Source organism: Astatotilapia calliptera, chromosome 16 (assembly GCF_900246225.1).
Source record: "Astatotilapia calliptera chromosome 16, fAstCal1.2, whole genome shotgun sequence".
Classification (NCBI taxonomy): Eukaryota; Metazoa; Chordata; class Actinopteri; order Cichliformes; family Cichlidae; genus Astatotilapia; species Astatotilapia calliptera.
In genome coordinates, this window is record NC_039317.1 from 28,032,239 (window position 1) to 28,174,725 (window position 142,487).

Consider the following 142,487-nt stretch of genomic DNA (forward strand, 5'->3'; position numbering starts at 1 on the left):
CACACCTTTAACGATCTGTCATTTGTTAGAGAGCCGTTGTCCTCGTGTTTTGAAGATCCGTCACAGCTGTTAGTAAAGTTTTGAGCTGGCTACCAAACTGGTTATTATTATTCTTTCACTTTTTCCTGTTTAACTTCATACAGGGACACTTGATAAGCAAATAAATATTGTGGTTACCGTGTTTTTACCCAGCTCAAGACACACTCTCACCCTCGAGTGGATGTTGGAGGACAGCTTTGTTTGTGCAAAACAGATTAAAATCCTTTTTTTCCATCAGATCTCGAGAAAGTCGTGCTTGCCTTTGCAGCTTTGTTACTGGACGAGTGTAACACACTGAACGCCGGGCTTAGCAAATCATCTTTTGCTCTTTTGGTCCATAGACAAAAGATCACATTACTCCAAGGTTTGCACTCGTGTAGGATCCCTGTGTATTAGAGTCGAGTGTAAAATGGTCGTGCACCTGCATATGCGATAGAAGTGCTGTGCTCGTACACTCCTGCAAGATCCTAAAAGTCTCCTAAAAGTCTGCATCCCAGTAAAGAGTCTGAGTTCCCAGTGTTTTAGGGAGCAGATAATAACTTTTTTGTAGATGTACAGTTGCACCTCTAGACTAAAGGTCCAGGTGAAGGTATAGATAGGATTTAAATGAAGAGCTCAAGCAGGCGAAATATTAAAAATCAAGCCTTTTAATTCAGCTGACAGCAAAGTTCAAACAGATAAACTGAAAAACAAGCCGAGGGAGCTCATCAAAACACTTTAATAAAGACACAGGTAGGGAACAAGGTACAATTAAAAGCAAAGAAGAGGTGAAGACATTCAGAGAGTAGGGAAAAACAGGAAGTAAAACTGGCCCTCCCTGAGCCTGGTTATGCTCAAGGTTTCTTCTTGTAAAAAGGGAGTTTTTCCTTCCCGCTGTTACCAAGTATTTGCTCAAAGGGGCCCGCCTGATTGTTGGGATTTTCTCTCTATTGTAGGTATAAAACTGAACTAAATTAGTGCGTCGCCTGCTAGAATAAGTTTGAGGCCCACAGAGCTGGAGTAACACACCTTCAGCGTACACACACACACACTCACACACAGACCTCACTTTTAGGCCCACTTAGTGCTCCAATGGGCACATCCATCTCACTCTCTCGGCACACACCGCTAACACGGACCCTCGAGTGGACAGCTCTGTTTGTGCACACCAAAAACAAAGTCCTATCTCGCTCTCTCTCTTTGTTAGACTCAGGGTGAGAGTTCATTTGCTGAAGAAAAGCGGGGTCAGATGCATCGATTTGGCCTTGTGACCGAGCGGGGAGGAGGAGGAGGAGGGTCTGCAGGCCTGACCTCTTCGTCACTGTTGCAGTTTTTGCTCTGAGGCTGAGGTGTTTACTCAAGCAGTGGGGGAACACGAGGATATCAACTTACCCCTCTGCTCAACTGGGAGCTAACCAGGCTTCCTATTCAGGCCGCACTGTCAGTCAATATCTTCCTCTATTCATACAAAGGTCAGCGGGCAGATCCCGGGGCAGCGGGGCCGGCCGGCGCTGAGGCCCGCGCTCTGTTTGTGTGGTAACCCCACTGCTCTCAGATAGAGTCCACCGAGAGGGGCTTTAAGTCCTTTTTAATCATTTCTTTCTGATTTATTATAACCTGGGCCGTAACTCGATGGAGCCGGGCCCTCCTCCTCCTCCGGAGATCTGAGAAGGTGTTGACACGTCGAAAAAGAAAGAAGAAAATGAATCATTGCTGAGTCTGAGTTTCTCTGAATGTTGTGCGATTGTTGACGAACACATGGCAAAGGACACGCACAGTCGGCTGCGCTTTGATGTGGAGCACATGCGTTTTACATTTAATCTGATTGCAGTGTCACTCTGTGTGTGTGTGTGTGTGTGTGTGTGTGTGTGTGTGTGTGTGTGTGTGTGTGTGTGTGAGTGAATCAAAGGGAGACGAGGCTTAGCCCGGGACACGGTGGGTGACCCTGACAGTGTGAAACGCAACCTGACAGGACAACAGGGAGGGTATATTACCACAAAGTCTCCACAGCATGTGTGTTTCACGGTGTATTTTTGTTTCACTCTGTGTGTGTGTGTGTGTGTGTGTGTGTGTGTGTGTCTGGTCACTGCAGGACATAGCTCACCCACATCTGAGTGACAACACAAACAATGATAGCAGGCAACAACACATCTGCAAATCAAGGATCTCATAACGGGACTTCAGAGTGGGAAAGTTAGAGCAGAGGACTTCTCATCAACACACACACACACACACACACACACACACACACACACACACACACACACACACACACACACACACACACACACACACAACTGGGAATTCGCTGGTAAAGGCTGCCCTCCAGTGGAGAAACAGGTGCACTATCTTGTCAACTATTCGGTTTTTAAAGTCCTGCAAACTAAATCTTTATTTCTAAATATTTTTATGGAAGATTCTCTTTCAAAAATTATTCATTTAACTTTTATAAACACTCATAAGAGTCATGCACATCCTTGGTTAACATAGGATGGACGGCGGATCAAACAAATTGAGCCGTTCTACATAAAATGAGACAAATCTGAGAAGAGCTTTAAAAAAAAGTAAAGAAAAAAAAGCATTAATGAAACTAGGCAAAACGGTACCTTCATACTGAGTGCGTGAATATATTTGAAGTACATATCAGTGGGATGAAATGCAATTTTTCTGGCATTTCTGATCCCTCGTAACCTCGTAATAGGAGCTAGCCAGATTTTCAGGGTTGAAAAACTCATTTAAGCCGTGTGGGATGGATGGTTACTCCGAACAAGTCAGTTCATATGAGACGGCTCCTTCACAGGAGCAAACTTTTAATACCGGCTTCATCTTCTGGCTGTGGCTTCCTCTGGGTTAAAATAATTTTCTGATTAGTCCTGAAGTAGTTTTTTTTTAAATCCTCGAAGGACGTTGATCTCTGAGGGTTTCGGGATCAGTCTGTTCAACTTGGGATGATTTTCTTTTGCCTCTTTTACTTATTTTACTAAACTTTAGATCAGCTTCTGTGATGCTTTTGTTTAGATATTGACTTTTTGGGTCCATTTATGAAACAAAACAAATCAGATTATGAATAAAACTGTAACTATATCTATCCACAGCAACGAAACACAGACAGATAAGAAATCAATGGATAACTTCCACCCGCAGCCTTGTTGATTATTTGATAATTTATATAAGATTCAGCTGGTCACTCTTTGCCATAACATTCGAGCGGTATGGAGATGATCTTCATCTTCTTCATTTTTTCTTTCTGATTTGTACATTTACTCTGGAATGAAATTTGAATGTTTTCTACCCTTTATCTATAATTTTTATTATCTTTCTTGGGCTTTTTTGTCGCTCCGTGATCTTGTCCTCCTCTCCCTGAGGGGTTTCCATCTGCCATCAAGACCTGGACTTGGTTCAATGCTGTGTAGGAGCTCCAAAGTGCAATCAGTGTCTTTGCTGTAAATCAGAAACACTCCTGGTCCTCGTCTGATTGGATCCCAATCATCTTGAAGTACAAACGAAAGAGAATAAACACATTTTATGAATAAAAATGTTCAGAGCCACGATATGTGGAAGAGAACAGGATGGCTTTTATGTGGATGTTTTCTGATCTTACTGACTAATGCACATGTTTCACCAGCACTGCAACATGTGGAGGTAACGCTGGGGATATTTTGGTAAAACCACCCAAAATCGTACCCCTAATGACATCATGATTTTTCTAAATTGCTGCAAGACGTTTTCCTGACTTTCTTTGGAGAAGTATTTTATGTTGGAGCAGCTCTGAGAACTGAGTGCATAAAATATAAGATTTCTTTATGCCTCGGGATCATTTGAGCACTTGTTATCGGCTGCTGTAGTTCGCTAAGGTGAAGCTAATCGATACAGCCGGAGTTCACAACTACAGGCATCTCATTGTGGTTTCTAAGGAAAGGTAAAGGTAAAAAAAAAACTCAAGAAGAATGGAGAGAAAACCCTGATTAACAGACAGTCTGTGGAAACTGGGAACTATGAGGATGTGGACACATTTCAACAGAAGCAAAACAGTAAAAAAAAATCTGGACATATGTGAAATGTTAGTTTGTGCTATCGAGTAGAAAAAATGCAAAAAGGAAAATTTTCTGTTAAAAAAAACCTCTGTGATAAATTACTGACAGACAGTCTGATTACAGCTAACACAACATAGAGTACAAAATCAGTTTCTTAGCAGCAGGTTAGAGCTGAGCATAAAAAAACATGTTAATTTCACTGAATTTAGCTTTATGGCTGCTGCCATGTTATCAGTGTTGTTTTTGGTCAATAATAATTATCTGTTTATTAATTATCTGTATTTAGCAATCAATAGCAACAAAATGCTACCATTGAGGCTTCTGAATGTGGAGTCCAGAAACCCGTGCATGACATCACAGCTGCTGTGGCTGCTGACGTTTTGGGTGATTGAGGATTCGAGCTGCTGGGCCCACTGAGTCATTTTATGAAGCTTCAAAATGTTTTCAGACTCTTATTGTGAAGCCATGCTGCTGGAATAGATGCAGTATGTGGTTTAGCACTGTCTTGCTGAAATATGCCATACCTTCCCTGAAAACATGTCTTCTCAATGGGACGTGTCTTTCAGCACTGATGGTCTTTTTCCAGATGTGCAACCTACCAACTCCACAGGCACTGATGCAACCCATTACTATCAGAGAGGCAGGGTCCAGAGGACGTGTTGTCCACGTTCAGAGCATTTCAGACTTTGTAGACACAGTTTTCTTTTTGTAGCTTGATGAACCTCTTCCCATTTAAGCCCACACCGAGTAGCAGACCTTCAGACTGGTCTCCTCAGCACCATGACAGATAAAAACTATCAAAGACTCTTCTCTCTGATTTAAACTCATCATCAGTGTCCTGGTCGCTGTGCAAAGCTTCTTCTACTGTGTTTCCTGCTGCTAAATCTATTCAGGGTGATGTTTGTCCTGAGTTTGTCCAACACCTCCATCCCTCAGTGTCTGTCACAGAGGATCCCTGTTGGGTCGTTTAGCCCTCTTGTATCTTTGGCGTTCCCGGCTCCGTTTGTGGACCGACGGGAACAGCTGCTGCTGGCTCTGATCAAAGCAGACTGGGGCCTGAGCACCGTCAGTCCCTGTGTTCAGCAGGGCCATTCTGTTTGGGATTATCACACCTGTGGTTCAGGGATTAATCCCAGCAGAGACATGGGAACCAGGAACAAGAGGCTCCCGAGAATGGCTGCACTACCTGAGTGCATGCTGGGAGTTTGGCCCCATAAATTGACTTTTTCATTTAATGATCAGTTGATTGTTCTAAATTAGTTTGGATCTAACTGATAAAGAACATTTTCAGGGAAACTGCAGAAACATGCAAGTCTGAAACTGAATAAAGTGTTTGTCATAGCCTGTATTTAAAAGATGTAACCTGTGTGACATCACCGAATGGTTTGTGAGGTTGTGCGTTTGAAGGCTGAGCGTTTTGGCTCTCAGCTTTTTGAAACCAGAGGTCTGCAGCGTCTTTGGGTCTGAAAAGTGAAACCAATGCTTTAGACTTGCAGTGTTTCCAATGACCAGCAGGGGGCGTTTCTGTCTGATTCTATGGGAGTCTGAAAAAAATGTACCTCCTTCTCACCCAGCTTATAACCTCAGTTATTTCCTGCTCAGTCATTAATTTTAAGTCTTAATGAATGCCATACAATTTTTATTTTATAAATTCTGATCATATTAGAGGGGAAAGGAGGAGAAACCAGAGCAAACTAGTGCATGCTAGTTGGCTAACAGCAACTGAAGTTTCAAAATAAATGCCAGGGGATTGTTTGCTACTGAAGTATTCATGTTGTTGTTCCAGACAGATGAAAAAAACTAAATAAAACTGAAAGAATGCCAAAGAAACTCTACATATATGTAACAAATGTCCATAAAAAGTAAACACAAGCCAGCTTGAATTAATTCAGTGATGCACGGATGCGTTTCAATTTTAAAGAATGACACAGAAAACACTCAGACCTACTTTGAAACAATCATTCGTGTCTAAAAGGAACTGCATTGAACATATTTCAGGTCTTTCGGTGTCGTGATTCTTCAGCATGTCGCCCTCCACTCACTGTGGAGACGAAATAATGATCTAAATGAATGGAAATGTCATTGACTGAACACATGAGGTCTTTACTAGTTTGGTATTTGCTAAAGTCTGACCTCCGACCTTTGAGCGTGATTCCAGCGGCGTCATGTGTCCACACACGATCAGGCCGAGCGGAAAATCCTCTCCTTGTTTGCTTAGCTTGTTCGACTGTTTCCCGCTCTGTTCCCTGTGAGCCCGTCTGTCCAACAGCTTTAAGTCCTGGCTGGCTTCACCCTCTACCCCCCACCCAGAAGGTCAGGCGTCTGAACCCATCACACACACACACACGTATGTAAAAACACACCAAATACCACTAATGCCACTTGTGCAGCAGCACCTTTTCTCTCACATTGTTTGACAAACATGGGCTTAACCCTGTAGGACCCTTAGAGACACACACTTCATTAAAGCAGCCACAAAGGCGGCATCTTAAAAACACTCTTCATTTTTCCCAATTTACCTCGCAGCTGCAGACGAGGGACAAATTAAAGGAAAAACTTGAACTTTTAACCCTACAGTGAGGAGATTCGGTGTCTCTTGCAGGGTTTGGGTCCCACATTTGTGTCCTAAGTGGTGTCATCTTCAGTAGATCAACCAAAATGAGCTGAAAATATAATTGATTAATTTGATTTTCCTGTCGTGTCATGACTAAATCAGTACGCCCAGCTCAAACAGGCTCATAAATACCAATAAAAAAAAAGTTGATCCGAGGAGAACTATAACCTACAATTACTGAAGAAATAATCCAATAAACCAGTTTTTTTAACTCACAAGTGACCGAGCTACTTTATTTTAATGGCTGTTTGGGTTTCTCACACCTGTACCTTGTCCTTTATTTGTGATGGCTACTCTAAAATATTCTAATGCAAAATTAATCACAGTTTTCAATCATGTAAAATAAGCTAAAACCCCCACAAATTGTGCTTTCTGTAATCCAGTACGCTTGTATTATTTTAACATCAAAACACTGATGAACCAGTAACTCCATAATACTTTGATCAACAACAAATTACTTCCATGCTTCAGTTTCAAGCTAAATGTGAACAAACATCTGGTTTACAGATGTGGAAGTCTTCAAGATTTTTGTGCAAAAAGATGAAAAAAATATTTCGATTCATGAAATATCTGAAAATTGTGCTAAAAGAGATGTTTATTTATGTAATAATAACTACAGAGAAATTACAATAAGATCAGAAGACTGCAATATTAAAGAGAGAGAGACGCATATTTCACACAGCTCTGCATTATCCGCACCATTAGCCTCAATCAGTTTAATCAGGTCCTGTAAAATCTATGAAAAGATGCAGAAGGTTGGTTGATAAATTCATGGTGGGTTATTAATCATGTTCATGAATAATAACATCCACAAACAGCAAAAAACATGGACATATCTTCAAGATCAGTAAACTGAAGCCAGTGTGGACGTGACTTAAATCTGCTTTCTCTCCACCAGATGGCGATAAGCTTTGGTCATCTTGACCTCTGTAATCTCTTTCCTTCTGATTTCATGGACTCAGTCGCTTATTTTGGTTCACACTGAAAAAAAAAATAGAGTGTTTTGTATTTTGGTCACACAACTGATGACTGAGGGCTGCTTTCTGTACAGCCTGCAGGGTGGAGTCAAAAGGGGGGGGGGGGGGGGGGGGGTCCTTCACCATATTTCTCTTGAAGTCTGAATAAAACATTTTTCAGCTTATAATATAAAACATAAATATACTAAAAAACATGTATTATTGTAAATGAAGCCACCCAGCAGCATAAAAAGTAAGGTTGTAAAGGTGCTTTGTTGTTTGCAGTCCAGCGCTCTCCTCTGCCATTATTATGGGTTGCAGGGGGAGACCATTATGTTTACATCTTGCCACAAAGTTATGAGCCAATCACAATAAGGCTGGTGAGTGTAGTTCACTATGCCATCAGCATAATCTGAATGGATTTCCAAAACTTTACAGGAACCACCAGGAAATATCAGGAAGAACTAAAAAACCTTTAAACTTTAATGGCAAAACTGTAAAATAAGAAACAGAAGCATAAGTAAAATAACATTTTATTCATATAGATAAATATAACAAAGTGCTTCACAATCATAGTGCTAAAAAAACCAAACAAGTTTAAAAGGAGATTTCTGCTGCTTTTCAAAACAGATCACTCCCAGCACCCTCCCCCATCACCAGTCCTTCACTACATCCATGAATCTCCGAGGTCTTCCTCTGTTTCTTTTCTTCACGTCTCGTCTGCTCTGTCTATTTGGAAGGTCGAGCCCAAACATTTAAACTCATCCACCTTCACAATCTCTACTCCTTTCATCTTCTGCCCGCACTCCCTTCACTGAACACAAAACTAGCAGGACTATTATTATCCACCTCGAGGTTTTTGACCCACATGTGTGCGCAATTGTTCCTTTTATGAAATCCTGAAGTAACTACTGACACGAAATGGATGAAACCACACAGGGAACCTGATCCTAGGTGTGATCTTTTGGTTTCATTTTTCTGATTCATGAAACTCAGTCTGTGTTTTCCCGTCCAGGCCAGACTGAAACTGGATAAGCAGCATTTTCAAAAGTCTCTGATTTGGGCTTGCAATAAGACTGGAGTAGTGTGGCATAAATACACTTATAAATACATCAAAAGTCACACAAACTTTGGTGTACTTTGAATATCCTAGACCAGCTGAAGTCGTCCACCACCAAAACCAGGCCCTGAGAAAGGAACAGAAAATAAATTAACAGATTTTTCTATCTTCAGGTGGACAAAATACACAGATTAATCTATTTCTAATACCTGTATTCAAAATGTAAAGGCACTAAGATGTTGCTGTGTCACATACACAAGAGACAGAAACACATACACGTCCTTTAAACATATATAAACCTGAAAAAAGCTTCTTCTGTCGATCAACTCACATCATGTGTGAACTACAGCTGCTGCAGAGCTGTTAGAAGAACTGCAGCAGCCACTATGAGACCTGCAGTCCGGCCAGGTAAACTCCACACTGCTGCACCTGGAGAAGCAGAAAGACACAGTCTGTATCCACAAAGCTCTTCCTGTTTCCTGTTTTCTGACTCAACATGTTGAAAACAGGGCATTATGAACTTTTAACCTACCTTTGCTTAAAGTATAAGTGGCGTTCAGAGTCGTATTTGAAGTGGGGTTGTGGCACAGACAGGTAATGGCTCGGTAATGATCTGCAGGGATGTGGAGAGTGCTGCTAGAGGTGTACAAATAGTTTTCAGGATCCTGCTCTGTCTTAGTGTGGACATGCTTCGACTCAACCAAGGATTCAGAGTGGTTGTAGTGGATGGTCCAGCGTATCTCAGGAGCTGGAAATACACCATGCAGCGTGCACACTGAAGTCATTGTTTTAGTGTTTACAGCCAGCTTGAGGTGCTTGTAAGGCACTGAGGAGAGAGGGGAAGAATGTTAAAGTCAATTTTTAAAAAAGTCCCTTTCATCTTTAAGAATGCTTGTTCGGTTTCGAGTGAGAGTTAGATTAATCAAACTGATACCATCATTCTACCTACTGAGGTTTTGCAGACACGTGATGACATTAACTTGTCTGACATCGAGACTGGTCATGAGGGGAAATGAATAATTCCTGACTGGTTGGTGGTAGTTGCTGGGAAAATGACTGCTAAAGTCACACAGGCCTACCGACCAATCAGTGACCTGAATCTTTCCCTAGCAACCGATCTGTTGCTAGAGAAAAGCGTTTATTCCCCAACCGGCTCCCAAAACCCTCTGTGATCAACTATAGTTTGCATGGTCATGGCTAATAATATCCATCCACTAATACCTTTAAATCAGTAGAAGTAATTTCTTCTGATCGTTAAAGCTAACCATAAACCCAGTTTTATCCAAAGCTAACAGCTAGCCTGTTGTATTCCACAGCTAATAACATATTTCAAAATCAGCTAAATCTCTCATTTTTTTCTTTATTTTATATCTTATATCTTTAGCTAGCAGGTAGTTAGCCAAATGTAAAAAAAAAAAAAACGCAAAATTAGTTCGAAGGTTTATGTTAAAATAAATTAACTTTAGAGAATCCCAACTGTAAGGTCACTTTTACTTCATGACCAGGGCTGGGTCAGATAACTCTTACATGTAGTGAGTTAAAAATAAATTACATGGGAAGTTGCGTCTTTAGTTATGCAATCCATTATGATTTAAAATCATGTGCTCTAACTAAAGTGAAATTCACAAAAAGGAAAAGAGTTCACATATCTTCTCTTTAATCCCAAACAACTTATGCATATTTAGTGTGAACTTTGAGTGTTAACTCAAAAAAGCCTTTTTCAGAAATTTCGCTGGTATACTCACTTCTTCATAAAACATAAACATCAGCAAAGCCAACTTCCTCTCTTACCTGTTACATACAAATTTGCATGGCAAACTTTTGAGGTCTGCATCACTGTCTCCGAACCATTAAAAACTGCAGCGTAAGCTTCAAATATCCTCCCATTATCTCCAAGAGTCAAATTCTTGACTAGGACTGAAATATTTCCTTTCGTCATTTCCTGGGTGAAGGCCGCGGTCCTGTTCAGATAAGGGTCTTTTACATGCGTGAACATTGTCTTTCCTTTATTGAAAGAGTACAAAACAGCCTTCCTTTCATCCTGCCAGTAAAAGCGAAGATTTTTCAAGTCTGTTTTAACTGGTACGCTACATCCCAGGAGTGCTGAGTCCATGATGGTTGAGTTGACATTGTACACAAATATGGCTTCAGACACTAAAATGTAAAAAAAAAAAAAAAGAAAGCAGTTAATGAGTCTCAAACACCGGTATTGGACTTTTCGATGATGCAACAAACAGCCATGTTTAATATGAGTTTCAAACCCAATCCCACAGAAACCAGCTGACTTTGTTTCTTTAATGTAAACACACAGGCTTTGCATAAAAATATATAAAGCTTACCAAACAGGAGAGCAGAAAAAAGTCCAAGCAGAATAGCCATTTTTGTGAGGATGTTTCCTATAAATCGAGATGACAAAACTGATTTTAGACGCATGGTGCCCAGGCATGGTGCATCTTCCGCTTCCTCTTATGAGATGCGGTAGACGTCATCGGGACTTCCCCTAAATTCGCTTTGATGACCATTTTAAAGTAATGACGCATGTCTCTAACAGTTCTTTGCTATTTCTGATTCACAAGAATATGGCTGACTTGTTAATAGTTATGCAGGTTTTGCAATGCGTATTATGTGTAATGGAGTATGTGACATTTGTAGGGTCAAAGGTCAAATGGTCACAAAGACAATTAAACGGAGGTGTGAGGTTAGACAAAAACGTTTGGCACGTCTTCATAAACTGCACAACTTTGCACGGTTTCCCGTCATTTTTTTCATCCTTTGCACATTTTCGAATTATCGAATTTCCCAGAGGAACCCACCCGAGGGATTAATAAAGTTCTATCTTATCTTATTTTGGTGTTATCACGAGGTGCTTCATCGCGTCTTCCACCCACCCTGTGATCACTGATCTTCGTTCTGTATAGTTTTTGTTGGGATAGATGACTGACAAGCAGTTTCGTGGCCAGACGAAGCCTATTACCTTATTACCTCAGCCCAGGCATAACAGCATCATTTCATAAATATTTCCAATACAAACAAAGGCAGTAGAATTGTAAAAGACATAATTTTAAAGATAATAGACATTTTATGAAAGTTTGACCCTGGTTGACCTCCAGAGGAAGATACTTAGAATCCCCGTATGTCATCCCCTACGTGCCTATATGTTGTTAATACAGACAAAGTGTCAATGGAAAATTGTATTTAGTAGTCAGTATAATCTTTTAGTGATATAAGTTTGCATATGGTAGAATACTGCATGTAGTTATTTGTATTAGGAAATATTCAACCATGTATACTTAGAGGCATATAATTAATTGTGTGTGATCTCTAGCAGGCTGCAGGCTGCAGGCTTGGCGTGCACCCCAGGAATGCCCCCCCACGTCCTGGGAGAACGAGAGGGCTTGTACCTGGTTTTATTGTTTTATGGCAGGATTAACGTAGTTACGTTTGTTTTAGTCTAAGTGCTTTAACTGCTGGACTTCCTCACCCTTCTCCTGACCAAGGATGTACCTTTTATGACCCTTTGATCAGCAGGACACACACACACACACACACACACACACACGTACACACGTTCAATGGAGTATAAAATAAAGACCAGGGGCAGTGCTCAGCGCGAGTCTCAGTCTGGAGGCTGCCCTTGCTAGCAAGAAGTTCTGTGTGTTTCTCTGAGTCTTTACTGAAGAAGTGTTTTAGAATATTTTCCCTAACACAAAGGCAGGAAGAATCATAGGTTTAAGTCTACAGAGCACTTTGACACTAAGATCAATCTGCTGACCTTCAAGACCTCAGTAGATGTAGGCCAAATTTTATTAGACTGTTAACATCACTGCACTCTACCCCAGCGGTCCCCAACCCCCGGGTCACGAACTGGTACCGGGCCACGAGAGTTGAGGCTCAGGTGTGAAATTCATGGTTTTCAGGGTTTTTATCGTTAACTCGGTTTCCCTGGATCTTTTCCCATGTTGTAGTTGTGCGTCTTATTTTGAAAGAAATATTTACGCATTACCATAGTGACCAGAGGGCATTAAGGGGCAGAGCGGAGGATGTTGCTCTTAATGTTGTTGCAGCATTTCCGGAGGACTCTGCTAATAAAGTTACACAATTACACAGTGAATTCACGTTTATTATTGTATTTACAAAACACCACAGTTTTTGTCTTGATCGTATCATTTTATTTTGTTGTTTATCCGTGACAGCTTAAAGGCCGGTCTGTGAAAATATTGTCTGACATTAAACCGATCTGGTTGGGGGGTGTAGACCAGCGGTGGTCTACACCCCTGCAAAGTTTTGTTGGAATTGATTCAAAACTTTTTGAGCTATTGTGTTTACAGGCAGGATAACCTCTATACAAGACCTTCTTCTAAACTCTTCGGAAAGAGGAATGTTTTAATAGTCTACATTCCCCGTCTGAAAGGTCAAAAACACCCGGTAAATACAGGGGAGGTATTGCTGATATCAATACCGATACTGATACTTTTAACCTATAAAGGCAGCTTATGTAAGGGAGAGCAGTGTTTCATAGCTTAAGAGATCAATCTCAGTTCACCAAATTCTGAACACATTTCAATTACCACCAAATCACTTTCATTTTCCACAATAATAAGTTAACACACCTTTCGGTTTTGTTTTGAGAAGAGGAAGGTATACGTGCCTGTCTTTGGGTCAACTTCTGTTGTTTAAATGTGTTGTAGGCTATTATTAAAAGATGTGACTTTCAACGCAAAAAGATTCAGAGATTTTTTTATTGTGCATGTTTGAAGTACAGTTTTTAATTTGTAAAAAAAACAAACAATTCAGTGGGCTACATGCTGAACTTGGAGGATAGAGCCAGATTATCGATCTGATACCAATCCCAGCATTGGTATGGATCGTCTCTACGGGTGAGCATCAGTATCAAGTGGCGTCGTTTAGTTTTACCCAACAGGACTTAACGATTGCTGCAATTTTTTTCAGGAACCAAATCATACTTACAACTGTGTAACAGCTGTTACTCATAGAAAGTTTAGAGAAATGTTTTACAGAAAAAACAAAGACTGAGTCAGTTGCATTTCTCAGATTTCCTGTAAATTAATAGTAAACAGAGGCCAGTTCAGGAGCGTCACATTACTTATGCTGAAGTACGGAATTTTTTTTTCAGCCCTTTTACTGGTAATAAAACGAATTGTGTGGAGTTTCTGATCTCTCCTGCAAGGATTTTCCCCGCTCGCCAGCTTTTTCTCGCTGTAAAAACTAACCACACACTCAAAACTTTCATATTGTTACAGAGAAGTGCTACACACCGAAGGTCCAATCTGTCAAACAGGAAGTGGGAAGTTCTATTTATAATGCGGGGGTTTTGCAGGGTTTTATCGGGACACCCTTTTTTCAGTTTAAAAATAAAAAAAGAAAGCAAATTTTCTACTTAAAGTTTAAATTGAAAGACTAAACACATTTAACACCTTTAAAAAACAAATCAGTTCAACAGCTTCATTTCAAAAAGAGACATATGCATTATTAAGTCACACTTTATTAAGCTGAATTAAATAAAGTTCAAAGATAAACACACGTATGCTTGTCATTAGTTGTTAGTCAACGAGGGAGCAGTCACATCGTCCCCTCGATTCAGAGAAAAACTTTCAGCTTTCAGTCTTCAAAACTTCACCAGCTCAGCACTCCTGTTTCCCCTGCTGAGGTTCTCTGCACTGCCTCCAGCTTTGGTTTCTCCCGGGAAACTACCGCAAAGTGTGCGAGCTTCAGATTTTACTCAACAGAGAAATTAGTTTTTTGTGTGTTTTTCCAAAGCTCTTTTAAAAGTTCACTACAGTACAGCTTATTCTCTGCCCCCTCTGTTTATTCAGACGCTTACATCATTCATTTTTAAAAGCAGAAATCTGTCAATGCTGAAGCACTCTGCACACTAACAAGCATGCTCTTCCTCATTAGTCGACTTAGTTTTTAAATAATCTGATGATTCTGCTGCATCAGATGCTTGCTCAATTCCTAAAGAGCCAGACTATCAGTCAGAAGTTTGAATTTTAAACGGACTAAAATGAGATGAGGCTACACAGGAGGGACTGCAGATTCACCCCGATTCTCCATTTTTATGTTTCTACACTGGCCTGTACATGTTGTCACATCTTTTTGTCCATAAAACAGTCCACACACAAGTTGACCCCACGTGCGTTGACTTCAGGAAACACAGACGCACCTTTTTCCAACAACTTTCACTCAAAAAGTGTTCATCAGAGACCTGATTTAGACTTCTGCAATGAGTCTTTGCAGAGTCAATAATGTAGCCTATGTTAGCAGCGGCATTTATGGTGAGATTATGCCCCCGTTTTATTTGACAGCTGATACAATCAAAAAGCCAGGTATTTTTTTCCTCTAGGTTCTCACTCTTAAATTTGTCCCTCTAGTTTTTTCACTTCTTTGCTCATTCTGAAGGACTCAGCCATCTCCCACCATGAATTTGCAGACATTTGGGTCCTTATATTGACCGTATGATTATTTTTCCTTATACTGACACAATAATTTTATTCTGACGGCTAAATTCAAGAACTGCCCCAAAAACATAACTGGAAACAGGAGAGGTGATGGTACTCAACAGGCCAATCACAAGAGGCGTGAGCTTTGTCGACATGCCATTTAGTCAGGGTCGGGTTTCAGAGGCGTTCGTGGTTATGATGTAGAATTCCACCGAGTCAAATCTCCAGTAAGGGTGAACGGGCGTTTAGACGACGTCTAAAAGTGCAACACTGGAAAATCTGAGGCTATAAAACAAATCGGAAATCTCTGGTTGGTTTTAATATAAACTTTTAATTTTATTTGGGAAAATATTTAATAAATTCACAGATGCGCTGCGATCAAAATTACCTCAGTTATCAGAGGTCTGATGAATACACGGCAGTTAAAGTGTATTCAACACACACACACACACACACACACACACACACACACACACACACACACTTCAGAATTTGAAAAGTAAATGGTGGCAGGTATCCTCAACAAAGGTGACGCCCCTTTGGTTGCGACCATCTTTTAAATACAGTCTGTGGCTGAAATGTGAAGCGATCTACCTTCCCGCCTGCTTTCCTTCCATATTTACATTTATTGTTGAAGAATTATAGTTTACACATTTTTAGACGAAGCAAAAAAATCTAAACGCAGCCTCGTGTGTCGTACACGCGCGGCCGCAGCTCGCCTTCAGCGGTGTCCGTCACACAAACATGTCCCATCGATTTCTGAACACAGAACGATTCAGTTCAGGATCCTGACGTTCGTTTCTCTGCTCTCAGAGTCCACAACAAAACTCAGGACTTTCACTCTGCTTCCTCCTCAGAGTCCTCCTCGCTTCCCTCTTCCTCCTCATCGTCACTCCCTTCTTCCTCTTCCTCCTCAGAGTCTTCCTCCTCAGAGTCTTCCTCTTTGTCTACAGCTGGCATCTTGATGATGATCTCATCATCAGCATCATTTTCCGCCGCCGTGGACTTCCTTCTCTCGAGGAAAGAGGGTGTGCAGACAGGTGTGCTGTCCTAAAGAAGAGCAAAGATTACACTGACTCACTGCTCCACCTTGTGGTAAAAACCAGTACTGCATGGAAGTACAGCATGAAGCTCAGGCATCAAATTCAACACCTTTCTTCTGTCTCTCTGGATGATATCAATCCTTTCTTTGCAGATTTTGTTGTTAAATGCATCTATTTTAAGTAAGAGGCTTAAATGTTGGTACATGGGTTTTATCACGCTGGCACTATCAGACACGCGCGATAAGCTTAACGCACCGCAGTTCTTTAGGCGCAGTTATCTGACCCCAGACCACTGAGAGACCCGGGGCCATTTTCACTCTGCGCCCGACATAAAACCAAACATGACAACAAGACTTACGTCAGTGCACGAAGATACGTTCCCGGCATCGGAGGATGACTTCTTCTTAGGAACCTGAGCCGCCTGGAAGAGCACAGAGAGCAGTGAAGGTGAAGTTTATAAGACCTCGGAAAGAACAATCTCAAAAAAAAAAAAAAAAAAAAATTCACTTTTTTTTGACCAAGCCGAGCTGACAGTGTAACAGTCCTGACTGCACACAGTAACTGAGGCCTGACGTTAAAGACAATCTGCTTTGACTTTCTGGACTGTTGCTCAGACAGAATAAAGAGTATGAAGACACTGATTGTAGTTTTCACTGTTTACTGTGCAGGGAGTCTACTGCAAGTCCCAGCAGCCCGCAGGCTTAAATCGCAGCACATCACAGGATTTCATACTTTGAAAACCTTTTTATTAAGCTACAAACAGCCCTGAGTTTAGTTTGTGGAATTTGCATTTGAAGTGGGGAGATTCCTGCAGGGAATGACTGGAAAGAAAGCATGAGGGTAAAAGTGTGCATGGCTTCATTAAATAATCTAAAGTTTCTGTAAATAACCAGATGATTCTGAGGGGGACAGGTGGGAAAGTCTTTCCAGATTCAGTTGAATTTATATGGAATCAGCAGTATTCCAAATCGCTGTAATTCTCTGAAGATCCTTTTTCTTTTTTGTAAAAACTGAAGCTTCTGAACAGATCACAGCTGCACGCTGTTTGGAATTTAGTTGGAAGAAATCCATTACTTAAATCAGACGCCTTTAAATATGCCGCCATGTCACGGCACATTTCCAGTTTTTAAAACCTAAATCCGTTTAATGTTTCCGCTCCAGCGTGTAAACACTTACGAATCCGGGGAATTCGTACTCGATGCCGTATGCTGCAATCCTCTTTCGGAGCCTCGACTCTTTGCGCAGCAGCTTGCCGGTCATTTTTGCAATTTCCTCCTCTGTGTGCTTCTTGTTGTAACGCGTTACCGCGGGATACGTCGGCTTTTTGAACCCTCGCTCCGAGCCGACAAACAGCTTCTCGTGCACCTTCTCGGGAGGAAACACCTGACCTGGGAGGAAAAAAAAGTATACATTTATATAAACATCAGGTAGGAAATAAGACCCTTAGAGGAAAACTTCCTGTGAATCAGGATCTAAAAGATGAGGTTTGACTCACATTTGATGAGTCTCTCTCCCATCAGGTAATTATTCATCGTCTCTGCAACGATCTTCGCCACTTCATCGCAGTCAAACTCGATGAAAGCGTAACCTTTGCTGTTACCAGTCTGCAAACAAACAGAGAGAGGAATAAAGTGACAGTCACAGACTCTCAGATGTTTTCATTCCCTCCAGATGTTTGTTGGCACATGGGTTTTATCACTCTGATAACAGGCAGAGCAGGTGATAAGCTTAATGTACCAGAGTACTCTAGGCTCAGTTATCTGACCTCAGACCACTTTTACATCTGAGATCATTTTCAGTCTCAGCCAAAACTCCAGATTTTAAGAAGTGGAGCTTCAAACAGGCTCCTGCCTGGACTACTTAAACCAAAATAAAGAAATCGGAATGTTTGCAGAGCGTGCTGGATTCAAGAATAGCAATCAAGAAGTTCCTCGACTGCTCCTGCTAAACACGGAGGTGTTGGGAGTCAGTTTTATTACTTTGTTACTGGAGACAAATCCCTGCAACTTTTTACCAAGTTATAGTTCAAAGGTCATTTTTTGCTTAGATGCAACATGTGGGCTCCTTTTCTGGTGAGTTATACCTGAGATTTTTTATCTGGAAGTTTCTGTTCTGGCTATGAGGCCTCAAACCACACAATCTATAATCAGCCTCACGGTGACCATTTCCCTCTAAAGTTTTATCAAAAATAAAAATAAAAAGACTCCAAGTGAAGTTTTTAAGGAAGTGATACATCGCTGCAATAGCTGTGAAAGTTTTAGAGATGCAGTTGAAGATTCTGATCGCCCCTCACACATTCACACGTCTGTTTCCACATGTTCAGGGTTACCTTCTTACTGCGGGACAGCCGCAGCCGCAGGATCTTCCCAAACTGACCGAAGTAAGATTTGAGCTGAGGCTCCACCAGGTTTCGGGGCAGGTGGCTGACGTAAATCACTCCTGGGGTCAGACGGTTTGCCTGTGATGGGGGAAAGACAGATCACCACATTACACAGAGAGCTGGGCCTTCACCTGTGATTTATAATACAATATAATGCACAGACTAAATTATGAGAAAAAACAACTTTAAAGATTTATTTTTCCCAGGCCGGCTTTTAAAACGTCTACAAAATAAAAGTACAAAATAAATACACTTTATATATATTAAACATACAGATGTTCGCCTCATTTACAGATTTTCTTGTTTAAATCAGTTTACATTCAGTTTGGTCACGTTTCTTTGGGGCCAGTTCTCTTTATTTCTTTACTGTAATAACATTAATCTTCTTCTCAGTCCGTAAACTTAATAACTTGAGACAGGATGTCATTTCTTCTTCTTTTTTTAAATGGGCCTGCCTTACATCTGTAAACCTGAGTAAATACGCTGCACGTGGGCCGACTGACAGAGTAAAGACCACGAGCCTATAAAGATGTCACGGCACCTGAACCAGAGTTAAACACAGACTACAGAGAGAGACATAGGCAGTCTTAGAGTAAACTAAGCGACAGTAAACAAAAGAAAAATAACTGCAGACTATCGGGTCTCCTTCAAGGCCACATGTCTCACCCACCTTGCCTGATTTCTTCTTCTTCACCTCCTGAACCTTCTTTCTGAAGTCGGACTCCTGTGCAGGATTCAGCGCCAGCAGCTCTTTGGCCGCAGCAGGAGCCGCTTCGGCGCCACTTTCACTCATTTTTCGCTGTTGGAAGCTACAAACGCCACATAAACTGAGACAAACACTCACTTAGCCGTCCATAAACCACGATGCTGCTGCTGATAATGACCCACATCCGGCTGCACATGCGCTGAACACCAACGAGTGCCGGAGAATCGCGTCACGTCTGCAGCTCCGCGCTCTGTGCAGCGACACCTACAGGTGCGGAGGTATGTTTGTTAGTACGCTCAAAAAAGAAAGAAAATAAAACCTCAGTAAAAAAAATTAAACAATGTTTTAATTAAAGGAAAGTGAAAGTAAAACAAAACAAAGGTACTTATTAAAATTATTCCTCTTTAAGAATGTTTTAGAAAATGTTCCTGGTACATTTAATTTGAACATATTCCTTTAAATTTAACATTTTATATCGTGTTTATTTAACAAAAAATGGAAAATAAAAATAAAAAGTAATTGAATTGAAATTAAATTAAGTTAAAGTCAGAATCTTGGGCTAAATCTTGTTTTTAGTTAATTCTTCTTCTTCTTTTTTATTATTGTTGTTGTTATTATTATTATTATTATTATCATCATTATTATTATTATTATCATTAGTAGTAGTAGTAGAAGCTATATTTAGGGGAAATCAACATCTCATTTTCTTATGTGATTATCACTTCTTATGTCTCACCTGGCTGTGCGCATCTTTACTTAAGTTTGAGAACCTCTACATTTCTATTCATAAGAAACATCTCATAACATTTTAATTATGATAAAAAATTCCTGCTCCAATAACCAATCCTAAGAATTGAAATATAAAAATGTGTAAAACTGAAAAAAGTCATTGTGCAGGCATCATATTTTATTTTATAAGATTTCATACATTTTGGTACAAAGTCTTAAAGTTTAAATTACAAAAAAGATAAATATTTCAAGGAAAGAAAAACACATTTGTGCAAAAACTGGAAAGAAAATTGAATAAATTTGAAAACAAATGCAATAAATAAATACATAAAAATGAAATATATCAAAATTAAAATGAAAGAAAACTTAAAACTGTGGAGAATAAAAGCAAAAATACAAAAATATGAACTAAAAATATATAAAAGTCAAATTTTAAACAACAAACAAAAAAAGCACATATAAAAGTTTTCACATTTAGAAAAAAAATGGCCATATTAGGATTAAAGTTGAAATTTCGACATTAAATTTAATTAGTATTTTGAGAATAAAAGTCTAAATGGGGAGATTGTGGTTGTTGTTTCAACCAAACAACTGCAATGGCTCCTGTACCTTCTATAAAATTCTTAACATGGTCCTAATACTCTTTCATAGCAATGTGCCTATGAACACAGCATCACAGCATAGGGGCACAACGTGCACTAAACAGCAGGTTCGCTACAGCACTTAAAAATCAGCCAAAAACACTCTGATTGGTTATCTCATTCTCAGTTTGACTCTATAAAGACCATTCTCTCTTTCTTGTAGAACTGTAATTATATTTGTATTAAAAATCAACACCATGTTCACCTCTGTGCCCTTAATTTGTCACCCGCAATTTGAGAACCACTACTGTAATCATTTTTTGAAAAAAAAAAAAAAAAACTCATAACCTTTGTAATTGTCATAAAAATCTAAATTTCGGGTGAAGACAGTTGGCTATTGCTCTGAGAAATGTTGGAGTCCAAAGGCAGGGGAGGAGGAGGAGCTTAGGAGGAGGTGGAGAGGGGGTCGAGTGTTTATCATTAAGATAATAAGAGGAGATAGACATCAGAGCCAGATCAGCAGTGCGCACAGCAGCGTCAGTGGGTTTAGATTCATGACATGGAAACAAAAGTAATCTACTTCACGGTGAACGGGAGACCGGAGCAGGCGGAGTTCCCGGTTGATTGTCCGGCTCAGGATGTCAAAGGTAGGAGCCGAAGCTGAAGTTTATGTTTCATATGATCAAATGCATTCTAACGTGTTGTTTTGGACAAATGAATTAAAGTGGAATATTCTTATGCTTAGAGTTCAGGAAATACTCTTTTGTGACTAAAATCAATAAAGCAAATTTGATAAATGGATCAACATAAGACAAAGCAGTCTTTGCTGCAAATACAGCTGCCACTGACAGCTCCTCACCTCTCACAGCAGCTTCAGCCTTTGGCATCATGGTCTCCACGCACATTACATACTGCAGATTTTACTCATTAGAACAGGGCTGTAACTGCAAGCAGTGTTCTTACTTAATTTAGATGACTGCATTTAACTTCTACTGTACTAGTTTTTGAAGTTTACTTTCCTGTATTGAATTATCTGAACGTTGTACCTGCATAGTTGTAGACACTCGTTCCACTTAATTTGTGCTAGATTTTTCTAAACAGTTCTGCAGTGGGAAGCTCAGAATCGAGTCACTGTCAAAAATGTTTACCTTTACATCTTTTTTTGGTTAATATTTCAGTGCAGTCATTTATAGAAAACTTTACATGTGTGATGCGTGTTTTTCAGCGTTTGTGACTGATAATTATAATAGAGACTCCTGCAGTGCCTAATGCCTCCCAATCATGTTCGGGGCTGCTCGTGTTTCTGAGACACTACGGTGTATGGGGCACATTAAGGCAAAACCCCCCTCAGCCCTCTAAGTACTGTAATTCTCTGAGAACTGGGTATATTAAAACATTTATAAACTAATATTAGATGAAGTGCTATGAATATAAATAATAGAGCTCTTTTAGTTTAATATACATTGTATGATTATGGAAGTTCATATTGAATACCCAAGTATGAGTATAGCACAACCACACTAACCAAATTTGTGTAAATCACCCCTCTTAAGTAGATTTTACTTTTTTCTGATAAACTGTTTGTTGATGTTGGTTTTTGTTATAGTTGGTTGTTGTTGCTGATTGTTGTTATTGGTGGTTGTTGGTTGTGGTTGTTGCTGATTGTTGCTGATTGTTGCTGGTTGTGGATTGTTGTTGGTGACTGTTGGTGTTGCTGGTTGTTACAGTTGTTTGACGATAATGGGTTGTTTAGATACTGAGCACTTTACAAATATTATATAAGTGTTAGCACAAAAATTATACCAATAACCTAAAGAAAACAAAATGCAAGAAAACTTTCAAAATAGCTCAGAACAGACAAAAAATTTAAGTCTAAATGAAATGATTCATATCAAAGTTGGTTAGTAATTTGGACGTGGTTATATATATCTGTTCATTTGAATAACAGTTCCTGGATTTCCTCAAGTGATTCTATAAAATAAACCTCAAGCTGGTCTTTCTAGATCTGTTCCGCTCTGCCGCCGAGGCCGGACCCCATGACATCCTGAAACTGTACAACCCTAAAGGCAACATCATCAACATTTCTCCGAGCCTTGAACCCAACAGCCCCAACCTGTGCTACAAGCTGGAGGTGGTGGCTGCCGACTGTAACAGTGAGCTCTTAGGTATCTTTAATTAGGCATCGTGGGAATGGCAGTGATCTAGTTCACATGGAAACTGTTGACAGTCTCCATCTTTTTATGTCATTTCAGGTGCCGAGCTTGCTGGTGCACTAGGATTTGACCTGTCATCCATGGAAAAAAGGTAGGTGGGGCAGGCTGGGTATTAAAGGAGAGAACATGCGTAAAGATCTCTTAGGTATGCTACCATCAGTGTGCTTTTTAAAGTCTCATATCAGGCATTAAAGACCAGAATCTGAGCCATGACACGTACAGCTGAAAAGTTCATGAATGGTTGCTTCACTGATCCCAGACTGCAGGGCCTGGAGAAGAAAATCCTCATCGAGGCTGGCGAGACGCCTGCAGTTGTGTATGAGATGAAGAAGCAGGTGGATTCATTCAGAGAGAAACTGGAGGTATCCCAGCAAAGTTTCCCACATCCAGTGTTGTGTTGTTTAAGCTTGTTCCGCCTCAAATAACTGAACAAAAATACCAGAAGTTTTTTTAAATTCAAAACTTAGAGACAAACATGGGGATAAAGTGGGTTTGGCAGGTGGGGGAACCCTATGATTAGATGTCACAGTGCAGCAGGGCTGGGGAAATAATCACTTAGGAAGAAGTCAGTAATAATTTGTAGTGTGAGCTCCAGTAGGTTTGTGTTCAGTGCTCATTTGTCTTCAGAGTGTGGAGCATCTAAGCTGGCTGGGGCTGTTCAAAGATCTCTCGGAGGGAACCCACAAGCCCTCACCGTTCTACCACAAAAGGACGCTGCGTAAAACCAGGGAAGAGTGTGAACATGTGCGGGAAAAGTTCCTGCAAATGAGGTTTGTAAAAATTCACATTAAAATGTTTGGAATAATTTGCTATTCTTACTCCTCATGCCACAATCTTTGCAGCACTTTGGAGGTATCTGAGGAAGTGAGGCAGTACCTGAAGACGCCAACCTTTGATAACTGGTAAGTTTTGCTTTAAAATGCATGAATCCAATTGCTTTTAATGTCACCTGCTGAATCTGTGTTCATCACCCTGATGCGTCTTTGTGATCCTAAATAAACGAGCGCACCTGTTTCCTCCGTGGACAGTGAGGCAGGCGGTCAGCCAATGACAGTCGTGCCCAACAAACACATCTGATGTGTTTCTGAAGAGGATGGAAGCCCTCAGCCTTTTCTTCTGATCCGCACACTCATCTCAATATGAATAGGCCTGGATGAGGACTCGCTAATTAAAAGAAGGTCTTTATAAAAGCCTTAATATGCACACCGCGTTTGAAGTGAGCGCCATGCATTCACTAAGGTTCGGTTATCTTTTCATTTGTCCAAAAGCTTTTAAAGCAAACCTGCAGCAATAGAGGAGCATCGATGAGGTTAAGTTCAACCTACACACCTAAAGCTTGGAGCTAAATTACAGGATTCCTCTAAAGACCTGATAAAATGTGCTTTTTGCAAGTTGGCCAGTGCAGTATTATCAGGAATAATTCTGATGTGATCCTGCACTCTTGCTGCTGTAAACAAATTTACTGAAAAGACTAAAACCCTCAGTGTGTTCGTATGTTTCTCAACACAGGAGTGCAACCACTCCTCGTGAGCACAGTCCAACATGTGTTTGAAAAGAAAAAAACACATGAGTTTTAAGCAAAAATGCAAAAGTAGATGTTCAGTAGATAGATAAACAAATGTGGGAACAGGGTCCCAGCAAACAGAAAGGTGATAACGCTATACCTGCACTAAATTTTGGAGAAATATAGTGAAAACTGATGTTTTTATGAATATTTTAGTGCTGTCAGCATTAATCGCGGCAAATCTCTGTTAGCGAGTTATCGCAGATCACCCTGATGCGTGTGGCTGGACGGCGCTAACGCGTTAACGAGCATTAATGAGGTGTGCAGCCACAGGCACTGGGCGAACTCGCTAACAGAGATCTGACGCGTTAATGTGGTTATGGCGTTAATTTCGTTTTAGCGAGATTAACGCTGACAGCACTAGAATATTTTTTTGTTTGTGTCAGTCAAAATAACATTTTTTGTTCTTTCTGGATTTGCAAGACTTTCACCTTTTTTTTTTAAAAGAAAAGAATTTCATGACAGATGGTTATGGTCCTCACTATTCCAACTTTGGCATCAGAGGGTTGAATATGTCTAAATGGTTCAATAATTGTCCTCTTTCCTTCCTCAACACTTCAGCTGACTCCACAGCTTCTGCATTTCTGTGTTGAATAATTATCGTCTGCTTGTCTTTCCTCAAAATCTTGTCTTGAAAGATGTGCTGAAAGATCCATTCTTGGACTTTGTAGCAATGGGAAATTTATGTCTTTTACATTATCTGTGTGTCCATTAGAAAACATTTCACCATTCAAGGTTTTTTTGTTAAGCTGAAAATTGGCAGGTCACATTTAGCCTGGAAATCCGAGTGGAAGGACAAATGTTGACTGGTTGGCTATTGATTTTTTTTTCTGGTGATGTGCAGGCAGTGGGAGGATGCAGAGATTATGGTGCTCCTGCAAGTCATGTACACAGATTTAGACTTTATACCAACCTTCAACATCGAGCCCGAAGTCTTGCAGCAGTTTCTGTTCGAAATCTATCGCAGATACAACAACATCCCTTTCCACAACTTTAAACACTGCTTCTGTGTGACCCAGATGGTGAGTATGTTTAACGCCTGCAACTAAGGCCGTAATTCCCAATTACGCTGTGGTTAAATTTACCTACAAATACTTAAAGGCAGTTACACTAGAATAAGAGGGTAAAAAGTTAGTTAGGAAACAAAGAAAGTAATTTTAAGTACTGTGTAGTTTCATGGTAATAATGGTACACAGCACTTTTCAGGTTGTGAGGCATATTTTGGCTCCATCACTAAAAGCTCACACAGGTCTACAAATTATTAAATATAGCACAAACCCCGAAAAGTACAGCATATTTACGCATATGTAAGAAATATTGTGTTTTTCTGCAAAATCCATCCATCCATCCATCTTCTTCCACTTATCCACGGCGGCCAGGTTGCAGGGCAGCAGCCTAAGCAGAGAAGCCCAGACCTCCCTCTCCCCAGCCACCTCCTCCAGCTTATCTGGGAGAACACCAATGCGTTCATAGGCCAGCCGAGAGATATAATCTCTCCAGTGTGTCCCGGTGGGACATGCCTGGAACACCTCACCAAGGAGGCACCCAGGAGGCATCCTTATCAGATGCCCGAACCACCTCAACTGGCTCGTTTCAATGTGGAGGAGCAGCGGCTCTACTCTGAGCCCCTCCCGGATGGCTGAACTTCCCACCCTATCTCTAAGGGAGAGGCCAGCGAACCTTCGGAGGAAATCCATTTCCAACACTTGTATCTGCTATCTCAATCTGTCAGTCACTACGGACAGCTTGGGACCATAGATGAGGATAGGGACTTAGATTGACCGATAAATCAAGAGCTTCGCTTTTACACTCAGCTCTCTCTTTACCACAACGGACCGGTACAGCGTCCGCATCACTTCAGCTGTAGCACCAATCCGAAAGTCGATCTCCCGCTACCTTCTGCCATCACTCGTGAACAAGACCCTGAGATACTTAAACTCCTCCACTTGGGGAAGGAACTCGGAGTTGGCACTCCACTATTTTCCAGGTGAGATTTGGAGGTGCTGATTCTCATTCCCCCTGCTTCACACTCAGCTGTGAATTTTTCCAGTGCAAACCATCACCCGTTGAAGCCAACAGAACCACATCATCCGCGAAAAGCAGAGATGGGATTCTGAGACCACCCAAGTGAAAGACTTCCGCCACTTGGCTACACCTAGAAATTCTGTCCATAAAAATTATGAACAGAATCGGTGACAAATGGCAGCTGTGCCGGAGTCCATCACCCACTGGGAATGAGTCCGACTTATTGCCAGCTATGTGGACCAAGCTCTTGCAATGGTTGTATAAGGATCGAATGGCCCGAAGCAATACGCCAGACACCCCATGCTCACAAAGCACCTCCTACAGGACACATGTAGACTGGTTGGGCAAACTCCCATGCACCCTCAAGTATCTTTGCGAGAATAAAGAGCTGGTCCAGTCTTCCACGACCAGGACGAAAATCACATTGTTCCTCCTTTCTCTGAAGTTCGACTAACGGATGAACTCTCCTATCTAGCACCCTGGCATTTCTGCAAAATTATCATGAAATTACACAGTTTTCAAATTTACTTACGGTATAATTGTTTGCTTGTTTCCTCTAAGAACGGGACTTGTTCCCCCTTATTCTAGTGTGCCCATCTTTAAGTATTTGTAGGTAAATATAATTAGATTTTAATTTGAAATAAAAATTGGACATTATAAAGTGATACCAATAAATGCAGGTAAATCCTTCTTCTTCATTCTCTCCATTTGTGTTGTTGCCTTTGTTTGTCTTCCCTCTGAGCAGATGTATGGTTTGATCTGGCTGACTGACCTGAGGAGTAAGATGGACAGCATTGACCTGCTGATTATGCTGACCTCTGCAGTCTGCCACGACCTCGACCACACGGGATACAACAATGCCTATCAGGTACACAAAGCACACTTTTTAGGCTTCCCTAGTACTGAAACTCAGACCTGCATTGTGGTTTGTTGTACCAGTTGGAGTTAGAGCACTCCCGGCCTACATATCAGAATATGAGAACAGAATTTTGATTCAACCTGAAAATTTGGCTCGGTGCGATTTTTGTACACATTTTCTCACTAGATGATGTAAAACTGTGATATGGCAACAATTTTCTGCATGTAATGGATGGCACTTACTGCTTTCATATAGTAATGAAACTCCTTTAAGATTAGGGAAAAGTCTCTTTGAGACTCTTTGAGAACCAGTCCATGTAATTCTGTGTAGTTTCATCGCTTAAAATCTTTTATACCAGTTATTTCGAAACTACCACCTTTTGCACTGTAGAAGAACAGCCAACACAGGTTTTGCTGGGACTTCAGTGCAGATGATGTTACAACACTCTGTGATGTTTTATTCATCTGAATTTTCCAGTTTTCCAAAATAAGGTTGAGGCTTGAACTTTGGTAAGAATCTCATGTCTGACTGTCCTTCAGATAAACGCTCAGACTGAACTCGCTCTGCGCTACAATGACATCTCTCCTCTGGAGAACCACCACTGTGCTGTAGCTTTCGAGATACTGGAGAGGGTAAGAATGAAAACCCTCCATTAACCTGCGTACATGCATGGATGACTCCACAGTGACCCGAGAGTCTTTGTTTCATAGACAGAGAGCAACATCTTCAGGAATCTGTCCACGGATCAGTACAAACGGATACGAGAGGGGATCATCAAGTGAGATCATCTTCCAATAGTCATGTTTTTAATTTTTCTCCCCCCAAAAGGAGGGAATATGTCTGCCTGTCTGTCTGTTTGTTAGCAGTCTAGCATCCACAATTTTCAAGATATCATGTTCAAATTCTGTGTGCCGGTAGAAACCAAGCTAAAGGTGATTTAATTTTGTGTAAAAATGCTAGACCTTAAGGGACATGTGTACCTAGTTTGGCTAAGCATTTAACCTTAACCTTCATTGTTACGTCCAAGGTCAAAGTTGACCTTGAAAAAACTTTGTAGAAACCATATTGAGTAATATATCATAAGAAAGGGCACGCAGAGAGCAGTGCAAAACACTTTTTATTTTGTCAATACAACACCCTACAGTGTCACAATGATGTCATAAGATGACATCAGTATTTTATAATAAAAACACAAAAAAAAACCATCAATGTGTTAGTGTAGTCTTTGCCTTCTGTGGGGAAGTTGTGATCTCTGAGTGCTCTTGTTCATCATGATATCTTAGCACAGAATTTATAATGAGCACTGATTGTTTCAGATGCATTCTGGCCACCGACATGTCGAGGCACAATGAGGTTCTCAACAAGTTCAAGTCCATCCTTCCAGTGTTTGACTTCACCAACAAGGACCACAGAGACGTGGTAAGACTACAGAGCACCGTGAAAATTTGGAAGCATGTATACATCTATTTACTGTTGTTGTTTGTGCAGCTAATGACGATCCTGATCAAAGTGAGCGACATATCCAACGAGGCCCGGCCCATGGAGGTGGCTGAGCCCTGGCTGGATTGTCTTTTACAGGAATTCTTCAACCAGGTACCGACTCCTGCTGAACTTTGTCAAGACATTTCAAAGTGACAATATGATATGATGCTGTTTTTGATGAGATATCTGTAACTTAAAGAGGGATGTTTTGGAGCACAGTGACCTGGGGCCCGTTCTTCGTACGTCGCTTACTACATCCAAGATCAAATGACACATCCAAGATCAAATCATCGCGCTAACCGTGAGCTCGCTAATCCGGTTCCCCGAACACACCTGCTGTTGACGATTACTACAGCTGGACGCAGTAATGTGACATCACTGGGTGTCGTAAAAGGGGCTACGCATCGATAGTAGAAACATTGATCGGCAACCCTCTGATTGGTCGGCGAAAATGTCGACGGAGCGCGCTCGGCTCGGTATTTTTCGGCAGCAGAGCAAGAACTCTTGAGAGAGGGATTTCAGGAGTTTCAGAGTTTAATCAGAACGCAAGGGAACACTGCAAAGGCTGCAAAAGCAAGGAGCGAGGGCTGGCAGGAAGTTGCTGACAAATTAAACTCGTAAGTAATTTAATAATAACAATAATAATGGAGTGGATTGATATAGCGCTTTTCAAGGCACCCAAAGCGCTGTACAATGCCACTATTCAGTCACTCTCACATTCACACACTGGGGGAGGCAGCTACAGTTGTAGCCACAGCTGCCCTGGGGCAGACTGACAGAAGCCAGGCTGCCATATCGCGCCATCGGCCCCTCTGGCCAACACCAGTAGGCGGTAGGGTAGATTTATTATATTACACTATATTATCCAATATTATATTACATTATATTATAATATGTTATATTTTATCCTCTGTCACATTAGAGCCACGACAGGACCCACTAGAACATGGGAACAAGTAAAAGTGAAATATAAGAATATTCTACAGAATGGTAATATTTATCACTTATATTGCTTTTAGTCTCTTGGAAAGAGACCCTGGAATAATCTGTTTGTTTATAACAGCAACCAAGAAAAGGGCAGAGCAACAAAAGACAGGTGGTGGTCCTGCACCCCCTCGTCAACAAGTTGGTTAAGTAAATAATACCCTCACGGGAATATCGATATCTCTCTATGAGCACACTGTCGCGCTGAGCTAAAGGATCCTGTCTGTCCCGCAATATACGCTGAATTCTGAAAACTCTCCTTATCAATCTTGCACCTTCCGCAATGGGTTGGTCGCGTATACGGACAGGACATGGCTGCGACAGGCTTCCCAAATCCACCTTCGCTTTTATAGCCGTGGTCTCTCATCTTGATTACACGAAGTAATTTACAATTACTACTCTGAAATATGAATTACATCTGTAATAATCACATACATGTAATAGAATGTTAATAGTAGATTTCCCTTTTTTAGGAAATGACCTGTATGTATCTGTGTGACATCAATAAAAGGATCAAGTGCTGCATTATCTTTAGTTACATTGATAATATTTATTTATGGTGAAACAGTGGAAAAATATCGCTGTTGCTTTCGTATAAATGAAGCGGACATACCTGCGTGGCCGCGATCTAATCCTGTTTACATAAAGTAAACCTGCTCCCGAGCAGGTTTACGCTTACGGCTCTGTTGCTATGACAGCAAGTCCCGGATGAGCTTCGGGGAACCGACTGATACTCTAAATGTTTTGGCTCTACCATGAGATTCAGGGACGGTCCAGCTGATTTTTGAAGGGCAGAGACAAACTGTGAGGTTCTTTATAGACACAGTCTGTTATCAAGTTGTGTGAGAATTTATTTTTCAGATGATCTGACCTTGTTGGTGCAGTTCATTATAACAAATGCAGAGTAACTTCACTTTTTAAAGCTACAGAAACTAAAATATATTACCTTTTAAATTCAAATGTTACATCCACCGTGGCCTTACAGTAATGAGGGTGTGCCACACAGCTGAACACCCCTTATAAAGCAATAGAAGTAAACTAAGTTAAGTGGGTCAAATCTGTCTCCTGTCGTTCTGTCAGAGTGATGTGGAGAAGTTGGAGGGCCTTCCCGTTACCCCCTTTATGGACCGGGACAAAGTTACCAAACCTTCATCTCAAACAGGCTTCATCAGATTTGTTCTTCTGCCTCTCTTCATCGAGCTGGCCAACCTCTTCCCCTGCCTGGAGGTATTAAAATCAAAAGTATGGAGAAAATGTACTGTATGTACTTCTTTGAAAGCATCTTTGCAAAATTTAATGAAGACTTTCACAGGAAAGTGTCCAAAACATCTTAAATAAGTGGCTCAGATGAAAAGAAAAGACTAAAATAAACAAAAAAAAAAACCCTAATTGGTGTGAAAGGCAGCACAGGTAAACAGTGAATGGTGAACAGTGTAAACAGGGTAAGATTTACAAAATAAAACAGGAAATTACTTTACAGAAACCCGTCCTCAGCAAGTGTTAAAGTACAGCCGGCCTTTTTCTACAGTAAGGAACTCATAAATGGTTAAATTCAACCCATGTTTTTTGGTAAATTGTAATCAGTTTAAACTTTTTTTGCAATAATTCTGCAGCAACACATTATTGATCCCGTCCGGAAAGCTCTCGACTACTACACAGAGATGGAGAAAGCTCTGGAGACGGAGCAGCAGAACCGGGCTCAGAGCGAGAACGCAGCCAAGAGCAAGGAGGCAGCGGGAGGCCGACAAGACAGCCAGACGGACGCCGGGCCAGACACCTCGGAACCAGAGTCACAGTTAACATGAATGATTTCATATCAGTTCACTGTCATATTGATTATTTGGTGGACTAAACGTCCTGTGATGTAGTTTCTCTGCATGCAGCGTTGATGTAACTAGAATAGAATAACATCACATTCAACAGAAGTCTATTTTAAAATAAATCTGTTTCTCACAGAATGTATTTTATGAAAGAAACATTATTTGTAAAGGATCATAACACTGCGTTGTTACTCTGGTGCTGAAGTACCCATGAAAACACTATGTTGTAATGACTGCCGCTGTTGTTTGTTTGTGTGTGTGTGTGTGTGTGTGTGTGTGTGTGTGTGTGTGTGTGTGTGTGTGTGTGTGTGTGTGTGTGTGTGTGTGCTCTGAGTTGTTCTTGGTCTAGTTTGCAGTTAATAAAACACACACAGGGAGTTTGCTGTACTGTGTATTGTTGTCATTGTTCTATCTGTAAAAAAAAAATGGGTTAAAAAGTGCTAAAGACTTGAAAACTGAAAGACGATAATTTAATGCCAAACCAACCAATCAAGCAAGTGACATGACCCTAACCACAAAACTGTGTTAGCCAATCAGAAATGTTAATATCCAGGTTAGCTAAACATTTGACCTTGACCATCATTGCTAGCGCTCAAGATCAAAGTTGACCTTGAAAAAAAAAAAGTCAACAAATGATCCAACCATACATTATCTTATCTGCTTATCCTTATCAGGGACACTGATGGGCTGGTAAAGAAACCATATCAAATAATATTTCGAGTCGTAGGTGGTTGCAATGTTACTATAACAGGCTGATGTCATCATGTTGGAATAAGAACACCATAAAACATCAAAGTTTTAGTTTGGTTCTCTTGTTTTGCTGTTGTTTAACAGAGACTTTGAATGAAACAAATGCCTGATTATCAGCAGGTGCAGGATGCATTACTGGACACTAGGTGGCACCATACTGCAGAGCTCAGAAAGATCAGCTGGGACCAGAAGTTCAGTCAGAGGGAATCACAGCTTTGTCTCCAACAGGAAGTTCAACTCTTAGCCACCGGTATCTTTGTTAGAGGCTTCCTTCTCATCTGCTTTTAATGTATATTCAGTTTGGTGCACTTTCAGAATGAATTACCCAGCAGTGTGATATATTTTTACCTTTACACAATAAACCTTCTCTAAAATGTTGATTGTTTACTTGTTTTAGAGGTATTGACATCACTTTAAGACTGTTCTTTCCCCCTCGGGAAGACAAAAGACGCCGTGGTGTGTGGGGCCTCTGGCTTCTCTCGCCTGAATGAACGCTGGTATGTGCTCTGTACTTGCAGGGGGTCACCATTCATTCTTCTAACGCCAGCAAGCAATGTGACCCGGAGCAAGTTTGGCAGCGGGGAAGAAGTCCCAGAATAGTGTTCCTCTTTATCGTTTTTTCAATGACAGAATCAGCTATTAAAGTTTGCTGGTAGCAATCCCATCACAGCTCAGAGCCAAATACAGATCTGTTCTTTTTATAGGCTTCTCATAATCAGAGGAAAACTCTGAGTGAAAGAAGAGAAGGGCAGGCAAACGTCGTCACCCAGAGCTGCTGCAACAGCTGCTGACAGCGAAGGACTCAGATTGAGAGATGATCCATTTACAAAACCCCCTTGAATAAGATTAAAACTCCTAAGAACCCTAAAAAATCAAATATTTAGTATTTAGAGGACTTGTATTTGTGCACACAAATAAAATCCGGAAAGATTAACGCTTTAAAAACTTGGAATCAGCTTTGAATCTTTGATCTGCATAAAGATTCAAAGCATGGCTGTGGAGCTACTTCAGACAGTTATCCAGTGACTTCTAAACGTCTGAGAATTAGCGCTTGTGTGTGCACTTCAGTCCACACTGTCTGGTTTAAAATCCACTGTGGGGTTGTACAGAGGTAGTGGGCCCCACAGTGGCAAATACACATGACCCTGACTGCATGATTGTAAAGTTCATGAAACCCAATCTCAGAATGAATGAGCAATAAATGCTAATCAGAAATATAAAGACAGTTATCCGTTGACTCTATGGACTTCCCCGTATAATCTCGGGTCATCCAGTTCCATGTTTTTGGTGTTTCAAACTGCAGCTGCTCGACTTCCAAGTGATCTGTCGGAAGGACAACAAGTGTTCCAGCCCAGCTGCACGAGCTGAGGTCATTTTTACACAGTCTTTGAAGGTCTCTGTGAATATGCTCCACAGCAGATTACACATCAAATCAAACCCCATCCTCTGCCTCCAGGTGATCCCCTAAAAACTAAAGGTGACCAGGCTCTGGAAAAGTGTGATGGCCCACATGAAGGTTCAAGGTTCAAGGTTCTTTATTTGTCACATGCATAGTTATACAAGTATAACACACAGTGAAATGTAGCCTGACACGCTCCTCGACATGTGCAAAAAAATTGGGGGGGGGCGGGGGGGGCGGGGGGGGCGGGGGTGTAGAGGAAAAACATTATATATATATATATATATATATATATATATATATATATATATATATATATATATATATATATACACATATAGTATATACATTGGGTGAATGTGCAGTAGTAGCAGCAAGCAGGTGAATTCTGTACATTAATATGAATAGACATCTGACTATTTTACAGGATAGACAATATAAACATATTTAAAATTAAAGGAATTGAAATGTACATTGTGCCTTGGTTTAGAGTGTCTGGAAGAGTCCTGTCTCAGTCAGTTATAGATGATGTGAGAGGGCGGGTGTGTGTGTTTCGGCACGGATGGCTTGGGGATAGAAGCTCCTCTTGAGTCTCTCTGTCCTTGCCCGGAAGATGCGGAACCTTCTACCAGATTGCAGAAGTTGGAACAGTTTGTTGCCAGGATGGGACGGGTCCTTCAGTATCTGCGCTGCTCTAGTCCGGCATCTCCTGGTGTAGGTGTCCTGAAGCGGGGGGAGAGCAATCCTGCAGCAGCGTTCTGCTGTACGGATCACTCTCTGGAGAGCTTTTTGGTCCTTCACACAGCTGTTCCCAAACCACGATGTCATGTTCTGTGTGAGGATGCTCTCCACAGCGCCTGTACAGACATGAAGGCCATGTCTGAGGGTTCAACTGTGAAGGTTATCTGCCCCAAATTTATTATTTTTTAAATATTTACTTTATTGTTTTTATTATTATTATTTGGAGATGTTTAAAGATGTTTCTGTTATGTAGAACTTTTTTTTAATGATATTTGATATTAATTTTTTGTTTTTTAATGTGTTTTTTTTTTTGCATTTTTGAATAAGATCCAGATGTTTTAAAATTCCGTTATCTATTATTTTTAGTTACTTTTGGTTTTATGTGTCTTCGTTTTTTTTTTGTTTTTTTTTTTTGTTGTTGTTTGTTTTGGGTGAACTTGACCCTCACAGCTGATTGGTCGGAGTGTGACCAACGCCTTCTGAGCGAGCAGCCAATCGGAGACTGCGCTCGCTGCGGGCCGGTTCCGGTGATCGCGTAGGAGGAGGTCTGTGTCAGTGTGCACAGCTGTCCTTCTCCACCTCACCGAGGAGTCGTGTTAGATTAAAGCAGAGATTCACCGGCTGTGTTTAACACTCGTTTTAAAGAAGAAGAGAATAAAAATGGACCCGCTGGTTGCTGCTATTGATCAGGGCACGAGCTCCACGAGGTTTCTGGTGAGTTTTAGTGAAGTTTCGCTGTTTTCATGTTGTGTTCAGGGCCCGGGAGCAGCTGGGACAGCAGACTACGGAGACTCTGTCCTGTGCTCAGAGGCTTTGGCCAAACAGCTGTAATCGTGGATGAAGTGCAAATCACCACGTGACTTATGTCTGTGTTGTGCTCGGCTCAGAAACGAGCTTGAACATCACGATGATTCTATTTAAACAGAGATTTAAATAGAAAAAGCAACCAGTGGACTGGAGCAGCACACTGACCTGTAGCTTCCACCTGCTTTGGATGGGGTTCAGGTGCATCTACAAAGAGCTAAAATCAGTCCAGCTGAATGATCACTTTGAACAAATTTGGACTTCCTCAACCAGGTCAGCTGGAAAATCGAGCTTTGGCACAGAGCATGAGCAGTGACGGGCTCAGAGGAGGTAAAAGTGCTGTTGGAGTGCACAGAGAGAAATTCAGATTTGTGGGTTTTTCTGACACGTAAGAGCTTCTACTCATAAATGAATCATAAATGAATTTCTTTTTGGTGCTTGAGATTTAAACGTCCACAGGTGCTGAACTCTCTGAAAATAAAGGCCTTTCCTGTGTCATCATCAGCTGACATAACGGTCGTTCTGAGCAGCAGTAAAACTTTAACCTAACGCCTGATTTTGACTCTTGATCATTTGGCTGCGGATCGACTGCAAAATTGTCACAGAGCCTTCGTTTGTGTATACATGTGTAATGATCTCATAAAAACAAACTTTACTGCGTCTTTACGGTGTTGCATTTGCTACTTTGTGGTCCTCCGTCATGGTGTTACTCCAGAATATAGATTCATAACATCCTAGAGGGTCTCAGTTGGATTCAGGTCTGGAGAATGTGAGACAAAGGCATCAGCGCCTCCATCATCCAGGAACTGCCTGCACACTCCGGGTACATGAAGCCAGGGATTGCCCTGCACAAACAGGAGGTCTGAGAACCTGGCATGTAACAGAAGTCAGGGTGCTGTTGGCTAGCACGTGGAGGCCTGCGTGACCCTCCAAGGATACGCCTCCCCAGACCATCACTGACTCACTGCCAGGCTGGTCATGCTGGATGATGTTACAGGCAGCATAACGCTCGCCACGGTGTCTCCAGACTCTGTGAACCTGCTCTCGTCTGTGAAGAGAAGAGAGCATCAGTGGTGGACCTGCCAGTTCTGGTGTTCTCTGGAAAATGCCAGCCAGGCTGTGAGCACAAGTCCCACTAAAATGCCCTCATGTGACCCTCACAGAGTATCTGATATCTCAATCAGAGACATGCCTCTGACTCTGGCAGTACTCCTCCTGATCCGCCTCGCATTAATAAGCAGATACCATCCCTGCTGCTGGGTCTACTCCACGCTCCTGACACTGTGCCTGGAGACACGGCAAACAATCGGCTTCCCAACTGGACGCGAGTTTAGAAATGAGTACATGAGATGGAGCGCTCAGGGTGAGCAGTTTGGAGGCAAAATTAGAGAGGGAGGGCTGAGATGTTTGGATGTGTGCGGAAGAGGGAAAGGAGGAAGAGGAGGTTCACAGATGCTGAGGGTTGGGTGAGGGATGGGGTGAGATGGAGGGAGGTTATCTGCTTTGGCGACCCCAGAGGAGCGCAGCCAAAAAGAGAAGAAGAAGACCTGGAGACTTTGATATCCCTGACGTTTACCTGACTTTTAGTTATGCTCTGATGATCCAGCGTTCCCTTCCTTTTTTTGAGGTGTCATTAACAGTCAGAAGGGCAGAATACATGTCTAAGCTGTGGGTGGATGATTGAGAATCAGCCCTAGAGTCAGCAGCTGACAGTGGAGTTGAAATCAAGATGAGGAACTCAGAAGAGAAGCAGCTTTATTGTTTTATTTGTGTATTTGTCACAGATTGGGTCTGTGGGTGCAGAGGATGTTGTTTTATATGCTTATTAGTTTTTGAATCAGTGAGCGTGGCCCCGTCCTCTGTGGGACCGCAGCACTGATTGAAATTTGCAACGATCAGTATTTGTGAGGTCACATTTTTTTTTGGGAGCAGGTAAAAAAAAACAAGTTCAGACTGAGTTCAGTTCTCATCAGTTTTCAGTAAGCGTGATGATTCAGACTTTTAACACTGATGGTGCAACTGAACTAAGATGACATCAGACATCCTCCTTGCATCAATGCTCTCTCTTTTTACAGGCTTAGTTTGTTCTTGTTAGATTTCCAGTGTAAAGTAAGTCAGGAAGTCTAAAGTTTAGACTTTAGGGTTGAAACTACTCTTGGATCACATGTCCTAAAAGCGTAACAAGGATTTCCTGTAGCTGAGTGAACGCACGGTGAGAGGAGGGTGGTGCTGCACGGAGCTTTATCCTATTACTTAATCAGAAGAAACGCTGACTTCTGTCTGACTGCAGGTGACAGGGAAAGTCCTGCCTCGTGTTAATTCCCTTCTTCTCTACAATACTCTGGCAGCACCCAGAGGCGATCGAGCCAGTGATCAATATCGTCTTTCCACTCCTCAGTGGGTGGAAGGAAAAACATAACTGGAAAAATTAAACTGTGGCAGCTTTAATTTGCTCCCTAATTAAATGAAGCTTTTAATATTTCTGTTCCTGCTTCTAATGAGCTGTGTTTCTCTGCAGGTGTTCAACGCAAAAACAGCTGAACTGATCAGTCACCACCAAGTAGAGATCAACCAGAGTTTCCCCAAAGAGGGGTGAGTGACTCGAACTTCAAATTATCACAATTAGACACTGTGTGTATCCACCATATTGTCCTGGTGCAACAGATTGCACACCTATGTGCAGTATTTATTATCTCTGCACACCCAGCCTGAGATCCGTGTTGCTTGAATAGTTGGTGGAATAACAGGATGCTTTGCACTTCAAGTCTTTGTGCACTCACAGGAGTCCAGTTTTCAGGTGACGGCTCAGTTGTCTACTGAGGCCGAAGCTGGTAAAACAAAAAAAACAATGCCATCAGGAAGCTGATGATAAAAACGCTGTCCTTTGATCAAATGTTACTCATTCAGCTGTGAAGCAGAGAGCAGAGGAGAGAAACTAATCACAGAGATTCATCACACTGGGCCTTCAATCAAATATGTGCACACGCTGAAGATAAAGAGCAGAAATACAGGAGTTTAGTTTTTATGTTTTATTTTTTTAAATGTTGGTTTCTTTGGGGATGTGCAGTTTGAATGTTCTTGAGAAAGCTGCAAGCCGTTGTTGAAAGGCACCGTGACACAAAGTAAACACACTTCCATTCATTTTTGGCAACGCTGCGGTCAGGGGACTGCGAGGGCCACTGTAAAAGCTTCAGCTTGTCTTTCTCTGGGAGTAGTTCACAGATTATCCTTTGAGCTGTTGTCCATTTTATTTCACCTGCATGTCTGATAGCAGGGCATGTTTGTTAACAGCAGATATTTCCACCTGCATGCCTAACAGTTGAAAAATAAAAAAGTCTGTCCACATCACTTCCTGCCCACTTCTCTGAAACACCTCTGTCTCATCCACATACTGGTTTTCAGTAATGCACTGGCTGACTTTTTTGATGTGATAGCAGTTAAGTTTACCTGCTCATCCATATAGAGGCTAAAGCTTCTTCCTGCAGTCACATTGAGTTTCCTTTGTAGTCAGCAGACCGGCAGGTTTCTTATCCTTCAAAATCTCATTCGGACCGCCACCGTTTATCACTTTGATTCACATATTTTCACTTACCAATATAATATAACCCAATGAAAATAGCTCAAACCTGTTAATATTCTTTCTTCTGAATTTTAACTCTTGCTTTATATAGGAGTCTTTCGCAGTTGCACAGATATGTGTTGATAGAACTGTAAAGCTTGTAACAGCAGCACCTCCCCCCTCCTCTGGTGTCTTTTTAACAGGCTACTAAGTTACAGTTTAACCACCTTTTAATCACATAACTTTATTTGATATGTAACAAACTGAGTCTAAGGTCCAGGTTTTATTTCATTTTTGTTCCTAACAAGCTGGCATGTGTGACCCGGTACAAGAGACAGACTGACCGGCTGTACTGCAGATCCAGAACACCCAGACAGAAATTACAGCAGGCTGTAAACTTAAGGTGTTTTCTTCCTGAATGCAAATCTCACAAAGCTGCAGGTGATCATTCGGGCCGTGGAACCATGGAAACATCTACAAGCGAGACTTTTTCTCTGTTAATGAAGTCGGCTTTTTACAACCTTAAAATGTAGAAAAAATTAAGGATTTCTGTCAGAAGAAGTTCTAACATGCACGTCTAGAGGTTAGACAGTTATAACAATGTCTTTACAGGTCTGAGTAAAAAATCAGAAAACTACAACTCATCCAGAGTGAAGTGGATAACTCCCTTTGTTAAACCACTGCATTGGCTTGGGTCTGGCTGGTGTGCCAGATCATAGTTTTTAAAATGCTTCTATTGGTCTATAAAAGCAGTAAATAGGCTTCCCAGATTTTAATTTGATCTTGATTATCATGTTTTTCATAAAAATTTGAAGCACTCTGGATTTTCGCATCCTGAAAAGTCTCAAAACTTCATCTGTCGCAGATTTCAAACGGGTTTTAAACATGCACGCGTGTGTTTTCTGTGTGTTTGCGTGTTGGCCAGATGGGTGGAGGAGGACCCGCGGGAGATCATGCAGTCTGTTCACGAGTGCATTGAGAGGACCTGTGAGAAGCTCTGCAAGCTCAACATCGACGTCTCCAACATCAAAGGTAGGATGCTGACGGTGGAAGACGGGGTAGAAAATGAGGGCATCGGGGCAAATTCATTGAAATTTATCCTTTTTTTTGTTTTCAGCGGTGGGAGTGACCAATCAGAGAGAGACGACCCTGGTTTGGGACAAAGACACCGGCGAGCCGCTGTACAACGCCATCGGTGAGAGCGTCAGCATCAGTATTTTTGGATTTCTACATCGGTGTCAGACTCACCGAGCTGTAAAAAAGTGGATTGTGTAATGTGGGAAACGACTCGGGGCATGACTTGATTACATCAGGTTGAAGCATCCTGTGTCGTGTCTGTTCCTGCCCCGCCAAAAACCATCAGAGCTATGATCCAGCAGCAGCCACTCCCACTCACACAGGCTTTCAGTTTAAAAAGCCAGTTTATCAGCGAGCTCTTCAGTCCCCTGATTCAACTGGGGGGTGTTGTGTCAGCTGTTCACTGATCAGAGCACTGCTTGAGCTATGAACAGCCAACAAAAGCTAGCAAAGTTGTTTTTTTTTTTAACAAAATGTTAGTGCTTAACTTCTCACAGCAGGAGAAAAGGCACCGCAAAGCAATTTTCTTCAAAAGGTGTGTCACCTTCATATTATTTAATCAGGTTTTGGGCCAAAAAGTGAACGCAGATGTTTTTATGTGGCTTTTTTATGTCTAATATCCCCGTTCATGCTGGAAAATAACCTGCAGTTAACAGGATTTACAATGGAGTCATATATAAAATAAATTCAGTTCACTTTTCTTCATATAACACCAAATCACCACAGCAGTTGCCTCAATCTCTCTATATTGTGAGGTAAAGACCTCACAGAGAAACCCCCTACAATCATACCACCCGCTGTGAGCACGCACATGGTAACAGTGGGGAGGGAAAACTCCCTTTTAACAGGAACAAATCTCTTCAATCTAAATACCAGCAATCACTTTTTGCCATGACAACAATGACAATGTGTAGAATGGTAGTTAAAATAAGTCCAAATTCATTGTGTCAGTTTGTCGCTGTGACCAGAAGCTGACAGACAGATGTTGTTAAATCCAGTTTTCCTGGTTTTTGGTGTTATTAGTGGGTCTGATGATATAACCTGATTTCAAACTGTTTTTAGCAGCTATCTTATTGATATGCTCTGTTTGGGATAATTTACTATCTATTTGCAGTTTGCAATAATTTGAAGTTTAAGTCGGGCTCTCAGATTAATGTTAGCCATTTTCAAAAAATGCACCACAGCATCATCAGACAGAGGTGCAGAACTCCCATATCCAAGTTAGGTTGAAAATTAAACAGAAGTTAACGTGGTGGTTTGCTCATACAAAGTCCACACGGTCTCCTGTTTTGCCTCCTGCGGGATTCACTCTAGCAAAAGTTGTATTTTCAAAGCGGCATTTTACTTTCCTGCTGTGCTTTGTGTGATGAAGCTCAACTGGGGAAAATCCCGACCTGGTTCCACAGCATGCTCCAGAGTTCATGTGTGAAAACGACCACACAGCTGCACCAGCAGCCTGGCTAGTAGAAGTATATATAATAAAATATCACACATTGAAACCTTAGACAGGAAGGACTCAAGTTTAGCTGGTTAATAGTGACCAATCTTTCAAAATAAAAGCAAGGACATTGTTCACTAATACATTGTGGATGGCCTTGTTCTTCCAGAAAGATGAAAAATAAAGAAGCTAAAATTAGAGTTGGGATTATGCCCATGCCCATTCAAACAAACCCTGGGAACGCTGAGCTGTGAGTCTCATTTCTCATCCATCCTGAAAAAGACCTGGAGCTCTGTTGCCTTGGATCCTCTTTGAGGTTTAACCACAGAATTTAAATGAAGATCAGGTCAGAGGGCTGTAAGGAGCGTGATTAGTTAAACAAAGTTCTTGTGTTGTCTCAAACTTCAGCTGGTCCTCGTCATTCCTGCCATTTCTTTAGAAACTGAGGAAAATGTTTCCTGATTACTCAGTTTTTATTCATTACGCTGAGACCGCCTGGCCTCTGATTAAAGAGTTAGTCTTTATGAAGCTTAGATCTACAACTACATATTGAGGTTGCTGTTTTCTCACAAAACTAATGCCAATGTTTTGGGTTCCCGTGTTTGAATCTTTCTCCTCTCCTGCTTTGTGTTTAGTTTGGCTGGACCTTCGTACTCAGTCGACGGTAGAGAGGCTCATTAACAAAGCTCCGGGAAGAAACAAGAACCACCTCAGGGTGAGAGATGATTGATAAGAAATTGGTAACAACTTAATCAGGGCAAGTTGTGTGGGTCAGAGGAACACTTGGGGGTGTAGTAGTGACTTTGTTATCTACTTTGAATCAGAAATCTGAAAGAAGGCAGGACTCTTGCTTTCTTTGTTGAAATATCTTTCTGATCTCTGTTTCTATTGTCTTAATCTCCACAGCATAAAACAGGCCTTCCCATCAGCACTTACTTCAGTGCAGTGAAGCTGCGATGGCTGCTGGACAACGTGGACGAGGTGCATGAGGCTTTCCTGAGCCAGCGTGCCATGTTTGGCACGGTGGACTCCTGGATCATCTGGGTAAGACCTGAACCTGTACCTCTACTTCTGTCATGAGTGTGTGATTTGTTCTTTTAACACCCCCACCCCTCCACTCCCCAGTGTCTAACAGGGGGAAAGAACGGCGGGGTCCACTGTACAGACGTTTCAAACGCCAGTCGCACCATGCTCTTCAACATTCACACCATGGACTGGGATCCTGAACTCTGCAGGTGATTCACACTATACCCTGTACACTATAGACTGTATATAAAGGATGGGTGCCACAGCCTATCCAAATGTTTTGGCCACTGCCATGTTGGATTGTGGAGCCAGAGTGACCATATTTGCACGAAGGGCCTGAAAAGCTGTGTTATTGGCTAATGCTAGCTAGCTAGGTTAGCAAACAAACTATATAAGAGCATCAGAGAGCCAACCAATTAGTGTTAATAACATTAAATAACAACTGAATTCATCTGAATTAAATATTAGGTAATAAAAGGCTCCAACAGCACAAACACAGAACAGAGGTCTAGTTCAGGCCGGGTGAAGCCTAGCAAAGAGCTAGCAGCTACAGCTACCTGTGTCGCCATAAATCTGTCAGTCAGAGACGCCACACCCCTAATAATGCAAACTTTATTGCAACTTAAACAGATGAGTGATGCATATGTTATGTCTTTATTTCTGCTGTAAAATTGGATGTTTTGGGGATGGACTAAGTTTTTAATGCAGTCTCAAGTGGCGGCTAAAGGAACTGCAGTTTTTGGTTTCATGTTTTAGCCATGGAGGTTGCTGCTTAATTGTCACACACAGAATAAAGCATTTAAGGTTATCGTCTGCGTATCTGTTTGCACACTCCAGTAAAAGCTCATTCACTTCCCATTCAGGGAGTTAATGAGCCATCTTTTGTTTTATGCAGTTGGCTGAGCTTTGAAGCAGTGGAAAAAATGCTGCACCAATACATTTTATTTCTTTTGAGTCATAAAAGCACAGAAAGAATGGACTGGTCTTCACCTGATTATTCAGAGTCAGCTCCCCAGCTTTAGTGAGAGAGAAACAAACACTCTGTTTTAGCTCCGTTTTGTCGAACTCCTCCAGATTTAATTTCAGTCATGATTCTTCTTCTTCTTCATCTTGCTGCTCTGCTTAGAGGTTGCTAAAGTGGCTCACGTGCCTTCATGCAGACTTAACCATCCCAGTATCGAAATAATCGGAGTCATATATTCGATTGTAAAAGATTTTACACCGGACATCCTTCCTGTACTGGTGAGGAGCTCTCATGTAGTTTGCTTTTGATTGCTTGTGGTTTGCCCAGGCCAATCCTCATTGCCCCCTACATTGAGGCTGCAGGTTGCCCTTGGAGACGGGCTGGACGGGCTTAACTTGGCATCCGATCAATGTCTGCCTTGTTTTTAATTGATTTGATTTATATTTAAAGTTTAAAGAAACCTCGTGTGAAAAGCTACATTTTTAAAGTCACATTGTTGCCACTTTCTCCTTTGTTGTCTGTTCTTCCTCATCTGCAGCAATCTGGGGATTAAAACACAGAACAACAGGACAGAAAATAGAACAAAGACCTCATCAAAAAAAAAGAAAAACTATAAGTGCCTTTGTGTTTGTTTTTATTATGAACCTACAACCTCATGACAGACTCCTGCTATGCTCCTTTCAGGTACTTTGACATCCCGATGGAAATCCTGCCCAGCGTCAGAAGCTCGTCTGAGATATACGGCTGGATGGTGAGCTCAGATACGCCTCACAGCACGCTGTGTGTTTGTTTCTGTGACACCATTTGTGTTTTGAGGTCACAAACCTGAAACAACCTTTTTTTCCCCTCTACAACTCAAAGAAGAGATATGTGAAATCTGTGCAACCTGATACCGACACGAACCATAAATATTTCTGGTAAATGGTTTCGTTAAATGTTGTTATTACTGTAATGGCTATAAAACTTGATAAGAAGCATCAGGAGAGGTGATAATGTACAGACAGTGTAGATAGTGAAGGTCTGCTGAAGATTTCCAGCTGAACGTTTATTGTTCTGATGGATTTATGCTGCACAGTTTTTTCCATACATCCAGATGCATGCATGACTTCATCCAATCCTACATTTTTTAAATTAATTACATTTAAATTAATTCAGTAGATATTTTTCCTACATAAATCATATTAATTAGTGTTTTTAACCTCTTTCCATATAAAGGATAAATGTCACCATGCTGGACTTCTGAAGGTGCATTCCTACATTTCCAACTAAACCTATATGGCTTGGTTAGCAACCTACAGCCACAAACTGTGTGGGTACAGTGTATGCCTAGAATTTCACCAAAACTGGAGCTTAACCTCCTTGGACAGTCTGGAAGTACAAATCAATGCACAGCAGTCGTATTATTGTTGTTCAGATAATTGTATTTAAAATACTCCAAAAAAGAGGGAATTAATGAAGTATTTGTAAGTTTCTATTCCAATCTGTACACTTCAAGCTCTCCCCCTCTATCAGAAGAAACTCTCCAAAATATACATTTTCCAAGAATAGATAGTGATCTGACGAAGGGATTAGGGGGACCTATTACTGTAGTAGAGGTACAAGAAGCCATTAAATCCTTAAACACAGGTAAATCGCCGGGCCCTGACGGTTACTCTGCAGAATACTATAAAGCCAATTCTGATCTTATGGCACCGTTGTTGAAAGATATGTATAATGAAGCCTTTTCAAAATGTCAATTACCCAAGACTTTGTCCGAAGCTACTATTTGTTTAATCTTGAAAAAGGACAAGGATCCTCTGTTGTGCAGCAGTTACAGACCAATTTCTCTTTTAAATATTGATTTTAAAATACTATCTAAAATCCTCGCACTTAGGCTACAACGTGTTCTGCCACAAATTATCGCCTCTGACCAGACGGGATTTATGGCCGGCAGGCACTCATATGACAATTCAAGACGCCTCTTGAATATTATCCATACATCGTGCAACTCAATTCCAGAGGTTGTGGTATCTCTTGACGCGGAGAAAGCTTTCGACCGCGTTGAGTGGAGCTTCCTCTATGAGGTGATGGATAGGTTTGGCTTGGGGGCTGACTTTATTCTCTGGGTTAAGCTACTATATTCCTCGCCATCCACCTGTATTCGTACTAACAACAACTTGTCTTTGCCTTTTCCACTTGAGAGGGGCACTAGGCAAGGGTGCCCTCTCTCACCCCTCCTATTCGCCATTGCTATCGAGCCTCTTGCAATATGGCTGCGTTCAGAGGATAGATTTAAAGGCATTACAAGGTTCGGTGTGACCCACAAACTCTCCCTTTATACAGATGATTTGCTCCTGTACATTTCTGACCCTCTAAACTCATTCCCGGTACTTTTTGACATACTGGACCAATATGGTACACTGTCAGGATATAAGCTCAATTATCAAAAAAGCGAGTTGCAACCCCTCAATTCCCTGGCCAGAGCTCTTCCCCACTCAATAGTGCCTTTTAAGTGGACAGAAACCGGATTTAGATATTTGGGGGTTTTTATTTCCTCTTCTATATGTAAAATGATGAGGGAGAATTTTCTATCCCTACTAGAAAATGTTGGGAAAGATTGTGACTGTTGGACTTCTCTACCATTGTCAGTGGCAGGGAGAGTTAACCTGATAAAGATGAGTGTCCTCCCAAAATTCTTGTATCTTTTTCAACATGTCCCGATTCTTCTTACCAAGGCATTTTTTGACAAGTTAGAAAAGATTCTGTCACATTTCATATGGGGAGGGAAACAAGCTAGAATTCGCAAGTCTATTCTTCAGTCCTCTAAAACTGACGGCGGTCTTGGTCTGCCCAATTTTAGACACTACTATTGGGCAGCTAACATACAAAAACTTTTACATTGGGTTCATAACGACCCCCCTGCACCAGCCTGGGTACAAATGGAAACTGCATCTAGCTGTTACTCATTATCATCAATACTCAGCTCACCACTCCCTTTTTCTCCAACCCTTGTTGGGGATAATCCAATAGCTAAGGAAATGGTAACTATTTGGCGACAGTTCAGAAAATACTTCGGGCTACTTGGACCGTCTTTGCTAACACCTTTATCAAAAAATTGTAATTTTGCACCTTCAAACACTGATGCGGCCTTTAGGAGTTGGAAAGATAACGGACTTAGGACTGTTAAGGACTTGTACAGTCAGGACACCTTTCTATCTTTTGCTGACCTATCGTCTAAATACAACCTGCCTAATTCCAACTTTTTTCGTTATCTTCAGGCTAGAAATTTTGTAAAAACGCAGTTCCCTCACTTTCCCAATCGGCCTCCAGAAACAAATCTGGATATCATCCTGCAGACGAACCCTCATCAAAACAGACTGATATCAGCCTTGTATAAAATACTAGATGCTTTGGTCCCCAAATCCATTTCTCATATTAAGCTGAGATAGGAGGAAAAGCTACAGACAACCCTGCCAGAACAGCAGTGGGATTCTGCTTTGAAATTGATTCACTCGTCCTCAATTTGTGCTTGTCATGCTTTGATTCAGTGCAAGGTGGTCTATAAAGTACACTATACAAACGCAGAATTATCTAAAATCTATCCAACCATTAGTGATGCCTGTAGCAGATGCGGACTATCGCCTGCCAACCATGTCCACATGTTTTGGTCTTGTTCGAAACTGAGTGCATTTTGGAGGAATATATTCGACACACACTTAGCCAAGCATATGGCCAGACTGTCCCTCCTAACCCACTCTCCGCAATTTTTGGCATTCCTCCCGACTTGAACTTATCTGGTCCCCTCAAACAGGCCCTAGCCTTTACCGCTTTACTGGCTCGGAGGCTTATTCTGTTGAAGTGGAAGCTTCCCCACCCCCCAACTCATGATCATTGGGTGAGAGATGTACTCTTTAACTTAAAGCTGGAAAAACTTAGATTCTCTCTAAAAGGTTCTATTAGGGAATTTAACAAAATCTGGAAATCATTTCTCTTGCTGGTGGACACCATTACTTTACTTCCTGAGTCTGAAGTGAACTGAGCGAAGCTACATTATAATGTGTTTTTTTTTTTTTTTTAATCTTATTTATACCTTATCTATTTGTTTTTCCTTTTGTTTGGTCCTTTCTCTGCTTTTGTTTTCTCTGTTTTTGCTTTGTTTGTTTTTGTTTGTTTGGTTGCGGGGCGGGGGGGGTTGTGGTTGTTGTTGTTTTTTGGGGGTTATGCGTGTTATGTGTATGGGTCCTGAGATGTTGTTGTTTTGGTTTTTTTGTTGTTTTTTTTGTGTGTGTGGGCAGAGACTGGTTCTCTGCGGTGTCTTGTCTAGTGTGGACCTGGTAGGGGGAGAATTCGGGTTGGGGGGTTGGAGGGTATAATGGACATACCACTGTTCTGAAATCAAGATTGACTTTGCTGTTGCTAACTTTGTATGTCATTGCTGAAATCAATAAAACAAAGTTGGAATAAAATACTCCAAAAAGCTCCCAGAGCACAAACTGTTTAGATAAGGTAACGCAGTATTTCTTCTATATATTTGGACCGCTTGTGTAATTACACACTTGCAGAGGTCCATTTTAAACCCTGTCCATGGCCCTTCAGGGGTGCAGGCACCTCGTCCATGGCCCATGGACTCCTCATCAGTAATAGTTTTTTTTTCTGTGCAAATGCACGTGTTACATGTGTGTTGTGAATCACAACACAGAAATATTTTCTGCATGTGTGTGTGTATATAGTATATTTGTGGAGTGTAGGTAGGAGTTCATTGAGTTGTTTAAAATCCCATTCTGTGGCCTCTCCCTGATAAACATCCTGATAAGAAGCCGTGCGGCTCTTATCTCATCTCCCGACAACATCATTGACTTTAATGTCGAAGCTTTTTTATGCAACGTGCTCTATGGACTGAGGTCCAGAGATCAGCTGAAGCAGCTGTTTGTTTCTCTCTCTCTGCCTCATTGATCGGATCATTTTTCTTTTTCTTTTTTTGCCTCTACATGTATCTTTCCATGCAGGACCGACCTCTTTAATGACTGGAATTAATGAATAAATAATCAGTTCTGATAAAACTAGAAAGGGTTCAGTTAGGTTAAAATAATAAAAGTATCCTATGCTCACTTTGACGCTTGTGGAGCTTTTATTAAACTGTAATTACCACTGATAACTCAGTGTGATGCATACTTGGCTACAGGGCCACGAGTCTGATTCCCTGCACAGCAAACGGCCTCCTGCTTCATCCTAAAGGTTTTCATATCATTCTTTGTGTCGCACTGAGCTCAGCGGTCATTTATCCAGAATCTAAACATGTCCACATTTCTGTCTCCTAACCAGAAATCCGGCTCACTTGCAGGAGTTCCAATTTCAGGGGTAAGAGCTTTTCCCTCTTATGCAACTTTGTTTAATGAGTCACATCTGTCTGTGTTCCGCTGCGAGGCTGTCGCTGTGCTGGAGCAACGCATGGCTCCCTCCCACTTTTTTTTTTTCTGAGTAGAGACCATTTCGCTCGACCAATGAAAAATCTGCCCTGTGACACCTCAGAATCAGCTGATTTGTTTTGTATGTAATGAAGCCAAGCAAAAGCGGTATCTTCACACTCTCTTTCACAGTTCAGGCCCGCCAAGTACACGTGGGCGGGTCTGAACTAGCTGCATAAGTACAGGAGACGTCAGCAAGACCAGTTCAGGGCTGCAAAACACATTTAAGCTGCAACCAAATCAATTTAAAAGGAAAATAACCGTCTCTGAGCATCAGCATCATCTGAGGTCTGTCGTAGTTTGAATGAGCTGCAGCAGTTTCATCTCTGTAGAGTAGAGGAACAGAAACAAGCATTGGTATCCTGGTTGTTTGATCTGTTTTCTCATAATTCCCTTGAAACTTAAAAAGTGCATCCTGGGTACATTTTAATGGTCATATCACTATGTAGTTTAGTGGGGTAGATCAGAAACACACTGTAGCATATGGAAGGTCCCCTTTTCAAAAGGTCATTTTCTGGCTGTGGGTTTAAAATTATGTTAACTGCTGGGTTGGAGCTTCCAGGGTGAAGCAGATATGTTTGCGGTTGTATCCACTCATCTATGACTGTTTACACGTCCTACTTGATCTGTCAGTGTCTCGGTGACCAGTCGGCTGCTCTGGTTGGTCAGATGTGCTTCAACGAAGGCCAGGCCAAAAACACGTAAGCACTCTGCTCCCTTCTTTATCACGGTGACGTCAATTCATTGTTTTTCTATGTTCAATACAGAGATTGTGTTTTTTCAACTTGACAAAATACATTACATGACATTTGAGGCTGTTAATAAATATCATCATAGGGATATGTGGACTGGGTTAAATTGCACTACACTGATACGATTGAGTTCTCTTCAAATGTGTCTCTACTGTGTTTCAGTAAATTGTAAAGTCGCTATTTTCACTCTAAAGAAAGGTAGTACTTAGTAAACTGTAGCAGTTAACATACAAATCTATCAGTTTATAACAAAACGCTAAGTCAGTGGATTTAATCATCGCTCAGTGCCTGCTCAATCAACTGAGTAATCTCCCCACCTCCTGATTCACCAACTCTGTGAGATAGAAGTCACAGTAACTAACCCAAGAAAGGTGCTTGATTGGAGTCAGAAAGAGTACTCATTTCTTTATTTTTGTCCCCCGATTTCTGTTCCTGTTGCTAAGGTGTGTTTTAACCCAAACCACCTGCTTTCTCTAAATCTAACCAGCGAGTGGAAGTGGACATGAAACGTAAAACAAATATACCCAGGTTGGCTGTAAACCTGCTAAAATGTGACACTACAGGCTCTCTGTCCTCCTCATGAGGACTATGCAAATCTGTTAAGTGTGGCGAATATCAAAAATCAAAACACCAGCGCACCCACACTGTAGATGAGTTAACGTCACCAATAAACCAATCGCGTGTCTAACGCTTCTGTTTTATTCTCATGTAAAGGTATGGGACTGGCTGCTTCCTGCTCAGAAACACAGGCACCAAGGTAAGATGTTGTTTTTAAAATATATACAGTGGGGCAAAAAAGTATTTAGTCAGCCACCGATTGTGCAAGTTCCCCCAATTAAAATGATGACAGAGGTCAGTAATTTGCACCAGAGGTACACTTCAACTGTGAGAGACAGAATGTGAAAAAAAAATCCATGAATCCACATGGTAGGATTTGTAAAGAATTTATTCGTAAATCAGGGTGGAAAATAAGTATTTGGTCACCTCAAACAAGGAAAATCTCTGGCTCTCACAGACCTGTAACGTCTTCTGTAAGAAGCTTTTCTGTCCCCCACTCGTTACCTGTATGAATGGCACCTGTTTGAACTCATCATCTGTATAAAAGACACCTGTCCACAGCCTCAAACAGTCAGACTCCAAACTCCGCCATGGCCAAGACCAAAGAGCTTTCGAAGGACACCAGGAAAAGTATTGTAGACCTGCACCAGACTGGGAAGAGTGAATCTACAATAGGCAAGCAGCTTGGTGTGAAAAAATCAACTGTGGGAGCAATCATCAGAAAATGGAAGACATACAAGACCACTGATAATCTCCCTCGATCTGGGGCTCCACGCAAGATCTCATCCCGTGGGGTCAAAATGATCATGAGAACGGTGAGCAAAGATCCCAGAACCACACGGGGGGACCTGGTGAATGACCTGCAGAGAGCTGGGACCAAAGTAACAAAGGTCACCATCAGTAACACACTACAACGGCAGGGAATCAAATCCCGCAGTGCCAGACGTGTTCCGCTGCTGAAGCCAGTGCATGTCCAGGCCCGTCTGAAGTTTGCCAGAGAGCACATGGATGATACAGCAGAGGATTGGGAGAATGTCATGTGGTCAGATGAAACCAAAGTAGAACTTTTTGGTATAAACTCAACTCGTCGTGTTTGGAGGACGAAGAATACTGAGTTGCATCCCAAGAACACCATACCTACTGTGAAGCATGGGGGTGGAAACATCATGCTATGGGGCTGTTTTTCTGCCAAGGGGACAGGACGACTGATCCGTGTTAAGGACAGAATGAATGGGGCCATGTATCGTGAGATTTTGAGCCAAAACCTCCTTCCATCAGTGAGAACTTTGGAGATGAAACGAGGCTGGGTCTTCCAACATGACAATGATCCAAAACACACCGCCCGGGCAACAAAGGAGTGGCTCCGTAAGAAGCATTGGAAAGTCCTGGAGTGGCCTAGCCAGTCTCCAGACCTCAACCCCATAGAAAATCTGTGGCGGGAGTTGAAAGTCCGTGTTGCTCGGCGACAGCCCCAAAACATCACTGCTCTCGAGAAGATCTGCATGGAGGAATGGGCCAAAATACCAGCTACTGTGTGTGCAAACCTGGTAAAGACCTATAGTAAACGTTTGACCTCTGTTATTGCCAACAAAGGTTATGTTACAAAGTATTGAGTTGTATTTATGTTATTGACCAAATACTTATTTTCCACCCTGATTTACGAATAAATTCTTTACAAATCGTACCATGTGGATTCATGGATTTTTTTTCACATTCTGTCTCTCACAGTTGAAGTGTACCTCTGGTGCAAATTACTGACCTCTGTCATCATTTTAGGTGGGGGAACTTGCACAATCGGTGGCTGACTAAATACTTTTTTGCCCCACTGTAGTTATTGCTATAACAATTTTAGTGAGAAATATTTCACCCTCTCAGTAATAATTTTCATGTGATCTGTCAGCCTGTGATCTCAGACCACGGCCTGCTCACCACAGTTGCCTACAAACTGGGAAAAGACGAGCCGGCCTGCTATGCCCTCGAGGTGTGTGGTGGCCTCTATTAAATAACTATGATCGGTGACGGCTGTCTGTGCTCTGGTCTGATTTTTGGGATCTGCTTATTTTTTTCTTGTTTCCTGCAGGGGTCGGTGGCCATAGCAGGAGCAGTGGTACGGTGGTTGAAGGACAACATGGGGATGGTGCAGTCGTCCTCAGAGATCGGTACGTGCACTTCACCATTGATTACATTCAGGACTCGGCGCTGGGGTTTGTGCTTGAATATCACGTCTGCTTCCGTCTCCTGTTGTCCTCTCTTTCAGAGAAACTGGCAGCGGCAGTAGGAACGTCGTACGGCTGTTACTTCGTGCCAGCTTTTTCGGGGCTCTACGCCCCCTACTGGGAGCCCAGCGCAAGAGGGTGAGCGAGTCGGCCCAGGCTCATTCTAAACTGAGGAAATCCTTTATGCTTGAACGCTTGTTGAAATGGCTATATTTCTATGTATAACAGTGCATGTGTTAAAAGATCAGCTATGAGCCTGGTGCTGAGCCCTGAGGAACCCCAAAGCTAATGTAGGAAAATCCAAACCCACATTTTGTGCACTCAGCATTAATAATAAACAGGATGGAAGCTGATTATAAACTCTGAGATGACACCCTCACTGGTAATCGAACAGGTGGGCTTTTTTGTCAGGATCTGTTAAGTGACTTATGGAGATGAGCTTCTACAAAACATCTCAGCTGCTCGATATTTAAAGACATTTAGTATATTCACATTCAATTTCAGTTCCTCAAAAGACACATTAACAGAGTTTGGAGGATGCACATTTGGACTCTTTTTAAAACCTTAAATGAAGCTTTTGCTCCTTCTGATGTAAATCCGGTGTTTAGCAATCAGATTAGCAGTCTGCTTCTTACTTTTTTAAAATCTGTGTCAAAGTATGAACATGTGGGGAGAGGTTGTTTTAAGATCATGTGATTCTATATCTATTCAATGACAAAAAAACACAAAACACAAGGCCACAAAAACATGACAGAGCTCTGCTGTGCTGCCCAATAACACAGTAGTAAATGTGGAACAGTTTAATGTTTGGTCTCTGTATTAAAGTATTAAAGTTTTGCTTTCTCTGTTTTGCAGCATCATCTGTGGGCTCACACAGTTCACCAACAGGAACCACTTGGCATTCGCTGCTCTGGAGGCCGTCTGCTTCCAGACCAGAGAGGTGAGCCTCCTCTTCTCATCTCTAGAACGAGAAGATACACAAGAGTGTAACCGGGCTATCACTAAGCATTGATCACATAGGTGTAACGTGAGTTTATGATACATACAGGTTTGCTTACTGAACACTATATCAGAGCATGGTAGTATTTCAGCTAGGCTGAATTTCAGATGCAACAAGAGTTAATAAAGAGGGGTTAGAGACGGGTTTCATCGTAGTTGAATTGAAGTGTGTGTGCGTGTGTGTGTGTTAGATTCTTGATGCAATGAATCAGGACAGCGGGGTCCCTCTGACGCAGCTTAAGGTGGACGGAGGGATGACGTCAAACAGATTACTGATGCAGCTGCAGGCCGACATCCTCTGCATCCCTGTAGGTACGACTACTAAACGCACACACACTCAGAGTAACTCTGTGTTTTAAAATCGAGGAACTGGTGACACGAGGCTGAACCTTAACCTTAAACTGTCCATTCTGATATTTGACCCATTTAAAACAAACACTTTGATATACAGGTCGAAGGTAAAGGCAGAAATGTACCTGTGCTAACCAGTTAAACATGAATTGACTTTACACGCACATATCTTCCTGTTCATTAGAATACTTTGCCAGCATTGTGTAAGTGGATGATTTTATCACCTGTAAGATGTTTCCCATCAAAGCTGAACAGCTGCTCCTTTTGATTGTTAGAGACTTTACTAGAGACTCTAATGACCGTTTGGTTCACTGTGACAAGTTTAGTCACATGTAGAAATGACAAAATGTCCTCACTGTCTGATGGTAAAGATTATTCTTTACTCACAGTCTGCACTTTTGAAAAAACAATCAGGCACTATCTGGATGATAGATCTGACTAGTAACACACAAAAAAACAAAAACAGCAGCACTACTCCCCTGAGTAGTTTGGACATTTTACAAAACCACAACATGACCTCATGAACTGAAGATATATTAAAAACCAGTGTAGCACTAAAGGTTTTTTGGTTTTGTTTGAACATTTGCCTATGTTCTGCTTTAATTTCTGTAACTTAGGTGTCAAAGTACCTAGTTAATTTCCAATAGCTGACTAGAAGATTTTATTTTAAAGAAAATGACTCTTTAAAAAGTCTGGCTGAAGTCCTCAAACTACATGGAAGCTTTTATTTTGAAAATACAACATGGCTGATGTCAACCTGATGACTTCCTGCAACTAACTTTTAAAGAAATTTAAAAAACAAATCACTGACTTGAAGATTTCACCAAAAATATTATGAAAATGAAGAATTTTTGCATTTAAATAGCAACCAGAATACAGGAAGTGATGAGCCTGATCGCTCTCAGGGGGAACATGTCTCTCTGTCACTCTCTAACCGTCCGTCTTACGTTGCTCCAGTTCGACCCACCATGTCCGAGACCACAGCTCTTGGTGTAGCCATGGCGGCGGGGGCAGCAGAGGGCGTAGGCGTATGGAGCCTGAGTCCCGGTCAGCTCCCACATGTCACATCTGAGAGATACGAGCCTCAGATAAACCCTGAGGGTAAGACTGTGAGAGTGAAAAGCTTGCAATGGGATCATATGACATACATGACACAGGACATACAGCAGATAATAGAACACAGAGCAGGATGGCCTCGAGTTTTGGTTAATGTTATGCAGCACTATGTAATTTAGAATTTACAGTGTCAGCCGTTGTTTCTGTTTGTCCAGATGCTGTTAAACATTTACAGTGAAATAAAACACTGTGTAAAACATTAATTTCCCATTTAATAGATTAAAGTGAACTTAAAGTTGTTTTTTATCCTGTGACAGCAACATGCTGCAAGAGTCAACATAACTGATGGTTGATTGGCTGGCTCCTCCCCCCTTCAGGCGCATGATGGTGTTTTTCTTTGTGCAGAGAAAATGTTCCTTATTTTACCATCAGCTTTAAAATTAGCAGATATATTCAGATGTGTTTATTTTTCAAGTAATGTAAATGTTCTTTTGTTATTTGCTGGGCAGTAAAATTCAAAACAGTGTCACTCTGTGCTGTTTTGTGGTCTTTGCTTTGCAATGGCATCAAATGTGAATATCTTAGAAATATTTGTGTAGCTTATTATTTTTACACAGCTTCAGCTTTAAATCAGTTTTGACTGAATCTGTAATCTCAGTGTTTTCCACTCAGTGACTTTTAGGTGTAATTTGCTGCATTTGGTGGATGTTACTATGACGACATGACTTACACTTGTTTCCTCGTCACAAACAGAGAGCGAGTACCGCTTCGCTCGCTGGAAGAAGGCCGTCCAGAAAGCCATGAACTGGGAGACCACAGAGCCCTGCTACAACGGCAGCGGTAAGCCACTGCATGCAGGAAGTGACTTCAGCTGTTAACTGTTTCATTGTTGGAGAATTTCCCCCTCACTCACTCACAATCTCCTCACTTACTGACAACAGGTTTAGGAAAGAATATGAACGGCGGACCCTGGGGGGTCCATCCCAGCCCTCCCCCCAGCAGAGTGGACCACTAAGGTCCGACATTTGCCGCTGCATGCCGTGTGTGACACTTGAGTTTCGACTTGGGGCATGTTTACATATTAAAGGCTTTACTAACACGGTGTGTTCACGGCTTTAACCGACGCAGATGTCCTCACTCGTTAGAAACTAATTTAAGGCGGAACTGTTCTGTTCATATTTATTCTGCTAGAGCAGCTTTGCATGATTCTTGGTTCAAAGTAATCCTTCTCTAGCTCATGCTTGGACAACAAGCTGTTTTAGCCCCTCCCCCTTTAAGCCAACTGCCTTCCTACTGGCTGTCCTTATAAGCAGAATGGTTGAACAACAAGTGAGCAGAGCTTCTGATTTTCCATCTCTCTGACATCATAGAGATCAAAGAATAGAAAAAACTGTGTGACACTGACTGTTTAAAACAGCCTGCATAACATGAAATAAGTTGAAGCAAAATAGGTCAAATTAATGATACTTTTAATCCTTCCTAAAGTTGTAAACAGAATGTGAGGAAACAACGCTACAACTGAATTTCCATAAATCTTTTTCTGTCATGTTAACAGGAATTACGTGCTACACTGGCTCACTGCACCACCCTGTGGTTCTTAGTGGTATTACATGACAGTACATTTCAATTTCACCTGATATTCTTGCAATACAACACCACAGTCGTCTCGTACGTAATGTCTTAGCGGTTAATTCTTCACATTCTGTTGTTTTTTTTTTTATTTGTGTTAGAAGGTTTTAGAGTCTTTGACAAAGTTGGGGTTTTTTTTTTTGCAAAACCTACATTTCAGATAAATTAAATCTGAGTCAGACCAGCCTGGTTGTGTGTGGGCATGCGACTGCAGTTATTCTTGTATGCCTCTACCAAGGAAGTCTTTTAGGATTCTTTTCTAAAACAAGATAGGTCAAAGTTAAAACGCTGGCTTCATTTGTTTACAGATAGATCTACATATACTTTCAGGTGGTATTCAGGAACTCACTTCCTGTCCCAGCTTTAGCCTTGATGGAGGTATACATTCTCACAATGCTCTGTTTTTCCTGCTGGTAAACCGCAATTGTTTCTATGACTTTTTAAAACGTGTGGAAATCAGGAGATTGCAGATCGCTAAGAGGTTTGTGCTTTAACTTCTAAATCTGCAGCTAAGATGCTAAGTGTCCCACAGAGCTCCTTTGAGTCCACGTTTAGTTTTAATCCTTTTCTTTAAACTAACTGCTTTGCTTCCAGAAAACAAAAGTCTGTCAGTGTTTGTTTGCTCTCTTAGACTCGTTTCTGTTCGCCTCACAGGTCACTCGCAGTAACTTTAAACTGTGTGGAGCCACATTTTGGGGGGAACATGATTGTGGAGTACAGTGAAGACGGGACTGGCGACTGCTCGATCCAGCCTGCGGTCATCTTGAGTGACGTGCAGCCTCTCAAATGCTCTGAACATCCAGCGAGCTTTTCACGAAGAACGACACCACATGCAGCCAGGAACAGTTTCTACACCGTCCAGTTAAAACAAACATGCCTTCAACACAGAGACTGCTGCAACTCCTCACTGCACCCAAAGGGAACACTGGACTTTATTTTGAATGTGTTCTGTACATGATGTTGATGTTTAACCCCCAAACACGGAACAGAAGTCACTCATGGAGGGGACGAGTACTTTTAAGTCAGAAAACCGTCCTTTTAAAAAAGAAAATTCATTGTAATTTACTGCACTTCATTAACTACAATCTGAAAGCCAGCCAATTCTTAACAGCACTTTATAATTTATCCTGTTTGTGGAAAACATTTTTTTTTAATCATTTGATGTTTTGAAGAAACAGGACTTTGACTCCTTTATAATTAATTATAACACTTGATGACCTTTGAAGATCTGAGCTGTGGCACGAGCCATAAATACCTGGAGGATCATTTTCCATGAGACTTAAGCTTGTCTGTGAAAGGGGGAAAACGTGGCGACTGTTAAATCCTGCTGATTTATTACTGCTGTTTGAACCCTTCATATTACCAGGATGCCTCAAAAAGTTGTCCAAGTCAGAATAAACACAAAATGTACTTTTCATGTCTTTTCTGAACACACAGCAGGAAGAACTCTTAAAGACTAAACTCTTGTAGATCTTTAGGAACAGCAGGAGTGACAGGTTTTTATCCTGCAGAAATTTCAGTTCATCTGTCTTTCTGGGACATTTGGGTTGATCAACCTGCAGCCGGGTGCTTTTTTGCACTAACAAAAAGAATGATATGAGCAAAACACACTAATCTGTTAGAGGTTTAATTTGCTGCAAATACAAGAAAGAAAGGACAATTGATAGCCGATACAGGGATTAAATGTGAACATTTACAAAAATATCTTTAAACAATGTTTCAGCATGAAAACTGATAAAAGACATCTGAGGGAGAAGGGTTAGTCCGACTGCTCTGAAGCAGGAAGTTCATGGGATTAAAGTAGGAGGGGGAGGATCCAAGGCTCAGCGGGAGAACTGCCTTCGGTCGCTCTTTCCTTTGTTCACGTGTTTGAAAATTTTCGATTTCTGCACGTTTTTGGACTTCTGGTATCCAAAACCACCACCGCCACCTCGCTTCTGCAGCTTGGCTCCTTTACTGCTGTGCACGTCTGAAGAGAAACATTTAATTAAGGAGAACATCTTTCTTTTTAAAAATGATCCTCTCTATTGGAGAGCTACAACCTTTTACATGAACGTGCAATTCTGTAACATTCAGATGTTTTCAAGCATAATGAATAAAAACAAGCAGCAAAGGATACTGAGATCAACATATGGAGGAACTTTGAATCCAAATGAGAGCGCCACCATGGGGAGGTTCAGGGTGTTGATGTTGTAGATCTGTTTGAGCGAGTGGGAATCATAAGCCCTCACGTAGGACTTGTAGGCCTCCTGGGCAGACTTGTGGAGGTAGTAGTTCTTTTCGATAAGTTTCTCCAGCTGAGGGAGGACAGAGTTCAAGTCACAAAACTGCCTTTGCTATCTGAGGCATTGCTGAGTGTAAACCGCACGTTAATTCTCACCTGAGACTGGATGTCGGAGATTTTACTCCAGGAAAATTCAAACTCACTCAGTGGGACCTAGATGAGATAAAGCAGATAATGCAGACTTTAAAGAAAACTAATCAACACAAAAAAGGGACAATCAGTGTCTATGAATATCTTTTCATTGGCATGTCCTATTTTTTCCATTAAAAACATTAAAACAGGAGGTCCCCAAATCAGAGCCCTGTGGGACACCACAGCACAGTGGGAGGACTTAGATACAAAACCTTCAACAGTGACTATAAAACTATATGTGATGTAAAATTTAAAGGCAAATCCTGCTTAAAAGTCTGTATGTGTTCGTACAACTGAAATGACCAGGCAGGTGGTCAGCTCACCTTGGCCTGTTTGAGGAACCGCAGGAAGCCGAGTTCTTCTGGCCGCAGGATGAGGAGGGCGTGGCCTCGACCATCGATGCCTCTGGCAGTCCGACCCACCCTGTGGATGTACTCCTGTGGGAGAAAAATCAACCTTAAGATTAGTCCTGTTCTGGGAATTTTTGATCAAACTCAATAATTTAACATGACAAACTAATGCTGCATATGCAATAAAAAAAACCCCAAAAACTTATTGACCTTGGGGTCATCTGGAGGGTCGTACTGCACGATCCAGTCCACCTCGGGGATGTCCAGCCCTCGAGCTGCCACGTCTGTGCACAGCAGGATGCCGGAGTCAGCGTTGCAGAACTGGAAGAAGGTGGTGGTACGTTTGGTCTGCTTTTGTTTGCCCTGCGAAATGATACAAAGCAAAGGAACGCTCAGAACAGCTGCAGCTGCAGGTCAACATCTGCTCACCGTCACCCTTCAAATATCAAAGGATAAAATAAAACAAAAGAAAAACCATTTGCTTCTAACATCAGCCAACTTATTTTTCACAGGTACAACCAAAGAACTTTAACTTTTAGAGGCTCAGTTTTTTTGACCACTTGTATATTTAGATAAGATTCATGTAAGCTGCGTCTGGAGAACTTACGTGGATGGCCATGACGGGCAGGTCGATGTAGTTGAGCAGTTCATAGTGGAATTTCACAGACATGCAGGAAGAGAAGAAGACCATCAGCTTCTTCTTGCGGTTCTTCTTCAGGAAGGTGAAAAGCAGCAGGAAGCGCTTCTCTGATGGACACACCACATAGCCCTGAAACAGGAGAGAGAGAGAGAGATCACTGCATCAGCAACGAGAAAGAAGACTGAGTTCTAGCTGTTTCTGTGATTTCAGACCATCTAGTAAAACTGATGTGATTTCATGAAATACTGAAAGGATTTCAGTAAAAAGGATGAAAGGGAAACTGGCTTCTTCGGATTTGGCCTGTATGCAACAGTTTATGACTGAGTACCTGCTCGAGGCCGTCAACTGTGGCCTTGTCTTTGTTGTCGTCCACCCCGACATACAAGGGCTCCTTTTTCAGGGAGATGCGAGCCAAGTCCTCCACCTTCCTTGTCTGAGTGGCTGAAAACAGCATCGTCTGCCTCCGCTCTGAGAAACATCAAAGAGAGAAAGTAAACAGAACAGGTGAGAGGGTTTAACAACATCTGGAGTTTTAAGGACTCTCTCAGGATATTTTACACTCAGGGTTAGGATTTGATCCAAGATCAGCTAATCCTGGTAACACTGGTCAGGTTTTTTCAGCTCTTCAAAGCCAATGACAGATGTTTGAGGGTTGTGACGATGTTCGGAATTTTTTTGCTGAATTAAAAATGAATTAAACTAAAAGCACGCGCTTAGGGCAGTGGAGAGCTCATTTACTGTTTCAGAGAAAGCCAAGGCACATCAAAGAAATGAGAATAAAACATTTACAATACAAGTCTTTATAAAACAGGAAGCTGCTTCATGTCACAGGTTAGTGGTCAGTTTTTTAAATACAAAAACAGGAAACCCCACATTTCTCTTTATTTACATGTGATTCACTTCCTCTTTTAGAGTCAGAGTAAAAAGAAGCAGCACCTCTCTCTCAAAACTACGATTGGTGTTACGCCAAAAGGTCACGATGACACATTATTGGCTCTACCTGAAACATTTTTTTTTAACTGGACTGATTCCACAGTGTTTGATGTCACTAAGGTCCATGATTTAAATACGTTTAGACTGAACAAAAATGCTCATGAGTTGGTTTTACTTTGCTGCTTTGGAAATCAAAACGCTTCTTCAAAGAACTAAAAGTTTTTTGTGCCAAATCATCAACTAAATCAATGTTCATAAATTTCTCACTATTGGGTTTATTGATACTTTCACTGATACATACTCGGCAGCAGTTTGATGATCTGCTTTAGCTCCTCCTCGAAGCCCACCTCCAGGATCCGGTCAGCCTCGTCGATAATCAGACACTGCAGGTTCTTGTACATGAAGCCGGACGTGTTCTGTAGATGTGGAACAAGCCACTCAGACGGTGTTCTTCTTAAAGTATTAAAAATGAGAATGAAGAACAGAGAACTTTGTTTCTGCTCACCTGCAGGTGGTCCAGCAGGCGTCCGGGTGTGGCTACCACGATGTTGACGCCGTTGGCGAGCTTCTGGGCCTCAGCTGAGCGGTTGCTCCCTCCCATGATCAGACCGTAAGTGTGCACGTGGTGCGTCATCAGCTCCTTCAGCACGCCGTAGGTCTGCATGGCCAGCTCGCGTGTAGGAGACAGGATGATGACGCCGGTGCCTGAGATGAAAGAGAGCAGTTACAGAGTTAGCGAGTGAGAAAGAGGAGGATGAAGCTAAGCAGGAGACGAGGAGACTCAGACAGCAGCTCACCATTCCTGGGCATGAACTTGAGTTTGTAGATGAGCTCGATGCACGGAATGAGGAAGGCCAGAGTTTTACCGCTGCCTGTCTTTGCCGCAGCCAGGACATCCCTGCAGAGTGGAGCAAACGATTTCATGTTATTCCGCCGCCTCGGCTGAGCAGCTCAGAGTCTAAGTGGACAACCAACCCACCTTCCCTCCAGCAGAGGGCGGATGCTTTTGTGCTGGATCTCGGTCATGTGCTCGAAGCCCATGCCCTTCACTCCCTTCAGCGTGTTCTCGCTAACTATACTGGCGAGAGAGGCAAAGGATGTGTCCTCGAACGCCCCTGAAACAGACGGAGAATTGTGGATTTTCCATATTACATCATGGTTTGATTATGCACAGGTTTATAGTGCTTCTGCCATGAATGTATTTAGTACAATACTTGAATGTCATCATAAAAAGACATAAGATAAAAGCAGTTGTGAGGTTTTGCTGACTGACCAGACTAGAAACAGTCTCAAAGATCAACTTCTTCCAGTGATCCAGGAGCAATTTGGTGACATTCTGTACAATTTCCAGCATTACGGTGCCCCATGTCACAAGGCAAAGTGACTCAGAGGTCATTAGATTAACATAGTCTGATCCAGAATCTACGCTCAGTCCTTAAAAAACAGATTGACATGCAGAACAAGGCAGGAGTGGATCTCCACCAGGAGCTGATCTGTTTATTTACAAATACACAATGTTTGCCGTCTAATGATTTAAATTGTTTCCCAACAAGTTAAAGCTGTTTTACCCTGTACGAATGAAAGACCTTGCAGATTTTTTTTTTATTATCATTTAATAATTAATATCTCTATTATTATCCTTGGGCAAGATACTAACCCCATGTTTGCCTACTGGTGGTGGTCAGAGGGCCCGGTGGCGCCAGTGTCCGGCAGCCTCGCCTCTGTCAGTGCGCCCCAGGGCAGCTGTGGCTACAATGTAGCTTGCCATTGCCAGTGTGTGAATGTGTGTGTGAATGGGTGAATGACTGAATGTAGTGTAAAGCGCTTTGGGGTCCTTAGGGACTGAGTAAAGTGCTATAAAAATGCAGGCCATTTACTATTCACTTGAAACTGACCAAAGAAAAAATTATTTTCTCTTCTGTTTGTGTTCTTCTATAAATCTTGAAGCTTTTGACTGGTCAGAATTAAGATTTTAGTTTCTTATAAATACTGTTTATTTTATTTGAAAACACATTTACAGTACATTTATCATTTTCCAGTAGAAAATAAATAATATTCAAGTCAAGAGTAACCTCAACTTCACTTGGGAGCAAAAAGGAATCTTTAAGCTTGACAGTGGTTTTAGTGATTTGAATTATTATATTATTATATTATAATATTGTGATATAGTTATTGACTAAGATGTAAAAATTGTGATACAATTTTTCTTCCATATCAGCAAGCCCAAGCTGAACAGGTGTAAGGAAGTGTCCAGTGTGTATTATAAACAGAGCAGAGATACGGTTTGATTCAGCGTGTCCTTACAGTCGTTCCTGTCAGAGGCGTCACTAAAGACGCCGCCCACAAAGACCACCGTAAGAGTTTCTGTATGCCTCAGCTGACACCCGGCTCATGATGGAAGCAGCGACCGGGCAACACATGAAGGCAGCACGGCAGAGCCGGCCTCTCCTGTTAACCGCCTCATATGCAATTAACCTGATTCACTCAGTACCTGTGAGTCCACACGGCAGCTCAGGCTCATCTTCCTCCTCTTCTTGTGGTTTGTCAGCAGCTGCATCTCCATTGTCATCTGCTACTTCTTCCTCCTCCGTGTCCTCCTCCCCATTTTCTTCTTCTTTTGCAGTTTTGCTCTTTTTCACGGCTTCAATCAGAACATGGACATTAACCGAAGCACCAACAAAGCAAACTTGAGTGTGTTACCCGTATAAAGGGCTCTGTTTTTACCTGGAGGTTCAGCACCCTCAGCCAGCTGCTTCCTTTTCGCTTTCTTCTTCATCTGAGTTTCCTCTGTGCTGGTCCCTTCCACTGGTCCCTCTTCCTCCTCCTGATTCTTCTTCTTCTTCTGTTTCTTCTTTAGCTCTCTGGGTACCTCCTCCTGGAGGCCGTTTGAGCTCACCGTCAGACTCACTGGAAGTATGATCAAAGTTTGTTGCTAATAAACCCCAAAGGAAAACTCTGGAAGCCTGGTTAGCACAGTGCTAGCTAAATTGTTTTGTATACTAATCTTTTGAGCTAGTATGCGGCGAAATGCGCATGCAGTTGTGTAGCAGAGAAAATATACCTGCATGCGCAGCTACAGTGAACCCAAACTCAGATTTAAACCTTAGAAGAGTAAAAAAAGTTAGAAACGGACCAGGGAAGAGCGCTACCTGTTAGCTTAGCCTGCGACATCAGCGTTTACCTAGCCATCAAACACTCACCATCTTCTCCTTCTTCTCCATCTTCTCCTGTTACTTCGTCTTCCCGCTTCTTCTTCTTCTGCAATTTGCGCTCTCTGTCCTTCTCGTTTCGCTTCTGGATCTTCTTTCGGAGAAGCTTCATCTGGAGGTCCGCCATGGTTACCGAGAACACGGCGCACACGTGTGTATGTGAATGACGCTCAGGACCCCTCAGTGGAACAGAGACAGATAGCGGCCCGCAGCGCCTGACTGAAAATCAAAAAGGACCCCGCGTGCTGTGAAAACAACCGAGATAATGCCTAAAAGAAAAGACACCTGAACACGGGAAAAATAATGAAATAAAGATAATCAACACTGAAGTGTGGAGTAATAATCATTAAATAATATGAAACATTTAAGGCACTACAGTTAGGGTACTAAAACACATTATCAGCAAGCTTTACTTATAAATCACCAAAAACTTTTTTCCCCGTTTTCTGTTTTTTTTTTTGTTTTTACAATTTTTAATTGATTTTATTATTTATTTTTAAATAAACAAATAAGATATATTCTTTTGTGGCAGGAAGTTTGCATACATTGATGGAAATGAATGTATGCACAAATGACTGAAGACGCTATTAAGAAAAAATAAATAAATACATTTTAAAAATTAAATTTCTTTAATGTTAATTTTGCAGGGTGGAAATGCTGGAATAATAAATTAGTCTTGAAATACTGTTTTAGGATTAAGGTAGAAATTTGCCTTTTTAAAAAGTATAAGCATAAATTTGGGGTTTAATTTGCAGTCCTGTTAGTTCAGGAGGAGCTGTGACTTACAGATCCTTTCCAAATAATTAGGATATCATGGAAGAGTTTGGTTATTTCCATAATTCTATTCAAAACAATAAACTTTCATAGATTATAGATTCAGGGCCCACAACTTAAACGATTTCAAGTGCTTATTTGTACATAATTTGGGCTTCCAGCTCATAAAACCCACAAAAACAGGATTTCAAAAAATTAGAATACTGTGAAGACATCAGCCCAAATTTTACAGGGCATGAATGTTTTAAACGGAGTTTCACACATAACTCATCTACTAACCTGAAAGCACCTGCACAGGTTTCCCCAGGTGTCATTAAATCGCTTCACTCAGTCACTTTTTTTTTTCCTGCAAAAAATGAGACGTTAATGGTGAGGTCTTCACAGCATTCAAATTTTTTGAAATCCTGTTTTCGTGGGTTTTATGAGCTGGAAGCCCAAATTATGTACAAATAAACACTACTTGAAGTACTTGAAATCATTTAAGTTGTGGGCTCTGAATCTATAATCTATGAAAGTTTAATGTTTTGAATAGAATTATGGAAATAAACTTTTCCATGATATTTGAATTTTTGGGAAAGGGTCTGTGGTGGGTTTCCATGCTTCCATCTGCAGGACAGGGGGGGGAAACTGCAAATATTTCCTCATAAATCCATCACAGCTGTGTTTAGAGCTGGACAGGTTACTAATCCATAAAGAAAAGGGCCAACAAGGCTGAAAACAAGAGATTCTTTATTCACAACAGAAAATCCAAACAAGATTCAGACAAGTTTTTTTTTCTTCTTTTAGCTGGGTAACAAAGAGAGCTGCCTTGTGTTTAAAGCTAATTTCCTCATCTTATTCAGTTTTCTGAATGAAGACCATCCAAAAGTTCAACTACAGGCTTATAAACATTTACTTTGCAAAGGCAGAGATGTGTCTTTAGTTTAAATTCTAGCTATGGTGGCCCTGAGGTGAAAGATCCAAAAATAAAAGAAAAACTAGAAAAAAAATGACAGCCTTCTCTTCCATCCCTCCAAACCCTGCTCATCTTGCCCCGACAGACTCTCAAGTCAGTCCATGGCTAAAGGCTCATCTTCAATCTTTACTAAATCTGGCTCCCCATCTTTTTTAATCTCAAACACCTGAAGAATAACCTGAGGCCCGTTTGCGCTCAACCCCTCTGCTGACTGCCCTGGATCGACAGGTGGTGCTAACTGACTCCTGGACACCCTCCTATTCTCCTCCCGCCTCTGCGACCTGCTTCCAGTCCTATGCCCTTTGTTCCTCCTCTTCCTCAGAAGCCTCTGGCTCCAGGAGATGTTTGAATACAGCTGCAGAGGATTGCAGCAGCTTTGCGTGCCATTCCCAGTCACTGAGGATGGCGCTTGAACACACCGCCTCCGCATGTCCTCCTCCACCGCTTTGAACACCAGGTCTGTGATGTCTCTGCGGAGCCTCATAAGCAGCACAGGGTCTTCAACCTGCCGCATGTCAGCCAGCATGACCTCAGCAAACTGGTTGAGGACGTCGTGTTTGGGTGCCGTTTTAACAGGTTGATTGTCTTCATCGCGATGATGCGGACAACTCAGAGACACGACCTCTGTGACCCGAGGCTGTGGACACTGAAGTGGGGCGAAGCTCGGGGCAGAGTCCATAGACTGGGGCTCATCCAAGTCTTGGCCACCTCCATCTGCATCCAGCTGGCTGCTTACTGAGCTGCCCATCTCCTGATCAATGTTCCCCTCAGTCTTCAACTCCTCTTCATCCTTCTCATTATGATCCACAAAGTTGTCCGCCTGCAAACAAAACAAACAAACAAAAAAAAAAAACATGCAGTTTAGAGGATTTATAGATATATAGATAAAGCTACCCTGTGATGATGACAGCATCAGTCGCTATGGAGCAGGCTATCAGTCCGAGCTGTCCAGCTGTATCCTCCTTTTATGCTGTTCAATAGGCTACTGAAGTTTAAACTTTTTAAAATTATGCAAAATTGCAAAACTCTTAGCTATGTCTCTAATAAAACCTCTGTAACTTTGCTCTGTTTCACTTCAGCAGCATCAGGCAATGTTCATATGTTGATTAATGGTTTTCTTTCGTTTTTGATCTACTGCACACAGAATATTTTTATCAAATCCCAGGCCAGGAAAGTCGCCTTCACGTTTTTCTGTGTTTTATCCTCAGTTACTTTGACACAAAGGCATCTTCTATGATGCTTACACCTTTGATAAAGTCTCGCAAGTGTCATCTTTCTTTTTACAGAAATAAAAATATGGAAATGTACAGATGCATGATCTGAATTGTAATATTTCTGACTGGGGCAAAATTTCCCCCGATTCCTCGATTCGAGACCTTGTGAATCGGATTGATTCTAGAAATCAGTGACGATACCCAGCACCATTGATTACCTCTAACTGAGACTTGTGTGAAAACCTCTGCACAAAGTTTCATGATTCAAAGCCGTGTATACTTGCTAGCATCTGCCTACTGGGAACGAACCCTCCTGGGTAGCGTTCTTCTGCCAGATTTGTTGAAAAGAATTTCCTCTTCCTACCTGCAAGCAGCCTTTCAGAAAATGAGTCGTTTGAGAGAAGAAGAACAAGCTGCAAAATTGTTTTTATATCTGACCCTGAAAAACTAGTTCAATTATTTAATTCTTACAGGCATTACTATTTTGACTCATTATTATCAGGATGTCCTCAAAACTCCTTGAATTTAATCATTAATTATTATTAATATCTGGCACTCTTTCACAGTGCGTCTTTTGTCCTGTCTCCTTCTCCTCAGCCAGCTCCCTCTCCCCTCCCTTAGCCTAGTTCTTCCAGTTAAAAAGGACAATTTCCTCCCCACTGTCACCAAGTGCTTGCTCATAGAGGGTAGTCTGAATCTTGTTGTTTCTTTCTAATATTAAAAGAAATAAAATGGCTTTGCAAACACATCAGACCCAGAACAACTTAAGTACTTATTTTGAATTGAATATTTGCGCTCCACCATCTGAGAAACTATCCGGTTTCGATGTTCATTTGCTGTTCAATGCAGCGGGAGGTCGTCTGCTGCATTTATCAGTTTTGCTGTTGACTATGTTTCAGTTAAAGTCCTTAAAACTATATTAAAACATTTAAAGGCAAAAATGTAAAATGCTAAAAAAATGCTTGATCATTCTCATGAAGTCTTCCAAAAATTTCACATTAGACACAGCCCTCTGAGTTATTCTAAATATAAAGGACTTGCTGCTGCAACTTTAACGTCTGCCCCCCCAATTTTCTCACCGATTGATGTTGTTATTTCTTTAAACTGTGATAAGGACCTTCTTTAATATTTAGGAAATGTATTTTTCTCTTTGCAGACTTACCAGAGATGAATATCCTTTCCTGCGAACTATGTAAGGCCTCAAGAAACAGAGTTTCTCCCTCAGCTTCTCCTGCTGTCCAGCGCTCAGCTTCTCCTGCTCTCCAGCGCTCAGCTTCTCCTGCTCTCCAGCGCTCAGCTTCTCCTGCTCTCCAGCGCACAGCTTCTCCTGCTCTCCAGCGCACAGCTTCTCCTGCTCTCCAGCGCACAGCTTCTCCTGCTCTCCAGCGCTCAGCTTCTCCTGCTCTCCAGCGCTCAGCTTCTCCTGCTCTCCAGCGCTCAGCTTCTCCTGCTCTCCAGCGCTCAGCTTCTCCTGCTCTCCAGCGCTCAGCTTCTCCTGCTCTCCAGCGCTCAGCTTCTCCGGGTGATACAGCACCCTCCCGTACTGTGTCCGCAGAGACCTGGTCCTCCTCTCCACATCAGACACTGGAGAAAACACGAGACACATGCAGTCGTGAGAGTGCCTAACGGTGCATACTTGTTATGGTAAATAAGAATAACTTTATTTATCCCGAGGGAAATTCTTTTGTCATGTACATGCTCAAAGTAGCAGGAGAGCCAGAGGAACAGATAAATAAGATATACACAATAAGAATAGTAGTGCAAATGCGATAAATGCGATTCTTCTTACTGAATCGAGTTTGAATGAGTCACTCACCAAGATGAATCGGATTTTTTGAGTCAGTTGCCTAGAGAGTGCAAAAGTTTTTACATTTTCACTCAAACTTAATTTGTTTCTCTTTTCATATATATCCATAAGCAACTATTTTTATAAAACATTAAAAAAAATTAAGATTTCTAAAGGGAACATGTATTTTTATATTATTAGTATTTTCCTCAGATGTGTCAAATATATATTTTCTCATCTAAATGTCCACAGAGCTGTGAGCCAGGGGGCGGTAATGCGCCTTAACATTGGTGGCCAACCAAGAAGAAGAAGCTGTGAGCCACAAGGGAGAGGGTGAGTGAATGGCTGTGTCCCAATTAAGGGACCGCACGCTTGAAGTACGCATTTTGAGTGCGATTATGTCACCGCCACGCGACGACGGCTGTCCCAATTTGAAGTGTACTTCAAATGCATACTCCAAATGCACCGTCGATTTCCCCAAATATCAAGCGTGGTCCGGTGCACGCTTCGTGGTCCCATATATCCCACAATTCATAGCACGGCGGTGGGTGTGGATAATTTTGCCGCAAAATACGGCAGAAGGGAGCGGCCGAAGAGTGAACTGTCAAAAGTAAGTACAGAATATCATGTCACTTATATATGTGCAAATGTTTAATAATGAAGAACATTAAAACATTACTGTTGGCCACAGGTCGGCAAAGTTATGTGACATTAGTGATGTTTGTACTTTCAGCGTTTACTTGGTTTTAAAGCCTCTACACACACACACATACATACACACATACAGTTGACCTTAATCTTACAGAGAATGTGATGATTTTATGGATAATTAAAGTCAGTCATGTATCCACAAACACAACAAGCTGAAAGTCCGTGATGCTGCTCGGTTTGCAGTCCTGAATATCACAGCACAAGCAGGATTCACTGCACTGTTAATGTTAGCTATGTTATATTGCTGCCTCTGTTCGGTGGTGTCGAGCCAAACGGACTTTAACGTGTGTTTGAACGAGCTGACGGTTTACTCGTTAAGCACATCATCTGTGAGGCTTTGCACCCCTGATGATCCACCAGGATAAACTCAGCAGTGTGTGAGGAAGAGGAGGAGGAAGAGCCAGCAGCAGCTGACAGACGGAGAGAATAGACCGACTGAAACAAGTTTAATATTCAGAAGCCTAAAGTATGTATCAGCAGCAGAATGGACCTAAAAATAAATGTTTGTTTCAGTTCTATGAAGCTTTGAGTATTTTGGATTAGTAGCACTGCTGTGTTTGTTGCATCATATTGTTGTAATTGTTTATATGCTTTATATATTCTGAGGTAAGTTGATCTATAGTGTTACATCATATTCTATATGGATGTTATGTGTTTGTATACTTTCTGCCCAGTTTGACCCATTTAGCAGAAGTCAGCCTGTTTAAGGCTCTGATATCTATTCTGTATGACTTAAGCAGTTATGACGAGGTGTGATTTTCTCACCCAATAAAGGAATATTTAATATATCAGTCTACTCTTCATTCTATCAGAAACAGTTTTCACAGCTTGTACATTTTCCTTTTTACACATATATGTGAGCATTGAGCCAAATGTAATAATGCCAACATATTAAATGAACAATATTTGTCTCTTATGTATAACACATCTATATATACACTGTCAAAGATACTTGTCTTTGAGTGAAGATTTAAGGTGATAGGAAATATAAATAACTGCAACTTGAATCTTTGACCCAGAGTTCAAGCTCACTGCTGTAATATATCCTGTATATTTTATTTTTACATTACCACAGTGAGATGACTTTAGTCTCATGACCAACATTAGCTAATTGTTATTTACTAACTAATCTTGAAATGACTGTTCAGTACAGAAATGAAACCCAACTATCATGTTTTACAGTCCTGTGGTCTTAGCCTCAGATATTCAACTAATCAAAGTGATGTCATGACAAAAATGAATGACCAACAAAACATTTTTTCTCCTTCATTTAGGACACACAATGCTGTATGTAACGTTTCTCGCAGTTAGTATCATGGTTGCTAGGCAACCTGAGCAGCGCAAAGGGGGCTAGACCGGCCCATTTCACAGGCCTCTCACCTCCGCACTTCTCCTACTTATAGTGTGCATGCTTCAAGCATGCAGACCCTGAATTGGGACACAGCCATCGATTTGTTCATGCTAAGATTCAGCACAGGAAAGGGGGGGGGGGGGGGGGGGGGGCCTGAGTGACTCAAATGTTCTGTTAGCATGTTAGCAGAGCGATGCTTCTACTCAGAGTTTGTTCTTACAATTCAGAGCAGAAATGTTTTTGTTAAGAAACTGGCAGTTGTTTCCCCCCCGCAATTTTTATTATAAGCTAGATATATTTGTACTAATGAAATTAGTTTGCTAACAGCAACAGGGATGAGTCAGTGAATGAGTCAGTTGGGTTTGTGAATCATGATTCACGAGTCAGTAAAGTGCTTCTCGAGTATTGAACGATTCGTTCATGATTCGCACATCACTAGAGCACACACACCGAACGCGACAGAAGCATCAGAATCAGAATACTTTATTGATCCCTGGGGGAAATTATTTATATATACCTATATGAGAACATGCATAAATTAACTGCCTACATTAATTCATTGTAAACATACCTTCTGACTGGGACTTCGCTGCTGCCTCTTCGGGCTGTCTCTGGTCCTCGGGAAGGATGTTCTCCAGGGTCCGCACCATATTGCAGCTAGTCTCCCGCGGGGTGAGGAAGGGGTCCAGAAACCCCATGACCGTGTAGAACCTCCATTTCCTCCCCTTTACTGCTGCAGAACCACTACTCTTCTCCTTAACTACCCTCTTCTCCTTGGAGTATGTGTCCCTGAGGCTCTTCCACTTTCTCCTGCAGATGTCCTCTGAATAAACACATTCTCTTGTTAGCGGAAAGGTATTTGTACATCAGTGGGAAATAGTGGGACAGTAGGCGGGCTTGCTAGCTTTGACGCGGCTTCCCCGGGTCAGTGAAAAAATTTAAAAAGAGAAATTAATGAACTTACCAGGTTGCCCTATATCTTTACATATCTTTCTCCAAGCTAGGTCCTTTTTATTCCTGTCTCGGTAGAAAGCACAGTTGATGTCATACAGCTCTGGGTGGCTGGCTACTGCCTTGATGAGCCTTTCCCACATATTGAATGAAGAACAAATGACTTTGGCTGGACCTGCCCCTTTGAACTAGGCCAGAGCGTCGCGTCACCAGGTTCCTGATTGGTTGTCGTGGCGCGACTTGAAGCTGGGGTCCGGTTTTTTCCAACTTGAGCGGCAGATGCGATAAGCACGAATGCATAAAATGCAGCGTGTATTTTATTTTGCGTCAGTCGCGATACTTGGTCGCGCGAATCAGGCAGAAAGCGATTTCGCAATGCAAATCTACTTGTGAAGTTTAGCGGGACCCCCAGTCGCGCTCCTCGCGCTCCTCCAGTTACTTCTTCTTTTTCTGTATAGGGTTTATTGGCGGTTGGCAAACAGCAAAACGGTGCATTACCACCACCAACTGGTGTGGAGTGTCCTCAGTTGACTTTACATGTAAACCAGAAGCTCTTCTTCTTCTTCTTCTTGACGGAGGCTCGCGAGATGGCGGACTGAGCAGTGGCATCTGTCTGAACCAGTGAGTGTTTTCTACAGTCAATGGTAGAAACCCAGGTACGGGCTGACATCTGACTAAAAAAGGAATACACAGTGGAACATTTCGGATGATGGGACTTTTACCTCAAGACTTTCCTACTCCACCTCCTAAACCTGTTCTTTAAAGCTATTCATGTGTTCCGTGTTCCAATTGAAAACTAACATTTCTTTTTTTCCCTTTAACACAAGGGAACTTAAAGACTCAATTAAGCATAAAGCTGTTTTCTGTTCTGCAAGGGGCGACAGGCAAATTGTTTTTTTTTTCCTCCAGGAAACTCATTCTGAGGAATCTGATGTGAAGTTTTGGTCACAACAGAGATAAAAAAAAATTTTTAATCATGGTACAAACAGGTCTGCTGCAGCAGACCTGTTTGTACCATGATTTGTAATGGTATGTTTGATGTTATGTTTAATCATTTGTACCATGATTTGTAATGCCTTGGAGTAGAAAATAGTAATGCTTTATTAAAATTTAAAACTAAAGTACAGTACTTGAATGTGTGTATTGTGTCTACTGTTTACAAATATTTCTAACTTTTATTTGAATATTCAGTTTCCTACCATCTTCTCTTAAAGGGTAATTGCCAGGTATCCCGCCCTCCCCCTTTGCACACACATGCACACAAAGAAAACAGACAGTATAATTATACAAACAGTATAATTATACAAACAGTATAATTCACAGCCTCATTATAGTGAATAAATATTTATGCTATTTACACCATCAAACTTAGATTGCTAAGGATGAAGAACCTTTTGTTCTTTAAAGAACCATTTGCAATAGCTGAAGAACCATCCACAAAATAAAAAGGTTCTTTGACGTATGATGGTTCTTTAAAGAACCATGAAGACATCTGAAGAACCATTTAAGAACCATAATTTTTCTGAGTGTGGGGTTGTTTCAACAGATGTCCTGGTAGGTTTTTGTGCAATATGGCAGACAAAGATGGACATTGGGTTGCCTGTGTGTTAAATACTGATAATACTCTCATTATTTTGATCAATGTTTATGGATTCAACAATGATCAAGAGAATAAGAACCTTTTGTATCAAATTTCTACAGTTATAAAGGAACTTAATACCAAATTCCCCACTGATTATATTGTAGTTGGAGGTGATTTCAATGTGACTCCCGAATGAATGGTTGGATAGATGGCCTTCAAAATTTTCAAGAGAACATAAAAACCCAATATTTGAAATTTTCGCTAATGATACTAAATTAATAGATGTATGGAGATACTTAAACAAAGATGTCAAACAATTCACCTGGCACAAACCTAATGGTCAAAGCAGGTCACGTATTGATTATTGGTTGGTATCCAACTCAATTTTACAATAGGTTAAGGAAACAGTTATCTCTAATGGCCCCATAAGTGACCATTGCACCATTATGCTAAGATTATAAAGCAAAGACCAAAACAACACATTTAAGGATTATTGGAAATTTAAGTCTCAGATGCTGAGAAATGAGGAGTATTGTAATTCTATTAAAAAATAATAATTTTAGATATCCAGAATGACGAAGCCATCAATACACCGATACTCAAATGGGAATATCTTAAATTTAGAATCAGAAAAACCTCAGTCACATTCGGTAAAAAGTTAAACAGACAAAGGAAAGAAGGGGAATCAAACGTAGTAAAAGAACTTATGAATCTTTATGGCAAATTGAACTGGACTGAGGAAAAAAAAGGAAAAATTAACAACTTACAATCTAAATTGGACAAAATATACCTTCATAGAGCCAACGGCACTTATTTGCGATCCAAAGCCAAGTGGATAGAAGAGGGTGAAAAGAACACTGCCTATTTTTGCAATCTAGAAAAACGTAAACAAGAATATAATTCAGTATGTAACCTAATAATCAACGGAGAGGAATGTACAGACCCTAAAAGCATTTCAAATGAAGTATTTACTTTTTACAGTAACCTTTATAAGTCTTCATACTCAGAACAAATTATCACCTCCTTCTTTGACAAAATCAGTATTTGGATTTCAGTAATTGATGATAATTTTAGAGAAATTTGTGATGAAGACCTAACTATAGAAGAATTTGATTTTGCTATCAAGAGCTTGGCATCTGATCGCTCACTGGGACCAGATGGAATAACAACTAATTTCTATAAGCACTTTTGGGAAGATTTAAAATTACTATTATTCAGTGTGTATTAATCAAAAGGAGCTTATGACAACAATGAAAGAAGGAGTTATAAAATTAATTCCAAAACCAGGAAAAGATAAGAAAAAACTAAGTAATCTAAGACCTATAACACTCTTAAATAGGGACTACAAAAGTTTTAGCAACCAGACTAAAAACGGGTATTTCTGAAATAATTAGCCCAACACAATCAGGATTTCTCAAAGGACAGTTGATCCAAAATAATATCCGCTTGGTTTCGGACCTTATCGATTACAATTACCTAATTGAGGATGATGATTTTATGTTGTTCTTGGACTTCCATAAAGCATTTGATTCTATCGAACACACTTTTATTATTAAGACATTTAACCATTTTGGGTTTGGAGATGCATTTCTGCATATGATCACTATGTTATACACTGATATTAATAGTTGTGTTTCTCTTCCAGAAGGCACATGTTCCAGGTTCAGGGTGGAGAGAAGTATCAGGCAGGGCTGCAGCATCTCACCTCTTTTATTCATTGTAGCCACTGAACTACTTGCTATTACTGTCATAAACTCAAACATCAAAGGATTAGACATAAATAACCACAAATTAATAATAAGTCAGCTTTCAGATGATACAACAATATTTCTAAAAAATAAAGAACAAATTCCATTGGCCTTAGATACAATAAAGATCTTTTCTGATGCTTCTGGACTACGCCTGAACCTGGACAAATGTGAACTCATGAGTATCCACAATTGTTCTCACTCTTCTTTGTACGATATACCTGTCAAAAATGAAATCAAATATCTTGGAATTTGGTTAACTAAATGCATGGCTGATAGTGAAGAAAAGAATATTCAGAATACAATTGGCAAATGCAAAATAAACTCTAAACCATTGGCTACAGAGAGATTTAACGTTGTTCGGCAGGATAATGTTAACCAAGGTTGAATCTTTGTCCAGATTAATCTATCCAGCTTATTCCCTAGCCATCCCACCAAGGATTATAAAAGACATCAATAAGGTGAATTTTAATTTCATATAGAAAAATAAACATCACTATATAAGTAACAGGGACTTGATAAAAGACTATGAAGAGGGGGGTTTAAGAGCAATAGATTTTGAAATAATGAATGGCATGTTAAAGATTTATTGGCTTGATCTTTCTTAAAAAATGATAATGAGATCTGGTTCTTGATACCATCTCTTATTTTCAACAGAGTTGGGGGGATCCAATTCCTATTAGTATGTGATTTTGAAATTTCTAAACTGCCCATAAAACTCTCCAAATTTCATCACAAAGTTTTGTTAAATTGGAAATTAATGTTTAAACATAACTTTAGTCTGTCTGTGAAGGTTCTCAGTCATCCAGGTCATCGTAGTCAAAGGAGCTTGCAAAGAAAAGCGTCTGGACTTCTTTAAGTTGCTTGAAGACATTTCACCTCTCATCCGAGAAGCTTCTTCAGTTCTAAGGTCAAATGGTGGAGAGTCCCAGATATAAACCTAGTGGGAGTAACCCCCCACAGAGGGACAAAAGGACCCCCTGATGATCCTCTAATCGCCTGAGCCAAGGTGGGAAACTGGGCGTGGGTCCCAATCAGCCAGAGTTTCGGGTGTGTACATTGTGAAACCTGGCCCCACCTTATCATGCGAATTCCTGAGGTCAGATGGCCCAGGATGTGAGTGGGCGTTAAGGCGTCTGGGAAGGGATCTCAATAACTTTAGTCCCCACAACGGTCCATTGTGGAATAATAGGGTGATATTGAATCGGGGGAAATCTACGTTTGTGGAAGAATGGATGACAAAACAAATTTGGTCTGTGACACATATAATGGATGAAAATGGAGATATACTTGAATTAAACAGGTTTAATGAGAAATGTGACAGGAGTTGCTCGTTCGAGCTCTATAAAAAGGTTTCACAGAATATCCCAACAGACCTTGTCAATACGATAAAGAACAATTTTTCAAATACACCGACTCCAAATTTACATACAATTAAACTAGATGGTCTTGACTTGGTTAATGAAAAATGCAATAATCACTTTTTGAGGAGGTATTTGGTTAACACTTTATATCAAAGTAGGTCAAAACACTCACTCATCTTTAAAGATTATAACAAATCTGAGATCTCGTTGATGATATTAATATTTGAAATTTCCAATCCCCCCCAAACTTAAAGAAGTCAATTTTAAAAATACAAAAAATATTTACCCCTCCAATGAATTTATGAAAGAAAGATTTAAATTTGTGTCAGACAACTGCTATATTTGTAAAACAACGTTGGAAACAACAGAGCACATGTTTTATGGGTGTGTGACAGTCCGGAATTTATGGAAATCCCTCCATGTCCTAATATTGTCCCAGTATGGAAATAATGATTTTTGGTCTTTTCAAATAGTGATGTGTCGGTTGCGAACGAAACGGCTCTTAGAGCCGACTCTTTGAAGTGAACGACACCCTCTCTCTCGCACTTTTTCCGCTTCACTCTGCACGCGAGGGAAGGGGGGGAGGGGCGGTAGTTACACTAGCAGTAGCACAGGAACACAGCCGGAGGGAGAGACAGAGAAAGAGAGCCAGGGACAACAACGTCACATTAGAAAGGTATAGTAATCATCCACAACTATTTTCAGTTGCAGATGATAAAGGATTCAGAAAGTTTATTCATGCAGGTCCATATGACAGAGAATATGCATGTTCTTTTTGTTTTCATATTTTAATTTATATTTCATTGTGTTGTGGTTTGCAGTGTTTTGTGTTGTTTCCCTTTACATTTGTTTAAAAGAAAAAGTTGAAAATTTAATTAGTTAAAAGTTGAAATGTAAATAGTTGGTTTTTGTATTATATTATTTATTTATTACATTTTATGTGGAGTGAATAAATAAAAGTATATTTACGGTGACTCCTAGAGACAAAACACCTACAAACTCCAAAACACGTACAAAACACAACGGAAGTACTCCAGGATGCTAGGCGCAGTGTTGAGCTTTGTACATGATTTGTCTCTAGGGGCTAGGGCTGGGCTTTTCCTAATCAATGAATCTAGCGATTAACTCATTCACTGCCAGCCATTTTCAAATCAGGTAACTCCCCACTGCCAGGGTTTTTGAGCATTTTTACTCATTTTTGAAGAGCCACAGAAAACTGTGTGTTATGATCATATAAACGCTGAACCTACCAAAATGAAGAACAGACTCTCTTCTTTCATCCAAAAAAAAAAAAGCTTGTTTCTACCATTTTCCATTCGTTAGTAATCAGCTGTAGAAGAGAGGTGGGTTCCACCAAAAATGCCTGTTTTGACCAAAAAAAGGGAGAAAACGAGCTTTTTGTGAAAAATACATTTCAAGCAGAAAAGTGCCTTTGACACTAATATTTCTTGCTTTGTGACACCTCTAACATATAAAATAGTTTTTCACTTCTATAAAACAGAAATAACACTGAGAAAGGTTATGTTTTATCAAAACAATTTATTTACAAATATATGAAAAAATAAAATTCACTGACAAGCTGCCTGAGGTTGTATTCTAGCCCCTCCCATTGAAAAACGAAATTGACGTCTATAGACGTCAATGGCAGTCAACGTAAGTTTTTCAATTGACGTCTATAGACGTCAATGGCAGTGAATGAGTTAATTTTTCAATCTGATTCTATTTTGATTTGATTCGATTAATTCCCCATTATTTGACTTGTATAGCAATTTCACATTTACTAATTTATATATCTCAATGAAAAGCACAGATTTCTTCATTTGAACACCTTTTAATAAAAAAATAGCAAAATAAAGTTGTAGTAGTAGTACAATCTTATATTACAGATAGCATTTAACAAGAAATGAAATGTGCAAACATATATACAATTAAGGAAAAGTTAACAAAACATTTAAAAGATTTAATCCTTTGCAGAAGCTGCTCCTGGATGCCGTTGTTTGAGGTGCTGGTGCATAGCCGTCGTGCTTTTATGATAGGCCATTTCCACCTTACAAAGCCGGCAAACGACTGAATCACTTCCTTTTCTGTTAAAATATCCCCATAATGTAGAACTGTGTGTTCGGGTGGAGTGATTTAAGTCAACTGTGGCTGCCTCACTCATTTTGCCGCTACTCACTGCCGCCATGTCTGTTTTGAAAGTGATGACGCATCGACGCACATTTTTTTTTTTACGAGGGGCCACCGTATATATTTATATGTAAACATAGATAAATAAAACCACGATGTTTTTTACATTAGTAATTCCTTTTGTGCATAATTTCATATTTTTATTGATAATAAATTAATTAAAGCAACAAAACAACCTGAAGAGCCGGTTAGGAGCCGAAAGATCCGGCTCTTTTTAGTGAGCCGAGCCAAAAGAGCCGGTTCTCTAAAAAGAGCCGGAAGCCGGAAGAGCCGAGAGAAACAAGCCAATTTATGCCATTTTATTTGCTTTATTACATTTGAAATAGAAATTGAAAGAGTTCAGTAACAGAACGTGTGTAACAACCACGCTTTTTTCAAGTACGCTCACTGGTTTTACTTAAACAATAACATCTAAGTATTTGGTGGAATTTAAAGATAACGTAGAAAAAAGAGTCAGGCTGGAGTAGATCTGCTGCACTATGTCAGACACAGGAAACCTTCAGCTGGACGACCTGAATGAGCTGCAGGTATCCAGGTTACCTGTCGTCACTTTGAGTTGCACCAAAGGAGCTGGAATGGACTCAAAGTGTTTCCTGCTGATTATGCAAACAGTCATGACTTTAATTATACCGACTGTGCCTGAATGTATAACTTTAAACAGCTTCTTGGGCATCTGTTCATTGGTTTCCTTCATTTTTCTTGTTTTTATAAGTGAAAAAGGAACAGAGAAGCCCACCTGACACCACGGCTCGCTGACGTAGTGTCCGTAAGCCTCCCGGCCATCCTTGTCCTCGGAGTGATGGAGGGAGCGGGCGGTTAGTGGATATCCTGGAGGAAGATTCTCGAGCAACACTTTAAACTTCTCGTCAGTCAGAGCCTGACTCGGTGTGAGAGAGAGGTTGGGAGGAACTTGTCACGGCCGAATCAGGAAAACGGATGCAAATGCAGACGGAGACACTTATGAATGTGATAACAACACTTTATTTATAAGCTGTGGAGCAACACTTAAAGGCAATCATGTACTGTGAACTGAGTCCCATAGACAACAATGATGCTAAGTTTAGCTAGTAAAACAGTTTGCTAGTGTAGCTGCTGACACTAGTCTCATTTCAGTTTGATGGTACAAACGTAACAGGAGTGACATTATTGATATTTTACTATATACACACTATTTTGGAAAAAAGAAAGCTCAGTGGTGGAATCAAATATGACATTTCAGTCCAAGGTATTTATTTCTATTTCATATCAATTATGACTCCTGTGTGAAAGCTTTAGTTATATTTAAGGACAATATCCCCAAAATAAAGTCAGAGATTTGATCCTTGTGTGTTTCAGATAAAATGAAGACAAACTGATGCAGTAAATATTCTTTTATTGATGAGAAAATTTTTTTTTTGTTTTCTCTTTTAATTTTGAAATTTTTATAGCTTTTTTGCAACTTTAATTTCAGTTTTTTTTTTCAAACCTGGCTATATATATTTATATGTATAAAACCTTAAAATAAGTTAACTTTACCTTTTTTAACTAAGTAAATTTTAGGTTCATAGAAATATTAGTTTTCATTTGTTACTCGCAATTTTATTTTTAAAATTCCCTTAAACATAATTCATTCATTTTATTTTATTTTATTTTTTGATTGATTGCTGATTGATTTTGGCACTTTTGGTCCGCCACACTGTGGCCCCGCCCTATCTCGGTGATTGACAGCTCCGCGTCCCTGCCTGCGTCGCTCTGCCCGGCCTCCGCCATCTTGCCTCTCCCTGCCTGCCAGAAGCCGAGTGCGGAAGTGGAAAACGGCAGTGTGCGGGGCTTAGGGTTCCGCCTGTGGACGGCCAGCCAGATCCTCCAGCCGACACAGCCAGCTTTCCGTCATATCTTAACGGTTTCGTAGCGCGCCAGAGACCCGGGGGGCAGAGATGGCTGGACGGTTACCGGCGTGTGTTGTCGACTGCGGCACTGGGTAAGCTGTTTAGTTCGGACCGCCGTGCAGGCAGACGGGCAGCCCGGGGGCTGAGGGGGCTGTCAGTGTCAGCAGGGGCAGCAGCCATGGGTGTGTGTCTGTGTACACTCACAGCTGGGCAGCGAGCGAACATGCTAACAGCGACTTATTACTGCTTATTATCGGGAGCTTCAGGGTTAGTTTAAACGCCTTCCGGTTCTGGTTCTCCTTCCTGCCGCTCAGGTGGTGTTTTCTGGTGCAGACCTGAGGCAGGAAGGGTTCCCCTCATTCATCTGGAGCTGGAAAATCTGCACCTCCGCTCTCATGATAATATCTGATGCTAATAAGATAACATTTTCTTTGCTTGTGTTTGCTCCCACTTTAAAAAAAAAAAAAAAAGATTGTAAAAACGAGTGTAATTCATAAATCTCTTTGCTCACTAATTTGGGATTGAGCATGCGCGGTACTACTTCCTACACAGCCTACACTTCCTCATTCACGTTTTTTAGTCCATATATGGTCGTCTCTCGGCATCCGAGCGTGGTTTTTTTTTTATTAACTTCTCTAATTTCGCCTCTTTTACCGGTCCGACGATTCTTCTCATAACGACTTGATTTCGCAGATAAAAACATCTAAAACTTTGGCATCGGATGTTGTGTTAGAGGACAGAGGGGAAAAAAACAGAGAAAGACAATCTGAGCTCCTCCTGCAGCTCCTTGCATTGATCAGAGTACTGCTGTGCAATGCTCTTGGAATTTTGGTATCAATCCCATAAAGTAAATACAGGGCTAGCTTTGCAAATATTAATGCCGATACTTTTAACTTATAAAGCCAGGTTATGTAGAGGAGAGCAGTCTGTCATCCATTATGAGATGAATCATTAATTTGCAAATTCTGAACGTATTTTAATCACCACCAAATCACTGTCATTTTTACTTTACACAATAACTAGCTACAACAGAACAAAACACACCTTTCTCCCCTATCCTGCAATCACTCTCTGATTTATTTATTTATTTTTTTAATTTGGTTGAAGCTAACAGATTTTTCTCACATGCTATCTAAGTATTACAGCCATGTCTATAAATATTTGGACAGCGACACAGTTTTTTTTTGTGAATTTGTAGCTCAACGCTGCCATGATGGAAATGATTTTGTATGCGTGGTTTTAATGGAAATGCTGTGTTAGGTGTCAACAGCCTAATTTTGGGTGCAGACTTTCTGTTAGATGATGCATTAAACCATGCATGACATTTGAAAAATGCTGTTTCCTTTTCTATGAAGGAGGAAGGAAAGAGTTAGAGTCAGTATTGAAACATGGTCAAATTTATTTTAGTCTTGTGGGATATGAGAATGTTTTGTCATTTTCCAGGCTCATAGGTAATTGGAAATAAAATAAAATGTTAACAATTAGCTGAAGTTTTGGAAAGGGATGATTCTGAAAGATATTGTTCAGCTGTACTGTTCCCTTTTGGGGACTTTGGGGGGGAAATGAGGTCAGTCCATAAGTATTTGGACAGTAAAACAACTTCAGGGTTTTTTCCTGCTATAAAAAATGTTGACATCCACCAAATAAATGCTGGCTCTTCACAGAAGGAAAATCACCAAGACTGTGAGAAAAATGTAGCCTTTTTACTCAAGCTGAAGTCATACTCATGTGCATGGCCACCCTGAAAGGACACTTTGGAGAAAGTTTTTATTAAAAACATTGTTACTGTTGCCACTCCAGTTCATGTGAAATGAAGCAGTCAGGATGTGCTGAAAGTTCTACAAATCTGAAGAAATTATTGCATTAACTCCCTTGGAACTGCTGCCCCTTTCACACGCTGCAAAAACTATAAATGAAAGGATTGTTTTTAATGATTGAACCACGCGATGAGTTGTAAAGATGAGCAGGACTGTTTTCTTTTTTATGAATGAGGAAGGAAGGCGTTAAAAAGTCTTTCTGTGAATTATATTTTTAAACCTTTGGTTTTTTTGTGCCCTAAAAACATGTTTACAACATTACAGCTGACATCATTTCCATAATGCTGCTTCATAAATGCTGCATGATGCATTTAAGGGCAGATGTTCTTTAATATTCCTGTTTAGGACATGCTGCAGGTTTACAGTTAAAGGTGATAGAAAAAATACACAAAAGTGTTTAGGGGGGGAAATAAAAAAAGAAATTAGGATGGTTTTCTGAGGTGAAGGTTTTGGTTGTTGGAAGCATCTTGTGTGTGTGATTATACACACAAGAACAGTTGATCTAATGTTTCTGGTCATTTGATGAACAAAATTAATCTAAATGTGAAAAGAAAATGATTACAAACTGGTGAAAGGTTAAAAGATCTTTGGTGGGCACCACAGTGCATTCAAAATGCACCAACTGAGTCGTGATAGGAGTGCAGCTTTATGTAATGGCTTGTTTGAAATATTAAAATTGACTGTGCAGCCATTTTCAGAGGCTCAAACACTGCAAGAACGTGAACAGTAACAAACAGAGGGAGGTGTTTTTTTTATCCTAACTACCTGCAGCCCTGGCTAAAAGGTGGTGCCGGTGTGATAGGTGTGCTTGCTCTGTTAATCTGGGCTAAACGTGCCATGCATTGCTTGCATGTGGAGGCTTGAACTCGTCACAGTGTATACAGCTCGTATCAGCAGCCTGCCTATCCCCTCAGGTTGTTAACCAATCTACTGCAGCGAAATCTGTGAGCTAATTTCTCCTCAGCGAGCAGACTGCTTCATAATAACCCTCAGGTTCCACTTTTATACCCATGCAAACCTCTGACCAGAAGAAAGAAGAGTTTTCTATTTTTCCAAGTAGAAACTTTGCGGCGGAGGCACACAGTGCCAGCTGTGGGCAGATGTTTTACAGCTCTGATGGGGCTCAGCAGCTGCCTCTGACTAATACAGTGACCGCTTCACATCCTTTTACACATCATCAGGCCTCTGAGTGGCCAAGATGATATTATCAGATTAGACTGAAAGAAGCTCAGTCACAGTCATACTTGTTTTTTGGTTTTTTTGGACACCAAAGCTTCCTTAAAAAAAAACAATCGCAGGTGTTGCAGCTGAAGTTTGGGTGGAGTCTTCTGTCTGAAGCAACCTGTGGGGGTCTCCTGACATGAGTTCAGCGGTGTCATAAATAAAGCTCATGCTGGACTTAAAAACTGTGTTTTCCAATAAAAATAAAGGATAATTTAGCTAAAGGCAGCATAAAACCTGCAGCTCGTGTTGTCCTGTGCAACGATGTGTCCGCTGTCGTGCTGGGTGACGTGCTTTTTTCTTTCTTTTTTTTTAAATTTAAAAGCGTGTCCGGGCAGGTCAAAGTAGGCAAGCTAGGACGGCTCTGTGGAATGAAGGTTTTCAGAGGACTGTTGTTGTTACACATGTGATACAGCTGTTTGTTTTTACGATTGCCAGCACAGGGTTTTTCATTTTTAGCTGTGTCCAAGGCAATAAAACCCTGAATCGTGGTCATTTTTGTGATGAAATTTTAAAAGTTTATTTTCTTTAAATAAATGGGAAGTTGAGGTTTAGGAGGTGGATCAGGTTAGTGGTTTTATTGGTTCTCATTTTTCTCAGAAGTTTAGTTTTCTAGTGTTTATTCACACACTTATAGTTTTAAACAGCTCTTTGTGTCGCAGAATAATGTTTGTGTGAGTGTTACTCGTATCATAAAGTGCTTTGAGTGCTTGAAAAACTAGAGAAATGCAGTATTAACAGAGTCTGTTTACCATTCAAAGTTTGAAGCCATCACTTGTAGCATGTGTCAGATCATCATCATTAATAACTCTGTAGCTGTGACTTTAACAACATGAATGTGACTAATTACGCACTGATGAAGGAAATTAAGTTGCACAACATTTTTTATGGCAACTTTTGTCAGCTCACTCTTTTCCTTAATCAAGCAGCATAAATCTTTAAGGTTTCCTCAGAGACAAACAGCTCCAGTGCTTTCCAAATGGCGACCCTTGGGATTTTGTGTCAGTTAAATATTATCACTGTAAGCACACAAAAAGTAATGAATGATATTCAAATTTACTGCATTGCTGAAGACCGTTTGCCTTCTCCTCTCGCTGTCTGAAGCATACACTCTGGAAAAGATGAACCTAGCTTCCAGGTATCTTAAACGATCACTTTTTAATGGCCACTAGGGGGCGAGAAATGTGTTTGCAAAAGGACTTCCAGTCCTAGAAAAGTCTGAAGACCTCTGTAAACACTTGCCTGACTAGTGACTGTTGTGACGTCATGTCCAATGTTAAAACACCAAGATGGTGACGACGAAACTGCTTAGCTCAAGTTTTCGTAACGGGATGTCAGTGGGTGATGTCATAGCAGCTATGGGATACATTGCTGCCTGATTCACAGTCACTCATATGTCAGCAGTGCTTTCCATGAGCGTTTCTGCTGCTCCTTCTTGGCCTGACTGAGGTCCAGAGGGATGCTGCTCACTCACAACGACACGGTAAATCAAATCCTGCTTTATCATCCTTTGTGACCCTGATGATTCTAATTTACAACACAAACATCCTATTTATAGATTCAAATTCACTGAGGTCATAGCTCACATGAGGTGATTTCCCACAGACTCACGTCACTGTTTTTGACTTTGAGATAAACTTTCACAATGCAATAAAGGCAAAAAATATATTTTGAAATTTTCATTCATTGTTATGTTTTTTTTTTTTTTTTTTGTGAAAGGAGCCATTTAGGATGTAAAACAAACTGAAAGCACCACACTTACATTTCATCACGAAGAAAGAAACTGTGCGTTCACCGCGCCTGTTCACACTTCTTCTCTGTTTGGGCTCCACCAGCCGAGAAACTCGTTGCTAGCTTTGTGTGCTGTTGGTGCAGGTGAAGCTGTCTGCAAAGCAGCCCTCAGTTTCAGGCTGTGGTTTTAATGCTGTGGCTGGTGGGTGCAGTTATCTGTTCTGTGTGGCTTAAAATAACTTTGACTAAACCAAAATTCATGCGATAAGCTGCATGGTCTCTTAATAACGCTGCCTCAGTTTGTCGCTGTGAGTGTCTAAAGTACAAAAATCTGAGCTCATGTTAAGTAAAAATATTGAGTGTGCTGAGTCTCACCTGACAATTCAGTAAAAAGAGACACAGCAGACATGGTGACATCATACAGTAGGTCTCCAGGCTCCAGGAGCACAGGTTTGGTGGGTTTCCCTCCGAGTTTCTGCTGTGCTGTTTTTTTCTGGCTGCACCTTAAAACAAATAAAAATCTGTGCTGGCCAGAGCTCTGTTAATATTTCAATGTGCTGTACAGATAAAGTGTGAAGATGCCAGATAAGATTTTACCGTATAACCAAAAGTTGTTGAGCTGAAGCGGAAAAGAGAGAACTGGGTGGTGTTTTCACTCTTGCCTGTCAGCTCGTACCTCTTGCTGTCAGAGGACTTTAACTTTATTTGACCCCAGAAACATAAATCAGATGGTGGAGCACATCTGCCTAGCTGTGAAGCAGAGTTTCCCTTTTTGTCTCCCAGCTACACAGACATGCGTAGATCTGCAGAACATGTGGGCTTTCTAACGGGGATTTTTATTTTTTACATTTTTCTTGCACATTTTTCACAAGTTATCAGGACGATTTAGTTATTTTTATGTAAAAGCTGATGTTTTCTCACAGGCTTTGGCAATGAGATCAGACAAAACAAGCAGTTAAAAGCGGTTTTTTTTATTTCTATGTTCACCATCCCAGCCGGTTTCTTCTTAATCGTACATCTCTGCTTCCTGTCTGTATTTACTCTACACAAACTGCAGCGTTTCCTGTGCATCAGAAGGTGCTGTGCAGGAAAAAGAAACCTGTGATTGGAAAGGAAACTCAAAAGCCATCATAACTGTCTTACAGGGTAAATATTCTAAATAGATGTTTGTTCCTGGATAAATCTCCTGAGGTTCATCGTCTCATTTTAAGGAGTTTCAGTGAAATATTACAGCAGCTTGAGGTCAAACAAATCTAATGAATTCATCTGTAGGTGAAAAAATTTAGAAAATATGGGAGGAGAAGTGATGACATCATTGAACATATTTTGTTCACAGTTCAATTTTTATTTTTATAGCCATAGTTCAGAACAACAGTTGCTTAAAGGTGTTTTATATTGTAAGGTATAGACGGTACAATCAGATGATCGGCTGTGAGTAGCTTCTGGTGACTGTGGGGAGGATGAACTTCACGAAGAGCACAAAACCTCAGATAGAACCAGGCTCAGAGAGGGGCAGCCATAAGCTTCGGGCTGTTTTAGCAAGTTCCCATTTTACTTTTGGAAACTGTAGAAGTAAGACAGCAGTCTGAGAGAGAAATGCTCTGTTACGATAATAAGATACTGTGAGGTCTTTAAGAGTTTGAATGAATGAATTCCAGTCTAGAAGTAAAAAGTACATAAACTAATTTTTCAACATCACTCTGAGACGGGGATGTTTCTAATTTTTCTAACAATAATCATCAAATGAAAGAAAGCAGTCCTACATTTTTAATTAATCTACACATTGAAGAACATATACTGGTCCAAAATGACTAAAAGATTCCTCACAGTATTGCTGGATTCCAAGGTCATGCCATCCAGAGTCAGTATGATTAGCAATGGTGTTTAGAAGTAGAAAATTAGGCCATTATGTCTGTAAGAGGTGTCTGTAGTTAAACTAATTTATTAATGTAAACTGGTCTCGTAGGTAAATATAGGTGGGTATCATCTGATTAGCATTTAGTTAAATGTTTATTTACATTTAAATATTTTTTATATTTTAATAATATTTGTTCCTGATTTCTTATGAAGAAGATCAAAAGCGAGCAGCCTCATATGAATCTTATCTTTAAAGTTGGTATTTGAGTCGTATTTTTAGCACATTTGTTGTGCCATAACTTCAGCGTCTTTGAGATACTGCTGATGTCCTTCCGGCTCCTCGTTTTGCAAAGATGAATTCAAAGCAGCCACTGTTGTGACCAGGATGTGGTTTGTTTTGCCCGCGGTGCTCTGGCATTCGTCAGCAGGGTCCTCTATCGGTCCCTCGGGCCTTGTGTGCAGGAAGTACAGGAGCCCTGAGCCGGGATCACATCTGGTTCACATGTGCCTGCGAAACATTGTTCAAACAGAGGAGAGACAGTTGTAAACTCAGTTCTTTGATGTTAAATCTGAAGGTGTGCTCTCTCAGGATCAGCCATTCTTAAATCTTAAACATCTTAAGTCATTTATCATGCTTACAGATTCTCTCGTACTGCAGCAACGCTGCAAATGCAGCTGCCCGAGTTATATGAAAGACGCTTGATTTCCTTGACAAACATAGACGAACATAGTTGACCAATACAGCATGAATGGCTCTTTCAGGGGGCTCCCATTAGCAATCCCCAGAGTCGCTGCTGCTTTTGGCACCCACCCAGTGCGCCTGAGGGACAGTGACGCCATTGATCAAAACGATAGGGCCAGAAATAATCTTTACTGAAGGAAAAGGCCTCGCATACAAATGCAGTTCCAACAGACTCGATGTCCATGACGTGCAGCCTGTTTCCCTGTAGTGAAACTGATTGTTGTCTGTTGCAGTTACACCAAACTGGGGTATGCAGGGAACACAGAGCCACAGTTCATCATTCCATCATGTGAGTATTTTGCATCCTACGTATTTAAACCAATTCCGCCAACGGGCCTCTGCAAATGTTTGACATTAACATTATTCCACTTTTCTAATGTCTTTAGTCATAAAATGCACCAGATTTTATCAGTTTATTTTCTTTCTCTGTTTAATTCTCTCTTTTCTTGTCAGGTATCGCCATCAAAGAGTCGGCCAAGGTCGGGGACCAGGCCCAGCGTAGGATGATGAAGGGGGTGGATGATTTGGACTTCTACATCGGAGATGAAGCCATAGACAAACCCACGTATTCCACTAAGGTACGAGACCTTTAGAGGAATACAGAGAATCCCGGTCGATGTGAATTTCATCTAAACAAGGAGAGATTGGATATTTTATCAAGGCTCAAGCTGGGCTACTTGGTTTTGGGGTGCATTGTGTAGATGTTTCTCTGTACCCGAGACAGACTAACAGCTTGTGAAGAGGCAGACTCAGGCAGCGCTCCCTTCTATTTTTAATTTGTGAGAACTGCAGGCTGAGCTGGACTCCCAGAGCTAAAAAGTGGGATAGATGAGACTGTAGGAGTATCTAAATTTAGTGGATGGTCTGTGACTTTGCTGAGGGTTCAGCTGTTGAGTGTTTGGAGGCTGAGGAAGGAGAGCTGCCATCTTTAGCTTCCCAGAATAGGTTTCTGTAAAGTCACTAATGTCACTCATTAAACTGAGCTTTGTTGCAACAGTGGCCCATCCGTCACGGCATTGTGGAGGACTGGGATCTAATGGAGCGCTTCATGGAGCAGATCATCTTTAAGTACCTGAGGGCCGAACCTGAGGACCACTACTTCCTGTTGGTAAGAGTCTTAAACACAGGGCCTCTCCAGTGATGTTAAACATTCAGTTTAACTGCAACAGTCACTTCTTAGAAAGATAAAGATAAATGAATTTAATGCTCTGCCATGAATATGTTTGAGTATTTGTAGATCTGTGTTAGTGTTTTTGATCTGCAGAGTTTTACTGTTAGGTCCAGACTTGAGTCTAACTGTACCACATCCTGTGTTTGCAGACGGAGCCTCCACTGAACACACCAGAAAACCGAGAGTACACTGCCGAGATCATGTTCGAGTCCTTCAACGTACCGGGGCTCTACATCGCTGTGCAGGTCAGGCTCCCTTACCCTAGAGCTCTAGTTTGTTTGTTTAACTGTGGAGGCATGTTTGTGTCTTTATTTTGCAGTGAAGACTAGAATTAATTCAACTGCACAGGGGGTAACTTTATATAGGAGTGTAAAGTTTGCAATAATAGGGTCCTGGAAACTTTATAGGGCAGGTGGCTCTAGCTGGTAGCTGTCAGCTAGTTGGCCTCTGTGTGCTGTTGGAACCATTTGGAACATTTTTAATGATGTTATTCATCAACAAAAAGGCCGCTGTGGGGTTAATTGTACTAACAGACCGTATAAAAAGTCTGTGCTTCAGATTACTGAGTGAAATTCTGGAGTTTTATTTGCACTAATTAGCAGGTATCTGTTCCTGTGTGACGCGCCCATACTGATACTGATATCTCAGTGTGAGATTCAGTTCAACATAAAGCAAAACTTGAGATTCTGAAATGGATTTTACTTAAAATACTTTTAATGTAGCGTTTGTTTTGTATGTTCTATTATAAAGACACAAACGAGCCTCCGTGTGTGAACAGAATATGATTGTATATGGAGGAATTTGAAAGGTTCAGTTATAGCATGTCTGTTTTGAATAACTTTTCATATCATGTGATCATGTGACCATGTTTAGTTCACAGCAGTGTGTCACGATCACTAGCACTGCTGAAGTGTGAACATACTGTGAAGTGTGTGACATTCCCGTGTGTATGTGTGCGCGACAGGCTGTGCTCGCTCTAGCTGCCTCCTGGACATCCAGACAGGTCGGGGAGAGGACGCTGACGGGTACCGTCATCGACAGCGGAGACGGCGTCACCCACGTCATCCCTGTGGTGAGTATACAGATCACGCCATTGAAGGACACTCATCCCTGAGCTGCACTTATTTTTGTTTTCTGTTCATTAGAAGAAAATAGAAAGTTTCAGAGGGGAAGAATCGACAAGGCAACCGAGAAATGTTTTGTGAAACATGAAATGAAAGTGATGGTTTGAAAGCTTAAAATTAAAACATTTCTGATTCATTTCTGATCTGTTTACCCACCTCAGTTCATTTGAAGTAAAGACAATCATTTAAAAAACATTTAAAAATCGAGCAGTGGAGGGTCTGGTGTTTCTTTTTTGCTCAGTGAAGGTAAAATGGGAACAGAGCAGAGTTCTAGTATAACTTCCAATGTGCACGAAGAACCAGCAACACTTTTGTTTATAGACCGAGTTTATATGATTGGTGTGTTTCGACATGTGGCTTTCATTACTGAAGTCGTGCCTGAAAGCGCTGCTCTTTTCTTATAAATGTACCTTTTATCATTTTTTTTGTTCTGTAATTTACTGTTTATGTGAAAATTAAACATATTTTTTTGCATTTCCTCATAGCTTTTCCCTGTTTTCCCCTTTTCACCAGGCTCCTTAACTGTTTTTTTCCCCTTTCTGCCTTCAGTGTGCACTACTACCTTATTGCAGAACCTCTTTTATTGAAACGATCCATCTTGATGTGTATATGAGACGTGAAATGTCGAGTTTCTAATATAAATCAGAAAACAAAAGTCCAGAATTTAATCTGGTATCTTAAAAAAGCAAACAGTTTCGGAAATGAGTTTTTAAACCTTTGGAGAAACTAACCACTCACATGCATCTACTTCCTGGTTCAATGACTAACCAAACCAAATGTTTTCTAGTGTGTGCTTTAGGAGTTAAATGGAGTTTAATGTCATGTGTACAGGAAGCAAGTACACTGTTTTTGTTCATTAAAAAATGCTCCTGTGCTAATTTTAATCAATTATTTCTACAGCGTTTTAATTGATTGCTGTTTTCATTATGGTCATTTGTAACTGTTAATAAAAACAGATGGCTTTCATTTACCTGTGATGCAGAGCAGCAGTGTATGTTTCTTTGAAGTCTTATAGACCGTGTGCAGTGTTTATATATTTTTCCATTTTGCTGAGTAACCGGATAGTGCCGATTTTAAAAAGTAGGGCAGAGTGTCTCGGAGGCTGGAAGAAATTACTCAGTTTGAGGAAATGTGCTTGCAGAATTCGTTCTGAGGCTGAATCAGCGAGTCTGCTGAGCACGCTCACGTCTCCGTGGGGCCTCGCAGATGTGATGGAAAAACACATCCAGCTTTAGCCGCTGGAATCTCTGTTTGGTTGCAGATTGTATGACATCCTCTGTCTTTCTTTCTCCACCTGTCTCTTTCTCTTAGGCTGAAGGTTATGTAATTGGCAGCTGTATAAAGCACATTCCCATCGCAGGGCGAGACATCACCTACTTCACCCAGCAGCTCCTGAGGGAGAGAGAGATCGGCATCCCGCCGGAGCAGTCGCTGGAGACGGCCAAGGCAGTGAAGGTACAGCTCCAGCTCCCACCGCCGCCTCTGCGGGGGAGGCTGTTATTATAGTTATTCAATGTGTCAGCAGTGGCATGCAACATGTTGGTCTCCTGTGGCTGTAGAGGCTGAAAGCATCCCCTTGCTCTCTCTTTGCTCTCACACACAACAACACGCTCAGTGTGGTGATAATGTTATTGAAGAATGTTCTACTGACAGTCATTAAAATATCATTGTCATACTGCTGAATAGCTACAACAAAGACAAACTGCAGCATTCAAATGCAATATTGTGTTTTAGTGTAAAAGGATCGGCAGTGTTATATCTGTATAGCCCGAATTTTCTGTTTCTGTGCACAACAGAAGCTGAACGCTGTTTAAAAAAAAAAAAAAAAACAACAGTATGAGACTAATTTCACTCCTTAGATTAAAATGCTTCAGCTGAAAAAGAGCCGGGGCACTCGAGCTCCGTTTGCTGCAGTGACAGCACCGGACTCCGCTGAATTATTTTTTAAATCAGGGAACAAAGTGGGACTGCACTGCATTTATCTCACAGTGACAGCAGGTGGCGCCATCAGTCTGTCTCAGGCAGCAGGCGTCCTTCACACACAGTTTCCCTGAAACTCAGCCTGAGACGATTCCTTGTGGGACACAGACGGCACACTTCAATATTTTCTCTGTTTTTTGCAGCTAAATTTGTGTCTCAAGAATTCATTATTTTTTCCTCCAATTAATTAACTTTCCCGGTCACGGATTGATGTGACTTTTATGTTAATGCTCTTTCTTTTATTTTTCCTCCCTCTGTCAGTCACTATATTTTCTTGATTTGCCCCATTTCTCCATGTTTCCTCCATGTTTATTAAACAGCTTGTTATCCAGGACTTTGTTCTGGATGTCAGGGGCCATTCTTCATTACCCCGAAACAGAAAACAAGAAATGAAGTGAACTGAAATAATTAACATTAGCACTGTCTGTCGTGCATATTGCCTATCGTGTCTGGAAATGTTAATTCCGGTGCCTCCTGGTGTGCTGGCACAGTGTACCCCAGTCCCTGCAAATCAAAATAATGAGTATGGGGCGCTGTTAGTGCTGCACGATTCAAATGTGTCGGTGCCTAATGTTCCTATCACTCCGGCATTACAACCCATGATAATAGAAGCTGTGACACAAATAGAGCCGCGATGATTAAGTTGGCAGATTCTGCTTTCTGTGACCTGATATAACACAACTTTTTCCTGTTGCTCTGACCACCAGGAGCGGTTCAGCTACGTGTGCCCGGATCTAGTCAAAGAGTTCCAGAAATACGACACGGACGGCTCCAAGTGGATCAAGCAGTACACCGGCATCAACGCAATTAGCAAGAAGGAGTTCACCATCGACGTGGGCTACGAGCGCTTCCTGGGACCCGAGATCTTCTTCCACCCAGAGGTCTGTCTGTGCCGTGCAAATCATGAAACGCAAATTTGACCTGCTGTTTGTCGCAATTGGGTGCTGAGACATGTGGGAAATTGTGGTGTCAATATAGGAGTTTATCAGGATTGTTTACACATGCACTTAAAGACAAAATGTTAAATTAAAGGGAATTTGTGAGTTTGTTTACTTTACTTTGCAAGTTAGTAAGCAGCTAGTTTGACACACAAAGCTGTGGGGAAACCAGTGTGTGTCCTGCTGTTATGCTGCTCTGCTGCAAACTTGCAGGACTGTAAAGAAACAAGTCTGAGGTGTTCTGCTGGATAAACTATTAAAGAGCCCAAAAATTAAACAAATGAACACACGCCCCCAGTCCCACGACATTATTAGGCATGCACAAAGCTCTGATATTTTGTTATGGCTGAATTAGGGTGGCTTGTGAATGTTTTCTGCTGCTCATAAATGCTGATTAGGTGGCTCTGCTGTTACCTCAGTGAACCACCCGTGGTAATTAACTGCACATCTTTGTTTTATACTTTGCTGTTTGAAGGCTACATTTAGTATCTACCTCCACGCTGCACCCGACGACATGTCAACCTTGTTTCTTCCTCCTAGTTTGCCAACCCGGACTTCACCCAGCCCATCTCCGAGGTGGTGGACGAGGTCATCCAGAACTGCCCCATCGATGTCAGGCGTCCTCTCTATAAGGTGAGCTGACACGCATGAAGACCAAACATCTCAAAGAGTGAAAAAATCTGCATTTTTGTAAGACTTATTCACATCATGCTGCTGTTGGGGGGAGAACTGAAGCACACGCTCCTGTTTGTGCGTTTGATGGATTGTTCAGGTAAAAAAAAAACAACAACAACAACAACAACAAAAAAAACAGGTCAAAATAAAAAGATTACAACAGGTGGACATGACACTGGCTGACAGAACAGATGGTGTTCACCATGCTGAGCTCGACTGTTTTCATGAGCCCATGGAATAAAACATGTTTGATATTATCCCAACCCCATAGTGGGAAAAAGACAGACTTAACACGACCATTTGGCACCAAACCATCGAGGTAACAGGAGCACGGCACAGCTTTAGCAGACTCACAGCTGTCACATTACATTTTCACTCCATTTTATCATAGCCAAAAAATTATCCAATAAATAGTTTCTTGTATATTTATAGAAAATTGAGCAACAGTGTGATTGTTTATTTTTTTATTAGTAAAAATCATCTTTGTTCAGCATGTGTGTGTTTTCTTTTTGGTAAATCGCTCTAAAATGACGTAAATTAAGGTGGAGAGTTTCCAAAAAGTTCAGTTACGCAACTGTTTATAGGATCATCGTCTTCATTAACACCATATCCATGTTTAATCTTTAAATATCAACATTGGCATGAGTACAGGTATATCTCTTAGAAAGCCAGTATTACTCAGTCTTTTTAAGGGTCTCATGGGAATGTTTGTTTAGTTTGAAAGAGACAGGAGTGAAAAAGTAAGAATCACAAGTCTTGAAATGTTTTTTTTCTTTTTTCTTTTTTAAAGCTTTTATTAAAACAAAATCATGTGACGTGATCATTTGTTGGGTTTTAATGCATTTTGAGTTTAGTTTGTAAGAGTCATACAGGCCGCTGGTCGGCTGCAGGTCACTGGTGTTAAGCGTTTGTGTGATTTTTCGTAGCTCTGTAATAGCGGCGTCCTTTTTCTTCCACAGAACGTCGTCCTGTCGGGAGGCTCCACCATGTTCAGGGACTTTGGGCGCCGTCTGCAGAGAGACTTGAAGAGGACGGTCGATGCCCGCCTGAAGATGAGTGAGGAGCTGAGCGGAGGCAAGCTCAAGGTGAGCAGAAAAAATGAATTTACACTGGGCACGGATCGATAGTTCTCAATCAGCTGAATTACAAAACGGCACACAGGTTTATTGAAAGTAGATGAACTGATTTCAACAGCAAATTTCTCCCTATAAAAATCTAATGAGGCTTAAAAAGATTAGAAATATTTCAGGCTCAGGTATGCAGGGCACAGTTTTTTATAGCTCCATAGATGCTCAGGTCATAAAGGTGATTCGTTACGAGCGGACCTGCAGCTGTAAATCTACCTCAGACGGTAGAGGAGCAGCAAGCAGCGACTGCAGCTAATTTAAGGCGGACCAGAATGTTCTGAACCTCAGAATAAATCTCCTCGGTGTGCGTAAGTAGAGCAGGAGCAGGTTCAGGTTTAGCAGAAATGTCCAGAACCTTCTTGAAACACTTATTTAAATCACATGCAGATAAACTTTTAAGTTTTAAGTAATACCAACCTCCTAACTGTTGATTCAGGTTTCTCTTACTGTACTAAAAGCTTTCCAATAACTGTTGGAAATGGAGTTTTTCAGTCATGCCAGCTCACGTGACCACAGTCTACACTTAAGTGAATAAATGTGCTGATATCAGAGCGATCCGTCCCTAATTTTAACGTCTTTACACTGAAACCCTTCCAGGCCACACGGTTGCAAACTTGTTAAGTATAATTTTGCACCGTCCTGGACAGCTGGTGGGATCAGGCTTTGTGAGTCAGGATTAGAGAGATATCAGATCAGCAAACTCTTCCTTTTACTCATCTGTGACAAGGTACTCCTGACTCTCTTCTCCATCCACCCCGCCTCAGCTGGACTCTGTTCTTCTCCTCTCCTGTGAACCCTCACAGCTATTTCTCATTAAAAGGTGGAATTACAATTACATTCAAGGAAAACAGGATAGGATCTTCTTGGCCTTGATTTTGTGAAGTTGTTTCAGTTTGATGTCACTTGCTCGATGTCGTTATCCCACATTTATTTATATTAAGATATAGTTGACACACTAGGGGGCACCAGCAATCACAGGTTGTATGTAGATGTTGTCATCACCTGGTTTATTTGTTACATGGGTTGATTAGTGGTGGACGCACCGTAGAAACCACACCCGTATGTTATTGATGGATTCCTGTTCTGCTCAGAAAAGCCCAGTAAATGTGAAAATATTCACAAGTAAAGCATCAGTTACTTTTAAGTATAGTAACTTTTAAGTACTAGTAACTTTGGCTAATTCATAAAGGTCTGAATATAAGGCGGCACTTTCTTTGGTTTATTAAGCTCCAAAAACAAAGTCTTAAACACTGATTTAGATTTTGAAAACATTGAGAAACTGTCAGTCAGGGTTCGTGCACGGTTGCACGGTTTCAAATATAATCTGTGGTGATCAAAGTGACTAATTCTTGTAATGTCACTACTACAGAGTCCTCCCCTGGCTGCATTCACTCTGTAGCTCTCTCAACTTCTGAAATAATCTTTCCTCTGTGTTTCCTCCGCAGCCCAAACCGATCGATGTCCAGGTCATCACTCATCACATGCAGAGATACGCAGTGTGGTTTGGTGGATCAATGTTAGCATCAACTGTAAGTATTTCTCATGTTATCATCATCATCATGTGGTTAAACTTTATTGCAGGAGAAGGAAATCTGCTTTTAGATTCACCCGCATGTCGGCTTTGCTCCCGTGTGGCATTTAAGGCCACACGCACTTTAGTTAAGCCCTCATTTATTGTGTCGTTTCTTTTAGTCCCTCTGAGTGGAAGTGAGTGCTGTGGGTGGTTGTGACATTTCATTATTCTTTTTCCTCCCCTGTCTCTTGATGAGTTATTTGTGTGAGTGAGGCGGATAATTTTATCAGCAGGAAACGTGAGTGGGAGCGGAGGTCTGACAGCTGATTCACCAAAGGCTAATTGATGTTAAAAATCGAATAATCCGATAAGAATAACAATCCTTTTCATGTCTCAGGATTCACAGTTAAAGAAAGTTTTGTCGGATAATCGCAAACATCTTGAGTTTGTACCTCGACCCCTGTTTACCCCCGCGGTTTGGTCTAAATTTAGAACCAATATATCGATCAGTCAATCAATCAAACATCACAAAGGAGTCGTGCTTTTAATAAATACACTCCAATTCAAACCCACTCCAGCACACGTACAGTTCAAACCTCAAACAGTTAATTAAAGAAAAACTAAACTAAGATAAAGCCACAGACTGTATGTAAAAGATGGAAGTACTTTTCAGGTTTGTAAAGTGAAACCTGAGTTTTGAACTTTAAAATAATTTGCACTCTGATCTCTCCCTGAAAAGTTTGAATCTTTCTGCCAAACATAGTAAAGTCCTCCATCAGCCTCTGTGTATTTATTACACGTCTGCTATATTGTTATTACAACAGCATTCTTTATAATGACCAGCAGGGGGCGACACTTCTGTTTGCATAAAGATTTCCAGTTGTGTAAGAGAATAAAAATACAGTTTTATTCATCCCAAATTTAGGAAATGTTTGCTCCAGCAGATGTAGTAGTAGTAGTAGTAGTAGTAGTAGTAGTAGTAGTGGTATGGTCATTTATTACAGTCTGCGAAGATCATCCATAGAGTTGGCTAATGGTTTTTCAGTTAAAGGAGAATGGACGGTACCATAACTCGCCTGGTTGAGCAGGTCACCGTGTCATTTCCTGTCAACTCTCTGTACTTCCCTGTTATAGAAATAAGCCCCCAAAATCTCATACTTTTGTCACGATAAGCTACTTTTAGATCTTGGAAGCTTTGTGTTTTGTGCTACTGGATGTTTCACATGAGTTCAGCACCGTGTTTCATCCATGTTTTCAGCGATAACTGTTTAGTTTTCCACCACGCCTCCTGTTTCAGATCTTTGGCTGCTGATTGTTTGCAGTATTTTAAATGTTGACAAGCTCCTGTTTTGTGTTTCCTCAGCCGGAGTTCTACCAGGTGTGCCACACCAAAAAGGACTACGAAGAGATCGGGCCGAGCATCTGCCGCCACAACCCCGTGTTCGGAGTCATGTCCTAACTTTCTGGAGTTTTGCTGGCAGTAGGAGGGTGGGGTGGGGTGCGGGTGGGTCTGAGGCAGTGATGTTAGGCAGCGCTTGGTGGCATGTGGAGGTGTGTGCAAGAATCCAGGAAAAGGAGGAAAGAAAAAAAAAAAAAAGAGCCCAGACCAAACAGACGGGCTGGAAAACGTGTTGTGAATGTTTTTCCGTTTTCTTGTTTCTTTTCTTTTTGTTCTTTTCATAATGAGGGAAAACAGTCTGTAAGCCAAAATGATTTTAAGACAATTTCTGGATCTGTTGAGTGGCGATGATGATGACGGTGTTGGTGGATGTTGGTGGGATGGTATTTTCCTGACACCAGAACATTATTTATGCGAATAAAACGCGAGCCCAGGCGAGATCTGGTGACTCTCTGAGATCACGCTTAGAACATATTTTTGTCCTTTTTTCTTTCAGCTTCAGCATCTGCCTGTCTGTTTGCATCCTGGGAAGAGCTTGTTTATATTTCATACTAAAGTTTTTATATGTAAAACTTGGGGAAATCAGGGGTTGAAATAATGTTACGAATATCAGTGCCAGCGAGAGACTGTTTTAATCCTCAGTGCAGCTTTGATACGCAGTATTTACTGAATTCGAGTAGGCGTTGTTCTTTTATTCCCCGCGTCCTCGCTGTCTGCCCTCTCATTCTTCACACACAGACCACGTCAGGTTTCCAGGAAAGAGAAGTGAAACTGAATAAGGATGACTGTCAGATCAGTATTGTTAGACTAGAAGTCTTTTTTTTTTTTTATTATTAAATACCAAATTATGAAAAGAATGGGATTTGTGTATTTAATGCAACATTCCAATAAAGGCTCAAATTTGTTTCTAAGCCCCGCTGTCGTCTTTGTGACTCCTTATTAGAGTAAAGCTCAAGTATCCATCTCAAGATTAAGAGGTGACTATGTTAAACTATTTTTAATCCCAGATCGGTCGAAATAGAGTGGTAATAGAAACAAACCCTCGACTGACCACAGTCTTCTCAGGTTTTGGAGTCTTTTAGTCACCCGCCTTCAATCACTGCTCAATCCAACTAGCAACAGTCCCCCAAGGCTTTCCATCTGTGGGCCCAAACAGGCCCCTCCCCAGGCTCAGCTCCAGGATGGTCTAGGTGAGGTTCCTTAAATCCAGTAGTGGATCTATAAAATCTTACATGGGGGGCAAGGGAGGACTAGGGAGGGTGACATGTGAAAATCCCCTATATGTAAATGGAGTCCACATATATGCCCCATGTCCTAGCACCTCTAATGAAGGCGGCAATATGAGAATCAGTGATGGTGTCAGTCTTTGACCAAGTGTCAAGTCTTTTTCTAAGAAGAAAATAAAGCCTAAAAGTGACTGTTCAGCAGCATCCCATCAGGTAGGATGGAAAGAGATGGAAATGGAATTATTATAAGCCAAAAGATTAAGTAAAGACCTCACCTGATCATAAAATCCAGGATCTGATTTTCCATTTTGAGGCCTATAAGAAGTAATGACTCTCATGATAAGAACAAACCACCTCAGAGTCTGAGGGTTTTATTACCATCAAACATCAGGAAATAGAAAGTTCAGTAAATCACACCCCAGAAAATATCCTTAAAAAAATTGCTCTGAACTTCTGACCTTCAAAACTTCCTTTGGCAGAAAAAGTCAGGTTCACTCTGCAGTTGTTCCAAGCACGAATCCCACAGAGCGGCGCGTGATGAGGAAACTGCAGCAGTTTATAAAAGTTTATAAAACGTGACACGTGGTTAATGTCTGTCAGTGGCAGTCTGCTGCCTCCAAGATTGACTACTGACACATCCTTCCTATCAGCCAATTTTAGGTGGAATAGACTCTGGCCTCCTGCAGACCTGCACAGCAAGAATTCCCAACAGGGCAACGAGCCCCCTGCCGGGGGTATGCAGAGGGATTACGGAGTCGCTGAAACGGCATCAAAAATTGATTGTGTGCAACATCCCTCATCAGTCCACAAGATGGACACCCAAGTAACTCTTTGTCTTTTTCTTTCATGATGATCATGATGATTATAAAAAAAAAAAAATCACACGCCTGCCTCAGCAGCCCACTGCACACATTTATCAATACCTGATGACGAGAAGATAACTTTCAGTAAATACATTTAAAAAGTAAAAAGCAAAAGATTTTATTTAAATTATTCATTTTAAAAGAACATCTTAAAGGTGTTTGTTGTATTTACCCTCTGCACAAACTAAGTAAAACTTACAGTCACCACCAGGGGGCGACATTTACCAGAAATGTTTCGAAGGCCAGCACCTTCAAGCCTGAGGCTATTTATGGTTCTCTGCTGGAAAATGGTGTTCTGTCTCCTGTAGGTTGTGGGGGTGAGGCTACCCCGAGCAAAGGAGTTTAAATGTTGTGGATTGATGGTGAGTGATGCTGGATGACTGGCAGATTGGTGGAGCATCAGCAGGAATGTGGGCGTTGTACTGGAGGGTTATGGAAAAAAAGGCAAAGCTTTTGTTTTACCAGTCCAGCTACATCCCAGTCCTCACTTATGGTCATAAGATTTGTGTTGTCTTGCAGTTTCCTGGTAGGCGGAGTTAGTTAGTGCAACTGGTCATTGTCTTTGGCTAGGCACTCCCAGCACCATGTTTTCATTTGGTTGGCTTTGGGCTGGTTATTTAGATTTTTACTTTCCACAACCCTGTACAGCTGACATTTAACCAACTGCTGCTGACGCACTGATAAAGTGCTAGCACACCTCATAAAGTTAATCACATTTGCTGCTTTTAAACTAGTCAAGTTTGTTTTGAGTTGCATCTCTCTTGTTATTTATCATGCCTCTTCAATTTTAGTTTGTGTTCTTTTTAGTCAGCAACAGTTTGCGCTTTTTGTTTTGTTGAGGTATTTTCCAAAGAGAAAAGTTTCATCTCACATTTGCTTGATGGAATGTGAGATGAGACTTTTGGGGAAATATTCTCCGGACTGATGGAACAAAAGCTGAAACTTTTGGAAGGTTTGAATCTCATTATATGTGGCGTAAAAGTAACTCAGCAATTCATAAAAAGAAGATTATAGCAACAGTCAAACATGGTGGTGGTAGTGTGATGGTCTGAAGGTGCTTTGCTGCTTCAGGATATAGATGAATTGTTGTAAATGGTGGAATCGTTAATTCTGCTCTCTACCAGAAAATCCTGAAGGAGATTGTTTTGCTTCAGGACATAAACTGGTGGCTGGACAATCATCAGAAACACACCAGCAGGTCCACCTCTGAATGACTCAATAAATAAATAAATAAATGAAGGTTTTGGAGCGGCCTAGTCATTGCCTAAACTTAAATCCAGTTGAATTCTTTAGTGTGACCTCAAACAGGAGATTACTCTCTCGCAACCATTGCAAATGTCTGATTGCAGTTCTTGCTGCCAAGAATGGCACAACCAGGTGTTGGGTTTAGAGGGTGTTTAATTTTTCACACACTTCTTAAAAAATGAAATCATCATTTAAAGACTACATAAGACAAAGATAACCACAGTAAATATGTCAGTGTTGAAACTTGTTTGATATTCTGAAACATGAAAGTGTGACATAAGCAAAAAGCTAGGAAAGCAGGGAAGGGGCACATACTTTTCACAGCACTTTATCGCTTCCATTTTGCTGTGAAAAATGATGTCTGGATGCCTGTTTAGCTTGATGCAACTTGACACATAAGTAGAAGAGGATGGATGGATGGATTTTCAAATGTACCATCTTCTTTTAGCAAACCTTAAAAAGGTTACGGGCGTATTTTGGGTTCATGGTTTTCAGCTTTTTTAAAATCTGACCTTTGTTAAAATCCCCAGTATCTTTGCACAAGGCCATTCTCCCTGCAGCCAGCACACTGACTTTAAAAACTGACTGCTCACTTGCCAAAATAACCAACAATACTGGTTTCATTTCTGAGTGTTTTTAATGTTTTGGTACATCAGTGTCAGTGTGTTGTGCTCAGGTGTCTGGGCACTTTTAACTGTGTACCGGAGCTGTAAATCTGTCCTCTTCAAATTCCAAAAAAATGTGTGAAATCTACGCATAACGCAACAGCCTCTATTATTTCTCCAGACGGCTCAGCGGTTTTTCTCAGCTGTCACTTTGGTCCTTGGGAACCACTTATTAAAGTCTTGTCTTCAGCATTTGGATCTCTTCTGTGCGAATGACAAATAAACTTGGAGGCAAAAGCTTCATCTAAATGGAGGGGGGGGTGTCGCACCCCGCCCATGCACTTAATCGTTTCTCACTGAGAGTCAGACAATACGGCACAACACCAGGTAGAAATCTGCATTTAAATGGACTAATCCCCCTGACAGGAAGTCAATTTGTAAAAAAAAAAGAGCTTTGCAATGGTTTTTGTGTGGCATTGTTGTTAGCAGGCAAGGACGCATCAAGCTTCTGACATCTGCATTAACCGGACAGGGTTTTTGTTTACAGTGCACATCACCTAAGGCAAAGTTTAAATGAATTCTTGTGTGATAAAATATGCAGTGTTTTACTGTGTTTGGAGTTGGGAAAAAATGTCTTTGGAGAAGTTGAGCTTTTTGAGTAGTGTCAGTCTTTCTTTCAGGAACATTAAATAACATACAGAGACGTAGTTCCCCATGTGCCCAACAGATGTCACTCTCCCTGCATCCCGGGGGTTGCTCTTTTCCTTCCTAACTGTTCTTGTATGCCTTTGCATGAACATGCAATCCATTTGGGTCTAAATGCTCCACGTACGCTGCAAAATGAAGACCCTGCTCAGTAAAGACGTCCTTTGAGCAACTTTTTTTCCTTTGCAGCAGGTGAAAGGTCTGAGGAGTGGGAGGAACAATTCTCCACAGCAGCCCGGTGTGCAAAATCATGTGCCGACACCATTCAGATAGAGACTGCAGGAAGGTTAAATACTGATATGTCACAGCAGGCAGATCGATTTGACAGGGCATTTCCTCTTTGCAGCCTAAATTGCCGCCGCTCTCACTTGGCACGGCCATTGTCCTGATTCATTTGAGGGCTAATGACACACGCACTGCAGTGATTGCCGGTCTCTTTGCTTCATAAAAGAAAGTAATATCCGTTTATCTTCAATAACTGGCCAGAAATCAGATGTTGGCTCTCTTGAGTGAGTGCCAATCACAGGATGAAGGCTGACAGACCTCACACCGTAATATGAAATCAGACATCATGTAGGTGACAGCTGGTTGGTCACTGTAGCCTGCATCAGCAAGAAGGTGCAGGAGAGCTGTGCAGCTCTGCAGCGGATGTTTTATAGTTATTACTGTCATCATGACAGGAATGATAGCGTCCTTCAGAGTAATATCAGAGCAGAGTTTCATTACAATACCTACTGGCTAAACGGCAACAAAGAAGTGGGGTGATACTGCACAGCTTTACTGTCTAATTTGGCAAATCAGGAGAGTCAGTGACTGTCAGTGGAAAGGTCAGATTAATCCTCAGAGTCTTGTTTGAACACATCCTTAGAAATTAACGTACTCAATCCAGAGTCAGGGGTGATTTTGGCCCTGATGGTTACTGTCTTGTTGAAAAAACATTATAAATGCAGGAGGACCGACATCACAAGTTTCAACTATGAAGCAGAATTTAAGGTAACTTTAGGTTTCTTACCAGGATTCATTGCCGTGGTAACTTAATGCTGCACACTTAGTCTGCTCTGGATGAGGGTATGTTTGAGGTAGATAAACACATACAAATCACTGTGATAGAGCGTTCTCCTTCAAAGTAAAGGTTGTGCCTTTTGAAATTTCTTGGGGGGAGCAATAATGAACAGCTTTTACTTTGAAGGACAATATTACATGTTTCTGTTGCGTCCCACTTTTTCAAGTTTCACTTCAACTCAGAGCAAATGGTGAATATTTGTGGACGTTATTAATCTATGTCTCTCTTCCACGGCATGTCTTTATCCTGTTTTCCTTCTCCCACCCCAACCGGTCGCAGCAGATGGCCCCGCCCGATGGTGTTGGAAAAAAGTGAAAGGAAATTCAGAACTTTTCAGATGCAAATGTTAAACTAGTTGTGTTACATATACAGACACTGAAATCGTTGCTTTGTTACAGAAAATTAATCCTCGAAAAAAGATGAAATTTAAATCAAGCCACGAAGAGCTGGTCCAGATGTTTCCAGACCAGCAAAAGGAAGAAAAGGAGTTTCTGAGTTCATCTGTCAGAAGAAGGCAGCAGCAGGGAGAACTTCATGGTTTGATCTGGGACTTAAAGATGTATCACGGATGCTTTCGTACATATTTCAAGATGTCAGTGGGGCAGTTTGAGAAGAGTTGCGATCACATCTGCGGAGGCAGAGAAATAATTTCAGGGAATTTCAGAGAAACGTTTGACTGAGAGCAGCTGTGCTTCTGCGCTAAAATGCGCTAAAATTTTTTATCATTTTACTGTTTCCATATCATTGTACATTCACTACCAGTGCACTTGTTGCCAAAAATGCACTGACCTGATTGGTCATATCTGTTTTTTCAGATCCAAAAAATTGAGTTTGGTTAAAAAAAAAATCGCAAATTCATCCTGCGAAATTACGCAACTTGACATATAAGTAGACTGTGAGGCAGTGTGAAGGTTGTATTTAGAATAATGAGTCACAAAAATATTTTTAACATAAGAAATATTTGTATGAATTTTATGTGTCCAGTGTGTAAAAACCTTAAGACCAAAAATAAATATCAAAAGTTAAAAGTGCGTATCTGAAAACATCTCAACAGACCCACTGGTAAAACACTGCCCTCTGGTGGTGAGAAGTTTAGTTGAATTCTGCAGAATTCGTGTCAGTACTAAAAGTACCTTTAAACTGACTTTGGTGTTTCTCCAAATGCTTAAAGTGCACACACACATTTATACAGTGTTTTTCAATATTAGCACTTATTTCTTTCCTCTCTCTCTCTCTCTCACACACACATACTTGCCTTTTATATCCTTGTGAGGACATCTAATTGTCATAATGCTTTCCCTTAGCTGCTTACCCTAAACCTAGCCATCAAAAATTAATGCCTAAACCTAAACCATAACTTTACTGTAACGCTGACACTAAAACCAAATTTTGAGCCTCAAAAATGCCTTCAAACTTATGGGCCCTGATCCCAACAAGTATAGTAACACAGTAAATTTTTGGTCTCTCACACACACACACACACACACACACACACACACACACACACACACACACACACACACACACACACACACACACACACACACACACACGCGAGCCTGGTTAACCTCGTTTTTCTAACATCATAATTTCTATTCCTTTGTAAAATATGCAGCTCTGCCTCTTTGATGTGAAAGTGCCAGACTGGGAAACCCCCGACTGATTTAGCAAGTCCCATCAACGTGTGACTGATTAGCTGGATTGCTGATGTTAGGGGCAGCATCAGACTCTGAAGAGTCTTGAGGCCTTCAGAGTTTTTCAGTTCACAGTTACTGAAGCCACCGTGTTCCTGTGAACACTTAATGCTTTAGGAATGCATCCTGATCTTTGCCCTGTCACATTTTTAGTGTGACAGACTTCAGAGAGGTCTTTGGATTTGATGTTTCAGTGCGTGTTTTTCTAACGCGATTCCAAATATTTCAGTTTGTGTGGTCAGATCTCAAGATTAATTCAAGGATCTCATTTGTGAAGTACAGCTGACACTTGGTTACTGACCGATAGGGGAAAAAAATAACATTTTTATTGCTTTAAAATGTCTCCACATTTCTTTTTCAAATCATACTGAGTGTTGGAAAAAGAAGATTAAGTTGAAGAATACTATCACACAGCACTGAATCAGGCAAAAACACTTAACTCTGGTTCTTATTTTGCACCATTGTGTGTAATTTAATTCCATTACAGCCCAGTTTGAAAGTCCCAGTCTCTCGCCACGTGCCAGACGGCCTCAGCTCTCTTTCAGTACAGATTCAAGCTTCGTGTACTGTGATGGATTTTCCTACATTTAAAAGTTTTCTGCTAGATCTCCCTTTAAAGCTTTTTTCCCCCAAACTACCTCTGCTGAAATCCAGAGAGTCTCTAGGAAAATTGGAGTCATTCTGTCCAGGAGAGTGAACAGATCTAATATTTCAGGAGTAGCTGCTCTCTCTGTATACAGCCCTCAAGATGAATAAATATTGCATTTTTAAAAATCTCAGCCCTGAGCAGACAGAACGCGGCGATGTTTCGGTGTTCATCACAACCGCACTTTGAATATTTCATGCTTATGTCACGGCCAAAAGGCATTTGAACGGATGCTGAAGTGTTCATTTATCTTTTGGAGCACAAGTGCATCTGAGAAAAAGCTGATTTTAAAATTCCAACGCATCAGCATCACTAATGAACAGGTTATATCGACTTTATTTTAATGGCTTTTCAGAGGCGTTATGTCTCAGGCTAAAGACCGCCTTACCTTCCCCACACATATATCACATTCAACATAACAAACAGTTTTTGAATAAAATTTGTGTTCTGTACTTTATATTTATTTTTTCCATAGGAGATTTCGATGATTTTCAAATCACTTCATTCTGCACATTTAATGACGAAAAAGGGAAGTTGTTACGACCCGGCTCTGCTAGGCGACAGTGGACGTAACAGAAGTATAACATCTTAAATTCTGCAATGCATAAAATATATTGTACTTATTTATGTAATACATCGTATATATTTGAATAGTCTGGTGGTTTACTGCCTGTTGGGCTGTACTGGTGAGAATGCAAATGCTGGACATTTGAGGCAGAATAATTTAAAAGAAAAGCGAGTTTTAATGCTGAAACAAGTCTAGAAATCCAAAATCACAAAATGCGAGGAGAGAACAGGAAACTGGGACTGAACATGAGCAAACAAAAATACAGAGTTCTGTTCCAGACAAACAAGAATGTAGTACTACACTCACTGGCCACTACATTAGGTACAATGGATCAGAAAATCACACGGCTCTTAATGTCTGACTTTAGGCATGTAGATATCATTACAATATCATTATAATGAAGGTTTGCAGAAGGACATCTCTGAATGAACAACATGTTGAACCTTGAAGGTTCTGTCAGCTGAGAACAGGAAACTGAGGCTACAGTCTACACAGGCTCACCAAAACTACACAGTCGTTGCCAATTTCTGCAGCGACATGAAGACTGAAGGATCAGAATTTAGCATATAAACAACATGAAAGCATGGATTGATGCTACCTTGCATCAACAGTTCAGACAGCTGGTGGTGTAATGGTGTGGAGGAGATTTTGTGGCACAGTTTGGGCCCCTTAATACCAACAGAGCTTTGTTTAAACACCACAGCCTACCTGAGTGTTGTGGAGTTTGCTGAACTTGCTGAATCTGTGTCATAAAGAATAAAGTTGATTTTGAAGGTAAAAAGGAATCCAACGCAGTACAAGCAAGGTGTAACTAATAAAGTGGCCGGTGACTACCTATACCTATCTATACGTACACATATGTATGTATATGTATACACACACAACACTATAGGTCCTACCCAGTCCTTTTTTAACAAACTGCTACGAGACTGGGCTGATTAATGTCCAGGTTAATATCTGTGTCATTGCCAGTTAAATATGTTTTCAAGTCTCCCATTCTGATTTTAACACTTTTTTATTTTATTTTAAGGGCAGCACTGTTGCCTCACGGCAAGAAGGTCCTGGGTTTGAATCCACTATCTGTTTGCGTGGGTTCTCTCCGGGTACTTTGGCTTCCTCCTGCAGTCCAAAGACAGGAAGTTTGTGGGTTTAAGTGAACTGGTGAATATAAATTGCCCATGGGTGTGAATGAAAATGGTTCCAGGGTGTACCCCATCTCTCCCCCTGTGGTAGTTGGGATAGTCTCAACCCCTCCTGAGACCCTTGATCAGCATAAGTGGAACAGAATGGATGGATATAATAATGCAATATAATATTTGGCTTATAAACAATGCTTTTCTAAATCAGACAACAGAAGAGCACACATACTACACCTTCAGCTGACATTGTTATACAAAATTATTTAATTACAGTTCTTGCTGGTCGTGAAAATAACCGATCTGACATGAAATGCATTGCTTCCTTTATCAGTACATCAGTTTTAAGCCATGTCAGTGTGATAAATCAGCCTTTTAGCGTGATAAACTTTCATGAGATAACGTAATGTGGTGCTGGAACACGGGAGTGAAAATGGGACTTTATATGCCATGAATGACTTACGATGAATGACTCCGATTCATCCTTAAAGCTTTCCTGTTCAATTAAAATATTACATCAGATAAAAAAAAGAAGCTTTCTCAGAAACAAGGACATTTTCTAAGTGACCCCCAAAATCAGAGAGGTACTGTGAGTTATTATTAATGGAGGCCAAATACAAATGAAGTTAAGCTTGAAATAAACCTCGTCATACACAGTAGTGTTTTTACCATCTGGGGCACAAGTGCACACTCTTTTGTATCCTTTTAAAGCGTCCTGATAAAAGGTTCAATCACCTCTAGTACTCTGACTCAAAATAGTCAGGGTGCTCCTGCTTTTATTTCAGAAAACGATTTAAAAATGAAAAATTCCAGTTTGGACTCACAGGAGACATGAAAGCAGAAAATATGCCGTTAACATGTGAGTTCGAACATCGGTATTAACATGAACTCGCAGCAGTTTTAAAGAGGTTTACGCAGAAATCATCCATTAAAATTAAAGTTGTCACAGCCCAAAGCCCTCGCTTCTGTCTGATCTTCCTTTTTGTTGCTTTTCCTTCAGTAAACTACAAAGAGCATGGTCAAGCTGAAGAGCAGAAGGAGGACATCAAGGTTGTTGAAGGGCTTCTTTTTTAATCATTTGGGGCCTGAACTTGGAGGAGTCTGGGGAGAAGAGTGGAGATAAAAGCGGCTGAAGTCTGAGGGCTGTATAGAAGTGGATAAGATGGAGTCCAGGAGGACATATCAAGGAGGCAGCCAGAGATGTGGAGGGTGATAGGACTTTGGAGGAGGGATGGATCCACTCCCCTCGCGGCTAAGAGCAATCAGAGATGGTAGGAAAAGAGACAAGCCACAGCCTATCTGTCATATTCTCTTCATCAGTGCCTCTTTCATCTTTGTCAAGATTATCTCTCTTTAAAAAGACACAGATAATGCCAATGTGGGCCGCTATAGAAACAAGATAAGCGGAGATTTACCATCGCTCTGAATCTTAATGTGACCCCTAATGTGACGTGCTTGCTGCCCTGAAAAGAAAGTAATACTATTAATTTAAACCCGATGATAAATCAAATCTAATGATACCGTAGCTGTTCATGTTTTGACTTATTATTTCTAACATGTTTAATTAACCTCCACAGCCTGTGCAGAATAGCCAAGGTAATATCCTTGGCAGAGGGAAGGCATTTGCATGAGGATGTTAATGTGTCTGGCTGGCGATCATAGATGGGGCGGGGGCGGTTTTTGAGTCTCTCCAAGAGGTAGAGTGTGAGCCCCGCTCGGCTGGCAAATGTACACATTATGACATAGAGCAGCAGATGGTCAAGCTGACCTTAGTGAGCGCTTCCAAAAACTAAAGCTGTGTTTCCCAAACAAAGGGCGTTATGGGATGCCACATTTTGACAGTACCCAAGCCAGACAGGATTATTTGCCACAGAAATAATCATCCAGCACCACCGTGATGCAGTAAAAAGACTAAAGGATGGTTGTAACAACATAATAACATAAATATTAGCAGGTAAAATAAATATAAAATTGAAGGAGGAGCTGGGCACACAATAACTGAACAGCATAAACCTTCCTTTACATCATTTTTATGTAATTTGTACAGGAAAGAACCTCAGACATTGACAACACTGTAGTTCTGCAAACAAGCATCCTAGTGCACTTCAGACCCAGTAAGACCCTCAGAGACTAACAAGAGCTGGTTCATCATCAGGACAAAACACCTGCATGCAAACTGATGAATGCTGTGTACGATGTGCAGTGCGCTGAGGAGTGCTCAGACTTCACGTAGGAGAGAAGAAACAACCAATCCACAGGTGCATGAGACCGGTGTTGGGTAAGTTACTTTAAAAAAGTAATTAATTACTAATTACTAAGTCAATATTGTATTTAAAATACTTATCTAATTACTATGTCAGAAAAGTAACCTAATTACTAAATAAGTAATTTAACTAAATACTTCTTAAAATCCCCATAAACCTTGAGTGGACAAACAATAGAAATTAAACTCTTTAAATAATAAATACATTTTTTTAAAAGACGTAGACTCTACAGTACGCAGCGGTAGCATCTCTTCCACAATGTAGCCTGCATTCCTTTTTTTAAGCTGACCTTCAGACGCTTTCTGTGCTGCTGAAGTAAAATCAAGTTTTGCTGCTTAGCAGGAGTTGCCGCGGTGTTATCCATGGATGATGAACAAGGATCACTCAGAAGTGTTCGTCTATGCTCTCCTGTCAGGCGCTTCAGTAGATTACTCGTGCTATTAACAGCGGCCAATAGTTTTTTCTCCCCAGGAGCTTACATATTACTGTAATATTCTTGTCTGCTTGTTTCTGAAAAGTGAAGAGTATGTCCATTTCATTTCCACTCGCTTCAGCCGAGTCCGACATCTTCCGCTTTAGAATACGACTATGCAGAAAACTGGCGCGAAATGACGTGCAGCTGCACTACAGCGATGTTAAAGCGGCAGAGTTTACTTCTACGTTTAGAAGATAAATTATTGAAATTAAATAATGATATTCAGCGAGTTTAATTATTTTACAACGTAACGCAAGTACATTGTAAGTAACTGTAATTAAAATACCTAAAAATGAACAGTAATTAGTTACTCTACTTTTTCAGTGGAAAAGTAATTTAATTACAGTAAAGCGTTACTTAGTAACGCATTACACCCAACACTGCATGAGACAGGAGGAGAGTCACATCTTTAGGGCAGGACTCAACTGTGCATCGGCGCCTAATGGAAAAGGGACACTCCATTAAGACTGAAGACAGATAGTTTGAGAGAGAAGGTCAGCTATGCCCACCATCACTGAACAGAAGTCCTGAGACCGTTCACCTTCAAAGTAAAAGCTGTATTGTACTGACTGAAAAAAGAAGACAAGTGGACCTCTTTAGGAATGTGAAGACTTTTCACCTCTCATCCAAGAGGCTTCTTCAGTCCTAAAGAAAAAAGTCCCAAGCAATCACCATGAAGTCTTCTGTGCAGCACCATGCAACCTCTAGTGAATGCCAGTAACAAGATGCATGCAACCATGGGGGAAACTACCTGCTCACCTGGTAGTTGCCAGTTGCCAGAGGGTTTTTAACTGGTCTCTAGATCTGTATTAATGAGGCCCCACACGGTCAGCATTTTTGCCAGCATTCCCTCCTGACTTCATATAAACCAGAGTTTATTGAAATAGTAGGCCTTTCTCAGTCTTAATGGCTTAAGTGTTAAAAAAAACAAAACACTTTTTTTTTCTTCAACACCGTGTGTGTGTGTGTGTGTGTGTGTGTGTGTGTGTGTGTGTGTGTCTGTGTGTTAAAATGCACACACATTCACTTTGAAATGATGGCTTCCCCTCTCTGAGTCTGGTTATGATTCTGCTATTGGCTTCTTCCTGCTGAGACAGGAGTCATTCCTTCCCCTTGCTTTGTTGCTTTCATTCTGTCTTATGAGCTTAATCTCTTCATATTTTTCTTATATTATAGTTTTGTTTACCTTTGTATAATTAGCTCAGTGTAGCATTCCAGCCGGACTTTATTCAGACGATGCACTCAATGATCATTACGGATGGACCATGGTGGGGTATTCCAACCCATTTATTCACAAATTGCCATAGACACATCGTAAGAGCTGTAACCATAACATAAAACAAACATTCACTTGATATAACCACGTTTCTGTTATGCTAATCAATTCACAGAAAAGGCACAGGAGGTGCTAGCATCAGCCTGCTAGATCGCTCATAAACTTATTAACAATCAAGTAATACATTTACAAATTGTCCGAAATGTAAACAACAAGTACAACACACAAACATACCTGTTCGCCTTCCAGCTAGATGCTAATTTTAAGATGGATGGAAAACGATAACCTTCTCATTAATCCTTTCTGCGGCAAGCAGTTGCGGTACGATCTTCCTTCCCGGAAGTTGCCCGTTCCGAATTTCAAAATAAGAGTTTAATCTATATTATAAGGTATAATTCGTTCAGGGATTTAACTATTTGAAAAATATCAAATAAACAAATAATCTGGGTCATTTACACTCCCACCAAATCATTAGTGTTCAAAAACATAACTCCATAAACATAGGAAGAAAGAACACAATGATTTCATAATACAAATAATGACCAAACAACAGAAGCATAGTATGCAAGGAATGGACTAGTCACCTTCCAACAATAAGACTAGTTTTTGAACTGGCCGTTCGAGCACTGACCGCTTAGTAAGACGTTCACCATTTTTGCCAAGTTTCCTGTCACCTAGACAGAGCTTCACTCTCCTAACCAGTCCATCTCTGTCCATTGTAGTCTCTACGACTCTTCCCAACCTCCATTCATTTCTGGGCAAGTCTTCATCCTTCATTATGACTATATCCCCGATCTGCAGGTTTCTCTTTGGGGTGTGCCAGCGTTGTCTAAAGGCAATGTTGGCTAAGTACTCTTTCTGCCAACGGCTCCAGAACTGCTCGGCCAAATATTGTACGTGGCGCCATCTCTTTCTCGCATACATATCTTCCCTTATGAACTTGCCGGGGGGAGGAAGGGCCATGGTAGGCTTCAGGGTAAGTAAGTGGTTTGGTGTCAGTGGCTCAAGACTGTTGGGATCATGTAGGTTTTCAATAGTGAGAGGACGACTATTAACTATCGTCATTGCTTCATAGAAGAATGCTCGGAGGGAAGCATCAGGTAGGTTTCCAGGTGAGAGTCCAAGGGTCGCGTTGAGAACACTCCTGACTGTTCTAATTTGACGCTCCCACACTCCACCAACATGACTTGATCCAGGAGCATTTAGGATGAAGTCACACTGCTTCTTAGAAAGGAAGTTCGTCAGTTTATCACCATCTAATTCCGTGAGGGCTTCCTGCAGTTCATTCTTGGCTCCTAGGAAGTTACTGCCTTGGTCAGATTTGATCTGGCGTACGGCTCCACGTATAGCAATGAAGCAGCGCAGTCCAATTATGAATGAGTCTGTAGATAGATCCTCCAGCATTTCAATATGGATGGCTCTGGAGGAGAAGCAGGTGAAAAGGAGACCATATCGTTTTCGCACACTACGTCCTTGCTTGCTATAGAAGGGTCCAAAGCAATCCATTCCACAGTAGGTAAAGGGTGGAGATGGATTTACTCGCTCTGGAGGGAGATCGGCCATTTTCTGTTCTTCAGTCCGTCTCCGAAGCTTCCGACAAACTACACATCGGCGAAGATAGGATGCAACCGTCCTGCCAATTCCTGGTATCCAGTAACCTCTTGTCCTAATTGCACTGAGAGTCATCCCCTTGCCTTGATGTTTGACTTCTTCATGACAGTATGCTATGATCATCCTTGTAACATGATGTTCCTTTGGAATGATGGTAGGGTGTTTAACTGAGAGAGGAAGGTTTGAATCACGGAGTCGACCTCCCACCTTAATCACACCATTGTTGTCCAAGAAGGGGTTGAGGTGATGTAGCTTGTTATGAGGTGGCAGCTGACAACCTTTCTTCAGTAGCCGCACTTCCTCCGAATATGTTTGTCTCTGCAGATCTTTGATGATGAGGCGCTCGGCTTCTTCTCTTTCCTGCACTGTAGAGAGGCCGATTGACTTATCCTTGTTGATCCTTCGAAGAATGCGAGCCACTGCACAGATGGCACGAGTCCAGGATGAGAACTTTGCCAGCCGATAAGTAAGAGAATCTTGTTCTACAGTTTCCGTGTTTAGAGTCCGTGTTTCCTTAACTTCTGGATCTCCGACTGACAGTTCCGGAGCCACCTCTTCTGAGAGGTCAACTCCCTTTTCCCATAGAAATGCAGGGCCAGTAAACCAGTCCGATGATATTAGCTCATGGACAAAACAACCTCTAGAAGCACGATCCGCAGGATTCTGGTCAGTAGGGACGTATCTCCATTGCCTTTGATTCGTGTAGAGATGTATCTTCTGGATACGGTTGGCTACGAATGTATGAAAACGTCGAGCCTCATTATTGATGTACCCTAGTACAACCTTGGAATCGGTCCAAAAATGCTCTTCAATGTCCGCATATCCAAGTTCTTCCTTCAAAACATTGCTGGTTTTCACAGAGATGACTGCAGCCGTCAACTCTAATCTTGGGATCGTGGTGACCTTTGTTGGGGCGACACGAGATTTGGCCATGACTAAAGCACAGTGGATGTCTCCTTCTTCATTGCTAAGCCTCAGATATGAACACTGTCCATAGCCCGTAGTGCTTGCGTCGGAGAAGTGATGTAACTCACGTTTAATAACCCTTCCGAAATCTGCCGGGGCATAACTTCGGGGTATATTTATCCTCTCCAAGTTGTTGAGGTCGTTTTTCCATTTCTCCCACCGTGGACGAAGTTCGTTGGTTAGAGGGTCATCCCAACCTGTTCCATGGCAGCACATCTGCTGCAGCACTTCCTTTCCAATGAGCAAAAAGGGGGCTATGAGACCCAAGGGATCGTACAGGGATGCAACAATGGACAATATGCCTCGACGTGTTGCAGGCTGTTCCTTAAGGTTGGTGCTGATCTTCAGGCAGTCTGATTCGACGTGCCATTGGATACCCAACGCTCTCTCTGAAGGTAAGTTATCAAAGGCAAGGTTGAGGTCTTTAATGTCTGATGCACGTTCAGTTGCTGGTATGCTTACCAGGACAGCTTTGTCATTGGACACAAACTTGTGGAGCCTAAGACCACCCAGGGCACAAAGTTTTCTGGCTTCTTCTGCTAACTTGATAGCCTTCTCTGAGCTGTCTGTACTTGTGACTCCATCGTCGACATAGAAATTTCTCAGAATGAACTGAGAGCCTAATGGGTACCGGTCTTTATTTTCTGTAGCCAAATGCTTCAATCCGTAGTTTGCACAGCCAGGCGATGACGCTGCGCCAAAGATATGCACCCTCATACGGTATTCTTGGGGCTGTGCACCGAGATCTCCTTTCTTCCACCAAAGGAAGCGCAGGTAATCCTGGTCTGACTTCTTCACATGAAATTGGTGAAACATTTTCTCTATGTCGCACATCAATGCAGTGGAGTGCAACCGGAAGCGAAGAAGTACACCGTTGAGATTGTTCATCAGGTCAGGACCAGTGAGCAGATGATCATTCAAACTGGTTCCCTTGTACTTGGCAGAGCAGTCGAACACCACGCGCAGTTTGCCTGGCTTCTTGTCGTGGAATACACCGTGATGAGGTATGTACCATTTTTCGCCCTCTTTCCCATCATCGTGGACTTCCTCTGCATCACCCCTTTCTATGACCTCCTCCATGAACTTGATATACTGTTCTTTGTACCCTTCATCCTTTAACAGCTTCCTCTTTAGATGGCTCAGACGTATGACTGCAAGCTGTTTGTTGTCAGGTAGGGTAGGTCTCTCCTTAAAGGGCAACGGCATCTCGTAGTGACCTAGACTGTTCTTTTCGATGTGGTTCTTGAGTTTGTCCAGGAACAGGATGTCCTCCTGAGACACTGGTTTGCCGTCTTCCTTAGCATCCTTAAAGTCAGACTCTAGAATGCGAATGGCATCTGCCGGAGTGACTGGTGGGAGCTCCCTGACTGCAACTCGGAAGCACTGTCCCGCCGTACTTGAGGTGTCGGGGCATGTCGACGTACCACCAACTATGCTCCATCCTAAGTCGGTACGAATTGCATAAGGCTCATCGTCTCCTCCCGTTATGACGTCTCTTGGTGCCATTACTCGTGCGCAGTTATAGCCTATCAATAAACCAACCTCACAGTCCTGTAGAGGTGGAATCTCTTCTATGACCTTGGAGAGATGATTCCACCTTTTAGCTGTCTCGCATGTTGGGATATGGGCTCTGTTTACTGGTATGCAATCCTTGGTATAAGCAGGAGGAAGGTCGATGAGGAGGGAAGAGCGATAACCCCGAACACAAAGCCCTGAGACTCTTTGGCTCTTTACGATCACGTCGCGTCCAATCATAGTAGTTAACTTCAGCTTAACTGGACAGGAATCTGCCTTTAATACATCACTCAGTTCCTGGTCAACAAACGTCGTGTCGCTTTGCGTGTCCAGCAAGGCGTAAACCAGTTTCTCAGTTCCTGTATCCCTTTTTGACACCCACACAGGCACAATCATTGATGTGTTAGTTGGCTGTCCAGTAATCACTGACATTGAAGTTGCAGCAGCCTCCGTTTGGCCGGCATTGCTCAGGATAGTGGTTTCCTGTGGCAGAACTCTTTCCTTCTTTAAATAGTTGTCATCGTGTAAACAAGTGGGATGTTTACCCTTGCACGTGTTGCATGAGTGTCGATGTCGACAGTCTTTTGCACTATGTCCAGGTTTGGTGCAGCCATAGCAGAGCTTATGTTCTCTGACAAAATCTCGACGCTCCTCCAGAGTTTTAGCAATAAACTTGGGACATCCATGTAGTCTGTGTTGATTATTTTGACAGAAGGCACAAGGAGACCTTTCCTTTCCTTTAACTGGCTTGAGCCTCTCGGTGTCAGCCTCAGTCTGTGTGTTTAGAACGCTTGCCTTGTTCCTCTTAGGGTCTCTGCTGCCTTGTTTTGCAGTGCTCGACTCAGAGCTGCGGAGGGCATAAGCTGAGGTGATTGGATTGCAAGCAATCTCTGCCTCTGTCGCCATAAATGTGGCGAAGTCCTTAAAACTGGGGAATTCCTTATTGCCCTTTAAGGCTTCAGTAACCTTCCTGTTCCAGTGAGATGCTATCCACTCTGGTAGTTTAAGGATTAGCTTCTTATTCTCTTCACAGTCGTTCAGTATTTCGAGGCTCTTCACATGTGTCATTGCATCTTGGCAAGCGTTTAAGAAATCTGAGAAGTCTCTTAATCCTTCTGCATCTCTTGGTTGGATCTTTGGCCAATCTGTGAGCTTATCTCTGAAGGCTTTCTGTATAATAAAGGTTTGGCCATATCTGTTATCCAGTTTGTTCCACGCATCCTTATAAGCGTCGCTGTCATTCCTATAGAAAGTTCCTTCTAATGTTTTACGAGCTGGGCCGCCTACATACTTCCTCAAGTAATAAAGTTTGTCTGCTGGGGAGATGGCCTTTTTGTCAATAAGTGACATGAATGAAGTTTTCCACTCAATGAACTGAATGGGGTCCCCACTAAATACAGACGGCTCTGGAACTGGAAGTCTATTTAGAGCCATACTGTCTTGTAGGGCTTGGGCAAGGGATGACACGTTTAGGTCGGGTGGCGATGCTGTGACGGTGGGAGTTGGAGGGTTGATAGCAGGGGGAACATGATGATTTCCCACTGAACTATTAGAGGAATGGAGACTGCCTTCCTGCGAGGCTACCTGGCTGTAGACTTGCAGTTTGGCCCGAGCAGCCCTCAAATTCTTTTCTGCTTGAAGGCGTTCAAGTCTGCGCTTTTCTACTTCCATTTTTCTGTGCTGTTCCTCTATCTTCTCCATTTGTCTCTCTTCTTCCAGCAACCCTTCAAATTCGACTTCCTTAGCAGCTAGCTCTGCTGCTGCATCCGCCTGTTTGAGTGTTAGAGTAGTGCCTTTGTGACTACGGATTGACTTTGTCACTCTAGATGCAGTGGATCCATAGATGGAGCGTGCGTAGCTGTTCTTAAGCAGCTCCCTGAGACGGCAATGTACTTGTTCTGCATCATAATCACCATCGAGATCTGACATTCTCTCGTAGGTAACTTTCATAATTTCGGCTGTAACTGCCTCACAACTGTCAACGTGACGTCTTAATTCTGGAGAAGGTGTAATGTGACTTCGTATTTCAAGGTAAGTGTTTAACACAGTTTCTTTCTCTTTCTCCAAAGAATCCATCAAAGATGCCAGCTCGCCTTTACTAATGTCTGACTTGAGCTGCTCTCTTGACTCTCGGGCTCGAATCTTCCATCTTTCGTACGTTGAGATGAACTTTCTTTCCCTTTTTCTTGCTTCCTCCTGCTGCATTTCGAGCGCCTTTGGAGTTGGGATTTTTGTTCGAGTGGAACGTCGGAGGCCTTCCTTAAGCTCACCTTGTAAGTTGTTCAACGTTTCTTCTCGGCGTTGAATTTCCTTCTCCAAAAGTTCTATTTCCGTAGTTTCTGATGTGTCTTCAAGAGACGCCTTAAGCCCTTTGATTTTATTCTGCAGGTCGACTATCTGATGCTCTAGTTCTGTTTGTGAGGAGGGAGTCTCCATTTCCTTCATGTCTATGTTATTTACTTATCTAATTTGCAGGCTTTAGTTAATGAGCTGCTTGTGGTTACTATAACTTAAAGGCTGCATTAACAGAAGGGAGGAGAATCTTTGCACTTTAAACCAAGTTGAAATAGAAGCGGATAACCAACACAACATTGAGAAGAAATGTATAAAATAATAAATGCAACCTGCTAGCTGTTGCAAACTGATGTGGTAAAGTAAACCTCTTATGCTAAACACAGATCAATACACCATTACTATTGTACAGTTACAAATTGAACTAAATGCCCCTCTTTCACCCCCTTTTTGGTCAGTAGAAAGAATGATAAATATACAGTAGTGGTGGTAAATACCAATAAACAAAATTACTTCACTTGTTATTACTTCATGTCCGTTGTGTCTTAATGCAGCAGATGTCCACAGTAGTTGACGACCTTCTCTCTCCCTTTAACCACCACTGATGAGAATGAATGTCCTTTCCTTGTCGATTAGAATGAAATGTTCCATACCTTTTCTGACCGTCACATCAAACCATTAAGCCAGCTGCATGATGATTATAAAGTCTCTGTCTAGAAGACCCATAGAATGGCACTGAGTTGCTCCGTGAAATGTCTTGTCAATCCCAGACGAATAGCAACACAGCTCCGTGACTCGTCCTCGTGGTTCCGTGGTGCAGGATGGCAGCAGGATGATGCGGGGGATCAGCTCTTACTGTAGCATTCCAGCCGGACTTTATTCAGACGATGCACTCAATGATCATTACGGATGGACCATGGTGGGGTATTCCAACCCATTTATTCACAAATTGCCATAGACACATCGTAAGAGCTGTAACCATAACATAAAACAAACATTCACTTGATATAACCACGTTTCTGTTATGCTAATCAATTCACAGAAAAGGCACAGGAGGTGCTAGCATCAGCCTGCTAGATCGCTCATAAACTTATTAACAATCAAGTAATACATTTACAAATTGTCCGAAATGTAAACAACAAGTACAACACACAAACATACCTGTTCGCCTTCCAGCTAGATGCTAATTTTAAGATGGATGGAAAACGATAACCTTCTCATTAATCCTTTCTGCGGCAAGCAGTTGCGGTACGATCTTCCTTCCCGGAAGTTGCCCGTTCCGAATTTCAAAATAAGAGTTTAATCTATATTATAAGGTATAATTCGTTCAGGGATTTAACTATTTGAAAAATATCAAATAAACAAATAATCTGGGTCATTTACACTCAGGTTAGGCTGTGAGGACCACCCCTTTCATGTAAATTGTCATGGCGGGGAACGCTGGTGTGTTTATGAAACAGACCCAAAAGCAGACATGGAAGAAATGAACTGGTATTTAAACAAAAGGTGAGCCTTCATTGACACAAAAACCAGAAAAACAAGGCGAGGCAAAACGAGGACGAAACTAAACTGAAACCTTAAAAGAACATGAAACTGAACAGGAACATGCAACAACGTAACTATGAAACAGTCCAAACATGAACAGTAGGAAATGAAAACTCTGTGACTTGACATGACCTCACATGAAAACAAGCAGACGATCTGAAAAAGAAAAGAAGGAGACAGAGGACTTAAATACACAGAACGGTAAAGAGGGAAGTGGAAACACCTGGAGACACAGCTGACACAAATGATCGTGACGCCACAGGAGGAAGTAAAACAAAACACACTGAACATGGAAACACTAGACTCTTCAAAATAAAACAGGAAACATGGAGAGACGTAGGCATGACTCACCAGCTTCACAAGATGGACACGACACACAAACACATGACAGACAGGACAGGAAACATGACACATAACTAAGGAGACATAAATGCAACAAAAACCAGAATAAAACTCAACTAAATCGTAACTAATAATAACACAAGAACTAATTATCACAAACTTAACATAAGAAGCTCAAAAATACAAAATAAACTCAAAACGCTCGGTCCCAGCCCCTGACGTGAATGCTCTTGTATCTCGATTGATAAACCCTGATGTTATCAAGTTCATAACTTCTCTTTGTTTGAATGGATTGTTGACGTTACGGTAAGGGAAGTGAGATAAGATAAGATGGGAAAACGTCCTGAGGATGTTTGCTCCTCCAATTTCTCTTTTTTTTACTTACACATCTAAAGTGTCCCATAACATTAAGTCACCTTTGAAACCTTGAAGAATTTATTAAACTCTCAGTGACCTAAAAAGTAGCTGTATTAGCGGGGGAACCCAGTAAAGAGGCAACCACTCTTACTGATGGGCGTCTTTTGTGGTACATCAGGATGACTTCTTCAAACCCTAAAATCAGACTGAAGGTGGGGAGGCTTTTATCTCTATGGTGTTATCACTGCTCTGGACAGGAAGGGCATGATGAGTATGGCGTTAATAACACCTCTGGAAAGTTTTCTTTCCATCAAAAGGGAAACTTACCTGACTCGATTTCACAATCCTTCTAACAGAAGTTTACATAAAATATTTAATTCACTTTAACACAACCTTGAATACAGTCAGGAAGACACAGACACACCTGAAGGAGATAGCTTCTCTTTCACTCTATTAGAAGCACAATTATTGGAGGTGTTATGATTGAATCAAATGTTGTGGGTAGTGATCACATGCTTTCTGTTTTGATGTGTGGTTCCTCCCATATTGGTGTGTGGGTATGTGTGTTTTTTGAATCTCCCCCTGGCTTGGCATGTGGGTGTGTTTGGGTAATGACTGGTGAAACAAGCTGAACTGCTGATTGGCTGATTCAAACAAGCTCCTGAAGTCCAGATTGGATGATTGACAGACAGCAGCCTTTTAAGCTCCAGCTGAAAGTCATCTACTGCTTCCTTTATCTCTTCTACACCCAACAAAGAGCCAGCCGGTTGTTTGTAGTTCTGTGAATTTGTGTGAGGAATCCTCAGTGATGGTTTCTTTTGTAAAATGTGAAAGTTTTGTAATGTAGTTATCTGATGTTTAAGAGCATTGCTTTATTTTGCAAATAGTTGCTGTAGAATCATTGTAAATTCTCATTCACTGTAAATGTTCAGCACTGCAGTAATTTAGTAGAGTGAGAAGCCTCTTTGTTGAAAGCTTTTCCTGTGTTTGGATGGGAGCTTAGGTTAGAGAATTGTCTTTTGTTTGCTTTTATTTTCTGATAGGGAACATTTTTTTTCCTTTTGTTTTGACACCTCTTTCACACCCGTCCGAAGAAAATAAACTGCTGTTTATCACCTTAGTTACCGTGTTGCTGGCCTTTCTTGGGAGCCATTGGAGTCACCTAGATGTTTAGGCCCGGTTATACGTAGGCCGGGTCGTAACAGAGGATAGAACGCCATGTTTTTTTTTTCACATTACAGGTCAGTGTCTTTGAGGTCAACAAACAAACATACTTCTGAAAAGTAATCATAGAACTGAAAGAAGTTTTTGATCTCCAGCATTTTCAAGACATCACCCAAACATTTCAGATTGTATTAAAGAAGCATATAGAGAATAAAACAGGACCAAGAATAGACCCTGGGGAACACCGTATGAGAGTGAGGCCTAAAGTAAGGACAGTTCTCAGTCTACAATGGAAAAGGATAGGGACTGGAGGACATCCATTGGCTGCAGGTCTTAGACCTCAGCCAGTGAGATGAAAGGCCAAGTAGAAAGAGGAGGAACCCCAAACCGGCAAGGTTACCTATTAAATTGCCTCTTGTTTTTAGGTGTTAAGCATAAGGTAGGTCAGAACATAACCTGGCCCTGACCAATTCTGTTGGAAAATAGGTAAATGTTGTTGCACTTGAGTCTAATCTGCTGAAAAGTCTGTTTTGCACTGGTGGAACTGCAGCTACTAGAACATAGACACCCAGAATAACTGTTCAATCAAAATGAATTCAATGAATTCGCTCTGTGCGCCAAATCATTAGATTAATGATTTTCTGCAGCATTAATCTCAGTCTTATTTGCATAAGGTTTTATTGTTTTATTTTCTCATCATGGTTACGCGATAACGTCTCTGATCGAAGTAGGCGGTACTCACAGGGATCATTTTGTGTGCAAGAGTAGTCACATGAGTTGTGAAACGCACATTTTTATGTGAGCGTGCACAGACGCTTAGAAACAGAAAGCACGGCTTAGAAACAGAGATTTTTCCTCTTTCCAGTAGTGGGAGATGACATATTTTAAGCATCTTCTCTGGTTGTAATAGTGGCTGAAGGGAGACAAAAACTACAACAGCAAACAGGAAGCTCTTCTCAGCCAGGCCAAGGAAGATGGCCCCGCCCGAGACTTTTGGACCAAGACAGTGCTTTTAGGCTGGCTAGTGTAGCTGAAGGCTGAATGACCATACAGACCTAATAGGATGAAGTCCATTGGTTTTCCCTTCTATTTACAGATTGTTTGGCCCATTTCAGCCATACGTTTGTGAGTGGGCCCTAAACAGTGCACTAGAAGTTAGTATTGTGTGTATTTTTTCTGTAATAAGTAATAAGTCCAGTTAATTGTGCAATCTGATTTAAACAGGAAGGCAATCCAATGTTGATGAACTCAATTATAGAAATGTTTAAATCCTAAGGTCTTAATTGTTCTCTAGAATTCAGTTTTCTTCAGATAAACAGCCTTTAAATGTATTTTATGCTTTGGCCAGACATCACATTTATTTTTCCTACAAATGTGTATTTAAGTTTCTGTGGGCCTTTTATAGTGTTACTCTGTCTCCTCATTATGTGTTTTTAAGTATCTGAATTAAAACTTTTGCTCAGTCTTTCCTTTGTTTTATTGTGTTTGAGGCAAAGAAGTCTTGTGACGAAGCAAAAGGAGATGTTATTGTTTGAAAAATATCAAACCCTGCGTTTTCCCATTTCTTAGTGATAAGTAATCGAAAATATCAAATGACATTACAAATTATAAAATACAGTTACCAAAGAAAAAGTGTAAAAAAAGCAGTTTTCAGCAGGTCTTTTTTTTTTTTTAACTTATTAATAATAAAAACTGTGACCCCTGTAAAGACTTAATCTGAGGTGTTTTCACCCTCACCACGATGTCTTTGCTTCTTTTGCATGCAGACATAGAGGTCTGTACTGCACTAATATATAATCTACTTCATTGATCTTACATTATGGTGTTAAGTGCCTCCTTTGAAATACGGCACATCATGGAAAAGCACTTACGAACAAGGTCATAACAGGTTGAATGTTAATTAGCAACATTTTTCAGCAGTAAAGAGTTCTGACAATCAACGTGTTCATACTGCTAACAAAGCTCCAATTACGCCGAATTATCTGTCCAAACTGCGTCATTATCTTCAGATTTTATGAGTCTCTATTCATGGCCACTCATGGCAATCTATTCAGAATCACAGCATCAACAGTATACGTGCTGATGAGCTGAAATTACTGACCAGCACTTGGATCTTCTGAGGTTTGGGTGTTTGATGTGTCCTCTGGTTTCTGGCACCCAGACATTTGCAGCAAGTCCTTCAAATCCTGCTCAAAAGTGAAAATGCACAGTTTGAACTTCATAACTGGGTCTCACAAACCAGACAAACCAAACCAGTGGGCAAAGACAGGAAGACTGTTGGCAAGCAAAAGAAGCAAGATTGACATTTTATAATTTCATAACCTAAAAAAGAGGGTAATCAATAATAATCACAGCCACAGCCATCTATATAGCCTGAAAATACATTTAGAAACTAATAATTTGCAACAGTAAATGCATTTTGTCTTGTTTCTAATGAACACAATGGATATACTGTACATCTGTTTCCTTAGTGATCACTCACAACACATTTTCATCTCAATGTTACAACTAATACGAACAAGGTTATCGTGAGACACAGTTAAAAAACAACAACGAGGCCTTCTCCTTCTGTAACCTCTGGCACACAAGGCTGTTTTAAAAAATTTGCTATCTGGGAGAGAAAAAAAACTCACATTCAGTCAATAACAGCTTCTCAAATGTAAGGCCAACTAAGAAATTTCCTTGTTCCCATATATCTTGGCCACAATAACATGTGCAGCAAAAAAGAAGAACCAGTTTTACTTCGACTTTGCAAAAATGTAGAGAGTAAATACCACAATAAATGAAAAAAAAAAAAAGGTTGCAAAAAGACTTCTGGTGATGTAGAAGTCTATGAGAAAATGAAACATGAAAATGCTGGAGGTTTCATAACTGGACCACCAGAAGCCACTGGGTGAAGACATCCTAACTAACTACACCTTTCTACTGTCTACAGTAGAAACATATCTGCTTATGAATATGCAGAGTCTGTATGAAGCTTAGCTTTCTGGTGTTCATCTGTAGTCAAATAGAACTACACTCTGAAAATAACATAATCTACTGTAATTTTAAACAGGTGCATCAGCTTTGGGTTGCGCTCTCTATCAGGGCTTTTCACATTTTTCTGCACATCACAGAACGAGCTGAAATATCACACCTGCCTTCATATCTCAGCAAAACCCCTACGCCATCTAACCTGTGCAATGATGAGCTCTTCTTCTGCGTGCGGGGTCAGAGGAAGGAACATCAGACAGCCCATACAAGAGTGTCAATCCATTCTATGGGAAATACGTTTTTTAGGTGCACGCATTGTACCCATTATAGTCTCGATTAAACCTTAACTGTAACTCGTTTATTTCTTCTCTAAATACAATTTTATCCTTGTAATCCTTTGCCAGCATTTCTGCTTCAGAAAAAATAAAATGCCTGAAGAAAAATTGTCTAAAGCAGATGTAGAAATTGTTCTGTGGATGAGATCTGGCTGCTCAATTTTCACTTTTCCCGCAGTGACTCCCAGGTGGTTTTATTGAATTTTGTGAGCGTGGATTGGAAACGGTGCTCCAGGTTGCTGCACTTGAAACTGAAGGTGGTTTGGTTGCATATTAAACTCAATTGGCTCCTCGGAGGATAAATTAAAATTTACTGTCCTCTTTTTTTCTTCTTTGTGCTGAAATTTTCTGTTTATCTTGTTTTGTAGTTGGATTTTTCCACCGTTTGAACTTTCTGTGCTCTTTCTGATTTATTATTTCTTGCTGCATGCAACAGACGGTGTGTTTGTATAGTGCTGGATGCCAGATTGCAGGTGCAGTTTCCACTGTATGCCTTTATTTCTAGGTTTATTTTTAGATGCAAGCCTACAGTGCAGTTTATCCTACATATATTGTACTTTTTTAATCAGCTCAAAGCCTCATGCACCAACTCACGTGCCCTGATTAGATGCTAAAACTGTAAGCGTTTAATGAAAGTCTGCATTGTCATGATTATTAGCTGCCAGTTAAAGTTTGATGACGAGTTAAAGTTCACACAATAAGTAGTTTTAAAAGAAAATCTCATTGGCATGCCCTATCTTCATAACAGCACACTAATTTTTCCCCGATTCAGAAGATCAGAAGATTTTTGTCTCTAAAAGGTTACTATGCGGACAAATGAAACGCGGCCGTGCCGGGCAAAAGCATGTTGTTGCTCCTGTGTTGCATCCAGCAGATCAACGGCAACAAAAGCCTTTGAGCCAGGTGACAGGTGTGGTAAATAACCCTGTCTGTGACCCAGAGGAATCCTTTGAGGGTGCTGTGTACAGTTAATAAGGTGTGAGGCGAGCTGCAGTGGTGCTGTCAGGGCAGCAGGAAGGGCGCTGTCAGAACTGGTATTTGGGGATGGCTTTTAAAGCCTGTGTGTCTCTCAGACTGTCTGGGGTGCTGATACAAGTACCACTGGTTCAAAGGCTTGCATTGTGACCAGAGATCTGCAGGTCTGATGAATAATCTTCTCCGAGGAGCCGTCTGGAGGGGCTGGGAGTGGCTGATATGTGCTTGTAAAAAATAACAGCGTGAGTATGTCGTGCAGCTCAACCCCTGTGTCGCTCAGAGAAACAGGAGTTTTGTTTCGTGCTAACAAATCGTTTGATTGATTCGGTAATCAAAAGAAAAATAATCCTGCTGGTCGATTAAGCTTTTATTTCAAGTGCCAATTACACTCATTTATAAGGACTCTTTACTGTTTTGTATTATTGTGACATTAATTACTTTAGTGTTGAGACATTCATTAAAAATAAAAAGCAAGACTGACATTTTATAGTTTCATAGATTAAAACTGATCAGTTATTTTTAAAATAAGAGGGTAATCAGTAATAATCACATTCACAGCCATCTATATAGCCTGAAATTACATTTAGAAACTACTAATTTGCAACAGCAAATGCATTTTGTCTTGTTTCTAATCAACATAATGGATATAGTGTACATTTATTACATCAATCACAGCACATTTCCCTCTAAATGTCCGTTTATTACAACTAATACAAAGTTCTAAAAGGTTATAGCAAGTCACTGTAAAAGAATAAGACCAGGACCTTCTCCTTCTGTAACCTCTGGCACACAAGGCTGCTTTTAAAATTTATTATCTGGGGGAGAAAAAAAAAACTCACATTCAGTCAATAACAGCTTCACAAATGTAAGGCCAACTAATAAGTTTCCTTGTTGCCATATCTCCAGGCCACAGTAAGATTTACTGCTAAAAAGAAGAGCCAGTTTTACTTCAGCTTTTTCTAAAATGTAGAGAATAAATATCCTAACAATGACCAGCCACTAAAAAAACAAGCATTAAAATAAAAATTAAAAAAGAACCAGTACAAGAACAGAAAATCGTATATAAAAAATAAATCAGTGAAACTGGAATCACTGAGATTTCAAAAAACACTGAGGAGCCTGACTGACATGTATTTATAGTCTAATAAACCACAGTGGAAACTAATCAGAAAAGCAGGTGACAAAAAATATTAGCAAAATAAAACAAAATTGAGACACAGGAAGGACACACTGACAAAAAAGTTTTTCTTGAACTCGACAGAAAATGTCATGATGACAAGAAAAGAAAAGAATGCACATAAATTAGACTCCTTCACACTGGCGGGAGATGCCACGTTAAAACGACACTGTCCTGAGGATGGACTACAAAATATGCAGCTTACGTTGTTTTATTGAGTTCAAATAAACGAGACCCACTGGTGAAAAATGTCAATGTAAAAATTGGAGGGTTTTTTTTCACCTAGTGTAAATGTAACGATAATCCTACAGGCTGACAATGCAGAAATGGACAAAACTAACACAAACTGATCTGGAGTGAATCTTAGCCACACTTTGACATCTTTTGAAAAATCTCACCCTGGAAGGTGTGAAAAAGCTATTTCTTACCAAACCCCACATGTAACTGTGGGCAAAGCTTAATATATCATCATTATATATATTGGATATTATATTATTATTATGGGAGAAATGTTTCATCTCTCATCCAAGTGACTTCTTCAGTCTCAGCTGACTGCAGGTTTCCCCAACCTTATAAACAGTACCTTTGTACAATGACTGAAACTAACACAGTTGAAGAGAATCAACTTTTTGGGATTTACTTACCTGGATGATTGAGCATGCATTAAGATATATTATTATTATACAATTATTGTTTAAGGTAATTGTAAGTACTTTGTCTCTTTGTACTCACTTTCTGTGCTGTCTATATTGCAGAACATGATAGTGTTTGCAGGGTAATAGCATTGGAAGAAAAACTTAAAAAACAGGCCAGTAGCACTAAAACTTAAAAAACGTACGTTAAAATGTTCTTTCTGTGGAGTGGCTTGTGATTCACTTTTATAGATTTTTTAAACAGAGAAGCCTTTGACAATACACACTTAGACGTTGGTGGTCAATATGAACGTCAAACAAATTTCTGTGAAAACCATTGTGGACTGTTTAAGTTGTTATTAATTATTAATTATTATTTTTATTAATTTTGTCAGTTTTGGTTCTATGAGAAAAAAATACTAACCACAATCTTTTTGTTAAGCCTGTTCCAAAAACTCAGAACAATACCAAGTCTGAGAAAACTCAATTGAAGCACAAAAAATGCCACCTCAATTTTTTTCATAGTAACTCAGTGTCCTCTTTATTTAATGCACCTCACTCGCCTGCCAGTTAAAAACTGTATTAAAGCAGTTTTTGATTTTCAGTGTCAAAGTCCTGTGTCCTAGAAGATGCTGTGAACAGATATTCCCCCGTAACTGAATTTGGCAAACCCATTTGAAAATGGAAATCTACTTTGTAGGAGACAGACCTGCACAGGTTATTTATGCAGTTCCTCATTCAGAACGTTTCTATCCCAATAATTTTACCTTCTCTGAAAAAAACCTCCTAAATTCATGGATTGCTGCGGCGCAGTCAAGCCTTTTGCTTATCTGTACAAAAAGTCATTCAAGTTTCAGCTGAGCGTGATTGAGAAATAGCATTAGCTCCGAGCCTTTGTCACAATCAGATAACTTTTAACATTGAGAGCTGAATGCATTTTATCTGATTGCTGATGCAATTTGTGGAGGCTCATAGAAACTTTGTTGGACACGATGCATTAGCTGGACCATTGTGTGCAAAGGAGAGCAGACGGGTAACTTCTGAGCGAGCTGATTTCATGTTAGATAAGCAGTGATGTGGATGGAGGCAATGTCTAAAGAAATGTGGCTGTAAGAGAGGTGGGCTGTCAAACAGAGAGAGGCTGTTATTGGCTACCTAAATGTTTTTGGACTACACTTCATAGAAACTCAAGAATGTAACTATTGCTAACTTAAGAGGGGCGAGCTATACTAACTCGTTTGGGGAGGATGAACTGAATTTCGCATTCTAAAGTAAATGAGGACTATTTAATTTTAATGCTCCATAATACAGTTTAGCTAATGTTATAATAAATAGACTCAAAGTTAATGGCCCAGAAATGTAAAAATACCTCCACACAAAATTGTAATTTTCTGGGATGCGACAGATATTTGATCATATTACTGTGACCCATAGAACACACAGTTACAGGAATATTAGCTTTTTCGACAAACATGAACATGAGCACTGAAGAGTGTGCTCACACTAGGTGTAAAGCATACCCAGGGTGTCTTTCTTTTATCTGAATTCACTTACCTTAACACTGGCACTCAGGATAAGCGTCCGCTTGAATCTGGTTATAAAGTCACTTAAGTTGATCCAGGATTTTTCCTGCATGATCAACATGGCGTTGGAAGGATCTGACAAGTCACAACTATGGATGAGGCCACTGGTAACAGATTTTACAACAGAAGATAAAACTATGTTATGGGAAAAATATGGGAGGTTGAACACACAATACAGGGTAAAAGTGACACAACTGTGTCAGACAAAGCAGCACTATGAGTATGTGTGAGAGGAAAAGCTCTGCACAATAGTTTAATATCCAAGGCTGGACAAGATTTACTATATTGATAGTTTATTTAGTGTATTAAAAGTTTAGCTTATCTGAAGCCAGGAGAGAAAGCTGGCAAAAAGGCAAAATGTGTGAGATAAAAGAAGAATCAATATCACAGCTCCATGACTGAAACACCAGAGAATCTGATGGGTTATAATTGAGTATTTTATTAAATGAATGTTTAGATGCAGCCCCAGTGGTGTTTAGTGGTCTGAGAGAAAGTAAGAATCAAAAACAGAATTTAAATGTAGGCTCAGACTACAGATGAATTTGATATCAGGTCAGCAGCTGCTCTGTTTTAGGTCATAACAGGTCTAGAATAATAAAATTGTCTAATGATTTAAGTTGTGTCTAAGAATTTTCATTTATCCCTGATTCTTCTCAGGGAAAGAGAAAGATTTTAGATGCTCTTAAAAAAACAAAAAACCTAGATCCTCCTGATATCAATGCAGAAAAGTCTGAAGGACGTCTATTTCCAGACGCTGTTGGTCAGTAGGTGGTGATTTCCTACCTGTAAGCTGGAACATGGCAAAACATCCCAGTTAGAAATGATCCACCATCATAGTACAGAAAACCCAATGTTAATCCTCAAGTTACCTGGATAGTCTGAAATCCTGCTTCACAGTACAAGGCCCAGGTGTCAGAAGAACTGAACCTTGCCAGGGACCACTCTCTTCAAGGATGAAGAGGAAAAACAGGGTTTTTAGCCTCATGACTACACAGTAGCCGTTAAACTGGGGCTGTCACACTGCTAAATTAACCTTTTGATAGGAAATGAGTACAGTCCCCGGAGTCTTTGTGCTCACCATTGCAGGAATATTCTTGAAAAATCAAGTGCAAATGAAAGATGTATACACAACTATATTAGGTTTTATATTGGAACAAAGTACCAAAAACTTAATTTTAGTATGTTAAGTTCAAGGGATAGTCCAAAAGTGGGATAGTCCAAAAGGTGAATAAAATAAACAGGAAGCACCGAGAGGCAAAGTGTACAGCAAAGAGACAAGTGGTAAAGGAAAAGGCACTGAAGAAGGAGAAAAGGACTTGTATTGATTGAAAAATTGCTGGAAAGGATGTGCAGCAATTTAGGGTGATTAAGGAGAGAGATAGATCAACGACTGAAAAGTGTGTTGAGAAAATAGAAGGAGTACTTTAAGGAGCTGAGAATTTAAGAAATTGATAGAGAGGGAATGATAGTTGGAGGATTAATAAGGAGGAAGAAAGCAGCTATGATGAAGCTGAAAGGTGGAAAGGCATTTGGTCCAGATGACATATCTGTGGAGGTATGGAGATGTCTGGGACATAGGGCAGTGGACTTTTTAACAGATTGTTTAAGGTTTAGGGTGTCAAAACAGGCCATGTAGTGTTGAATCAACTCCCACAGAGTTGATTTTAACATTTTTTCAGGGTTTATATAGCTCCACACTCTACAGAGTTGAATTAACATTTTCAAAATAGTTAATTATTTAACACTTTGTCAGAGTTCCTTCTTTAACTCTTAAAACCGGGTTAAATTAACACTGAGCAAATTATTATTAACACCATGTCTGAGTTAATTTTTAACTCACCAAACTGGGTTAAATTAACACTACACAGATTGAAAAATAACACTACTTTAACTCTTTAATCTTTTATTAAGGTAGTTTTAATCCCTAAAAGAACTATTTATGTAATAGATTAACATAACTTTTTAACGACAACAAGTACAATCATGAGAATAATTTCAAGAAAACTGTACATTGTCCAAAAACATTTATTATCATGCTTCTTTTTCCCAGAAAGTGAATCAAAACATAATAAATGAAGATATAATGTACAAACTTTCATCTGCAGCACTGTATGAGTTTTGAATATCAAATGGTCTGTGACATTTGAGTTCAGTTATTTTTATGACACACCGTTCTTCAGTTTGTACTACTTTGAATGCATGGTGATGTTCATCAAAGTTTTCAGTAAAGAGTTTGTGTGTCAACAAAAAAAATGTCATTTTCAACCATAAGTGTATCAATTATTTGACAAAAGACTGGCATGTCTTCCTCCATTGTACTGCAAACAACGAGTCCAGCTTTGTACTCTACACCATCAATTTTAACCCAACTTGTTGAGAAAACATCTTTTGATAATAGCATTTCACTATTGACCACACTTTCACCTCTTAAAGAAAATGATTTAATTGGCCCAAACTCCTTCTGTTTAAGAGAAAAGGTTTCCCAGTGATAAGCAATGGCCATCTGATGCCGTTTAGCAAGCGATTTGGTGAGGTTTTTGAAATTTTTGAAATAATCTTTGAACAACTTGTGCTTAGCTTCAAACCTCATACTCCACATATACAGTAAAGGGCCAATTTTTCGAATACAGGATGGGTAATGAATCATAAAATGATGCTTAGGAATCAAGTTTCTGTGTGGATACGTGTGCTTAAATAGTTTGTGGTGGTCAATAATCAAATTCTTCAAATATATAGTCATTCCCAGAGTGAGACAAGGTGAAAAAACAATGTTCATTATTTGAAGTAACAACAATAACAAATTCCAGTGTCTGTTCCCTGCAGGAATAATGTCACCAAACAAAAGTGGGATGTTTTTCACAAGACAGAATGTCTGGATAGAGTTCAAACCAATGCTATTGCCAGCACTGTCCAATATGATTTTAGTGGGCCGGTTTTTTCTTTCTAAAAATCCATAGTCAAAACCATAAATCCTAGAAAGCAAGTTATGTTCTGATATGAAGTGTTGCGTAAGATACTCAAGAAGCAATTTGACCTCATACTGAGCCACACCTTCAAGAAGGTCATGCATTATATCAAATGAGTAGTTATTGCAAATATGGTAATACTGCAATGAATTGAGTGCAGAATTTCTTTTCAACCCATACAGTGACTTCAATTTAGGATCTTCCCGAAGAGACTGGCAATGTATGTCAAACAAATCTTTCCCACGAAGAATAATTTTAGGATCATCCTCACTGTACACCATTTGACAATCATTCTTCTCAATCAAACAAAGGCGGCAGAAATGACGGCTACTGAACGACTCATTAAAACCAAGAATTGAGTGCATCCCTAGGTTATCTCCAGTGATCTGTGATATTGTGCCATATACCTGCTCATCAGAAAATGGAAGACTTAGCCCTTGGCTTTCCAGTTTTTTGACATCATTTATCAGTGGTTCCAGTATAACATCAAAACCATACTTTTGCAGATCTGGTGTGTGGAAAAGTGACACTAAATGAATGTTCATCAAAATGGAATTAAATTTTGGGGGCAAGTTTCTTATAACAAAATAAATACAGCCAATTTTGTGAATTCCGCATTTAGAGCCAAGAGGATTGGCTGTTTCAAAGTCATCATAGTATAGCTGAATTTGTAATGCATGCCTTTTGGCTGAAAACAAAGGGTGAGTTTTAAAGTAACTTCCATCACAAAAGTCATGATAAGCATCAGGCTCTGAGCTACACTCTCTCTGCAGGAAAACACAAATCTCTGGATTTCTAAACATGAACTTCAAAGACTCCAAAATAGGTACATATATATAAGTATCCTTCACAGGTACTTGATCATAAGTACCAAACTTCTGATTTCGCCTGATGTCATACCTCACTCCAAGTGTTATTTCTCTAGGTTCTACAACTCCCCATTTTAGATTGAAGTATTTATTTCGTTTCCATTCTGTGTTCAGATTGGTGAAAGGGTTTTCAAAATTTTCAAAACATTCATTTATTAAAGATATGCTGGAGTCCTTTGTGGGTAACGCAGAAAGAATGGCCTGCTTTGCTTCTGAGCGAAGCTCACTTGTTAATTCCTCCAAATCGCCTACAAGTGAGGATACTAAACTGTTAGAAAGGCCACTACCCTGCAGTTTGGCCACAATGGATGCACAGATTTCTTTGGATGAATCCCTTGTAAGTACTGAATCAATGCTCACTGGAACACTGGAAGAACTAGACTCTGGAAGAACACTGGGAGAACTGTGAGGAAGATAAGAGGAATTAAACTGGTCCTCCAAAGCAGGTGAAACTGTGTCATTAGAAAAAGAAGCAATGGCTGAAGTTCGATCATTGTGGTCAACATTGCTGTGAAAACTGAGGTGCTTCCTAAAGCCTGCATAAGTTTGGAACTGAAGCCTGCAGCCTGGCTGCCAACAACATAACTTAAACTTAGGTCCAGGATAATAACCATGTTCACCTCTTAAATGTGAAATCAGCTGCTGACTGCTGGGATAAGCTCTCTTACACAAAAAAACATGTCAGCATTTTAATGATTTTTACTTAGGTTGTGAGAAGAATTTCCTGGTTAAGGATTTTGGCTCTCAAGTCACGCACTCTTGGGGACTCCTTCATTTTCCCCATATCAATATTGTATACTGTTGTCTGCAGAAATGTGTAGAAATTCACAAGTGCAGCATCATAAGACACACTGAACACAAAATGAGCTTTAAAAAGCTCATCAAATGCCCCAAGGGAGCGGCTGGCCTGGCAGGGGATGAGACGCTTGTCTATGGCAACATAGAAGCTGTCGACCTTCCTCTTCTGGCGCCCAACAGCCAGGAGGTATGGCTGCAAGACTGGAGTTGAGACAAAGATACTGAGCATTAGACACAGGAGCAAGTCAGAGATAATAGCATCACAGAAATGAGTATGTAAACCTCCTTTGTAAGCTCAACTGTAATTTGTTTCATTCACCTCTTAACCAGTGACATGACAACTTATGACAAAAACTATAAATATTAAATTACCTTATGAAAGACTACAAGTCTCTCAACAGCATCAGAGGCGCTGATTTTTTGATACTTTGGTCCTCCTGGGGGTGGCGGAAGTAGATGTAACAGTAACAACAGGGAGGCCATGTCTTGGTCAAAGGCTGCGGCCAAAGAGTCACAAGAATCAATTGACAGCAAATCTTTCAAATGCAATTTTTAAGGAGAACTAGAAACACTTCCTAAGAAAGTTGAAATGTGCTGTCATAAACATTAAACTAACAGCTAAAGAAAACTGATGAAGCAAAGCTAACAGGTGAATGAATTGGTATTTATTAATAGAATCCTGATACTATTGAACTTTAACTGCTTATAGCAAATCATATTTAACAAACTCACTTGCTGCCTCATCAAGATCACTTCCTGGTGGACTCTCTGCTGACTGCACCAATTGACGCAACTCTACTGTTGAGGTGAGCTGCTTGGCCTCTTTGATGATTTGATACCTAAAGATTGGATCCCATTTCTGAAGCAGCCTGGTAGATATATCATCATCAAACAGGAGAGTGAAGTCTTGATTCACCTTTAAGAAAGAAAATCTACTACTGCCACATTCATCTTGAAATTTAAAGTGATATTAAAAATTCCACTGAATATTCTCACCGATTTTGTATCCAAGAATCTTGGGAAGATAGACAGGATATCAAGACTTTTGTCAGGATCATTGATGACCTTCTGACGATGCTGAAAGGTCTCTCTCATCTTCTGGAAAATCAAGGAAGTGTTGGATGTATGTTTCAGCAAAGAGATGGCCTCCTGGCAAGAATCTCCATCAAGCTGCATGTCGACATTAATGGGCCTTTGGTAATTTGGGCCCCCTGAAGAAAAACACACAAACATAAAAGCATAGGTGCTGATCAGATAGGTAAATGAAAACAAAATAGTATCTAATGTAAATGAGAACATTATCTAGTTTGTGGACACTTAATTTCTTACCTCCTTGAGTAAAGCCAGTGGAGCTACTTGGTGGTGCAGATCCTCTTCTAGTCTTTCTCTGTATCGTTTTCAAAACGCCAAGAAATGTATCCAGTGCTGCTTGCAGCATCATAGAAGTGTTCCTAAAATGTAAATACATTCAAAAATAATGTGTTGTCAATCTGAAAATTTTTAGAACTTAAATGTCAACGCACACAAATCCCAATGATGCACAGCATGAAAATTATGTAAACAAAGTGCAATAGTAGTGACTATACATAGCCTTTCTTGGAGTATGGGTCTTTCAGGGATGGGAACAATGTCACTACCCCTAGCCCACTACCCTCCTGTCCATGCAGGAGTCCAATTGATACATAACACAATACAAAATACATGTTAATCTATGGTGTAGTTTACACCAGACACGGAGTGCTACGAAGCGATTGTTTCGGTATCTGGTCTATTTTTTGCGTGGGCCACGCATGTTCCGCAGGAAGTTACACCAAGACACTCCAGGCAATTTTGAAGATAAAAGCTATTCTCCAAAATAAAATACTGCGATTGACAAATGCGATCAGATTCGTGTATGAAAAGAGACAATAGAGATGAAAATGAACACATAGCAAAGGAGGGGACAGCCTAACTGACTATGTTTGGGGCGGGTGTCTCAAAGGGAGAAGAGAGTGAGACAGAGAGAGAGACAGATTAGAGACAAGTCAGCGATGAACGATGTCAAAGTAAAAGCAGGAGTGACTAAAACAAGCTCTCTTCAATTATTTTGGGATGTTAATTACTTATCAATTGTGAAAAAATTGCTCTGAATAAACAGAGAAGCAAAAACGCTCATGAACTGGCGTGGAGAAAGACGTGTCTGTGTGAACAGGGGAAAAGCTGAACGTGGCGCGGCGCTTCCACGTGCAATGTCTACCGTCACTCACGAGTAAAAAGACTGCAACATTAACATTAGCATTGGAGGCTAAATAGAATTTTCGACACATCTCCTCCTCTATTAAAGCTCGTTTTCAGCAACCGAACACCAAGAAACATCAAGAAAACCTCACTGCGCCGATAGAATACCGTGAATTTTATATAAGTTTGAATAACTTACCGTTTGTGTAAAATACTCCAAGCAGCACGGCAGGCATCCACCACGGTGTAACCAGCAGAAGCACATGGAAAATCGGCCCGGCAGAGCAAACTATTAATTGATCCACGGGTTTACCTGGGCAGAAGCCCAGGGGCCTACCAAGTTAAATAACTCTCTTCAGAGTTCATTTGCTTGGACTTGAATAACACTGTTTAATAACTCCAACACTGAACACTATTTGAATCAGAATGTGTTAAAATGACACTTTGAGAGTGGAAATCAACTCTAACATCTTTAACCCTGATGTGGAAGTATGGACTTGTATGAGAGTAGGGAACAGGTGGAAAACAACCTGGAGAGGTGGAGGCATGCTCTGGAGAGAAAAAGAATGAAAGTCAGTGGAAGTTAGAATATGTGTGAATGATAAGAGACAGGTGGAAAAGTCAAGATGCAACGAGTAGAGTAGCGTAGTTTGAATACCTGGTGTCAAAGAGCAAAAGCCACGGACAGTGCAGAAGAGAGGTGAAGAGGAGGTTGAAGGCAGGGTGGAGTGGGTGGAGACGCCTTTTATGGGAGATCTGTGACAGAAGGATAGCATCGAGAGTAAAAGACAAAGAGCTGCTGTGATCTATGGTTTGGAAAGCTTAGCCTGGATGAGACCTGGTTAAGTGGTTTGGATACAAAGTTAGAGAGGGAAGGCTTGGACACGTGCAGAGAAGAATGTTGAATATGGAGGCAGGAGGAAAAGAGGAAGAGCACAGAGAAGATTCATGGATGTAGTGAAGGAGGACATGCAGAGGGTTGTTGCGACAGGAGGAGGATGTGAAGGATCGAAAGATGATTTGCTGTGATGATGCCTAAATGGGACCGGTGGAAAAACGAAGAAGTACTCCAAGTTCAAAAACATGTATAAATAAAATTAAATGCACAAATTTAAATGCAATAAACCCTTGATTTGCTTTTACAGTGCATCATTACCCAACAATGATTCTTGGCCTTTGAGAGCGAGCGCCATGTGAGCTTACTGATAGAAAGAGGAAATGTGCACACAGCTGGGCGTCTCCAGTGAGTTTAATCAGAGACAGCTAATGTAGGGGAACTCTTACAACTTCAACACACTACAACACAGATTCATATATATGCTAGTTGCATGTCTGCCTTCTGGCAATGATGCACACACACGCACACACACACACACACACACACACACAGAAGCATGACATTAATGGAACATGAAGAACTTGACTGATGTAAGAGTTAAGTGTTACCTGCTATGACTCATGTCTTGAAAGCCATGGGAAATTGAACACAGTTCACCCACCTTGTTCCATCCAAACAGGTCAGGCTAGACTGCCCTTTCCCCCTTCAGGTTTAATCTCAACTTTCTTCCATGTGTATCACCTCGTGCGGTAGATGAGAACACACAGCACCACAAGATCTGAACAAAAATGAGTAGTGCTCAGATAAGGAGATTGCTCGTGTTTTGAAGGATTACTTTTTGCTGGAGCTGATGTAATTTCAATGCCAGGACTTCAGGGTAATCTTAGAAAGGTGCTCAAGTACATTTGAAGGACTTTTGTAACTTTTCCCATTATATGTGCACTTTGAATTATAATAAATAATATAATACGTGTAGAGACAATTTTGCATACATACGTAACATATTCAACACTATTTTTCAATGGAAGTAATCCACCGAATGTTGCTGGTTTTTCATTTTTTATCATATTATTATTAAGTTATCATACTGGAGGTTTTATAATTCCTCATTTCATTTTTTTAAATTTAGCTTTCAATCTTGTATTAGTCCAGTCTAGTTTCAAGTTATTTCCAGACAGCTTGATTTATTTGGTTTGGGTTTTAATGTTAAAAAAAGTTCAGGTTCATTAAATTGCTTTAGTTTAGTGTTACTTTTAGTTTTTCTGTATTACCTTAATCTATATGTATTTGTCAGAGGAAAGACTTAAGAAGTTCAGAACAGTACGACAAAAGAAACATTTGATTCAAAGATATGTAAATATTATGCATCCAATAAAAATTTGTTGGGAACCTCAATCCCTAAATATAAATTTGAGGGATTTTTTTTGTTGACTGAACTTAAATGACAAAAAAGGAACATGGCATATCATGTAGTGCATGAGTGCAAGCATTTATAAACCTGTCAACTGTAAATCATTGGTATCTTTCACTCTCATTGGTAGTCACTTCAATCCAAAACGCTGAAAAAAGTTGAACTTCACGCTGCCATCTGTCTGCTGATATTTTGCCCATCATCGCTTGACGTTTCTGAATGTCTCTGACTCACTGTGGGTCTCCGGTTGCCTCATCGCTGCTGGTCAGCTAGTTGTTTGGTTCCTGTGTGGACGCCCCTTTACTGGAATATAATCACTGGAGATTTTTTGGACCAGTTCATAAGTAACATTTATAAAATCTACCAGTCCTACGATTTTTCTCCAAGTTTCCTTTTTGTTCTCTCTTTAAAAGAAAGCTGAATTGTGCATCTGCAGTTACTCACATAAAGCAACAAGAAGGTCACCTGCCATTTATATAATTGTTATAATTGTTGGTGGCATCATGAGAATCTCAGCTGTGAAATATTTGTAATTTACTGTGCAGCGTAAAAACCTCACCTTTCAGTTTGTACCAGGTGCGATAGATGTATGCTTCCATGAACAGATATCCAAATGTGATTATTTATCTTTCAGCACAAAAACTGTGAAGCCAAAACTTGGCGTAGCGGTTATGGACATGAAACTTTGGATGTGGATTTAATCACTTCCTTCAGCACCGATCTTGGCAGAGGATTCCCGCTCCAAGTGCTGATTTGTGTTTTGATCCAACTTCATAAATCTTAATTTGAACAAAGACTTGGGACGGGTTTTCTATGAGTGAAGAAGAACAGTAGTTTTGTCCAATTTCACAGTTTTAGTGGTTGTGAGCAGAGCGGCTCACAGTTAGCAATCGTGTTATTGCTGTCAAGAGACAGCAGAGAACAAATATGTTTTAATAGATACCTCGACTCAAAGGATGAAGAAGCGGACTCCTTCTGTTCAGAGTGAAACAAAAAATATTTAATAAATGCATGGAAAGGGCAAATCTGATTCTTTCTTCTAATAACAATGAGTGAAGAATTGATTTCCCTGCAGACGCAGTTTCATAGTCACTGATCCTCAGTGACCTCAGTAATCTTGTTAAAGCTGCATGTAATTTTTTTCCAAAACTTTAACACACACACACACGCGCACACACACACGCACAGAGACAAAGAGTCTTCCTCTCTCTTCCAATTTTCTCCTGGTCAGATGATCTGTCAGCTAAATGTGAATGAACTGCTTTGGGCTGAGGGGGTGGATTGAATCCCGTCACAAGGGACAGTGCAGCAGGTTTGAGAAGAAGAGGCAATCAATTGTGGCATCTTGCCAGAGATATGGGCTGTTTATTCAGACTGAGGGGAAATAAGATGGGTCTCGAGATAAGCTAGAGGAGACATAAAAAAGCTCAGAGGTAATCAGATTTTCCCCAAATTTCCATACATGGGATCTTTTCTTAAAGGGAAAAACGCTTTAATTTGTAACTAGACAGCACAAGTCTAACCTGGAAATGTATAATACTACTATACATTAAAAATCATCCTATACGTTATAACAAATGGAGGAACACACTTAGGAACATGGGTATTAATGAGTTTCAGCTGCTTTGGTGTTAATGAATTTAACAACAGGTGCACTAAAGGGGCAACAATGAGACAATCTCGCCAAGGAGTAGCTGTACAGGTGGAGGCCACTGAAATTGTTCTCACTAGTTTTGCAATTCAGTGTCACTGATGCTAACATGAGGCGACACCTGGACCATACATAGTCTGTACAGGTCATACTCTTCCAGGATAGCACAGTCAGAAGGTTTGCTGTGTCTCTCAGCACAGTCTCAAGAGCACCGAGGAGGTTCCAGGATACAGTCAGTTATTCAAGGAGAGCTGGACGGGGCCGTAGATCCTTAAACCATCAGCAGGACCAGTATCATCTCTTTTGTGCAAACAGAAACAGAGCGATCACTGCCAGAGGTAGAAAATGACCTCCAGCAGGCCACTGGTGTGAATGTGTCTGACCAAAGAATCAGAAACAGACTTTAGGTGGGTGGCCTGAAGGCACGGCGTCCTCTGGTGGGCCCTGTGCTCACTGCCCACTGCCCCTACGCTGGTGCAGTCTGTCCTGGGTTCCTCCTGCTGCGCAACAATGCCCAGTCTATATACAATATGTCTATATCCTCTTTAACAGGTGAGAAAATTTTAGTGAAACTTTGAAGAAACATCATCAAAAATACAGTAATTATTACCATATATATGTTTAAAAAAAGATTTATTATAAATCAAAATTCTTTGGATTTTCTCATTTATCATCCTTCTTTTGAAGCAATTTATGTTCTCTATCTTTTCTTCATGTGTAGCATAACTTAAAAGTCTCCAAAATTTAATTTAAGTCCTCATCAAATAAGGAACGAAGAATTAGAAAAGGCGCCACGGGCAGTATATAATAAAGGAATTTGATTATCCAGGTAAGTTTCATTGAGATTAAATCACTTTTTATCTAAATGGTTTCAACGTAACATGATCACTTTTTAAAAAGTGACTTTTCCAAGTCAGCATGTAATGGCCGAGCTTACCTCATTTAGAAAATCCGTCTGTCCGTTTGTCCATCTAGGTTTCCAGAGAACCTATCTGAGGACAGCTGCCCACTAACCGACCTACGAGCATGTCTTCGTCCTGTGGGCGGAAACCCAAAAACCATTACAAATTATTGAAACTCTCTTCTTCTGGATCTGTAGGAGGGCCAGTCCAAGATAAATAAAGATTATGTCAAAGGATAGAAAGGTGGTAGAATCCAGAAATAAAAATATGCAGCATATTTGAACCTGACTGAGCAAATTCCTGTATTAGAAATTCCTACACAAAGATCTAATGAACTTTAAACAAAACAGTCACATTACACCGAAATTCCTCAGCACCAGTGCACATGGACATTTTTAATGAAAAAAACATAATTACATTTATAGGAATATGTTTCTGCACCCACAAGTGATTTCTGCTTTCATACCATGTTGGCTTGCCAATGTTCCCTCACAAATGGCAGCAGGAGTCTGGCAGTGATTTCTCAGAGACAAGCACAAACAAAAATGTCCAGCAGGGTTTTGGTTCGTGTTCAGTGAGGCCAGCTCCTGATCAACCTCAGGGTTCCCTCCAGCCCGCAGCAGGTCATGGCATTCTGTAATGTTTACTTGGAATCGGAGCATCTTGTTTGCTTTACTGTTAATTTGGAGTCACAGATATTTATGCTCTTGCCTGCCTTTATGATAACACAGCTCCTGTTAAGGCAGACCTGGGGGGGGGGGACAAAACAATGCTTGGACACTGCTAGCACAGGGCACCCACACAAACGCAAAGCAGGAGATGAAGCATCACTGAATATGTTTCCAAACCAACTTCATTCTAAGCCAAAGACTAGAAAATATGGTGAAGCATATCTACCCTTTGGCTTCACCTGCACAAGTGCCACGGTAGGTCTCCCCTGCAGAATTGGTTTTCCCTGCATCGGGAGCAGCGCTGGGCTTTTCAATTCATGGACAAACAGTATCCCACATTCTTGATTTTTAGTTCACAAACACTTCTCATAATGACTAACTACTCCTGACATTTTGGAGATTTTAGCTCTTTATACAGTTACAGTGGGATACAAATAATATCAGGCTGATCCTGCCACGATTTGTTCCCCCTGTCCACATCACGGACAAACAGTATCCCACAGCTGTTTATGTTTTTAAACCCATTTTGCACAGAGATGTTGAATATTATTACACAGGAAAAAAACAACTACATGTAAAATAATTACACCGTGACACCTCTGCCTTTCTAAATGTCTGACAGACGCCAAGTGGTCAGACTGGGCAGCATCACCTCATCCCCCATCACACTGAACACTGGTGCTCCACAGGGGTGTGTACTGAGCCCTCTCCTGTACTCACTCTACACCTACGACTGCACAGCCACTAACAACTCCAACATCATTGTGAAGTTTGCGGACGACACTACAGTGGTGGGTCTTATCACCAACGGTGATGAGACGGCTTACAGGGAGGAGGTCAGCGCCCTGACCCACTGGTGTCAAGACAACCATCTCACCCTCAACGTCGCAAAGACAAAGGAGTTGATAGTGGACTTCCGGAGGTGCAGAGAAGTACACACCCCCATCACCATCAACGGCGCTGCTGTGGAGAGAGTGAGCAGCTTCCGGTTCCTTGGCGTACACCTGGCTGAGGATCTTACGTGATCAGTACACACAAACAAAACAGTGAAGAAGGCGCAGCAGCGCCTCTTCTTTCTCAGGAGACTGAAAAGATTCGGCATGAGCCCCCGCATCCTCAGGACCTTCTATCACTGTGCCATTGAGAGCATCCTCACTGGATGCATCACCACCTGGTATGGCAACAGCACCGCCTACAACTGCAAAGCTCTCCAGCGAGTAGTGCGGTGCTCTGAACGGATAATTGGAGGTGAGCTTCCCTCTCTCCAAGACATCTACAGGAAGCGGTGCCTGAGGAAAGCGGGGA

General features: G+C 40.9%; 8 protein-coding genes, 1 long non-coding RNA gene and 2 other non-coding genes across 12 annotated transcripts; 3 read left to right on the plus strand and 8 right to left on the minus strand.

Annotated features, from left to right (window-relative positions):
* Positions 1–8,199: 8,199 nt before the first annotated feature.
* LOC113007829 (CD276 antigen homolog) lies at positions 8,200–11,115 on the minus strand. Its single transcript, XM_026144793.1, has 5 exons — positions 11,022–11,115; positions 10,474–10,836; positions 9,215–9,508; positions 9,014–9,111; positions 8,200–8,809 (listed from the first exon to the last, which is right to left on the minus strand). Exons 1-4 carry the CDS (start codon positions 11,113–11,115, stop codon positions 9,026–9,028), a joined length of 837 nt encoding a protein of 278 aa, XP_026000578.1. The 3' UTR covers positions 8,200–8,809; positions 9,014–9,025.
* Positions 11,116–14,167: 3,052 nt separating this feature from the next.
* On the minus strand, positions 14,168–19,489 carry nifk (nucleolar protein interacting with the FHA domain of MKI67). Its single transcript, XM_026144792.1, has 6 exons — positions 19,237–19,489; positions 18,516–18,644; positions 17,682–17,790; positions 17,363–17,574; positions 16,545–16,607; positions 14,168–16,193 (listed from the first exon to the last, which is right to left on the minus strand). The coding sequence occupies exons 1-6, from the start codon at positions 19,357–19,359 to the stop codon at positions 15,981–15,983; spliced, it is 849 nt and encodes a 282-aa protein (XP_026000577.1). The 5' UTR covers positions 19,360–19,489; the 3' UTR covers positions 14,168–15,980.
* Positions 16,378–16,508, minus strand: LOC113008548 (small nucleolar RNA ACA64). The gene has a single exon (XR_003270040.1). It is a non-coding gene; the product is annotated as a small nucleolar RNA ACA64 (small nucleolar RNA).
* On the minus strand, positions 17,860–17,990 carry LOC113008547 (small nucleolar RNA ACA64). The gene has a single exon (XR_003270039.1). It is a non-coding gene; the product is annotated as a small nucleolar RNA ACA64 (small nucleolar RNA).
* A 1,628-nt stretch (positions 19,490–21,117) lies between the features above and the next one.
* LOC113007827 (high affinity cGMP-specific 3',5'-cyclic phosphodiesterase 9A) lies at positions 21,118–31,810 on the plus strand. Its single transcript, XM_026144791.1, has 14 exons — positions 21,118–21,229; positions 22,586–22,747; positions 22,835–22,886; positions 23,055–23,157; positions 23,423–23,565; positions 23,638–23,697; positions 25,204–25,381; positions 27,130–27,252; positions 27,783–27,875; positions 27,954–28,021; positions 28,560–28,662; positions 28,732–28,836; positions 30,790–30,936; positions 31,323–31,810. The coding sequence occupies exons 1-14, from the start codon at positions 21,142–21,144 to the stop codon at positions 31,512–31,514; spliced, it is 1,617 nt and encodes a 538-aa protein (XP_026000576.1). The 5' UTR covers positions 21,118–21,141; the 3' UTR covers positions 31,515–31,810.
* Positions 31,811–34,955: 3,145 nt separating this feature from the next.
* Positions 34,956–57,702, plus strand: LOC113007633 (glycerol kinase-like). 2 transcript variants are annotated; one of them, XM_026144354.1, is made up of 20 exons: positions 34,956–35,133; positions 37,742–37,815; positions 39,708–39,814; positions 39,900–39,977; positions 41,933–42,012; positions 42,204–42,341; positions 42,423–42,532; positions 43,972–44,038; positions 48,589–48,624; positions 49,365–49,432; positions 50,198–50,240; positions 51,942–52,022; positions 52,122–52,200; positions 52,299–52,395; positions 53,113–53,197; positions 53,448–53,568; positions 54,565–54,708; positions 55,417–55,503; positions 55,605–55,679; positions 56,947–57,702. In XM_026144354.1, the coding sequence occupies exons 1-19, from the start codon at positions 35,080–35,082 to the stop codon at positions 55,676–55,678; spliced, it is 1,623 nt and encodes a 540-aa protein (XP_026000139.1). In that variant the 5' UTR covers positions 34,956–35,079; the 3' UTR covers position 55,679; positions 56,947–57,702. The 2 variants fall into 2 exon arrangements, with proteins under 2 accessions (XP_026000139.1, XP_026000140.1); XM_026144355.1 differs by lacking the exon at positions 55,605–55,679.
* A 201-nt stretch (positions 57,703–57,903) lies between these two features.
* On the minus strand, positions 57,904–64,047 carry ddx18 (DEAD (Asp-Glu-Ala-Asp) box polypeptide 18). The gene is made up of 14 exons (XM_026144353.1): positions 63,832–64,047; positions 63,356–63,538; positions 63,123–63,272; positions 61,611–61,746; positions 61,429–61,529; positions 61,137–61,336; positions 60,933–61,047; positions 60,027–60,166; positions 59,666–59,827; positions 59,269–59,421; positions 59,032–59,145; positions 58,673–58,729; positions 58,412–58,589; positions 57,904–58,261 (listed from the first exon to the last, which is right to left on the minus strand). Exons 1-14 carry the CDS (start codon positions 63,965–63,967, stop codon positions 58,116–58,118), a joined length of 1,971 nt encoding a protein of 656 aa, XP_026000138.1. The 5' UTR covers positions 63,968–64,047; the 3' UTR covers positions 57,904–58,115.
* A 1,059-nt stretch (positions 64,048–65,106) lies between these two features.
* LOC113007875 (uncharacterized) lies at positions 65,107–72,103 on the minus strand. The gene is made up of 4 exons (XM_026144889.1): positions 71,596–72,103; positions 71,203–71,454; positions 67,946–68,367; positions 65,107–66,389 (listed from the first exon to the last, which is right to left on the minus strand). The coding sequence occupies exons 1-4, from the start codon at positions 71,723–71,725 to the stop codon at positions 65,664–65,666; spliced, it is 1,530 nt and encodes a 509-aa protein (XP_026000674.1). The 5' UTR covers positions 71,726–72,103; the 3' UTR covers positions 65,107–65,663.
* An 8,066-nt stretch (positions 72,104–80,169) lies between these two features.
* On the plus strand, positions 80,170–98,537 carry LOC113007917 (actin-related protein 3-like). Its single transcript, XM_026144970.1, has 12 exons — positions 80,170–80,423; positions 87,933–87,988; positions 88,153–88,277; positions 88,697–88,807; positions 89,020–89,115; positions 89,835–89,942; positions 91,306–91,449; positions 92,682–92,855; positions 93,453–93,545; positions 94,547–94,672; positions 96,160–96,243; positions 97,591–98,537. Exons 1-12 carry the CDS (start codon positions 80,380–80,382, stop codon positions 97,684–97,686), a joined length of 1,257 nt encoding a protein of 418 aa, XP_026000755.1. The 5' UTR covers positions 80,170–80,379; the 3' UTR covers positions 97,687–98,537.
* Positions 98,538–111,377: 12,840 nt separating this feature from the next.
* Positions 111,378–113,990, minus strand: LOC113008177 (uncharacterized). The gene is made up of 2 exons (XM_026145415.1): positions 111,627–113,990; positions 111,378–111,437 (listed from the first exon to the last, which is right to left on the minus strand). The coding sequence occupies exon 1, from the start codon at positions 113,934–113,936 to the stop codon at positions 111,969–111,971; it is 1,968 nt and encodes a 655-aa protein (XP_026001200.1). The 5' UTR covers positions 113,937–113,990; the 3' UTR covers positions 111,378–111,437; positions 111,627–111,968.
* A 4,698-nt stretch (positions 113,991–118,688) lies between these two features.
* On the minus strand, positions 118,689–119,242 carry LOC113008178 (uncharacterized). The gene is made up of 2 exons (XR_003269991.1): positions 118,938–119,242; positions 118,689–118,748 (listed from the first exon to the last, which is right to left on the minus strand). It is a non-coding gene; the product is annotated as an uncharacterized LOC113008178 (long non-coding RNA).
* Between the last annotated feature and the right edge of the window lie 23,245 nt (positions 119,243–142,487).

Bases quoted from the DNA above. Each gene is read 5' to 3' on its own strand.
- LOC113007829 (XM_026144793.1), bottom strand. From the start codon at position 11,115: ATGCGTCTAAAATCAGTTTTGTCATCTCGATTTATAGGAAACATCCTC. The intron at 10,837-11,021 runs GTAAGCTTTATA...TTTACATTTTAG, and splicing joins TTTTTCTGCTCTCCTGTTTG to TGTCTGAAGCCATATTTGTG. The intron at 9,509-10,473 runs GTAAGAGAGGAA...CTCTCTCCTCAG, and splicing joins TGCAAATTTGTATGTAACAG to TGCCTTACAAGCACCTCAAG.
- nifk (XM_026144792.1), bottom strand. From the start codon at position 19,359: ATGAGTGAAAGTGGCGCCGAAGCGGCTCCTGCTGCGGCCAAAGAGCTG. The intron at 17,791-18,515 runs GTAACCCTGAAC...GTTTGTTTGCAG, and splicing joins GGCTGTCCCGCAGTAAGAAG to ACTGGTAACAGCAAAGGTTA. The intron at 16,608-17,362 runs GTAAGTGTTTAC...GTGCTCTTCCAG, and splicing joins AGTACGAATTCCCCGGATTC to GCGGCTCAGGTTCCTAAGAA.
- LOC113007827 (XM_026144791.1), top strand. From the start codon at position 21,142: ATGGAAACAAAAGTAATCTACTTCACGGTGAACGGGAGACCGGAGCAG. The intron at 22,748-22,834 runs GTATCTTTAATT...ATGTCATTTCAG, and splicing joins CTGTAACAGTGAGCTCTTAG to GTGCCGAGCTTGCTGGTGCA. The intron at 30,937-31,322 runs GTATTAAAATCA...ATAATTCTGCAG, and splicing joins ACCTCTTCCCCTGCCTGGAG to CAACACATTATTGATCCCGT.
- LOC113007633 (XM_026144354.1), top strand. From the start codon at position 35,080: ATGGACCCGCTGGTTGCTGCTATTGATCAGGGCACGAGCTCCACGAGG. The intron at 35,134-37,741 runs GTGAGTTTTAGT...GTTTCTCTGCAG, and splicing joins CGAGCTCCACGAGGTTTCTG to GTGTTCAACGCAAAAACAGC. The intron at 42,342-42,422 runs GTAAGACCTGAA...TCCACTCCCCAG, and splicing joins TGGACTCCTGGATCATCTGG to TGTCTAACAGGGGGAAAGAA.
- ddx18 (XM_026144353.1), bottom strand. From the start codon at position 63,967: ATGGCGGACCTCCAGATGAAGCTTCTCCGAAAGAAGATCCAGAAGCGA. The intron at 61,048-61,136 runs GTGAGCAGAAAC...CCACATCTACAG, and splicing joins GCCTGCTGGACCACCTGCAG to AACACGTCCGGCTTCATGTA. The intron at 59,146-59,268 runs GTCAATAAGTTT...TTTCTCCCACAG, and splicing joins ACCCTCCAGATGACCCCAAG to GAGTACATCCACAGGGTGGG.
- LOC113007875 (XM_026144889.1), bottom strand. From the start codon at position 71,725: ATGTGGGAAAGGCTCATCAAGGCAGTAGCCAGCCACCCAGAGCTGTAT. The intron at 71,455-71,595 runs GTAAGTTCATTA...GTGTTTATTCAG, and splicing joins TAAAGATATAGGGCAACCTG to AGGACATCTGCAGGAGAAAG. The intron at 66,390-67,945 runs GTAAGTCTGCAA...TTTTGTTTGCAG, and splicing joins GGAAAGGATATTCATCTCTG to GCGGACAACTTTGTGGATCA.
- LOC113007917 (XM_026144970.1), top strand. From the start codon at position 80,380: ATGGCTGGACGGTTACCGGCGTGTGTTGTCGACTGCGGCACTGG. The intron at 80,424-87,932 runs GTAAGCTGTTTA...TGTCTGTTGCAG, and splicing joins GTTGTCGACTGCGGCACTGG to TTACACCAAACTGGGGTATG. The intron at 96,244-97,590 runs GTAAGTATTTCT...GTGTTTCCTCAG, and splicing joins GATCAATGTTAGCATCAACT to CCGGAGTTCTACCAGGTGTG.
- LOC113008177 (XM_026145415.1), bottom strand. From the start codon at position 113,936: ATGGCCAAATCTCGTGTCGCCCCAACAAAGGTCACCACGATCCCAAGA.